Here is a 144,179-nt window from a genome sequence, read left to right as displayed (position 1 = left end):
TGATGAAAAATGGAGGATCCCTGCAAACACACCGGCATGGCAACATATAGACACTTTGTGGCCCGTTTTCAAAGAAGAGCCAAGAAATTTGAGATTTGGTTTAGGTATGGATGGAATCAATCCATTTGGCATCAAAAGCACATCATACAGTGTATGGCCAGTGGTATTGGTGAACTATAATATTCCTCCATCCATGGCAATTAAAAAGGGACATGTAATGTTGTCTCTTCTGATTCTTGGAAAGCATAAGGTAAAAAACATGGACATTTACTTAGAGCCTTTGATTGAAGAGTTAGAAATGTTATGGGAAGGTATTGAGGTGCAAGATACAAGCGTATCTGCATCCTCTAGAGATTTCACTTTGAAGGCCATGTTGTTGTGGACCGTGCATGACTTTCCAGGATATGGAGAGTGTTCAGGTACATGCATATAACTCTATATTTGAAATTCAAGACTTGAATCAATTGCATGTTATTAATTTACTTGTTTGTTCAGGTTTAACCACATCAAGATATCATGCATGTCCTATTTGCAGTCCCTCTCTAGTTTCCTCTAGGCTGGCACTTTTAAATAAGGTTATCTATGACAATCATCATCGATTTCTTCCTATTGACCATCCCAAATATGTTCTCCCTACTAATGGAATGACTCCACAATCTCTAACCATTCGAGATTGGAAGGAGAGATGGATTAATGCCGACAGCCACCCTCCACTCGGCATGAGTCGGTAAGAAGTATATTTCTCTTGATTGACTTTAAAGTATTTAGCATGATGAATTGTTTACATAATATATTGTTTGTTTGTTAGGTTCTCTATATTTTTTCGTCTTTCATATTGGACTGAACTCAATCACTTGTTGGACCCCATGCACATATTCAAAAATGTTGTATCTACATTATGGGATCACTTGATAGGGGCTCGTGATTCAATCAATGTAAGGGAGGATTTACGTAACATTGGTCGCATGAGACGAGTCCGGCCACGCATTGGACCTAGAGAAAAGATTGAGGTACCCCATGCACCTTGGATGTTGTTAAAGAACGAGGAAAAAATAGTGAAGGAATATATATGTAGCTTTCGAACACCCACAGGATGTATGAGATGTCTCAAGGGAGCCTTCATAAAGAAAAAGAAAAGAGGTGTGGAGCAACTATCTGGTTTAAAGTCCCACAATTGGCACAAAATGATTCAAGTAAGGGTATCTCTAACCATGAATATAGTAATTAGTGGAGTAACTATGTGTAAACTTTGGGGTATAATGAATTTTTCCTCAACTAATCATTTGATCTATGAATATTATTTACATTCAATTCATAATTCCTACTAGCATATCCCATTGTGTATCCAAAGATGTACGTGATATCATTTACAAGATGGGAGAGCTTGTGAGGTGTGTATACATTGTATTTTTTCATTATATATTGCATACATCATGTAGTGAACCTCTTCGAATTTCTACACAAAAATAAACAATTGTCAAATACATCCTGACAGATACATGAGCTCGAAGGAAATTGATCCAAACACATTGCAAGATGCTCGAGTATTATCTGTTGAGGTGGTTTGTTTGATGGGTGACACTATATAATGAAGCAAGGGCAAGAAGAACAAACGAAATGCAAGCATTTCGCACCAGATATGGACGTAATGTCTCATTTCCAGATCATCTAAATGCGCTCCCACGTCATATTGATATAGATTGGTTACATGAGGAAATGGAGAGAATGGAAAAAGAGGAGGAAACTAATATATCTCAAGAAGAGTGGGAATACGCACAAGGTTGCTTATCAAAGGTGAGCCATACTATCAATTAATTTGTTTCTAGCTATATTTTATATAATAAATTGACATGTTTGATCTTAATCTTTTACTACTAATGTACATTATTCAATGCTATTTGGTGTGAGGGTAAACATCTTCGAACTCAACGTATAGATGAAAAGAGAAATACCCAAGATTGTGGTGTCCTTGCTCACTTCGAGGATGCCAATGGTACCATGGAAGGTTATTGTGGCTTGATCCAAGATATTTTGAAGCTTGACTTCAGACGATTCTTTATATATGTACTGGATGTGAAGTGGTTTAAAGAAGTGGTAACAAATGGTAAGCATTGCACAATTAAACGTCATCCAAGTGGTTTTGTAATCATTGACTCTATAAAATTTTACCAAAACAAGAATGACACATTAGTACTACCTCAACAATGTGAGCAGGTATATATGTAAAAGCTAATTTTTTTATATGTATACATGTGATACATATACATAATATAATAAGTATTTAAGTTTCTTGCTTTTGTTTTTCAAATGCAGGTTGTGTATCATCCAATGGTAAACAATAACCGATGGTGGTATGTCATCCCTATATCTAATTGTTCAAAACCAATATATGGTAATATTACCAACATAGAGATAGCAGATGACAATCCAACAATTAATGATGATTTACATGATGACACCATAATGGATGATATGCATGATAAAGTACAAGATGAATCTCACGAGGATGTTCAAGAAAACACAGAAGAGGATAATAATGTGGTTGATGATGATGAAGCTATTGAGCAATATAGCAACACATCTGATAGTGGGATCGACTTATTTGTTTCGTTACCTCTTGGTAATATAGACCTAGACGTAAATAGTTTAGCAAGGGCTGATCGCATTGAAGATGAGATGGATCATTCACTGTAACATACTTAATTCGCTTAATGATTCAATGTGTATTCTTAATTCTATGGAAAATATCATACACTGTCGAAGGGTTTTCGAAAGCAAAGTCGCGTCCACAGAGGACATTGACAAATTTCAAGATAGAAGATCAATCTAGCGATATCAGATTCAATTTGAAAGCTCAATCTCGGATAATATGAGACATACAGTCAGTTACACCTGATTGGGAGAGTTTATCCTGCTTGTATATAGATCTGACCACGCCTATTGAGCTCAAGTAAGATTCCACCTCTGGAGTGATCTTTTGCTTGTCAACATACAGGAAAGCTGATTGTAGTGTCACAATAGCATACGAGTGCACAACTGGATTGTACAAAACATCACGGCCTCTCAGATTGTACAGCCGGGAAACTTCATCAAGAGTTGTGATAACAATCATATAAGCCTTTTCTTGAAGTAGCTTTGTCTTCAGTTCTGTTAGCTTTTCTTCTGAGGAACGGCTAGCAAACTGTAGTGGGTGAACAGAGATCGAAAAGGTGGTTGGATCAGGTCGATCTTCCCAAATTTCATCAGCCAAGTTTCTCTCAAGCTGAATAAGCTTCTGGCCTTTCTTTGAAAAAATCTGTTGTCATTGTTGTGCAGTTTCAATAGACATGCACCATGGATCGACTCCTACAGTTGCATCCTTCTCCAAATTATCAGCAAGCCAAGCCTCAACTATAGGGTCTTCACCAATTCGCATAAGCTTCCAACGATCACTCAATTGTTGAGTTGCTTGCAAGAAGTACTTGCCATCTATCCCAAGTAATGCCTGGTCAATTGTAATAAGTGCTAAACCTTTAATGCCTTAGCCAGTGCCAATGGTGATGGCTGAAGCAATACTTAATCAGAAGGAAGCTTTGTGTAGACCGCATAACAGCAAGTTCTAGGATGTCGGGATCAAAGAGGTACAGGAGTCGGTCCCCATCTTCAAGGCACTATAACAGGGGTCACTCGCCTACAACCAAGAGATGGCACCGAACCCAGTCGACCATACCACGAAAGTCATACAGGCATAAGGATGGCAGTGTGCAAAGAAGTCCTGTCAAGAGATCAAAAAATCTTGATCTTCCACCCCATGATCATAAAAGGAACTGAACTCTTCTCCCCTTCAGCATTCGATCTTCTGGTCAGACTCACAAGCAGCACATCAATTTGACCCATTTCGACGTTTGATTGCACTGCTCCTGTGACATATCTACCAGAGTAGACCAAATCAACAACAATCACAGGAGGTGGCTAGCTGGCTACTTGTGATTGCCAGTTCTCCTGCACAATCGTCTCAGCAAACGAACAACAATTGCTCTCTCCTCAAAGGAGTGCTAACAAAGAAGAGCTCGACTGATAACTTCAGAGCCCGCTGCATGTGCGCTTTTTTTCGATTCTTCCTTCGTTCCTTCCTGATCGCTCTCCTCCTTTTTCCGTTGCTTTTTCTTCCCCCTAGGCCAGACGGTTCTATATTTACCTGCACGGCAGAACGTCAGAATTTCCAATAACACCACCCCAAAGCTGTCATATGCATCAAGCGGGTTTTTAGCCCCTCTTTTCTCCCAAATTCTCTTTTTGTTTGCAGAAGAGCTAATAATATTCGTAGTCAGATCCTTAACTTCACTTGATGCGATTGAGTGAATTTTCTGGGTATCTAGGATCTCAGTTCTGTTTTCAACTGCACCATCGTCTATTCTGGAAAGGCATTGTCTCTTGTGCCCCTAATAAATCTCACACAGTATTTTCTCTCCACCTGAATGGAGTGTGACCAATGCTTCTGCCCAGGTGTCCACTACATTATGGTCCCAATGGCAAGTTCATGTTTGATAAATCTCAAAACCATCTGGTTTGAACCACCAAAAGCAATTAGGCTGTTGTCCCAAAGTGCAAATTTGGTAGCCAGTACTTGCTCATGTGTAATATTGTGTCAGTTATGATCAAGCTGCCAGACAAAAATGGTATGAGCCAACATTAGGACACTGACCCACAGCTCTTGCATAGCTTGTCCTAACCAGTTTTATGTGTTTGATCTCATCAACACAGTGCTACAGTCCAGCATCCATATAGATGCTGGACATCAAAACATATGGACCCGCCTCAACAGGCCTTAGTGCCACTGCATTATCAAAAGCCCATCTTGCTACCCTCACATTGCCATATTTATGGCATGCTCCCAAAACGCACATCCAGATGGACCAGTTAGTCTGCACTGGCATTTGCAATAATAGAAGTATCATTCTACCAAACTCTCCTACCCGTTCAAGGAGGTCTATCATAGCCACATAATGCTTCAGGTTTGGAATTATGTCATATTGTCTGCTCATAGATTCAAACAGCTCAACCCCTTTGTCAACAAAGCCAACACGACTACAAGCAAAGAGAAGTAAAAGAAAAGTGACTCCATTGGGTGTCACTCCTGCTCCTTGCATTTCTTGGAACACTTTCAAGCTTGCAAGAAGATTCCCTTCTTGTGCATAAACAGCAAGGTATGTAGTCCATGACATGACATCCTGCTGAGGCATTCTATCAAATATTATTTGAGCATCTGCCATGCATGCACAGCCTCCATATGCTCGAATGACAGCTCTTCTCCAAATAGGAAGGTCATCACACACTGTTACAACAACATTGAAGTGAAGTTGTCTATATCTCTCTATGCTCCCTATTGTCCTGCAGCCTTCGAAAGCACGCACTAATGTGGTTTCATCTAAAGCAACACCTTCTACTTTCATTTGCCTGTACAACTATAAGGCATTTTCTCCTTGGCCCTGCTCTATATAGGTTGAAAGCATTGTACTCCACAACATGTTGTTTCGAGCAGACATTCTGTCAAACATATCTTTCGCTTCCACAATGCTTCCACACTTGCTATACATATTCAAAATTGCATTGCAAAGAAACATGTCTGAAAGAAAACTGCACTTTTGCGCATCAGCATCTGGTAGGTTTCCATACTTGGCATACATGCCAACTAGAGCATTACAGATAAGTTCCTCTTGCTCCAACCCTCTCTCCACTATACTGCCTTTGCAGAACAAAATGCAAACACAACAACTAAGTATATACAAAGTAACAAATGTCACACACACAACTTTTTGGTGGATTCCACACCTCGGATGCGCAGTAGTACAACAACGCACATGTACATACTCAAGAATCAATAGTCAAGTTTAAAGCTAAATTGAATTTTTCATAATAAAAAGGAAGTATTTTTTATCATCTTCAAGTAGAGAAATTACGAGATACATGCAATTCTTGCTACTAATTGTATAATAAGGTTTGTGTCACTTGTCGCTAATTACTTATATCAGGCTTGTCAACTGGAGGAACTACCATTCATTAGAGAGCAATACAAAAATAATTATTAACTTTGGTTTTTTTATTATATTAAGTCCAATTTTAGGTGGTTAAATAATTACGCATCTGAAAACGTGTCTATATTCGCATCTATCTGCGTGGATATATAGATGCAAAATTCGCGTCTATTTACACGCGCATATAGACGTAATGATAGACGTGCCCAACTTTGCACGTCTAACATGCGCGTCTATGCCTCGTTTCTTTTGTGGTGATGCGAAAGACAAAAAGGTAATGTATTGGCTATCTGCAGTCATTGATAATACTATGCTGGGACATATCAGGAATGCAGAAACGTCACATGCAGCTTTGACAATCTTTGAGAGCATGTTTTCAGTAAATACAAAGATACGAAAGACTCAACTCAAGCAAGAGTTGAATGCCTTGAAGAAAGGAAAAATGTATGTCAATGAGTATGTGTTGAAGGTGAGAAGCATTGCAGATACTTTAGCAGCGATTGATGCAATGCTGGATGATGATGATTTAGTTTCATCCACTCTGATATGGTAGACATGGAAATCATTTGTTACTTCAGTATATGTACGGAAGCCATTTCCAGATTTTGATATGGTAGATCCTCTTCGAGAGGTCATGGTATGGGACGTACTGGCGATAACCAGCAAAATAGGTTCAATCAGCAGTTTGGTGAAATGCAGGTTTCTGGAGGCAGAGGAAACTTTAGAGACAAGGAGAGCTCTAGAGGAAGAGGTGGATGGCAAAATAGAGGCTCTAGAAATTCTGCTATTTTTTGCCATTATTGTGGCAAAACAAGACATATTGCAGCCAATTCTTATACTAAGAAGGATGATATTCGCAGTGGTAAATTGCAGCAAGGAAATTATGCATCATCTTCACGACAGAATGAAGACAAAAATGAGCATTTGTTTGTTATGCAGCATATAATGAATGCAGTTATAGGAAAGGGGACACATGATGATGTATGGTATGTCGATTCAGGCGCATCTAATCATATGACTAGTCATGTTGAATGGTTTGGAGAGATGGAGGACCTACAAAATCCAGGTTATGTGCAGACGAGTGGTAATTCATGCCACCCAATTTCACACATTGGAAAGCTTCCCTTGTCCTTGTATGATGGCCACACAAAGAGTCTGACAGATATATTACATGTGCCATCAATTACAAAGAATGGATTGGAAGAGAGAGATGGAGAGAGAGGGAAAAAGCCTAGGATAGAAAGGTGAAAGAGTATGTGTGACAGAGAGAGAGGGAGGGAGGGAGAGAGAGAATTGTATGAAGGGTAGGGGACAAAAAACACAAAATTGAATTGCAAGGGAGACAAAGGAGAGAGAAAAGGGGAGAGAGTGAGGGAGGGATAGATAAAGAGAAAGAGAGAGCCACATACCGAGAGTCATGGGAACGAATCGCAATGTGAAAGGGGGGATGGGTCTTTTTATAGGTGAAGGAGAGAGAAAATAAGGGGAGAGAGAAAGAGTGATGAGAGAGAGGGGGAAAAGAGAGAGAGCATGCGATATGTGTAAGTTTTTCTTGCCAAGAAGGGGATGCCGCAGCAGCCCCTTATCAGACTAAAATTAACATCACAAGTCTAGGCCCCTAATAAGAGGCTCTCGACAGAAGATTAAATTTTTGCTCGACTAGTGGGGTTGTTCCCAGTCCTTTCTTGGGCGGAGAAAAAATTCCCAACTCCACTTGTCAATTTTTTTCCTACCCAAAAAGGAATCTCCACAGTAGCCCCTTCATGAGCAAAAGAAAAAACTTGGTAATTAAGGATAACATTATTGAATTGGGAAAAAAGGCATCAAGAGAAACATTGTTAAGTTAGTCTGAAGAACTAATTACCTTCCACATGACGTGGGCAAGTGCAATCAATGGCACCTTGTACCATACAAGAATAGGCGTCGACTTTCTATGCACTTGCACCCATACCTTTGCTTCATCAATTAACTTGTCAAAAATAGTTGCATAGTCAACCTGCCCTAGCATCCTTGCTTTGCAAACAAGGTTTGGATATGAGGTATCGACAATCTCCTTTTGTGACATCTTGTATACATTTTATATTAGGGTCTCATGCATAAACATCCATATGACCTTTAGCACACAAAGGCAATCCAACCATATGAGAAAATGGACAACTGCACACCTGTTTGTACACGACATAGTTGAAAAAATCTCCCCCTTTGCCACACTTGTCACTTTCACAATGCACCAATCAATGCTGCACACATGTTGTCTTGTGTTATTTGGAAAGACTATTGCAAACAATTAAATCTGTTAACAACGTAAGCAACAAAAAATTGCAAAATATTAAGGTTCTATGGTTGAGGGCCACTTACATGTGCGTATCTCATTCATCCATGCAGTGAGTCAATGGTTACCATCCCAAACATAAAACATGTAATTCAACAAAAAGGCCCAATCGGTACTACTAATTTTTGCCTTGAAGTCCTTGTGCTTATTTAGCCTATGGGGATACCACTCATTTCTAATTGTATCATCAACCTCCTTGTACTAGTGCCTTGGAGTCTCTAATGATACAATGAATATACCCATACCTCTAACATTCTTGTTCTGCTGACAAAAATCTCTAAGAGTTGCTTGTACCTTGATGTGACTTGTCTCATTGTAGGCATGGAAACCAAACGACATAATGGGATGGGTGGCAAAGGGATGGATGTTTGCATCTGTATAAAACGATGAAGTAATGTCCACATCAATGTAAAGATATAAAACCATAATCAAAATCATATCACTATCTCTTACAAGCACTCAATGTCAATGTTTCCCTAGCCTTTAATACATGCTTACACAATACGTTTATTGCAAGTGACTGTGAGAGTAGTTGCGCCCTGCATCATTCACTCCTTTTCAGTTCTTTGTGTTTGTTTCTTCTTTCTTTGCATGCAGCCGCATCCTTGATGTGCACTAAAGGACTCAATGCTTTCATGGTTGTTGCTTTCCTCATTAGTATCACTCTCTGATACTACAAGCTTTCTCTCGCCCTTCCTCACCTTCATCATCAAAGCATGCCCACCTTCTCTTCATGTCACTCCTTCCCCACATGCAATTGCAATGGTTGCCTGTAACTCGATGAAAGTCAATAATCATGTTTGTGTTGCTCTCCCCCTTGCTCTTGGGGGGCTACTCCCCCCTTGCAATTCCATGTTGCTAGTGACTGTGTATCCTGATCTAGGTCATCAAGGCAAGTTAGAGTCCTTAAAATACTCATCCATTTGTCGCTCTATTTCCTGCAATAAACGATCCAAAACAAGGTTAGAGGGGGAGATAAAGTTGCCATAACAAAAATCAAGAGGATTGCTTACCATCTATTCCATTGGCCATTGCACAATTGCATTTTTATCAACATCAAACTAGAATTGCCTTTGCCACAAGCCTTCACACCTCTCCGATACACAACAATGACAATAACTCCCACTTGTCTAGGGACCAAGCTCATTGAGGGGAATGTTTGTCAATTTAAACCTTCTAGTATATGATTTCATCACCCCTAAAAAGAGTGACATGGTTTTGCCATGATGGAGGGTTTTAGGATTGCTTCTTAGAGATATATTAGTTCCTTTATTTCTTGCCATCAAATACCAATTGTTTTATACATAAACTCATGGTCGGGTAGGAATAAATCCAAGTATAGTCTCTCCTACTACAGAGACAATAGAGAGAGAGAGACAGAGAGAGAGTGTGTGTGTGTGTGTGAGGGGAGGTGGGGAATATATATATATATATATATATATATATATATATATACAGAGAGAGAGAGGGAGGAAGAGGTAGGGACGGAGAGAGTGAGAGGAAGAGATGACATATTGAGATAAAAGAGAGAGAGAGAGAGAGAAGAAAGGAGGAGAGGGAGAGACGTAGGAAGGTGGGGATGGATTGCAAGAGAGAGATGGAGAGAGAGGGGAAAAGCCTAGGATAGAAAGGTGAGAGAGTATGTGTGACATAGAGAAAGGGAGGGAGGGAGGGAGGGAGAGAGAGAATCATGCGAAGGGTAGGGGACAAAAAACACAAAATTGAATTGCAAGGGAGACAAAGGAGAGAGAAAACGGGAGAGAGTGAGGGAGGGATAGAGAGAGAGAGAGAGAGAGCCACATACCGAGAGTCATGGGAACGAATCGCAATGTGAAAGGGGAGATGGGTCTATTTATAGGTGAAGGAGAGAGAAAATGGGGGAGAGAGAAAGAGTGATGAGAGAGAGGGGGAAAAGAGAGAGAGCATGCGATATGTGTAATTTTTTCTTGCCAGGAAGGGGATGCCGCGACAGCCCCTTATCCGACAAAAATTAACGTCACAAGTCTAGGCCCCTAATAAGAGGCTCTCGACAGATGAGAAAATTTTTGCCCGACTAATGGGGTTGTTCCCAAACCTTTCTTGGGTGGAGAAAAATTTACCAACTCCATTTGTCAATTTTCTTCCTGCCGACAAAGGAATTGCCATAGCAGCCCCTTCATGAGCAAATGAAAAAACTTGGTAATTAAGGACAACATTATTGAATTGGCAAACAAGGCATCAGGAGAAACATTGTTAAGCTAGTTTGAAGAACTACCTACCTTCCACATGACATGGGCAAGTGCAATCAATGGCGCCTTGTACCATACAAGAATAGGCATCGAGCTTCTATGCACTTGCACCCATACCTTTGCTTCATCAATTAACTTGTCAAAAATAGTTGCATGGTCAACCTACCCTAGCATCCTTGCTTCGCAAACAAGGTTTGGATATGAGGTATGGACAACCTCCTTTTGAGCCAACTTGTATACATTTTATATTAGGGTCTCATGCATATTTCAACATCCATATGACTATTAGCACACAAAGGCAATCCAAGCATATGAGAAAATGGTCAGCTACACACCTATTTGTACGAGATATAGTTGACAAAATCTCCCCCTCTGCCACACTTGTCACTTTTACAAGGCACCAATCGATGCACACATGTTGCCTCGTGTTATTTGGAAAGACTATTGCAAACAATTAAATATGTTAACAACAACGTAAGCAACAAAACATTGCAAAATATTAAGGTTCTATGGTTGATGGCCACTTACATGTGCGTATCTCACTCATCCATGCAGTGAGTCAATGGTTACCATCCCAAACATAAAACATGTCATTCGACAAAAAGGCCCAATCGGTACCGCTAAATTTTGCCTCAAAGTCATCGTGCTTCTTTAGCCGATGGGGATCCCACTCATTTCTAATTGTATCATCAACCTCCTTGTACTAGTGCCTTGGAGTCTCTAATGATAGTATGAATATACCCATCCCTCTAACATACTTGTTCTGCTGAAAAAGATCTCTGAGAGTTGCTTGTACCTTGATGTAACTTGTCTGATTGTAGGCATGGAAACCAAACGACATAATGGGATGGGTGGCAAAGGGATGGATGTTTGCATATGTATAAAACAATGAAGTAATGTCCACATCAATGTAAAGATATAGAAACCATAATCAAAATCATATCACTATCTCTTACAAGCACTCAATTTTAATGTTTCCCTAGTCTTTGATACATGCTTACACAATACGTTTATTGCAAGTGACTGTGAGAGCGGTCGCACCCTCCATCATGCGCTCTTTTTCAGTTCTTTGTGTTTGCTTCTTCTTATTTTGCATGTAGCCACACCCTTGATGTGCACTAAAGGACTCAATGCTTTGATGGTTGTCGCTTTCCTCGTTAGCATCACTCTCTGATACTACAAGCGTTCTCTCACCCTTCCTCGGTTGCATCATCAAAGCATGCCCACTTTCTCTTGATGTCACTCCTTCCCTACATGCAATTGCAATGGTTTCGTGTAACTCGATAAAAGTCAATGATCATGTTTGTGTTGCTCTCCCCCTTGCTCTTGGGGGCTACTCCCCCCTTGTAATTGCATGTTGCTAGTGACTGTCTATGCTGATCTAGGTTATGGAGGCAAGTCAAAGTCCTTAAGAGACTCATCCGGTTGTCACTCTCTTTCATGCAAACAATGACTCAAAACAAGGTTAGAGGGGAGATAAAGTGGCCATAACAAAAATCGAGAGGATTGCTTACCATCTATTCCATTGGCCATTGCACAACTGCATATTTATCAACATTAATCTAGTATTGCCTTTGCCACAAGCCTTCACACCTCTCCGATACACAACAATGACAATAACTCCTACTTGTCTAGGGACCAAGCTCGATCTGGGGAATGTTTGTCAATTTAAACCTTCTAGTATATGATTTCATCACCCCCAAAAAGAGTGACACGGTCTTGCCATGATGGAGGGGTTTAGGGTTGCTTCTTACAAATATATTACTTCCTTGATTTCTTGCCATCAAATACCAATTGTGATATACATAAACACAATAGTTGAGTAGGAAAAAATCCAAGTATAGACTCTCCTACTACAGAGACGAGAGAGAGAGAGAGAGAGAGAGAGAGAGAGAGAGAGAGAGAGAGAGAGAGAGAGAGAGAGAGAGAGAGAGAGAGAGAGAGAGAGAGAGAGAGTGTGTGTGTGTGTGTGTGTGTGTGTGTGTGTGTGTGTGTAAGGGGAGGTGGGGATATATATATATATAGAGAGAGAGAGAGAGGAAGAGGTAGGGACGGAGAGAGTGAGAGGAAGAGATGACATATTGGGATAAAAGAGAGAGAGAAAGAGAGAGAGGAAAGGAGGAGAAGGAGAGAGGTAGGAAGGTGGGGATGGATTGGAAGAGAGAGATGGAGAGAGGGCAAAAGCCTAGGATAGAAAGGTGAGAGAGTATGTGTGACACAGAGAGAGAGAGAGAGAGAGAGGGAGGGAGGGAGGGAGAGCGAGAATCGTGCGAAGGGTAGGGGACAAAAAACACAAACTTGAATTGCAAGGGAGACAAAGGAGAGAGAAAAGGGGAGACAGTGAGGGAGGGATAGATAGAGAGAGAGAGAGAGATCCACATACCGAGAGTCATGGGAACGAATCGCAATGTGAAATGAGGGATGGGTCTTTTTATAGGTAAAGGAGAGAGAAAATGGGGGGAGAGAGAAAGAGTGATGAGAGAGAGGGGGAAAAGAGAGAGAGCATGCAATATGTGTAATGTTTTCTTGGTAAGAAGGGGATGCTGCGGTAGCCCCTTATCGGACGAAAATTAACGTCACAAGTCTAGGCCCCTAATAAGAGGCTCTCGACAAACAAGAGTAAATTTTTTGCCCGACTAGTGGGGTTGTTCCCAGTCCTTTCTTGGGCGGAGAAAACAATCCCAAGTCCACTTGTGGATTTTTCTCCTGCCCAAAAAGGAATTGCCACAGTAGCCCCTTCACGAGCAAAAGAAAAAACTTGGTAATTAAGGACAAAATTATTGAATTGGGAAAAAAGGCATCAGGAGAAACATTGTTAAGCTAGTTTGAAGAACTACCTACCTTCCACATGACGTGGGCAAGTGCAATCAATGGTGCCTTGTACCATACAAGAATAGGCATCGAGTTTCTATACACTTGCACCCATACCTTTGCTTCATCAATCAACTTGTCAAAAATAGTTGCATGGTCAACCTACCCTAGAATCCTTGCTTCGCAAACAAGGTTTGGATATAAGGTATGGACAACCTCCTTTTGTGCCAGCTTGTATACATTTTATATTAGGGTCTCATGCATATTTCAACATCCATATGACCATTAGCACACAAAGGCAATCCAAGCATTTGAGAAAATGGTCAACTTTGCACCTATTTGTATGAGATATATTTGACAAAATCTCCCCCTCTACCACACTTGTCACTTTCACAAGGCACCAATCAATGCTGCACACATGTTGCCTCGTATTATTTGGAAAGACTATTGCAAACAATTAAATATGTTAACAACAACGTAAGCAACAAAACATTGCAAAATATTAAGGTTCTATGGTTGAGGGCCACTTACATGTGCGTATCTCACTCATCCATGCAGTGAGTCAATGGTTACCATCCCAAACATAAAACATGTCATTCGACAAAAAGGCCCAATCGGTACCACTATTTTTTGCCTCAAAGTCCTCGTGCTTCTTTAGCCGATGGGGATCCCACTCATTTCTAATTGTATCATCAACCTCCTTGTACTAGTACCTTGGAGTCTCTAATGATACTAGGAATATACCCATCCCTCTAACCTACTTGTTCTGCTAAAAAATATCTTTGAGAGTTGCTTGTACCTTGATGTGACTTGTCTCATTGTAGGCATGGAAACCAAATAACATAATGGGATGGGTGGCAAAGCGATAGATGTTTGCATCTGTATAAAATGATGAAGTAATGTCCACATCAATGTAAAGATATAAAAACCATAATCAAAATCATATCACTATCTCTTACAAGCACTCAATGTCAATGTTTCCCTAGTCTTTGATGCATGCTTACACAATACGTTTATCGCAAGTGACTGTGAGAGCGGTCACGCCCTCCATCATGTGCTCTTTTTCAGTTCTTTGCGTTTGCTTCTTCTTACTTTGCATGCAACCACACCCTTGATGTGCACTAAAGGACTCAATGCTTTGATGGTTGTCGCTTTCCTCGTTAGTATCACTCTCTGATACTACAAGCTTTCTCTCGCCCTTCCTCGTCTGCATCATCAAAGCATGCCCACCTTCTCCTGATGTAACTCCTTCCCCACATGCAATTGCAATGGTTGCCTCTAACTCGGTGAAATTCAATGATCATGTTTGTGTTGCTCTCCCCCTTGCTCTTGGGGGGCTACTCCCCCCTTGCAATTGCATGTTGCTAGTGACTCCTTATCCTGATCTAGGTCATGGAGGCAAGTCAAAGTCCTTAAAAGACTCATCCGGTTGTCGCTCTCTTTCCTACAAACAATAATCCAAAACAAGGTTAGAGGGGGAGATAAAGTAGCCACAACAAAAATCAAGAGGATTGCTTACCATCTATTCCATTGGCCATTGCACAAGTGCATTTTTATCAACATCAATCTAGTATTGCCTTTGCCACAAGCCTTCACACCTCTCCGATACACAACAATGACAATAACTTCCACTTTTCTAGGGACCAAGCTCGATGAGGGGAATGTTTGTCAATTTAAACCTTCTAGTATATGATTTCATCACCCCCAAAAAGAGTGACATGGTTTTGCCATGATGGAGGGTTTTAGGGTTGCTTCTTACAGATATATTACTTCCTTGATTTCTTGCCATCAAATACCAATTGTGATATACATAAACACCATAGTCGGGTAAGAATAAATCCAAGTATAGTCTCTCCTACTACATAGACAATAGAGAGAACAAGAGAGAGAGAGAGAGAGAGAGAGAGAGAGAGAGAGAGAGAGAGGAAGAGGCAGGGAGGGAGAGAGTGAGAGGAAGAGATGACATATTGGGATGAGAGAGAGAGAGAGAGAGAGAGAGAGAGAGAGAGAGAAGGAGGAGAGGGAGAGAGGTAGGAAGGTGGGAATGGATTGGAAGAGAGAGATGGAGAGAGAGGGGAAAAGCCTAGGATAGAAAGGTGAAAGAGTATGTGTGACAGAGAGAGAGGGAGGGAGGGAGAGAGAGAATCGTGCGAAGGGTAGAAGACAGAAAACACAAACTTGAATTGCAAGGGAGACAAAGGAGAGAGAAAAGGGGAGAGATTGAGGGAGGGATAGATAGACACAAAGAGAGAGAGCCACATACCGAGAGTCATGGGAACGAATCGCAATGTAAAAGGGGGGATGGATCTTTTTATAGGTGAAAGAGAGAGAAAATGGGGGGAGAGAGAAAGAGTGATGAGATAGAGAGAGGGGAAGAGAGAGAGAGCATGCGATATGTGTAATTTTTTCTTGCCAGGAAAGGGATGCCACGGCAGCCCCTTATCGTACTAAAATTAACGTCACAAGTCTAGGCCCCTAATAAGAGGCTCTCGACAAACGAGTAAATTTTTGCCTGACTAGTGGGGTTGTTCCCAGTCCTTTCTTGGGCGGAGAAAAAATTCCCAACTCCACTTGTCAATTTTTTTCCTGCCCACAAAGGAATTGCCACAGCAGCCCTTCACGAGCAAATGAAAAAACTTAGTAATTAAGGACAACATTATTGAATTGGGAAAAAAGGCATCAAGAGAAACATTGTTAAGCTAGTTTGAAGAACTACCTACCTTCCACATGACGTGGGCAAGTGCAATCAATGGCGTCTTGTACCATACAAGAATAGGCATCGACTTTCTATGCACTTGGACCCATACCTTTGCTTCATCAATTAACTTGTCAAAAATAGTTGCATGGTCAACCTGCCCTAGCATCCTTGCTTCACAAACAAGGTTTGGATATGAGGTATGGACAATCTCCTTTTGTGCCAGCTTGTTTACATTTTATATTAGGGTCTCATGCATATTTGAACATCCATATGACCTTTAGCATACAAAGGCAATCCAAGCATATGAGAAAATGGTCAACTGCACACCTGTTTGTACGAGATATAGTTGAAAAAATCTCCCCCTTTGCCACAGTTTGCACACATGTTGCCTCGTATTATTTGAAAAGACTATTGCAAACAATTAAATATGTTCACAACAACGTAAGCAACAAAGCATTGCAAAATATTAAGGTTCTATGGTTGAGGGCCAGTTACATGTGTGTATCTCACTCATCCATGTAGTGAGTCAATGGTTACCATCCCAAACATAAAACATGTCATTCGACAAAAAGGCCCAATTGGTACCACTAATGTTTGCCTCAAAGTCCTTGTGCTTCTTTAGCCGATGGGGATCCCACTCATTTCTAATTGTATCATCAACCTCCTTGTACTAGTGCCTTGGAGTCTTTAATGATACTATGAATATACCCATCCCTCTAACCTACTTGTTCTGCTGAAAAAGATATCTAAGAGTTGCTTGTACCTTGATGTGACTTGTCTCATTGTAGGCATGGAAACCAAATGACACAATGGGATGGGTGGCAAAGGGATGGATATTCGCATCTGTATAAAACGATGAGGTAATGTCCACATCAATGTAAAGATATAAAAACCATAATCAAAATCATATCACTATCTCTTACAAGCACTCAATGTCAATGTTTCCCTAGTCTTTGATACATGCTTACACAATACGTTTATCGCAAGTGAAAAATCTCCCCCTTTGCATGCATGTTGAAAAAATATCCCCCTTTGCACACATGTTGCCTCGTATTATTTGAAAAGACTATTGCAAACAATTAAATATGTTAACAACAACGTAAGTAACAAAACATTGCAAAATATTAAGGTTCTATGGTTGAGGGCCACTTACATGTGCGTATCTCACTCATCCATGCAGTGAGTCAATGGTTACCATCCCAAACATAAAACATGTCATTCGACAAAAAGGCCCAATCGGTACCACTAATTTTTGCCTCAAAGTCCTTGTGCTTCTTTAGCTGATGGGGAACCCACTCATTTCTAATTGTATCATCAACCTCCTTGTACTAGTGCCTTGGAGTCTCTAATGATACTATGAATATACCCATCCCTCTAACCTACTTGTTCTGCTAAAAAAGAAATCTGAGAGTTGCTTGTACCTTGATGTGACTTGTCTCATTGTAGGCATGGAAACCAAATGACATAATGGGATGGGTGGCAAAGGGATGGATGTTCGCATTTGTATAAAACGATGAAGTAACCAATCAATGTAAAGATATAAAAACCATAATCAAAATCATATCACTATCTCTTACAAGCACTCCATGTCAATGTTTCCCTAGTCTTTGATACATGCTTACACAATACGTTTATTGCAAGTGACTGTGAGAGCAGTCTCGCCCTCCATCATGCGCTCTTTTTCATTTCTTTGTGTTTGCTTCTTCTTACTTTGCATGCAACCACACCCTTGATGTGCACTAAAGGACTCAATGCTTTGATGGTTTTCGCTTTCCTCGTTAGTATCACTCTCTGATACTACAAGCTTTCTCTCGCCCTTCCTCATATGCATCATCAAAGCATGCCCACCTTCTCTTGATGTCACTCCTTCCCCACATGCAATTGCATTGGTTGCCTGTAACTTGGTGAAGGTCAATAATTATGTTTGTGTTGCTCTCCCCCTTGCTTTTGGTGGGCTACTCCCCCCTTGCAATTACATGTTGCTAGTGACTGCTTATCCTGATCTCGGTCATGGAGGCAAGTTAGAGTCCTTAAAATACTCATCCGTTTGTCGCTCTCTTTCCTGCAAACAATGATCCAAAACAAGGTTAGAGGGGGAGATAAAGTGTCCAATCCATACTGTCTCTGCAAGAGCTGTATCCCACTTGGTGATCTAATCACCTCAATGCCCAAGAAATAACGCAGCTCTCCCAAATCCTTCATTTCAAACTTTTGCTTCAATAGCATTTTCACATGAATGATATCTTCATCACTGTCACCTGTCATAATCAAATCATCAATATAAATGACAAGTAGCATAATATCTTTCTCTGTTTTTCTCACATAAAGTGAGAAATCTGCCTTGGAAATCTGAAAGCCAATAGTGACAAGTTACTGTCCTATCTTGTCAGACCATGCTCTAGGTGCTTGCTTCAAGCCATACAAGGCTTTCTTCAACGTGTAAACAAACTCAGGATGAATAGCATGCACATAACCTGGTGGCTGCTCCATATAGACCTCTTCTTGCAAATCACCATGCAAGAAGGCATTCTTTACATCCATCTGATGTAAAGACCATCCCTTTGATGCAGCCATAGCAATGACTGCTCTTACGGTTGCCATCCTTGCAACCGGACTCAATGTTTCTTCATAGTCAATGCCATATGTTTGTGCATACCCCTTGACTACTAATCTTGCCTTGTATCTGTTCACAGAACCATCTGCATTGTGCTTCACCTTATAAACCCACTTACAGCCAATTGCATTCTTACCTTTAGGCAAAGGTACCAATTCCCATGTAGCATTTGCTTCCAAGGCATCCATTTCTTCATCCATGGCTTTCTCCCATTTTTCTTTTCCCATGGCTTGCTCAAAAGAAGTGGGTTCTGGTTCCTGTATCACTTTGACCATATATGCATAGTGAATGGCTGTAAATCCATCATCTTTCAGCCTATCCACAGGATACCTAGCTCTCGTAGACCTGCGCAAAATAGGTTCACTCCCAGGTGCTCTCAAAACATCCCTGGTCTTCCTTACTCCAGGTGTAACAATAGAAGGAATACCCAACTCATCATCAATGCTCTGTTCTGAGCCACTGGATTCACCATCCACATAAGAGTGACCTGCATTCACATCAAACATGGGCTGATCAATCTTCTCTTTTCCTTTTCGTGATACCTGCATACCACTATCTGCATTGCTTTGAGAAGATTCTCCTGATCTCAATCTGCATGTCCATGGCGAAGAATGTGAACCACTGCTAGAGGACGCGCCAGGTCCACTAATATTTTATGACTGCTGCTGTGAATTCTGTGCAGCATTACCATTTTGTGAATCTACATTATCAATCACATTTACTGGTTTATACCAGCTACTCATCTCATCAAAAACAACATCTCTGCTCACTGTAAACTTACGAGTAGAAGGGTTATAGCATCTATACCCTTTTTGCTGCAGAGAGTAACCAATAAAGATGCACTTCTCAGCTTTTGGATCCAACTTGGATCTCAACTCATCTGGCACATGTACATAGGCAATGCAACCAAAAATTTTCAAATGAGAAATATCTAGTTTCTTGCCAGTATACCTCTCCTCTAGAGTCATCCCATGTATTGCTGCAGTGGGAGTCCTGTTCATTATATAGACTGCTGTAGCAACTGCTTCAGCCCAGTAAAAATCTGGCAAGTCTTTTTCATTGAGCATGGCACGAGATACCTCTCCAATATGCCTGTTTTTCCTTTCTGCAATTCCATTTTGTTATGGGGTATGACTGCATGAATATTGCTGCTTTATGCCATGCTCCTGCAGGAACCTTGCAAACTCATTTGAGAGGTACTCTCCCCCTCCATCTGACCTTAGGCATTTTATTTGCAGGCCTGTTTCTTTTTCAGCCATAGCTTTAAGAGTTTTGAAATGCCCAAAAACTTCACTTTTCTTTTTCATAAAATACACCCAAACTTTTCTGCTATAGTCATCAATAAAGGTGACAAAATAATGACAGCCTCCAAAAGATGCAGCTTTAGTAGTCCACACATCAGAGTGGATTAATTCCAATGGCTTCTTACTCTCTTGAACATGTCTAGGAAATGGTTTCCTTGCATGTTTTCCAAACTGACAAGCTTCACATACCTTATGCATTTCTGCAACCTTGAATTTAGGCAGTCCTGCAACAATATTTTGGGCCTGCATTGATTTAAGTCGCTATACATTAACATGACCAATGCGTTTATGCCAAATATCAATATCTGCAACTACACCGGTCTCATGTGCAAACATTGCTGCACTCAACTCAGACATGTATGCATCCAACGTAAACATTCTGCCCTTCTTCTTTCCTTTTGCTATCAAGCGACCTTTATTTTTCATATCCTCAACAAAGCATCCATGAGGATTAAATCTGACCTGCAAGCCCTGCTCAACCATTTGACCAACAGAAACCAGATTCTTAGTGATATTCGGGACATGAAATACATCAGACAGGTATTTCTTTTTCCCATCCTGCATAGACAAGGAAATTTTTCCAATCTGCACAATAGGATGTGCAGTATCATCACCAGTCTCCACAAATCCTAGTTTTTCCATTTTTCTTGCATCCTCCATCCATTCTGCATGACCTGTCATGTGGTTTGATGCACCTGAGTCAACATACCATACATCGTTGCTTTCTTCTGCACTTGTCACAGAATTGTTCATGTGCTGCACCATAAACAAATGCTCATTTCTGTCATCACCCTGTCTACTAGAAGATGCATAATTTCCTTGTTTCAGTTTTCCATTCATGATGTCATTCTGCTTTTTATAGCAGTCTTTAGCCATATGACCCATTTTACCACAGTAGTAGCATTCAACATTGCTGTTTGCATTTTGCCCTCTTTGCCATCCACCACGACCTCTTTGGCTCCCCCTGCCTCTAGAGTTACCACGTCCTCCTCCATAGGACTGGTTTTCTTGAGTTTACTGCATATTCTGATTTCTACCACGGCCCCCAAATCGGCCTCATCTACCTCTGCCTCTACTTCTTCCAGCATTTGAGTAGAAGACAGCTTCTTTTGAAGTTCCTCCTGAAGAAGATGCACCACCATTTCTCTGCTCCTCAGAAATTAGAAGAGCAATCAACTCCTCAAAATCAGGAAATCTTTCACAGATGGAAATGGATGTTCGGAACTGTGCATAATCCTTTCTTAGACCATTCAAGGTCACTGAGACTAAATCATCATCTTCCACTGGCGACCCAATGGAAGCAAGTGCATCTGCAATCTTCTTCACTTTCATGTGGTAGTCATTGATGCTCATACTTTCTCTTTGCACATTATGTAACTCTTGCTTGAGCTGCATTTTCCTGGCTTGCGTATTTGTGCTATACATTTTTGACAAAGTATCCCATGCCTCCTTTGGCGTACTTGCATCCTGAATATGCACAATCATAGAGTCTGAAATACTGATAGACAGCCAGTACATAACTTTCCTGGCTCTCTCATGCCATGCTTTAAATGCCTACATTTGCTGTTGATTGGGAACATCAGGAAGAACTGGTTCTTCTTCATTTCCTGCAACAAATTCCCAATATCCTTTTCCCATAAGGAAATTCATCATTCTAAACTTCCATGCCTGGAAGTTGTTCTTGTCAATCTTTTCAGTTACAATCTGTGAAAGAGAATTAGACGCCATTACAGAACACTGCAAAAAATTCTGTCACTGCAAAAAACACAGCTTCACCCTCACAAGGGCAAATCTGTAAAACTGGCGAAAGTGGTATTTGACCACACAGTCACTTCCTAGTGACAATTTTGCATAAATAGGAACCAAGGATGATTCTGTAACTCCCAATGTCTCTGTACACAAGCATACGATGCAATTTCTGTGGTAACTTTTCACCGACCTGTAGAACAGTGGTCGCACAGCATAAACCTGGACCTTTCCTAAGTGCGTGCTGAAAACTTCCACCTCCAAAACAGGCCCCGAAACAACATATACTGCCCTCTTGCTTCACCGCGAAGGGCATCTCAACCTGAGACAATGCACTCTTGCAATTTTCGGCTGTGTTGCTGCAGAGATCTGCTCCCAAAACAGAAAATGAAAGCAACACTGCTCCTCTTACCAGAACACCGCGAGCTTGGCTTCCTTTCTTGAGCTCCTTACCATGAACAAGGCTCTGATACCATGTCAAGATTGTGGGAGAGAAGGAAGGAGTCTCACTTGTAGCTTTCTTGCTTGCACAATGGGGGAATACACACAAGGGTGGAGGCTGAAAACAGTTTTCCTCTTCTTAGTTGTGTAAGCCAAAAAGAACTCTAGTACAAAGAAATAGAAGAACCCTATATATGGGTCTCAAAACCAAACTCAACTAACTAAGGTGGTATACTAACTGAGCCACGAACTAGAGTAGATAAGGATAGTTGTCATGTAGCTATTATTCATGGGCGGTGTACCAATCGCATCTGCAACTGACACGTCGGTGACATAAATGCACAACGGTCACCCTGGCATATCACGAGTGGAGCTCAATATCTCAACAATATCTTCTCATAATGTTGAAAGAAATTGATAAGCTTAATCTCTGTTAGTATTCTTCTACATTTTCTGATTCTTGTTTTGAGTATTCTTCTATGTCTTCAATTTCTTCGATTCTCTTCCGTCTACTCATCTCCCTAAATCTACCTTCACCCTGTTGTCTCTTATATTCAAGAACTTGGCTTGAAACCTTCAACCCTTCTCTTATCTCTACCATCTCCAAAGTCTAAGCTCTTGAACCCCCATACATTCTTCTCTTACCAAACCCCTGTGGTGACCTTCAACCCTACACACTGCGACACATTTTAGTCTGCCAAAGGACATAGTATCGGATCATGAAACTCACTTTTTGAATAAGGTGATTAAAGGCTTGACTGAAGCATGGAAAATTAAGCACAATAAGATGACCCCCTATAATCCACAAGCCAATGGACAAGTTGAAAGTACCAATTAGCAGCTTGTGGGTATCCTATCCGAAATAGTCTCTGAAAAGAAAAGGGAATGGGATACAAAATTATATGTGGTGGTTTGGGTGTATAACACAACGTTTAAACGAGCCACTGGCCACATCCCATTTAAATTAGTTTATGGAGAGGAGTGTGTCTTGCCCTTAGAAATTGAGTTACCGACCATAAGATTCGCAATCAATCATTCTTTGGGTGATGAAGATGCCCTATTTGAGTGGTTTATGACTATAGCCCACTTGGATGAGCTTAAATTGCAAAGTTTATTGCACCAGGAAGTGGTTAAGCATCGAATGAAGTGACTACATGATCTACAAGCAAAGAAATATATATTTCCAGGAAAGCTGGAACCTAGATGGAATGGCCCTTACAAGGTAGTTAGGATAGGTAAAAATAAGTCTACAACTTTACTAGCTGATCTACAGGGAGTGAAATTTAAAAATAAGGTTAATCTTAATAATAATAAACCTTATTATTTTTTAATATACTAACGCGCTAAATGCATTGTAGGTCCATGTTGGGGTTTATTTGAGACCTGCAGGAGAGCATAAACTGGTTGATGGGGCAGTTAATCCCTTGTTTGAAGCACCCATATCTAGAGCAAAGATATCATTAGGGGAAACTTATCTGGTGGAGCAAAGGATACAAAGTGATTGAGCAAGAAGTCGGTACCTTTGTGTGGGATATCAAAGTTTTCTGCCATCATTGTTTACAAATCTTGACAAGCATCCCTGTTGAGTTTAATAAAGAAGGTGGGATGGAGTCATCAGTTCATCCTCTAAATATGTTGAATTTTGTTTATCGTCACTATGAATATGGGAGTTCTTGATGGCTGGCTATGTAAACCCATTGCGGACATAGCTGTTATACTTTGATGGGGTGTCCAAGGGCCCTAATAAAAAAGGGAGTGTTGGAGTAGTTATCCAAGTTATAATGAAATTAGCTATTTATCTCGGGGTAGGTGATGGGACCTGAAATGGGCCGGCACTGGCTATAGCACTAGCCGGACCTCATGCTCATGACACACAAACACCCTCACGGCCTCGCGGACTAGGAGCGTCAATCTAATGCTAAAGGACAAACTGCCCTAAAGCTTTATTCATGCATTCATACTTTATAGTCCAACGTTCCCTTAAACTCCTCGGCGGGAGAATCCAAATTACATAGGCATAATGCCTCATCACACACACATAGGAGGCACTCCACCGACTAATAGTCAAAGCCCCACTGCAACTCTCCTACATCGCAGGGATTGGCCCTTTGATGCGCTGCTAAACATATAACACAAACGAGCACAAACTCCTCTCGAGGTACCAATATTTTGCATTCCAGGATGTGCCATTCCTCACTAAACTTTTCCCTTAGGACCCAACGACTAACCTACAGCTTAGGATATCCTCTCACGCTTATCATTGGTCACAACCTAAGGAAGACACGTGCCATGCATCGAGGAGGTTTTTCTGATACCTTTTAATTATTATGCTTAATGCAAATCGTGTATGGCTATGTGCTTAGAAAAAAGGAAGATCAGCATCGTGCATAGTGCATAAAGCATTCTTTCCATGAATTTTACTTGTGTGTGCTGCATTGAAAGGAGGCACCGAGCCATATACTCATGCTACCATCCTCTTTATTCAAACCGGTTCCTATATGCCAAGTGCAATGCATAAATCAAATCTTTTTTTTATCTTCCAGCGTTTCAGCCCCTCTTCATCCAACTCTTAGCATTTTGCATCATTGATCGGTTAGATAAGGTTTCTATGCATTTCTCCCTTTTAAAAGAACGATAAATACACACAAAACATAGAAACGAGGACAAACCAAGGCCAAGCTCATGCTTTTCCATCGTTATACATTGCACAAACATAGGTATAATTTTTCCTAATTTTTCTCAGCCTGTTTCCTATTTTTTCCTAATTTTAAACCCATTTTTGATATTTTTCCCTATTTTTCTTTAATAAATAATGACTAAAAATGAAAATTAATTGTGGGCTATGGCCCATAGGTTCATTGACAGCAAAAACTCAGATTTAATTGGTGTGACATATCATATTTCTCATTTATATAGCAAAACCCCCAATTTTATCCTTAAAACGCGTGTTTTTTCATGTATTTTGACACTAATTCCGGCCATGTAGCCTTATATTTTCTGATTTTCAGATTGCAAACAGTTGAAACTCGTGGCAAACAATATCATAATGAACTTTCATCCCATATGAACAAGGTTTCATAAAGCAAATAGCATTAAAAAATCATTTTTCTTTATAAAAATAGCATTACCGCTTATTTTCAGGTCTCAGTTTCTTTGTCTTGATTACGGGACTGATTTCCAACATGCATTTAATGCTTAACATCTTCAAGATCAGCATTCTTCAAGTCTTCATCCATCCGAAAGCAATCCAGTCTCATCCAGACAAGCTTTCCTCCACCATTCTTCATTGTCTTCTTCCACACAAGAACAGCCCCTTAGGGGAGAGAGAGGGAGGAGAGAGAAAGACTAAAATCAGAAATCTTCATCCAGTCCCTCATTGCGCAAGCGAGAGGTGGCGATATGATCAGCAGGGAGAAGGGAATCAAGGCCCATGATCACTTGAGGGGGTTGTGTGCAGGCAGGAGATTGATCATCCACCCATGGAGCGCATTTTTCGAGCGTCAACAGGTGCCATCTCCCCACGTTTTTTGTCATGCATTCTCTCTCCACGATTTGTGCTAAGTTTCATCTTGGCATAAAATGCTCCAACTTCCCCAAATGTCATGACCATTTGCCCAAGTTTTGTCCACCTCTTCGCATCTTGACTAGTTCCTTGGCCATTTTCCCGTCCGGGCTCCAAATCGAGTTCTGAAAAATCCCGGGCGTCCGGCTTGACATCCCGCATTGGCTAGCAACTCCTGACAACCCACATGGCAGTCTGAAAAATTATCAAAAATCAACAAGTGTCGCTCGGGCGCCTTTTAAAAGTCGTCTTTCACTTGGTGCTTAAAATCGTCCTAGCTGGAGCTGCCGCCTTTGATGTTAAATATTTTTTCCCTAAATTCCAGATTTTTTGGCAAATTTTAGGCACATCCTGAGCTCAAAACTCCGCTCTCATTGGCGACCACGGGATAGGGCGACTCAGCTCGTCGAATCCCACAATAGATCTGCACAAAAACAACCAAAGGAAGCATCAAGCTGATACAAAATAGATACACACTTAAACATAGCACAATGCTCACCCTACCCCCTGACAAAACCAAGGCATGACATCCACAAGGAGTAGGCCTAGCATAATCTAATAGAAGATCTAAAGCTAGTCACTAGCGCTGCTCCAACACGGCCAAACTGAAAAGAACTATTAAAGAGGTTGCCCTAAGTGGTGGTCTGAACTACCTACCTAACCAAGGACAACACACCCAAGAGTTCCTACTAGGCGAGGACTCCTATAGCCTGATCAAGAAGTATTTTCTTTCAGCACATTTCTTCTTTTAGGGTTTTTTTTTTCCATACTCGGGCTAAATTCAAAAAATTGATAAGCACCAAAAAATCAGGAGATCTCCCTCTCAATCTAAACAGAGAGCTCTAACAATCTCCCCCTTTTCTCAGTTTGAAAAGAGACCCAGATCAAAGCAAGATCACTTGAAAGCTAGGAAAATTAGTCATGTCATTTCTAGTACCCTTTTTGGACCTCAAAGATCAGATCCCCAGCATTAGATTGCATCTTAAAAGCTTATAGATAGCTGCATTGGCAAGATACCCTCCATAAAGAACTCATCTTCTTGCCCACAACTCATGAGACCCTCCCCTCCCTTCAATTTAACTATAAATATGGGGCATGAGGAGACATTGAGGACATTAGCCTAAATGAAGAGGAGAGACTCTTCTTGAACCAAGAGAGAAGAGAAAGATAGAGAGAGAGGTAAGAGGAGTGCAAGAGAGAAAATTCTTATTGCAAAGATAAGCAGGATGCTCTACCGCCTTTCTAGATTGAATCTTGTCTCTTCTACCTTCAATCCTCTCTAAAAATTGAGACTCTACTTGATTTCTTCTCAATTCCTATTGTCACCATCTCCATTGATCCAATCAAGGTGGCCCAAAGCTCTATTATCAAAGTCTTCTCTGCAATTCCATGATTCAAGACCATGGCCATAAAGAAGAAAATTACAAAGACCGCAGAAACAGGAGCTGCGAATAACATTGAAAGTGTGACCATACAATCGGAATGGCAAGTACGGAACTACAAAAGAAGTTGTGGATACCAACAACAACCAAGCACTTGTCATGAATCCCCAAGTACCATATTTGATGGGCTAGTAAACAAAAAACTACATCCGTAGGAGTAGGATTTTTCCATGTAATCTCATGGATAGGAAATTCTGGGAAAATTCTTAATCGCAAATTCAAAGGATTAATTTAGATTACGTGAGACACACTAGGAATAGGATACAAGGGAGATGCTACACTATTCAAAAGAATTTATGATTTGTTTGCATCAAATAGGACTTTACTAAGAGCTAGATTCAAGAACTATGATTTTTGCATAAGAAGTATTTAAGTAGTTAAACTTTTGAACCCAAATTGTATTAAATTGATAGAATCTCCGATTGATCAATACAAATGCTAATCCTTTGAAAAATCTTGAGATGGAATTATTAGAATACTTTTTGTAATAAAATATCCAAGTGTTTTGAATCTGGTGAATTAACGCTAAACAAGCACCTACAAAATTTCGTTAAGAAAAAAAAGAAAAGATCATTATGGGAGTTTGCTCTCGAAGATGGAAGTTTTGGAAAAACAAAACTCTTGTAAAAAATTATCTTGGGCTAGATCCCAAGGGGAAGAGTAATCCGAGGGGATTATTGAAAGATATTGCCACTTATGCTAAGTTTATCCCTAATACTGTTATTCTAGAAATAGGGTTTGTCTTGAAAGAAAATTCCTTAAAATTGTTGTGTATAATACATTTGAGTAAGTTGTTTGTGGTTGTAAATTAGATTATGATTTTTCTTAAAATTATCAGGATAAAGTTGGATAATCGAGCATAGATTGCCGATTGAGGTAGTATTCCAATGGACATAGAACACCAATTGAGGTAGTGTTCCCTAATGGTATTAAACCTCCTTAAGATCAGCACAAATAAAACCTACTCCAAGGGTTTTTATTTTTCACGCTAGTGAGTATAGACCAATCACAACGCAAAAGGTTCTGTCATAGGAAATTCTAGTTGTTGGTAGGAGGAGATGAGGATACTAGGGGGGCTGTGGTCACAAATTCCATGGACTCTTACGAATTGTCAATTACCCTTTGAACTTAGATAGTATTCTGGGAGTCCCAATACTAATCTAGGGACTGAACTTATTAGGAATAATTCCCTCATGTTGATATTATGTCCAGGTAGGACAAGAAACATTGTAAAAATGTATTTTTCTTAAAGGAACTATTGAGAAAGAATTGCTTTACACTTTTTTATGTCATGAAATACAAATGTGCAACAAATTTGTATCAGGAGATAATAAAAGAATCTATTTTTATATGTCAAACCTAAAGTGGTAGGTGAGAGCTGAAAAGATGAGTGGGTTACCTCTTACCCACCTAGCCTCCAATCCTCACTAAGAGAGCTAAAGAAGGGCGCCACCTAGCCAAAGGGAGGATGGGCTAGGACATATCTTTCCTCAAAGAGAATAGAGAGAACCAAAACACAACTTCACGAGAGAGAATTTGTAGCCCATCTTAATGGAAATGAAGATGATGGAAGGTTAAGAGAGGTCATGACACCTAAGTTCTCTCATAAACATATATATAACATGAGGAAATATGGAATCCCCACCAATAGAGCATATGACAAGTCTTACTTAATAATTTTAAGTATGAATGTAGAGGGAGAATTAGAAGAGAGTACATATGATCTAGACACCATATTAGAATATGAGAGAGAGAGAGAGAGAGAGAGAGAGAGAGGAGAAGAGGTAGAGGAAGCTTGCCATTATGTATCCATGGAATGCTATATAATAAAAGAGACTCACTCATAGCTTACCTCAAAGAGATGGACTAGCATTAGGGTGTTCTAGAGTGCTCTCATGTGCTTGTCATTGTCTCCTTTACATCTCCATGGGCACCTTATATAGCCTCCATGAGAAATTAGATTAAGCTAATATTCTTGATTAACATAATCCTAGATGATGTATGGCATCTTTAAAAATATGGAGAATAGTGGATGGGACAAGTCTCCACCTTGGTCATCATGCAAGAAGCCAAGGGTGGTGGTAGACAAGCTAGAGAAAGAGAGCTAGATTACAAGAGGTGGGTGTCCAAAGCACATTATTATAATATATTTAAAATAAGGATAAAATAAAAATTTGATGTGATAAGGGTGAAAGAGAGAAGAAAATTGCGTGCAGCCACCACTCTGCGCCTTTGTAACTTCAAATTGGTGAAGAATTTGAAAAAAGTTTCTTCTGCAACTTTGTAGACTAAGTTGAAGCCGATCGGGCATTGCATGAATTTTCTTGAGATTTGATTTTCCCTGGGATTTATTGAAATTACAAAAAACAGCTTCTGCTTTGACTTTAGTTCCTTATATATATATATATATGTATATATATACATATATATATATATACATATATATATATATACATATATATATATATATATACATATAAGCATGTGACAGAGGGGGTCCATGCTTGTAAGCTTTTGTGTATGATCCAAATGACACCATGATGTGGATATTGACTTGTGTACAAGGGTGAGGTGTCCTCTAATGATGGTGATAGATCCCAAATCTTGGTGATGCAGGTGGAACCCACGTGTAGTTGGAGGCTAGTCCTTTAAAAAAATATATGAACTCACTCAAACCCTAGGTGTAATCCATTTCCATCTTCACTAAGATAACCCATCACTTTTCCCCTTTACATTGACATCCCTCCCAAGAACTTATTTTTCCACTTGCTAGAGTTATCATAATCGAGAAGCAATATAGCATACCTAGTGCTTGAAGAGTAAACCCAAAGTGATAAGATGTAGGGTTTAAGATATGGGTAAGGCTCTTGATAGGGGTTTTTGCCAAACTTTGTGGTAGAAATCCAGTTTGTGAAAAACCCGAATCATTAGCCCTCCCCTTAGACTAGAGGCATTCATACCTCTAGCTTACTAATGATGGTCCAATAGAGCAGGGAGGATTGCACCCCCTCATTGGTGGCTCTTCGTCAAATGCTTGCTCCAAAGTGTCTCTATTTCTTTGAAAATAAGGGTTGAGTCGCCATCCATTTACCCTTGTCATGTGAACCCTCCCATCCATGTCACCTAGCTTATAGCTGCCATTTGGATATCTCCATATGACCATGAATGGCCCTTCCCACTTGAACACAAGTTTAGCATCCTTTCTGTTCTCAAAGCACTTATCATAGCATAGCACAAGTGATCCTTCCCTTATGTGTTTGCTAGCCAGCTTCTTATTAAATGTCTTCCTTGTCTCTTCAGCTTACATGGAATAGTGTTGGACTGCTGCTTCACTGTCTAACTCTAGTCTCTCTAGATCCAAGATCCTTTCCTCTAACTTCTTATCTTGATTCTTCTCTCGACCGGCTACTAAAACACGTAAGCTTGCCAGCTCCACCTCTATAGGAAGCAAAGCCTCTTGGCCATAGACGAGGTGAAATGGAGTATAGCCAAGTGAGGTTCTGAATGAATTCCTATAGGCCCAAAGAGTTGCACTCAATTTTTTATCCCAATGCTTGGCGTCCATGTGTACTTGCTTGGTAATTATCTTAAAAATCAACCCATTCACCTTTTCGACCAAACCATTACACTGTGGGTAGTAGGGAGGAGAATGCCTACGCTTGATTTTTAGCCTTTCCATTAGCTCCCCCACTAGATTAGCCCTAAAACCAGGACTTTGGTCAAAGATAATTTCTAAAGGTATGCCAACCCTACAACAAATGTTTTCAAACACAATTTTTTCCACTTCTTGGGCTCTAATCCTACTAGTTGTTGAAGCTTCAACCCACCTCGTCATGTAGTCCACACCCATTGTGATGTATTCCTTGCTAGACTGAGTTCGTGGGAGTGGCCCTATTGCATCAATCCCCCATTTCTCAAATGGGCCATATGTAGTTATGGGATTTTTTTCCTCATGCACTAGCTTCCTTGGTCCGGCCTTTTAGCAAGAATCATAAGTGTGGCACCAATGTTGGGCATCTCGATGTAGACTAGGCCACACAAAACCAGCTTGGAGAATCTTTCCGCTAGTTATTTCTTGAGCAAAATGTCTGCCAAAAACCCCCTCATGTTAGCTCTTAATTACATCCATAATCTTCTTTGTTGTTGATACCCTTGTAAGCACTGCATCCTTTCCTTTGCAATACAACACATCATTTATCAAGTGGTATGTAGTTGCCTTAGTAACCAACCACCTTTTCTCACTCTTACTCATATGTGTAGGTGCCTCACCATGCTCAAATAAATAAAGCACATCTTGTAGTTGAAAATTACTCTGAAACAAGGGGAGCTCTACTGCAATGAAACAAGGGGAGCTCTACTGCAATGATGGCCATCATTACCTCTTTCAATTTTTTAGTTGCTAGAGCAGATGCGTCGCCGTTTGTGCACCTTGGCACAAAATAGATTTGGGCTTTCTATAGCTTCCTCATGAGAGCTTTAGCTTCTCTCATTTTCACAGCTAAGTTATCATTTTTACAAGCCCAGATTGCTTTCATTTTCTTAACAGTTAGCTAGGTCAACAAATCAGCTAAGCATGCCCAAGTAGACTCCTCCACCTTGAAGGTGTAGCCAAACTCTTAGAGTTGTATCACCCACTTAGCAATTCTGGCTGAAACATGAGTGTGTTGTAAGGCATAGGGAAAATGCTCTTCTGTCATGATCATTGTGAACGGCCCGGGGAGAAGATAAGGATGAAACTTTCTTACGGCAAACATTAGAGACAAAAGCATCACCTCCACCATCTCATATCCTCGTTCAAATGCTGTCATTACTCTATTAGAAAAGTAAACCGGCCTCATTAGGCCACTTTTAGCATCATTTTGTATTAGTGCTGCCCCTAGAGCATCTTCCCCAAAACTCGAGTTGACAAAAAACTCTTGATCCTAGCAAGGCTGTAAAATTATGGGAAAGGTGCTGAGAGCCTTCTTCACCTCATGAAAGCACCTTTCGCTTTCATCACTCCACAGGAGCTCCTCAGAGTGGGTCAACTATTGCAGTGGAAACACTAATTGGGAGAGGAGATGAATGAACCGCCCCATATATCACACCTTCTGGATGAAAGAGGTTAGTTTCTTCATAGAAGATGGTGATGGCACCGCTAATAGGGCCTTAATTTTTTTTGGATCCGCTTCAATTCCTCTCTCACTTACGACATGCCCTAACAAAGTTACACTACTTTTGCCAATATGACACTTCTCATGGTTTAGCTGCCCTCCCATTTGTGCGAGGTGATTGAAACCTTCATCCACCTTCCCTAGATGTAGAGCCTTAGATATATAGATACAAAAATCATCAATAAAGACCCTGATGGACTTACAAAAATATAGCTGGAGGACATAATTCATGAAGTGCTAGAAGTTAGCTGGGGCATTTGTTAATCCAAATGGCATTACTTTGTAAGCAAAACACCCCCAAGGCGTGATGAAGGTGGTCTTCTATTGATCCTCCTCAGCTATTCGGATCTAGAAATAACCTGAATACCTATCACAAACAGTGTATCTCTTATGCCCAGCCACCTCGTTGAGTTTTTCATCTTGAAAGGGAAGAGGAAAGTGATCTCTCTTTGTTGCAGCATTTAGCGGATTATAGTCCACACAAATTCACCATTTGCCATTCTTCTTGGATGACACTACTATAGGTGAAGCCCACTCTGAGTCCCCTATTGGATAGATGAAATATGCCTTTAAAAGTTGTTGCACCTCAGTGAGTAGAGCGTTTTGTTGAAACCATTGTAGCCGCTGCACCATTGGCCTTGCTTCACCTTTTAGATTAATGTGATGTTGTACTATTGTCACACCTGTGATGTGTTCATAATCAGAAATAAAAAGTGGAGATTGTTTTATCACCACTTCCATGTAGGCTGCCTTCTCATCAGTTGATAGATCCTTAGCCAATATTTTTTTACACGCCTCCTTCTCGTCAACCTTTGGAAGTTGCTGTGGAATTTCACTACTAGAAGGCCCTTTCAATGTAATCCCCATCACTTTTAGAGAACTTTCTTCCTTCTCATTAGAAGAATCTCCCTCTGTTGTAGATGACCAATCCTCGTTAGAACTCCATTCATCAACGATGGTCTCTAACACAAGATCCTCCTGTCGGCCCTCCTTCATGTGTTATAGATAGTGCTCTTCCATTTTTAATCATTCCCTTTTGTGGCCTTAGCTCTTAGAGTCTCCCAATCTTGCTTGGCTTTCATTCCCATTAGCTATGGTCGCCCAAGAATGGGTGGATAGCTGTCCCCCTTCACTGGCATCACATACATGTCAAGCTCCAATTGCACTCCACACACTTTTACCTTGATTTTCTTTATAACTCCCAAACAATTTACTACTACATTGTTAGCCATTTTGGCCCCAAATTCAATAGTTTTACTTACCTCTAATCCCAAACGACGCGGCCACCAGTTCTTTGGGTACATCAGGAGTGTTGGGGCATTTATTGGTGATATGCACTGTCTCCTTGGATTTGTTACATTTCATTTTCTCAGGATACTTCTTCCAACAGTTGTTTACAATATGTTCTTTTTTCTTACAGAAAGAACATCTAGTGAGAAATGTATGTACCAATACTTGATCACGTGAAGTTAAAGATGCCTGAATGTTGCTGCCTTCTTTGTGGTTCCTCTTTTCTTCATCCAAACAGGATTGGATGGTACTTGCCAATGTAGGATCTGGAATGTTGGTAAGAATGGTTACAAGAGTAGAAAACACATGTTTTATAGCTTTTAGGAGAATAGCAATAGCATCTTCTTTATGTATTGGAACTTGTACTGAGGCAAGCTGTGCCATAAGTCCCTTCATGTGAGAGATGAATTTTCCCAAGTCTTCTCTTGATCGATATTCCAAGCTAAATAATGAAATTTTAAGGAAGATTTTAGTATTTTTACCAGTGGCTCCATAGAGCTTTTCAAGCTCATCTCGTTTTTCTTTAGCAGTATTTAGTTGATCAACATGATGAATCAATGACTCATCTGTGTAACATAATGATTGCTTGGGCACGTTTGTCATCCTCTATATCAACTAGATTTGCAGAGTTTACAACTCTAGTGCCTTGAATGAGAGGCCAATACCCTCTCTCCATCATCTTATACTTTATAAGTATTGTGGCCATTGGGAAGGTCTTACCACTTGCTAGAACAAGGGCAGTGTCTAGTCCCTTACAAGTTTGCTGCTAAATGCGGAAGCAATTCAAAGTTGTAATGAGGAGAAAGGCTGAAAATCAAACATATTTAATATTTCAAAATATGACTTTGGTGGTCCTTTCTTAGGAGCAATCTTCTTCTGAGGTTTAATGGTCTTTTTAGGCTTCAATGATTTGAACCTAGATTGGACTCTGGGCTCTTCCTAGATTGGACTTTGGGCTCTTCCTTATGGTATGGCTTAGTGGATAACCCTTGTGTTGGACAAGGATGGTCTATGATTTCAATGCTTGTTGCTAATGATTCTGAGGAGAGTACAATGACACTCATCCCTCTAATTTCATTAACCAATATACTTAAAGAAGAAATCACTCAAGATATGCAATACACTTCTAGTGTATGATGGTCTATGTGTTTATAGTTGTACACAAGGCCTTACAACTTGAAGCAAGGTACTTAGTTGTTTTATTTTCTTGATGAAAAACATTCAGATTATGTAAGTATTAGCAGCAACGATGATTAGGCAATGTGCCTTAGTGCTTACAAGCACTCATTTGTAGCTCATGTTGCTAGAGATGGTAAATGTCACTCTTAATGAGCTTGATGATGACCCTTCGAGTAGAGGAACCTCTAAAATGAAGTTCCCAGGTTCATGACTCACTGTGGAAGAGTTAACTCAGTGATTAAAATCACTGTTGATGACCAAACATTGAAAAAAAATTGAAGATGGAAGAAGCTTGAAGCTCCTGGCTATGGCTGCCAGAGATTGATAGTTAGGGTTTGGCTTATAACATCCAATAGAGGTCAAATTTCCTAGAGCCCTCTTAGGAGTAGATGGCCCACTAGGGGGGCTACAAAAGCCCTATGGTGGCCGCCTTCAATGCGTCCCCCACAGCTTGCGCTTTAGTACAAACAGGCCGCCTGCCCAGAACTGCATCGTTCTGCATTTTTGATAATGCTACTCACCACGACATCCAATGTTAGGGATTGACATGCCACACTAAATCGCCCGGTGCTTAGGAGAAGATCTCCAGAAGAAACCAAAGATTGAAACCCCTTCTATTGCCCACATCAGCTCCTCCAAGGTCAGGGGGTCTGGCTAGCTATGGAGTTTGAAAGTCCGAAATGAGAGAGATGGAGATTGTCTTGTGCACTTAGTGGAGCTGAGATTTGAGGAAGTTGAGGGGATCAGAGAAGGCTCTGATACCATGTGAGAAAGTAGAGTTGCAGCATTGGAATGTGTGCATAAGAAGAAGGAGAGAGCTCAAAGTACAATAACAATATCTTGTTTACTAAGTTACTTACAAGTACAACTTGGGTACACTCTCCCACACTTGATAGTGACCCATAGGCTATTTATATAGCCTCTGCCAAGCTAGGGTTAGGGTTTCCCCTCCCCTAAGGCTATTCACACCCATTTGCCCTCATACACCCTTGCTTACAGTGGGTTCCTATGCCTATCTTCTAACAATTATGTGGTTTCCTTAGTCTCTCTTCATTTTATGGACACTTTATTAATTATTATACTACCATTGCAACACCTTTGACTAATCAATTAAAGAAGGAATCATTCTTTTGGGATGCTACTATTGATCATAGTGTATGCTCTTATTTCTCCAAGGAGTTTACCATTCAATGTGATGTATTACTACAAGAGCATGATGTGATTGCTTTTGAGAGCCGTAAGCTTGATGATAAGGAGATGCAAATGAACGTTTATGACTAGGAGATGTTGACCATCCTTCACGCTATTAAGAAATGACACAACTACCTATATGGTAGCCATTTTAGAGTGAAACGCAACCATTGAGTCCTCGGGGAAGGGCAACACGTGAGATTTTTAAGCGAGATTTTTTGGGAAACCCCCATTTCTTGCTCCAGAGAGTCCACTTATTCCACCCCTAGATTTTTCCACCACCACACCACACCACCATGACTACCACCACTACCACCATCTGTACCACCACCACTGCTGCCACCTCCACCTCCACCACCAGTACCATTACCCTCACCACCTCCATTATCACCACCACTACCTTCACTCTATATACCTCTCTTTCTCTCTCTCTCTCTCATCTCTCATTCTCTATTTATCAATTTCTCCCTCCATGTATACTCCCTTTTTCTATTTCTAGTACACTTCATCAAATACCACTCTATCTTGTGTCGATTCTCTATCTCTAGCATGTAACATGGATACATTCGTGCAATCACCCCGGAATGGTGCACCTCTCTCTCTCTCTCTCTCTCTCTCTCTCTCTCTCTCTCTCTCTCTCTCTCTCTCAAATTTCTCCATGTCTTTACTCTCTCTCAATTTAGGGTTGTACATGCAATTTTTCCCTCTTACTCTACACACACACACGTATATACATCTCAGTCACTCAGTCACTCTCCATGTTTATCTCCCTCTCTCTTTCACTTTCTCTCTCTTGTGCATGCAATCAGTCCACATTGTATAATAATATCTCATATCAGATTATGGCACATGTTGTAATAAACACCTCTTAAATTCTAAATACCTCTCTCTCTCTCTCTCTCTCTCTCTCTCTCTCTCTCTCTCTCTCTCTCTCTCTCTCTCTCTCTCTCTCTCTCTCTCTCTCTCTCTCATAATGTGAACACTTGTGTGGTCACTATGTTTTTTTTGAACTTTAATTGCGATGGATTGATAGCTCCCTCCTCTCCCCCCCTCTCTTCCTTACCCCCCTCCCTCCAACGTATTCAATATAAGATAATTCATACAAGCAATCCAAATGTACATTTATATTTTTTTAACTCTGGAAATAGTGCTTTTGTTTGACAAATTAAGAGGGACAAGGTCACCAAAGGCTTATCAAAATTTTGATATAAGCTATCCAACTGAATTATATAATAGTATTTTCTCATCAAAATAAAATGTGGTTGTGGTAAGAGGTAGTGTTTGTGTTGCATTGCTGGTCATAGTGTAGGTGGTGTTGGAAAAGTTATGCTTCCAAATACAATGTGCAAGTTTTCTTCAATGAATGTAGGTTGGTGTATAACCATGTTGGCATTTGCATCCATTCCAAACACTCGAAGCTACATACAGTATATGTGCTTGCATGAAAAATACACTTTTCCTTCCACAACAACACGGTCCATGAAATCCAAGCAATTACATGTTGGATTCTTTGCAATGTGTACATCATAACACTTCTACATGACACTTGAGTTAGGTGTCTCTAGTTTGAAAACCTTATGCTTCAAGGGCTTCACCGTGTGGCCCTTCACAATTGCATCTAGAGCCAATATTGAGTCTATCCTTTTCCCTGTAGCCTATGAAACACCTCTTTGTTGATATCTACATGATCCCTTGTTAGCATTCACCTCTTGTGCTGCCTTTTGTAAAAGAAGCCCATACTCTCCAACATGTGGATTTCTTCTGATGTCAAATTTGTGCCTTGTGCCATTGGCCATACTTGTGGAATCTTGGGCAACACATGATGAATGGAAGAACAAATGTTCAATGTATGGTCCGCATTATCATTACAAAACCACATGAATTGGTGCCACATTCCATGTTGATTGCTAGCTTCTCCTCTTAAGTTGGACCACTCTATGATGCCCCAAAATGAAGGTGCAAGCACCCCATGCGTCATATTTTTGATAGGTTCTTTACATTTTTTCTCTCTAGCTCCCAATCATCCTTGACATATAATGTGTGTGTGTGTGTGTGTGTGTGTGTGTGTGTGTGTGTGTGTGTGTGTGTGTGTGTGTGTGTGTGTGTGTGTGCGAGTGCCAGATATATAAAGTGTTTAGCATGAGAGAGAGAGAGAAAGATTTGGGTGTGTATATGTGTGCATGAGTGGACGTGGGTGTCAAATAGAGAGAGAGAGAGAGAGAGAGAGAGAGAGAGAGTGTGTGTGTGTGTGTGTGTGTGTGTGTGTGTGAGTGTTCAAGTAAGTTACTCATGAATATATGTGTGCATCACGTAGGTTCAAAGTAATATATTTTTAAAATTCTATTTTTACACGATTTTTACATATAGAATGGTGTAATATAAAAGGATTATTTACACATTGAATAGACAAGGGTTATGTTTTATTCAAGAAAATTTCACAAATAAGGATATTTATAAATAGGTATTGAACGTGCGTGATGTAGAGAATATACATATAGTAACTTTTCCAAGAGTGAGTGAGTGAGTGAAGGACAACAAGAGGGAGCTAAGGAGAGAGAGTCGTGGTAACAAATAGAGAGAGAGAGAGAGAGAGAGAGAGAGAGAGAGAGAGTGTGTGTGTGTGTGTGTGTGTGTGTGTGTGTGTGTAAGGAAGGGAGGGAGTGAGAGAGATGTATGAACCTGCGAGATTAAGAAAGTATTCCACAACTTGATGGAGGGGGGAGGCATTGTGTCATAGGGGGTGTGTGGCCTTATATAACCACTTTGAGATAGTGGGGTATTAAATGCATGTCAAATAGAGAGAGAGAGAGAGAGAGAGAGAGAGAGAGAGAGAGAGAGAAAGGGAGAGTAAGAGACATCTCCCATACGAAGAGAGAGCTAAGAGGGGGGCAAGGGGTGCTTGTCATATTTTTCTACACCAAATATGGGGGCGCCAATGACCCCTTCTTTGGCATGATAGAATGATTCCAGTCCACATGCACTCTCTCTTTTCAACCATCCTAGCCCACACACACACTCTCTCGCGTACCTTGGACCCTAAACTCAAATAATTAACATAGACATGAGCACTAACGATCCCTTTTTTTGTGCGACAGATTGACCTTGCTCCACGTGCACTTACACCCTCTCTTCATCCCCTCCAAAAAAATCCCATACAACTAACATATTAATGTACTATCATAACTGATTCATTTATATTACTATACTAACACATTGATTTATATGGTATGATTAATACTAACATATAATTTAATATATAATTTAATTAATATCAATATACTAATGATTCACTTCATACTAATAATTAATCACTATAATAACTAATTAATTAATTAACTAGTTGATATGCATAAACTAATGAACAAGTTAACTAACATCAATTAATAAATTGTTTAATGATTTTATTGATATAATTTGATCGATACACCGATTAACTAATCAATAAACTAATTGACATCATCTAAGTAAATATTAATTGATTAATACATGTGTTGATTAAATTTTATGCTAATAAATTTTTTATTAATAATTTAATTAATGTTAATAAACTAAGTAATTAATAATATTATTTACTAAATAATTATGTGATATAATTATTTAATAATAATTTAATTAAAAATATATAAAATTAAAATTAGTAATTATTACTTAAACTAAAATTATTTATTAGTTGTTAATAATCAATTAAATAAATTTTAATTTATTTAATTTATAGCTAATAAATAAATAATTGATTATTGAGCATCAATTATTAATTTTAACTAATTGATTATTAATATCAAGTAATTCGTTATTGGTTATTAGTTATTAGTTACTAATTTTAAGTAATTAATTATTAATTTTAAATAATTATTAATAAATAATTTTATTAGTTAATTAATTAACTGAATAGTCAATTAATTAATTAGTTACTAATTAATTAATTAAGTAGTTATTAACTAACCAAGTAATTAAATATTTATTAAATTAATTAGTGATTAACTAATTAAGTTTAAAAAGTCATTATTTAATTATTATTTAATTGGCTAATTGCTTATTAGTTAGTTAGTTAGTTAGTTATTAATTCATTGGTTAATTAATTAATTAATTATTAATATTTAATGTTAAAAATTAATTATATTTTACTAATTAGCTAATGAAATTAAAGGAGATAAAATTAAATGTATTTTTTACTATTTTTGTGTGTGTTTATGTAGAGCGATATAGTCTCCTGAACTAGTGCTTTCCTCGGAACCAATGCATTTAAAAAATGATGTATTTACTTTCAAATAAGATTGACTATATGAAAGACATATTTGATATGATTTTATCATTGCCAGAACCTATGCATTTACCATAGATAATATATTTACTGAAACTAGAACCCATGCATTTATCAAAACATAGCCAATGCATTTACCGAAACCATAACCAATGTATTTGTCCCATTTAACTCTTATAAACAGTTTATATATATATATATATATATATATATATATATATATATATATATATATATATATATATATATATATATGATTAGTTAATTAATTAAATTAGTTAAAATTTAGTTTAAAATCAAGCAATCAATACGGTAGAGAGAGAGAGAGCTTGTCAACTATATATCATATAAATAGTATACAATGGACCATATTTTCATATGCTTGGATTGCCTTTGTGCACTAAATATAGAACATATACAAGCTGGCATGCCTCATATCGAGACCTTGTTTGCGAAGCAAGGATATTAAGGTAGCTTACTCTACGAGTGTAATGAGCTTACCTTGATGCCCGATTGAGTACCCTCCTCCTTCGTGCACACTGATAGCTCAATGATTCTTGATACAAGCTCAAGCCTCCACCTTCAAGCTCCATCCTCCATAGCCGCACTGGAGACAAGAGAAGAGAATAGAATAGAAGAGAAGAAGAGAGGAGATGATGGAGAGCTTTTTCTCCTTGATCCCTCACCCTCACACACTCGCTCCCTCACACTCTCATACTCCCTCTCTCAAACACACACAAGAAGGCAAGAAGGAGAGAAAAAGAGAAGAAGATGAGTCCACTTTGCTACACACCAAAGAATGAGCTTCTCATTCACTTTTTGAGTTTATATACAAAACCCTTATCCCTTTCGGGCAGTCATTTACATGGCCGGTCGTGGCCTAGGCCCTTTTTCCCATTGTCCTCCTATCTTCCTAGCTTCCTTATTACCGCCCATCTACCTTTACAATTTGCACAAGAGGGAGCATGGTGCTATTTTACAAGAATTTTTAGGGGCGTCTCACATTTAAAAGTGTGCTTTTTCCTTTACCTTAGCTTTTGAGTCTGCCCTTGCACTTTCAGTCGTTTTCCTTCCTGCTTCTTCCGTTGTGTCCAGTCTCCTTCTGGGCCATCTCTTTTAGGTCCCGACTTGTGCTTTTTCACTTTTTTCGTTTTTTCTTGTGCTGAGGTTAACACACCGATATAAAACAAATTGCAACTTCCAAGGAATAGATCCAACTAGTAGTGAGTGAATATGTGATTGGCACCAAGAAGTGTCAAAGAATCAGTGTACCAGACTGAGGTACATCCTGTAGGCATAACCATCATGCATAGAGTCACAAGAAACTTTTAATCATTTCCTATATAGGAAATTTTATGAAATGTAGGAAATTTATTGATATTTCCTATATATGTATCCATGTATTTCCTACACATAACTAGAAAATCAAATTTCCCACATCTACTAGTAGGAAATTACACATCAAAAGAGAGAATTTTCTATATTCTTTCAAGTTTCCCTATATAAGATAATAGGATAATCTAATTTTCCACTTCTAATAGTAAGGAATTATAGATCATTGTAGTGAATTCCTATGTTCTCTCAAAATTTCCTACATAAGAGAATGCAAGAATGTCATTCTCCACTTCTAATAGTAGGGAATTATATGTACATATGAAGAATTGCCTACATTCTCTCAAAATTCTCTATATAGGAGTATATACTAAATTCAAGCATTGCTCTAGGTATTTAAGATCTAGGATATAAACAAAATTATAAATTTTTTAAAAGTTGGAATTTACCATATGAAGGTGTCTAAGAGCCATGTATCACAAGTACACACATATACATATGTATACATGCATGGACACACACACATACCCTCTCAACTCCTAGTTAAAAAGTAATATCTAGATGCAATTATGGACTTGTTTTCCTTACATTAAATGTTAGAAAACTCACTGGAAATGGCTCCCATATTATACAAATGGGTGGCCTCAAGCTAGTTGCTCAATCCTATGCTACACATAACTTTATTTTGTTCATTTCATGCCCATCTAGTGTAACGATGGTTCTTGTTTTTGCTTTGTTAATTTGAGAATGTCTTCTCCTTACTCCTTCAAAAGTTTATTTCAATGGTGAAACAAGCCATGTGAAGGTAAAATATGACTAACTAATAACTAATTATTAGCCAGCATTTGAGTAGCTCAATACATATAAGCACTAGCAGACACGATAGTTTGATTAGTAGGAGGGAACAATTTGTTGTCTTTGATATGGACTCGATAAAATTGAATTATAAGAGAGCTTCTAATGAGGATTAGTTGCAAGTTATTTTGCTACTATTACTCAATTGAATTTGGTTCCTTTTTTGTATTATAGAAAATGTTTTGATTAAGTAAATTGTCTATTTTAGTTCTTAATAAGAGTTAGTGTAAAAGACTCCTTACCTTCCTTAATTATATCGAGTTAAAATATTTTAGACTAAGATAGATTCATAAAATTTGTTATTTTTAGTATGAAATAGAATTTATATTGAATATTTACAAACATAAAATTTTGCGACCTGGCTAAGCCAAAAGCATCAACTCTTAGCCAGGTGCTTAAAGGCAACCTGAAAGACTTGGTCGTTTTTTCTAAGTGCCCTAAGTAGAGCTAGAGCATTGCTTTATATTTTTAAACATAATATCTATTGAAAACTTATTTTCCTTCTTTATGAGAACCTTGTTCCTAATTGTCCAAATGATTTTTAGAACAATGACCCTTACTACTTTCCAAAGCTTTAATGACTCCTCATCTAGGGATCCTTTATCAACCAAACAAAGCTATGTGCATCCTAATGGTATTATTTAGCCCAACAAGATGGGTCCATTCCCTCACTCTTTCCCACAATCCCCTTGCCCCCATATAGTGCCAAAAGTGATGGATGACTATCTCACTATTTACAATATAGAGGAGTCATCAATCATTGATTTTCATGAATTTGGAAATCTTAACCTTAGTAGGTATCTTTTTAGCACCTACTTTCCATAGCATTAAGTTCAACACTTGGTGTCACCTTTCAAGTTCTTAGTAGTTTTCTTCTCAAAGTTTCAACAATGGTGTAAGGGTAACATGTCTTCCATGCTTCTTTGATATGGGCAGCCATGTGTCCCTTCTCTTTTATAAGTCTTATTTCTTGCTTGTTTTGCATGTTGATTTTCCCCTTGTATTGATGATAGAGCACCATATATCTTCTAGAACAACCTTTGTGTCTAGCAACCACTTTGCCTTCTTGATTTAGAGGAGTGCAATCAAGCACTCCTGCTTTTCTCTATCGAGCTACAAATTACATGTCATTTCCTCCAACTCAAGTACTCCCTATATGTCAGTTTCTAGATATCCAACCATCTCACTATTCCCTTGTTGCCATTTTGAGGTCCTAGGTGATGGGGGGATGCTCAAAACATAAGGTTGGGGAAACATCCAGACACTTTGTAGAAACACTTTGCCTCTCATATAGCTCTCCTTTCCAAAATTTCATTGAACCTTAGACACAACTTACCTCCTTTGGTCAATGAGCAATTCTCATGATAGATATTGGGAGCTAGACTTTCCCATTGGCAAGCACTATCCTCCTAAGTAAGTGTTATCCATTTTCACCCACGTAAGTTTTGTCCACTTTTCCCCATGTAACTTTGCCTTGTGGGCAAGTGATGTCCGTTTTCCACATATATCTTTGCCTTCTCTCACATGTGTTTAATCATGATAGCCCATGGTTTTCCTCATTGAGCTTGTAAAGCAATTTGAAGATCGACCTTTTGGCCTTTGACTTGATTTCTCCTCAGATTTCTATAGCCCTAATCCTCCACAATTCCTTATTGTGGTTATTACTTTCTAGAAATTGAATTCCACCTACTACTTGGTCCAAAGATAACAAGCACATGATATGCCACCTAACAAATTTGGTCTATTGCAAATGTGTGGCACAATAGTCAAACTAATGACTAGGGTGAATCTGTAACTTAGATTTCTAACCAATCATTGGCTCTATTGAGATCCCACACTTTCTCATCTTGCACCATAAATGAGCGTAGACCCACATCATTTTACTCAAGAATTTATAGAAAAGGGAGACAACTAGGAGAACAAGTCTATGACAAAGAAGAGCAGGATTCAGTCCACAGGGACTTCTTGAAAACATCCGAAGTCTAAATCGATACATTGCATGAATTAGGAACTTGCAATATAGGTGCTTCGGGGTCCAATCATGGGGGAAGAATTTTAGTGCGTACCTTTTGTTTTGATGTGGCAAAGATGGATATTCATGGGTGAAAGCTCTTTAACAACATGGACAAAAGGAGATCACCAAAGAAACAAGCATCAGGAGAAGAGAAGGGAAGGACAGGGATTGATATAGTGGTGACAAGACTACATGTATTGACAGCATGTACTGGAGGTGAAAGGGACTAATTTTGAAGAGATGATGCAGAGGAAAAAAGAGTGAGGAGAATACTAGTAATTACCATTGGGTCTCCTAGTAAGTCCCCCTTATAAATTAGCTTTTAGGGGTCCTTAGAAAGGAGTGGTCATGCATTACATATGCTAAAACTATAGAAAATAATAATAGAAAACATTAAGAAACATGGTTGAACAACCAGTCGCAATGGCTAGTAGCTCTGCAATGACTTTTGATTTGTGGATCAGCATAGCAAATCTCAAAATGAATGAAAGGGCAGGGGGCTTTAATCGCAAATAAAAACATCACTTTTGCTTCTTTATCACAATGCATTCTAGAGTGACATATGTTTGTAGACACTCCATCATTTGCGTAGTCTTTAAGTGATCAAAGCGTACAAATCAAGCCAAAGGTGCATGCCCTTTAGATCAATGCTCTAGAATGATTAAGCCAAAGTTTCTCTCAAGGTGATGGGATCCATAAGTGTGCCTAACCAAGATTAAAATACTATTTCAAGTCATTCATAAATCATATTTGTTCTCTTGTAGGAGATAAAGTCCAGTCCAACTCACAATTATCTTTATTAGAGGTACACTTCAAGTTGCATTACACTAGTGAGAATGCATCATAGGGAATACAATTATTAATGGTAGGAATTAAAACATTAAGAAATGCATTGCAAAGGGGAAAAAAAAAGCGCGCAAACAAGAACATAGACAAGTAGAATAGCTCGAGAGGGGCCTGTTCAAGAGGATAAAGAGCGTTGGATCAGAGATTCTTGTGCTATCAACCACGTGCGCGCTCTCTCTCTCTCTCTCTCTCTCTCTTTGTGTATCGTGCGAATATTCGAGCTCCATTTGTGTGCCTCCCTGCCGTGCCTTTATATGTTCTTTGCTGGAGACACTAATCTGTGATCAAAGCCACTGTCTGGGAAGGCGAGTTAAACCTTGAATCTTTCCAGAAAGACTGCATTTGTTATTTAGTACATAGCTGGCTTAGCAGTAATCGTTTTGCGATTCACAACAGATTTAGGGGTCGATCATTACTGTGAGGTTTGATGTCACTGTCTAGTCAATGGGAATTTTTTTTTCTGTCATGCATTGTTTACAATGTCATTGTCCTTTTGCCTGGTTGAGGCATCACAAAGGTTCATACAATTCGAGATTGGTCACATCTACATATTGAGCTTGGAAATTATTAATCCAGTTATATGGTCACGAATGTGGCTGTCATCTCTTTCCCTTGCCCGCTCACCATACCTTAACATTGCCACATGTTTGCTTTACAGAGCACAACAATCTATGAATTTTACAGTTTTTAAGAATTTTATTAAAACTGCAACAGTCTTAACCATGTGCAGGCACGCTTAGCGAAACAACACACTACTTAGCTGCAAAGGACTAATGTATGCATGTTTGTGTTGTGACAGGGCATGATGAATATTAAATTTTTTTCTCTAGGTGACGATTATTGCAACATCAGAAATGGGTCCTAACGATGACAATGGTGCTGTTGTGAAAGAAGCAGTTGACAACTGTCACTTTTTTTCAACAAGGTCCTTGATTCAAAAAATCACTTTTGCCCATTTTACTTACCATGTGAGCTATGTTTGCATGCTTGGAAAAGGTCTGGAGCTGTAGCTAGCAATCAGATTACTGGTAGCTACCTATGGAGAGAGCTTGCTGTAATGGTCAGGATCTTTGAGAGGTGCTAGAAGAAGGGACTATTGTTGCAAAAACAAGGGGAGTCAATTGTATAGTCTCATGAGCTTCTACAGGAGACATGTTGGTTGGATTGTTGATTAAAATGAAGACCTTAATAGGGGGTAAAAGTACGTTATGTGGAAACTCTACTAGTAGCAAGCACCATCGATCAAGGCCAAATGTTTGAGATATGTGCAAGGTAAACCATTTGCATACACCAAGGAAGACAAGGATGTAGAGGAAGATGTTGGGTCTACCCGGAGGAAATGGAGGCTGCTTCATACCGCTTCCACCATTACCAAGGTAGGTATATTGAGCTTGTATTGTCATAGGCACATGTTCTTGAGAGCAATCTTTTCCATTTTGATTACATTTCATTCTATGGTGTCTCTTGCCTTAAGGATAGACGGAGCCTTATGTATCCGACCAAGTGTCATTCACATCCTAAAAAATGAGGCTTGCATACCATCACAAAATAGAAGCGATCATGTCTAGCAATGGCACTTTGCATCAGGAGATCCTTGAAATGGAAGGGATGATACATGCTCTTTGACTTTATTGATTTGCTGAGTCATTCTCTCATGCAACTCAAATATCTTTGCTTTCATTTTGAAAAAGCTTGTGGCTGGCAGATTTACACCAACTGTAGACTCTGGCAAACCGATTGAAAAGTGTGGGTGAAATCCTTGAAGCTGTTGTCACACAGGATGCAGATCTTCACTTACAAGTCACAACTAGCATGGTGACTACAGGTTCTGAGTTTAGAAAACTTAAGAGTGCTCAGTGTGCGAGATGAGTGTCATGAGATCTACATTGGCCATTTTACAAATGCTTCACAGTCCAGATTTTGCACCATGCTCTCCAACCTATTGGTGCTGGTTTAATTGAGATGTCTACTTCATACAAAAGTCGTGCTTAGTGATTCTTGTGTTCTTGTGCACCTGTTTTAGTACAGTTTGCTTTATTGTTTCAACATGGTTCCTGTCACATTTGAAACTAGACTTGGCTTTGATGTAGGCATGGTTGAGTAAAGAATTTACTTGGAATAGCCATGTTTTTTAGCTAGCTGATCTGAATGCAGAATTGAAGAAGATTATTATATTCAGCTCTCTAGGTCAAAGATTTTGCTTGGGCTCCTGTTTGTTTTTGCCCTACACCATGAGTAGGGCTGCTCTACATGTAAATTGCATGTGTTGTGCTTGCAAAAGTGTGATAAGTGCTGAGAAGATTTTATCATTGGATTTAATCTCTGGTTCTCTAGTACTTGGTGGATACACTGAGCAGAGACACAATGAAGCTTTCAATAGTATAGGAGCAACTTGCAAGGGAATAGAAGTACATGGCAAGATCTGTAATGTTGGGCCTATTGGAAAATCATAATGCTATGCAATGCATTGGTTAGTATGTCTACAAAGTGTGGTGCGCTCACAAAGTCTTCAGGCCATTATTGTACTTCTATTGAACTCCAACATTGGAAGCATTGTATTTGTATTGGGGGTAGGTGATTTACAATCTGAAATGATCATTTTCTGGCCTAGAAAAGGGGCTTGCATGATTGTTTTGTAGCCTATTTCAAGGTTGGGATGCAAGTGATTTTGTATTATATTGTTCGAACGACATTCAATTGTCTGTATGTAGTTTCTAAACAACCTTTGCTAGAGGAAAAAGATGCAGAAGAAAGGAATGCTTGCATTATGGACTCATTACATCTTGAAGATCTAGGGAAAATATTCTTAAGAAGAAGCCACCCAAAACAGAAAGTCAGCAATGAGATAATATGATATGTGGGCCATCGGCAAATGTGGTTTGGTTTAGGGTAGTTCTTGATGAATCCTATTGGGCTGAGGGAAAAACTGCAAAATACAGGTTACTCCAGCATGCTGAGGCCTCTGAGCAAAGCATAGATGGTGTTTACCTAGAAAATTGATATAGAATTTTATTGATTATCTATGCAACTATTTTAGATTTCTCAAGTATAATATTTTTTCTCTGTGTACATGTCATTCAAATCAGAAATTAAATATCCCATTGCATGAAATCCAATCAATGGCTATAGGAAATCGCATTCCATTTTATAGAACGTTTTAATACGACAAACCAAAAGTAAGCTTATAATGGTAAGCACTCTTTTCTCTCTAAGTCTATTCTTGACTTTTGTGAGGAAAAATTAAATGGTTTTAGATTCATATATATACCATATTTTTTATTGTATTACAATGTTGTTAATTTGATGACATTGGACTTAGCATAGGATTTACTTAGCTGACATTAGATTCATATATATACCATATTTTTTGTTGGGTTTATTGTATTAGTATGTTGTTAATGGCAGCTAGGTTAGTATAGGCTTTTCTAGATCTTTCCTTTTGACTGATAAAGGAGACACTTGTAGAACAACTTGTGGACTCAATATATCAGTGGCAGGGGGCCAAATGGTCATGTAATAGGAGCAGCAATTGCAGGTCCATTAACAATACCAAGTCCAACTCAGGTAGTGATTTGAACTTTTTTTTTCTAATAAATGAAAAACTATTGTTGAAGCTTCCTGATAAATGACAGCTCTGTGAGATGCTACAGAACATGGCCATTATGTTAGTCATGGTTCCTTCAATTTTGTACTATTGTTATTGAGTTGGAATGTTTTAAGGGGCCTTGAGCATTAGGCGCTTGTAGTTGCTAAAGATGCAGTAGCTAAATTATAGTAGAGCATGACAAAATGACTCAAGCTTTATATAGAAGATAGCATTGTAGAGAAGACAAGGCTGTTGATGAATATGCATAAATCATAGGATCAAAATCTCCCTAGGATGAGGTGGAAAAAGCTTCATTGGAAAAGCTCGAAGGAGCTAGTCAAAATTCTTCTTTTGGACACGTATACTTTGCATTATGTGTTATGTAATTTTCTTTCACTTGTAACTAGTTTGATGTTGACTTGATGGTTTGTGCAATCCATTTTTGTGTGAGTCTAATTATGTGTACTGCTTCTTTAATTATGTAGGGACTAATTTTAAGTCATTTAGGAGACCCAATTCGGTACTAATATGGATTTGAAGAACACTCTTTGATCATAGATGTCCCACAAGGTAATCCTATATCTTTTGTTTCATTTGAGCATGAGTTTGGTACTTTAGATCTATCCTCACATTTTCTACCCTTTCTTCCCACTTTCAATGAACATATACATTTATCTACATTAACTCTAGGACTGTACTTTAGACCTACCATGGGTTATCTAGTCTTAGCACACATTGTCTTTGATGCACATTTAGGCTTTAGGTCATCATTAAACACTTAGAGGTGTACCACTTTGCACCCTGGTGCTTTGTTGTTGGGAATGGCAATTGTGGATTATGCACCCACCCCATATCCACAAGTGCATCATACTCTATCCTCTGATCTCGTCATGTGGGGAATCTCCCCTAGCACATTGTACCGACCTCCCTTGTTGCTTATAGGCACAAATCCCACTCATGTACTGATGAGTCACCTCCTTTCTTGAAGGAAACAAGGAGTGGAAAGGAATCACCTCATATTTAGACCTAGTCCCACCCTCCTTGATTGATCAATGCCAAGTTTGGATCAGTTTTGGGTTGCATGAAAGTGTATCTTCCATATTGGGCTATTTTTCTCCCATTTTGGGTTGTTTGGATAGATTTGAAGGAGAACTTAATTGTGAGTAAGGGGACAAGTGCTGAAGCTCTAGGACAATAGGGCAACTTGATGTTGAGTAGATTCTAGGGCTTCAAATGACAGGATGCCATAAAAACAAGGTTATTGATAGTTGTTGGTGTAGAAATGAGGGTTTTTGATATAGTAGCAAAACATTAAAAACTAGTAGGTGACCTTATTCTTGTTCTCTGAAACAACAGAGGTTGTTGTTATAGCACTTTCTTGGTAGCATATTGAATGTCTCTCTCTCCTCTACTATGTTCTCCCTCATCTTATCAAATTTGAAGATATTTAACATTGTTTTGGTGAAATCAAACCTAATTACTATTGACTATTGTAATTAGGATTTTTTTGGTGTCTCGAGAAGTGCACCATTAAATATTGGCCATTCTCAGTTTTTCTCACCTGTTTGAAGGTGGACAACTCTTAAAATGCTCTTGGAGGTTTGGCAACAATGATGGGTCATTGGCTTCTTTTGCTTGGCTGGCAAGCGTTGGAGAAATAGAATCTTCAAGTTGCACTTAGGATTATTGTGACAAGCCTAATTAGAGACATAGATAGGTTGATAGGGAGTTTGGAGGAAGCACAGTAGTCAGAGGATCAATTTAGGACTGCAAAGTAACAAAAATAAGTGTGTTGTGCATCTATGCTAATTGTATTGTGCTTAGAAAAGACACAAGTATTTGAGTAGCTTTTAGCATAGGCTTTACCTTCTTAGACCTCCAATGTAGGTTCAATGGTGAGTGATGATTGGAAACAACAGCCATGAATAGGGAGCAACAACAATAGCAAAACACAGGTGCTTTAACATGAAGAGCGAGCTGTCCACCAAGAGCAGTCAGATCAAGTCCGAGCATAAGTCGAAACTCAACTAGCAGCACGAAGTATTTTTAAGCGACAATACCCTAGAAACAAGGAAGTAAATTATAAGTGGAGTGAAGACTCAAAACAACCCAGTTAGGGAGCATCCCCAGTCATGATTTTAGGTAATTACACAACTACAACAGCCACAAGACATGCCTTCAATTTAAACTATAGTTGAGGGCAACAAGCAACATAATCTAGGAATGGAAACACAACAGCTGAAGCCTTCAGAACTACAAAACAATGTAGGAGAGGAGCCGTTTGGATCTAATCAGCAACCCACAAGCACTACATGACACTAGAGTGGCCTCAAGCACTAGAAAATGTAGCATCCACTAGGCGCCATGCTTTTTGTACATTGTTGCTAGCACATTTAATATACTATGAATATACTACTTGAAACCTGACTCCATCTCTCCCCTTTGTAGGGCCTAGGTAGGCTAGTCAGGTAGTTGTAGGTGACCGGTCTTCCACTCATTCAACAAACTGGGCATTTCTAGTTGACCAAGCCAACTTGGCTCATCAAGTGTCACCATTCACTGCATCACTCATTCAACAAATCTTGGGGAATTTCTGTGTGACTAAATACACATAAGTAGAGGAAGTAAATACACAAATCTCCCAATTCCCATTTTTTGAATACTAAATAGGTGGCACCCAGATAGCATGTCCATAAGTTTCTCAAAACTATATGATGTGACCTATCATTGGAAAGTGCTTCAAAATGGAATCTATTGAGCTATAGAGCGCTTGATTTGGAGTTATAATGTTCAAGTTATGACAAATCCAAATATTTGACTGCGTGTCCCAAACTTATGGGAATTCCCATATTCCCCAATATGGTGTTCTAGGGAATTGATAAGGAATTTCTTTTTTCTTAATATGCAGGAAAGACGAGCAATGGTGGCATCTACTACCTTGATGGAATTGAAAAGCAATTATGAGTTAAGCCTGTGCGGATCTAGTCTATATTTTCTCCTATTTTGTATTGGAGTTCTTTGCTACTAGACTTGGAGACTCAAAAGCACATGACTATTTCCATTCCTAAAATACATTTTAGCATAAGCTCATGTAGGTATACATTCAGCAGAGCTCATGCATGCAATCTCGTAAAATATACCTACCTTGTCAATTGAAAGAGATAGATGATACCATCAAAGACTATTTTGAGAGAGAGAGAGAGAGAGAGAGAGAGAGAGTCGCTTCTTGAAGACCTACTAAGGATATGACCTACTACTCCTATGTTGCTACAAGGAGACCTCCCTTGCCACCATGGTTGTGCAAGAAGACGTCCTTGGTTGTCCACTACTACATGCACAAGTTGGGTCTCATCAAGTTCAATGGCTATCTGATCGCGCTCGTCGAGCTACAAACCCTACAAGTGCTCAGTCGTAACATGTTTCCCATCAATGCCTTTGAGTCAATGCTCTTGCTTGGCTATAACAGGTTTTTCGCATGTAGAGAGTAGGCCATACCTCACACTTACGGGCCATTGCCTTAAGAGAGAGAGAGAGAGAGAGAGTGTGTGTGTGTGTGTGTGTGTGTGTTGTTGAGAATAGTAAATGATGCTTAACAAGAATGCCTGTAGAGGTTAGATGTGCCCAAAATAGGCTTGTCTACAAGAGGCTTTGTATGGAGGATAGAGAAAAGATGTATGCTCTAGAAGCTTTATGATAGATGCCTAGAATCCCATAAGCATAGTGAGGAAGAGTGGTACTATCCAAAAGCTATAAAGGCATGTACTTGTTGTCACTCATTTGAATGCAATGGTACAATCATTCTCTGTCACTCAAGATTGTGTTTATGAGTCCAAGTTAATATATCTTGAAACCTAATTCATTTGAGTTATAATTATTTATCTCAATCATGTTTTATGTATATAATCTCCGTTCGCCATAGCTAGCATAGCTCTAGATCCGTGTTTCTTAACATGGTATCAGAGCCATGGCTAAGCTAAGCTAGTAGTGTGATTTCTTCTTCTTTGCAAGCTCTACAATTTGTCACTCTTTCACTCTTCTCCTTGTACAAGTCCACATCCTATTTCCATCTCAATTTCTTCAAGCCATCCACACATCCATTGTCTTGTACGAGGTGAAGGAGCTCAAGGAAGGAGGTGTTGTTCAAGAAACTTGGTTTGAGGTTCGCATTGGAAGAGCTAAGCAAGGGGAAAAATTTGGTCCAAGGGTCTACTTTTGTCTTTGATAGAGACTGAAAAGAGAGAAGGGAGAGATAATACTCATCTTCTTGCTCCCCACCATCATTGTTACTGCCATATCTGGCGATTGTGATCTGTAGAGTCTCTCAAGACCGTTAGCCTCCTTTTGTGCATTTGCTAGGAGATGAATCTGACGATGATGGATTTGGGAATGTCGATTCTTCCCTCAGAGCAGCCAAAACCTTGCAGGAGCAGAGATGATTGTAGGCCCCCTGCGCATGGCAAAGTACGAGATTCTACCGTAGGGAGCCTATCTCGTAGGCTCACGTCATGGCGGAGATGGAGGAAGAGGCCAAGAACATCGACATGGCGCCTCACAAGCTTCTCCAAAAGGGCGAGGAAGGCACGATGCAAGCCGTCATCAAGGATGTCATCCCTATGGGGTACTTTGTGACGTTGCCTAATGGTAGAGAAGGATACCTTCCTGTACAGGATTTGCAAGTGGCTTGGCCATTTTGGAGTGCATCTTCAAGGGTGGATAGGAGATTATTGTGTGGTGTAGCATTTCATGTTCTAGGAGCAATACATTCTCGTGAACATATGGGCATACCTACCTAGTCTTCTGATGTAGAGGCAAAGGATGATACACGAGTCTCTGTATGTGATATCAATCCAGCTATACTCAATGTTGGAAAAAAGAGGGCCCAAGAGAGAGGACTTGGGGGTGCACAATCATTAGTGTAGCTGGAAGAAGTCGCAGAGGCTCTTAGTTTTCAAGATAATAGTATCGATAGCTATACCATTGCATTTAGCATAAGGAATGTGACCCATATTTGACAAGGCTGAAACATTGAAAGATGCAACTATCTCACAAAATAGAGTGGATTAGACTAGGGCAAGGCCTATTACCATAAAGGTAGACTGGGCTTCGTAGATTCGGGACCTTGAAAGACAGCATGCCAACATGACGTGCTATAAGAATATCAAAGCAGAATGTCAAGTACCATGCACCAAAAAAAGGGACAAAGAGCATAACCAAGGAAAAGAGCATGAAGACAAAGAAGAAATTCGAGGAATGCCAAAGCAGCATGAAGAAGAAGATATTTCCGCTGCTACAAACAATATTTTTCAAAAAATTTCCATCATGTGTCTTGTTTTCCCTTAGTGGATTTGCTTTCCATAGTGGATGTAACAAACCCTACCAAGATGTAAAGTTTCAAGCTTTAACTTGACTAGGCTGCCAAAGAGCGAGTCTCCTGGTCCATGTTTACATGTAGAGGGGGCAAAATCCAGCAAGGGTAGAGATTAATCATTTGAGGGTGGGTGTTGAGAATAGCAAATGATGCTTAACAAGAATGCCCATAGAGGCTAGATGTGTGCCTAAAAGAGGCTTTGTATGAAAGATAGAGAAAAAAATGTATGCTCTAGAAGCTCTATGAGAAATGCCCAGAACTCCATAAGCACAATGAGGAAGAGTGGTACTATCCAAAAGCTATAAAGACATATACTTGTTGACACTCATTTGAATGCAATAGTACAATCATTCTATGTCACTCAAGATTGTGTTTATGAGTCCAAGTTAATCTATCTTGGAACCTAATTTACTTGAGTTATGATTCTTTATCTCAATCATGTCTTATGTGTATAACCTCCGTCCGCCATAGCTAGCACAACTCTAGATCTGTGTTTCTTAACATGTGTGTGTGTGTGTGTGTGTGTGTGTGTGTGTTAATGAGCTTCACGATACCATGAGAGAGAGTGCGTGTGCGTGTGTATTGATGACATTCACGATAACGAACGCGAGAGAGAGAGAGAGAGAGAGAGAGAGAGAGAGAGAGAGAGTTAGTGAGCCTATCGTGAAACTCTATATGCGAGTAGCAAGAGAGGGAGATTATCTATATTTAGAGAGTTGTGTATCCTTTTCAAAAGGAAGTTGCTATATTGAGAGAGAGAGAAGAGAACGTGCTACCTATTGACTTTCTTTAGAGTGAGTGAATTCCTTGTAAAAAAATTCTAGGTAAAAGAATTCATATTTTTCTCTTAGGACTATTTCAGTGCATGCCACATAGGATGTTGTTAGGTTCAGTGATAGGTTTGGTATATTGCAAAATAAGAGAGAGTATAGCTTTTTGTATAGGGCCAAGTGTATCTTAGTTTATTTTTTCTATCACTCATTCTACCATGTTTTATGTTTATAACCTCTGTCTGCCATAGCTAGCACAGCTCTAGATCTGTGTTTCTTAACATGTGTGTGTATGTGTATTAATGAGCTTCACGATACCATGAGAGAGAGAGTGTGTGTGTGTGCATGTGTGTATTGATGACATTCATGAGAGAGAGAGAGAGAGAGAGAGAGAGAGAGAGTGTGTGTGTGTGTGTGTGTGTGTGTGTGTGAGTTAGTGAGGATACTTAACTTTAAAAATGAAAAAAATGGTGGTCAAAAAGTGATCTTAAGCTATATATGCAAAAAATCAACTTTATTCAAAAGTACATTTTGTAACTCCAAGGAATAATTAGAGCCATGCCACACATACGTTAATGACTTAACCTTCCTTACCCCTTAAATCTAGTCTACGTTGTAGCACGTACCTTGTGACTAGTGACCACTTTATCTTTCACCTACGGCCCTGCACAGTAGTGCTCTCTCTCTCTCTCTCTCTCTCTCTCTCTCTCTCTCTCTCTCTCTCTCTCTCTCTCTCTCTCTCTCTCTCTCTCTCTCTCTCTCTCTCTCTCTCTCTCTCTCTCTCTCTCTCTCTCTCTCTCTCTCTCTCTCTCTCTCTCTCTCTCAGTGCAAGTACTCCTTTGGCCATCACACTGTCAAACCTCTATCTCCATCACCCTTTGTAAGCATCATTGACCGACTCTTCAAATTAGTCCCTCTCGCTTCCTCGCTCTTCCCTTTCTCTCTCTCTTCCACATCTCACCATCGCCTTGCAAATTCAGGCATGTCAAGTATATTTAGAGTCTCAACAATGGTCTCCCTTGATCACATTCCCTATGTTTACAGTAGTAGGTTCTCTAGGATACTTGAATACACATAATCAAAACTTTTTTGCAAAACCACATTGAACTATCTGCACTTTAAATATACACTCTATAGATTTTTTTGGCCATCCAATGGACAACATCAACTCTTTTTTTTTTTTGTAGAACCACATTGAACTATCAATATACACTCTGAAGATTTGACTCGCATCCAATGGAGAACATTAACACATTATTTTCTGTATCTAACAACTCTAGGAGTGAAGAATACCTTGAATCAAAGCCCTGGCACACAACTTTCTAACAGGGTGTGCAACATAAGCCTTGCTTTAATATCACTACTCTAAACATTGATCACTTCACTAACAGTTCCTAGGAGGACTGTGAAATTATGTTTGTAGAATGTTGACCAACTTGAGGAAGAGAACAATGATGAGGAGGTGGTTTTTGTTTTGTAACAACTCCCATTAATGTGGTGTGTTGCCATGCTGCAAAGCGACGACGGTTCCAAGAGCCTCTAATCTCTTAGTACATGAAACCAAGATCATCCATCGATTGGTGGAATAATTACATTTTTTTACTTTTTGATTGTCTTGTTTGACATTGTTTTTTCTTTGATTTGGAACAACTTGCAACAAGAATGTATTCTAATAGCATAGTAAGGTTCCTAGAGAAGAGTTATATCAATGAAGAGACAAGTGGCTTTCAGATTTTGTAGCTTGCATCCAGGATGATATGTATTGATGTCTTAGATAATTTTGGTTGTGGTTGACCCACAGTCTCCAAAATAGTCTATGAGTTCGCATCATCTTTGGGAAAAAATGGCCATCACTTGGTGTAATGGCCTAAAAAACAATCCAAGCTAAGCCAAGTAAAGGATGGTTTAAAGTGTTACATGGATTTTCCAATTGTTGCAGGGTGATTGATGCTATATATTTAAAGCTTAATTTGCCACCTCTTGAAAGTGGACTAGACTACTTCCATCAATAGAGCTACTATAGTATGGTTGTGTAGGGAATTGTGGACATTAATATTTTATTCATGATGAAGGATACCCTCTTTTGCAATGGGCAATCACACCTTTCCAAAGGGATGAGCTCAGGAGCGAGGATAGGCATAGCTACAACTAAAGGGATTTAGCCCTAAAGTGGAAGCATGGTTGAGTCACCACGCGAGGATAGACATAGCTACAATTGAAAGGAGTGAGCCCCGAAGTGGGAGCATGGAGTGGAAGCAAGAGTTATGGTGGAAGGAGCAAGAGCAAGGGAGAGAGAGAGAGAGAGAGAGAGAGAGAGCCAAGAGAGAGGAACTCTAATAGTCACAATGTATGAATGACCTTCCATTTATTCAAATGTCATTAAAAGAATAAAGAATAAAGTGACAGTGATGGGCGTCCGCCACTTGCAATGCAGAAGTGTGTTGGTATGCAAATACTGTCAATATAACTAATATATAGGTAGCTACGCACATGTGCCTTTATCCCCAACAATCTCCCACTTAAAGGAGAATGTGCTCCTAATGAGGAGGGAACAAGAAAAAGGGGACAAAGTACAAATGTACATAAGTATAACAAGATGATGAAAGATTTCATCTCATCCAATGCCCATCAACTTCCCAAGGAAAAACGCTCAGCTGTGAGATTTTTAGTGAGCAGATTTGTAGGATTTTGATCAGTGGAGATTTTGACAAGCTCAATGAACATGTCCTCAAGGGTCTCTCAAATAAAGTGATAGTGCACCTTAATGTGCTTCCTCTTTGTATGGAAGACTAGATTCTTGGCCAATTGAATAGTACTCATAGAATCCAAATGCAGTGTAGAGATCACATCAATAATGCCAAGGTCTACCACCAGATGGCCTACTAGAGAGCCTCCTTGAAAGCCTCAATGGGTGGCTACAACATACTCTGCCTTTGTAATAGATCGAGATGTGCAATTTTGCACCTTGGACATCCAAGATATAGCACCTACAGTAAAGGTGAAGACATAGCCACCAGAGGTGGTCTACATGTCCTCCATCATCAGAGTCAATGTATTGCATGACTGTTATATCCTGGCCACCATAGTAGATCCACATAGCTACTATGCCCTTCAGATACCTCATGATACCCTTGACGGCATCTCAATGTCATTTGCAAGGTGTAGCCATATAGCTTGCCACAACTCTTATTACAAATGCTATGTCAAGATAAGTGGCTATCATGGCATACATCAGAATGTCCACTGCTAATGCATAAGGGATCTTGGCCATCTTAGCCTTCTGGTCATCAAACTATGGTCAATCGGCGTGACTAACATTCACGTGAGAAGGTAAAGGATAGCCAATAGGCTTAATATTGTGTAGATGAAACCACTCAAGAACCTTCTGTATGTACTTCTTCTGTGACAAGTAGAGGAGCCCCTTAGAGTGAATGTGCATAATGCATATCCCAAGAATATGTGAGACTTATCCCATGTTCTTCATCTCAAAGCTCTTCTTAAGCTAACCATTCAATGCATCTAGCTCATCATGAGCACTCCCAGTAATCAACATATCATCCACAAAGAGGATCAAAATCATAAGGCCATCATCATAAGCCTTCCTTGTATATAAATACAAATCCATATCAATGCAAGAATATCCATGTGAATGCATAAAGGCATCAAAATTGTGATACCATTCCCAAGGTGCTTACTTAAGGCCATAAAGTCTCTTCCTCAATCTATACACTAGGTGTTCCCTAGCATGTTCTAAAAATCCCTTAAAGTGTTCCATGTAAATCTTATCATGCAAGTCCCCATGAAGAAAAGTCGTCATGATATCTATCTGATAAATATATAAGTCAAGCTAAGCAACCAAAGCTAGTACCAAGCATAGGGTAGTCTTCTTCACAATAGAAGAAAAGACTTCATTAAAGTCCACACCATGTTCTTGCTTGAAGCTCTTAGCAACCAATCTTGTCTTGTATCCTGGCTTGGGATGTCGAGGGGAGCTTTTCAACATGTACATCCACTTGCATGGCAAAGAATGCTTCCTACTAGGCAAAGAAACCAAATCTCATGTATGATTTTTTTGCAATGAGTCATACTTTGATTGCATGGCCTCATCATAGGTAAGAGGCTTACCAACATTTGTCACCATAACGTAACCCATAGAGGACTCAAACCGTGCAGGTTGCCATCTATCTCTAGTAGACTGCCTCAAAGCTAACTGTGGAGCCTGTAAATCTCATGGAGCATAAGGGACTTGAGCCACTAGGATATCAGTTGTTACTATAGTAGGCTATCTAGATGGTCGTATAGTAATATGAAGTTCCTCTTAAAAGATCACCTTGTGCATCTCAATGGGATGCTTAGGTTGCTTATGCATTTTCTCCTCATGGAAAACATCATGGCTGTTGCGATAACCTTCCAAGCCTACGGACTCCATAAGCAATAGCCCATCTCGCCTACATCACCATAACCAAGAAAGATGCATTTCCTAGACTTAGGATATAGCTTATTGTGCTTGTTCTTGGATACATGGCAGAAAGTCTGACAACCAAATACACAAATAAGCATATAAGAAAAGTTTTTTAGACTAGACCTCTGCAACTTGATAGTCAAGATCAATATATGAGGACCAATTTATTAAGTGTACGGCAGTAGTAACTCTCTTAGCCCAAAAATCCTATGGTAAGGCTACCTGGCTAAGCATACTACGAACTCACTCTTGAATTGTCCTATTTAGCCATACCATTCTAGGATGGGATGTATAGGGCAATCAACTAATGTTTAATACCCCTTGCATAATAAAACTGCTCAAAGGATTCGGAGACACACTCAACCCCATTATCTAACCTTAAGCATTTCAGCCTATACCCATACTAGTTCTCAACCAAAGCAATCCAATGCTGAAATATAGTCAAGACTTCCAATTTTTGCTTAATGGGATATATGTCCAAACATTGTGTGTATAGTAATCAATAAAAGTAACCAAGTACTTTGTGCCACCTAGTGACTTGTAGGACATGGGACCACATACATTCGAATGAACGAGAGCCAAAGGCTCACCCATGCATGTCATACCAAACTTTTTATGCGTATTATGTTTCTGCTTGCCATATAAACAATGATCATAAGACTCAAAGCACTTATAGTCAAGGGATAAAAGATATGGCAAATGAGTAAGCATTTTTTTTCCTTTCAATGTGCCCAAGGTAATGACGTCACAGAGATACATGTGGAATCGCATCCACTGCCAAAATATGGTCAATTGACCTAGATATAAGTAAGGGATAGAGAGTGTTGGACTTAGGATCACATGCAATGACAACATTCCCACAAGTAATCTTCCACGAGGAATCATCAAAAGAAACTAGATAGCCTGCATCATCCAAAGTACCAACATAGCTAAGGCTCTTTATGAGAGTCATGACATAACATATATCATGAAGAGTAAACATGCAACTTGAACCAAACTACAATTGGACAACACCAATACCAACTATCTCCAATGCCAGGTCATTATCCAAATGGATAGATCCAATCAAATTGCAATAGGAGTGAAACCACTCTCTATGAGGGGTTATATAAAAAAATCCCATGAATCTATCAACCAACACACCAACACTAAGCATACCCTAGCAAAGCATTAGACAACTATGAAGTATCAAGAAAAGAAGTTGCAAGTATGAAACCATCATCAAAATCAGTCTGTATAATATTAATCTCTTCAATCTTAACATTGGACTTTCTAGGGACAATGTTACAATCATCATTTTTGTCCTCTACTTCATCATTTTTCTCTTGTTTGTGCTCGTCTTTGTACATTGTATGGCATTGTGGCCAAATATGCTTTGATTTCCCATAATAATGACAAGTTAATGAGAACTTATGACCACGAGGCTTATTGTGAGACTATCCACGTGACTGAGAGCGAGGTTGTTGAGAGTGTTTGCCATGGCAATCATTACCGCCCCTAACATTATTGCTCTAACTGTCAAAGCATGAGAAGCATGGAAAGCATCGATATTCTTCTTGTTAACCTCTTCAATCTCTCAAGAGTTCACCCTCTATATATTGCAACAACTATAACCCATCACTAGGTATGTTGGCACACATAGCAATGCGAAAGATATCCCATGATTCAAGAAGTATAGCTAAGAGAAACAAGGAAAGAAGAGTACTCTTAAGTTCAATCCCTAGTAATGACAAATGGCTGATAATGGAATGAAACTCATTTAAGTAGGTTGACATAGAAGTGCTCTCCTTCATGTGAAGGTCCATAAGTTGCTTTAGCCAATACATCTAAGAAGTGAAACTTTGCTTATCATAAACATTGCAAATATTTTTCCATATTTTCCATTATGATTGGCCATTAGAGACAACATTATAAAACACATGCTTAGAGAGGGATAATATGATGATGGATTTACATAGTTTATCTAATTCAGCCCAATCATCTATATCATTAAGTTCAGGCTTGATACCCTTATGTTTCAAGGGTCTAATCTATATTTTTTGCACTAAAACTTGCTATATTTGGGTCTTATACTAGTTGTAGTTGGTGCTATCCAATTTTTCAATATTAAAGATAACACTATTAGTCGAGCCACTAGCCATAATGAAGGCAAACAAGTGCACGTTGTGCCTATAGTTGGTCTCTTCTATTATCCGTGAGACCCACTCTATGCATGATGGTTATGCCTATGGGATGTACCTTAGTCTAGCACACTGATTCTTTGACACTTCTTGATGCCAATTGCATATTCACTCACTACTAGTTGGAGTTATTCCTTGGCAGTTGCAATTTGTCTTATATCAATGATTGCCTCTATTTGATATTGATTCTTTATTTACTAATGTACCTCATTTTCAGTATGTTGTAATTACAATTTACTCCACTGTTTATGCAAGTAATCACCTTCATTTGATAGTTCTTATTGAGAAATGTAACACAAGCTCAATGCATAGCCAATTGACAAGATGTATATATCACTGACAATATCATGATAGAGATAGGTTCCCACCTAAAAGGAATGTCAAATCAGTCCACTGAGCATTAGTTGCGTACATAAAGCATGTATATGTCACGAAGTCCTCCCACAGTCTCACTGTAAACCCTCAAGCTCAACTGCATAAGCAAAATCTCAATGTAATCTCCAAATGTCAAGAAGTGGCTTCCACTGGAGATAAAGTTGAATTTCAGATGAGCAAACAAAGCTCAAAACATCATGTGGAAGGCATCCATACCTCCATGATCCAAGTAGTGTGTATACATCCAGGAGCATCTAACCCAAGTATTTTGCAAAACTCTTACTAGAGCATTAAATAACCATATATAATAGTGAATGACAATCAATGTCAAGATTTAAAGCTCCAAACTTAGCTCAAAGGAAATCCACAAACATAACCAACCATGTAATATGAACCATAGCATCGATATATCACTCCGAATAATTGGTAAGCACACTGGAGTAATAAGCATATGCTTTCATTGATAAAATAAGCTTTAGCCTTGGTTATTACAGCAATCGGACCATTATAAAATTGAGCAAGAATAGTGCTCAAATTGGTTCCAAAGTGAGCTCAAAGCATAGGTGTATCAATCTTGAATATGGTAGCATTATACATAGCCATTCATGCATTAAATGGGTATGCCACTGATCATGGGATATTAAAGATAGGAGACTGCCTTGTTATTACAACTTATAAATTGTAATGCATAGTCAATATCTGGAGGATAACACTCCAATGGAGTGTTGGGAAGGCTTGCCCAAGTGCCAAAGGCCACATGGGAGGTGGGATGAAGCTAGAGAAGGAGCAAGGCAACCAAACACAAATCACATTGTCTATTCCTACTATTATAGTTGCTCATGATGATGATGTTTAAGGCTTGGGGAAGCTCATTAGATCCTATGGAAGCCTTGGGACAAGCCTCGACGCCTCGACACCAATAGAAAGAAGTCATGGAGAAGGTAGAGCTCAATGTATACCTCGGGGTGAAGAATCCATGGCTGCCATTGAAACTATGAGCTGAAGCTTCTCTCCACAAGCTGAAGTAATGCTGGGTTGAACTTCTGAATGCCAATGCAATGGCTCTGATACCAATTGAAGGGAGTGAGCCCTGAAGTGGAAGCATGGAGCTGAAGTAAGAGCTATGGTGGAAGAAGCAAGAGCAAGAGAGATAAGAGAGAGACAAGATGTGGGAACTCCAACAATCACAATGTGTGACCAGCCTTCCCTTCATTCAAATCACTAAAAGAATAAATAATGAAGTGATACTGATGGACGCTCGCTACTTGGAATGTATAGGTGTGTGAATATGCGGGCATTGTCAATGTAGCTAATACATAGGTGGCTAGACACAAGTACCTTTATCCCCCAACAACAACTGTTTGCAATCAACTAGGATTGTGGTTGAATGTGCTTTTGGCAATGTAAAATGATCTTGGCTTTATCTAGGTAAAACCATCCAAAACCCTGATCATCATTCCTTATCCAATATTGTAAATGCATGCTGTATTTTTCCAACAACTATTTGCAATCAATTAGGATTGTGGTTGAATGTGCTTTTGGCAAAGTAAAATAATATTGGCTTTATCTAGGTAAAACCATCCAAAACTCTGATCATTATTCCTTATCCAATATTGTAAATGCATGTTGTATTTTGCACAATATTCTTAAATACGAGGAGGAGGAGGAGGAGGTATTTATAAATAGGCCTTAAACAAATGTGATATAGAGGATATATACATAGTGAACCCCCCGAGACCATATTGGACAAACGACATGTAAGTTCATGAGTTATAGTGAACCAGGGTGTTCATGCATGTGAAGCATCGATTCTCACAGTTTTTGATAAGCATATGATCCAAATTTCAAGATGGTGTAGCCTGTATCCACTTGCAATAAGGTTCGAACAACCAACACCTTCCTTCCACTCTTCTCGTGCCCACTTTGAAAGCATGTACAGTTCATATGTTCTTTATTTTATGTAAACACAACTACAACCATTGGGATTGCATTATATGTGTTCACTGCAATGACTTAAGATTTGCAGATTACTAATTATTCACTTTATAAGGGCTAGTCTTCTTAAAAGTTGGTTTAGGGTGAACCATATCATTATACATTAGAGATATTCCTATGCTTTGTAATACATTTTTTGTTTTTAATTTTCACACTCTATGAAACTACTTTGCCATACACTATCATTTCTCCAATCCATAAAATGTTCATAGGCCATTTCAGTCACCGTATTGGAATGGATCATTTCATATATGCTCTAGGTTTACCATGTGGGAACACATTTTTGTAAGTTATTATACCCTTACGAATGCCTTAATCATTAAATATTTCCATGTGGTGGATGTTATATCCTAATGACCCTATCCACCATTTCTTACATATCATTATAAGCTAGATGCACTACCTGAACTAGCAAACATTTCTAGGCCCCAATATAGTGATGAAATAGATTAGGAGACCACCAAACAATGATTCCTACAATACTTTACGCTATGATTCCAAGGAGGCACAAGAATGTATGGTATTACAAAACAATTATGTCATAAACACACAACGAATATAGACTATATCTTTCAAAGTCTAAATGAAATCTATTCAATGCATTGACATGCAAGTTGCTCACCCTACAGTTTTATGTACTTGATGAGCATTTTAGATACATTGTGTGTGCAATTGATGATGATCACACTAAAAAGATCTTTATCAGATATCTCTACTAGGATGGGACCCACAACATCTTTTGTGTGTTGTATGGATTTTCTTCCATGATAATAATTTGGTTGGGTCTAAGAATAATTCCTCTTTTAACGTAGCGCTCAATGTGTGTTGCATTTGCCATATATCATTTTAAAGCAAGGTGCCCATTATTTTTCTTTCTTGCAAGGTACTTTGAACTTGAGTACATGAAAGGGTTATGGCTATGTTGAGGAGATTTTAGTACTAAGATCATGGTAAGTTGTTTTGCATCATGACAATGAGTATGATGTGATTATAGCAATAATAAGAGAGCCCTAACACATGTAATGAATGTTAGATTGCGACATACAAAGAATACTTCCAGCTTGTACTATCTCTTTAGCCAAACCACATGTCCTCCAAAATAGAGTTCACATGGGTGCAATGAAAAATTTGGTAGCTACCATTCAGGTTGGGGGTGCTGGGGAAACACTTTTAATATGGTACAAACATTGGTCTCCATACCCATGCATGTAAAGGGTTAATAATGGGATTACAAACCTTACAATAGATAGAAATGATGTTTAGGAATCTTAGTGTTCAGCTACATTCTAGATCATTGCAAGATGGATTTCCTTGTAATGCTCAAAATCAATCAAATTTGTTAACTTTCAAATATTGCATTTGTTACACCATGTCATTCTTTCGACCCATTTGTTTATCACGAAATCTTGTGACTCATTTCTCTAGAGTCTCTATATCATATCCTTAATCCATCAAACGACAAGTAATTATGTTATTAGTATAAGATCTTGCATGAATCTTTGTTACTTCCACCATAAGAGTGAAACCCTAGATGGTGCATGTGTAGAAAGATAGTTACAAGAAATTATGAGACCTCTAAAGTTGTGTCAATGGCTACCTTTAGCCCGTTCTCAGGTGTTTTGTGCACCCCTCATCCAATAGCTCCATCCCTCAGAGAATGTTAGTTGTAGCTACTTTTAGGCCAACATCTACCTCGTGCACCCTTTTTCTCACATGTTTGGGCACATCCATAGTAGATGTGCTCAAGATACTTCCATTGGCATTGGAATCAATGTCTTGTAATGTATCTATAGAGGGGGTCTCATTTGTATAAAAACATTTTGTTAGGTGGAAGAACATTTAATTTTTATATATACAATAGTAGGTGAAAAAATAATAATATGTAAGTCTGAATAAACCACGGGGGTTCACATGAGTCAATGATATTTGATCGTGCTCGAATACATGCTCCTTCTACTCTTCAGATGTCATCATCTAGCAGTTGCTCTTCATGCTAGGAATGTGATGATCCTAATAACATATTTTCCTGATAACCATGCCACAATAGAGTCCACTTCAACTAGGATTGCTCCTAGGAGACCACAAGTCACCTCTCCTCACACTTCTTTGCCACATCCTTCCACTGCTCACCTCAAGTCTTGACTCTCATTTGCCAACCCCCTTGCATCTCTACATCATCATGTGCATGTTTTGCTTGCATCAAACAATGTGGAACAAAAATCCTTAACAAACCTTGGAGTGTTCTGAGTTTGACTAGCATTCTCATCATTGGTGGTGTCACTCAAGGTGGACCCATTATTGTTAGCTCTATGTCTCCTATTGCTCTCAACAGGGGTTGTAGCACTAGAATCCCAATTTTTAGAGTTAGACAAAGGAGTGGGTGAAGAAATAGGGGGGTTTGAAGAGGGTCTAAAGGTGGTATGGATGTACTAGATAGTGTGCATATCACATGATGATATAGTGATATGCTGGCTTTTTGAGCATGATGGGTTTGAGCGTGGAGATACAATAGAAGAGACAATTCTTGGGGAAGGCAAAGTAGAATTTGGCTCCACATTTTGATGTTGGCTGAAGGGAATTGAATGGGCATAGAATGAAACAACAAAGGGAGGGATGGCCTAACAAAACGAGGGCAACTTGGAGAGATAAGAAAGCACTTCCCATATGTGACAAAGATAGATGTTGAGGAGTCATAGGAGGTTGGAATGTCAAGGAATGTATGGATGAAGAAGAAGGTAATTGTGGAAGAAGAAAAGGCACCAATAGGGAGTACTTGCACATAGACCTCTCTAACTCATGAAATGCCTCATCATGTTCTTGACTCAATGGAACTACAAAAACACTATCATTATCAAGACCATTGGACAGAGCATTGAAAGATTGGGATGGATGGGGCACATGTGTTGGAGTCCTTGAGCCCTAATACAACCATTGAGTAGATGCCAAAGGGAAATGAAAAGACAGTGTGGCAAAATATGTGGAGACCTACACATGAAAGACACATGCTTCACGTAATTTGAAGGATAGGAAATTTACAAGACAAGTAACTCCACATATACATAATTTATCATTGTTGCATAATCATACATAAGGCATTGTGTTTGCAAGTGGCAAAAGACTGCCAGCACATCATATATGCATTGAACTAGTTCATTGCCTAAGATAGGACCCAAGATCAGTGATAGATTTCTTTTGAACCATAGAACAACACATAACATCTGCATAGTTTAGAAGACCTAACATTGATGTTAGAATGCACGAAGCAGAATATTTTGCACTCTTTTTAAAAGCAAGAATGTCAAAGAATGTGGACAAATTTCTACCAAACCAGAAGCACATTTGAATGCCACAATTACGAGTAAATACAATAGTATTGAGTACTACTTAAACATTGTATTTCCAAATAAATGTACATATTGATCCAAGGAAGCACTAAAATCCATAAACAACAAACAAAATAAATGTGGTTGAAAAACATAATTTAGATTTACAATTCAAAGAGACCAATAGAAAATGTATAGAAACACCATTTCACATGAAGTGATCGATAGATAGATTGCATTGCATTTAATGGAGATCCATCCATACCTTATACGTCTAAATGTCACATGCTAGCATCCACAAATCCTACAATTTCAATATCCCAATGTTATGTTTCAATGTCTTTTCCTTTACCATTGATTACAACATAACCATCCCATATGCTACTTTAGTGCAGCACCGTGAATGAATTCATTACTTTAATACATACATAAAATAAGCAATTGATCGTACATATCCAATTGGGACAATACCCCGCCGATGGACCTTTGCTTAATTATTTTTATCTTAAAAGAATGTATCTTCAATGACTTGTTTGGCAATACAATATTGTTTCATTAACACAACTTCAAGGAAAACAAATTCTTAATGGCATTCCGAGCTATAGCTTAATGACTTACCCATAGTTCCTACAACCAACTTTCACATTCTCAGGTATGCTTGTCCATGTGTCTTTCATAGTATATGCAATAGTATAGTTCTGATTTCAAACCAATATGTCCAATGAAACTTATGAAGCAGGCAACTTAAGACACAACAAAATGCGCTTGAGAGGGGGTGAGATTACATAGGTAGAGAAAAATAAATTATGAAACAACCTCAAAAGGCTCTCTAGAAATACATCATATGTGTGCTGTTACTCTAAGCATGCTTCATTCATTATTATGTGTGTGCTTAATAAGAAAGTGGGACAACTGCATTATCTCCAGTGCCAATCATATCCAACATTGAGATGACCCAACAAAGAAAGATGATATTGCATGCACCCATTGCACAAGCCACGTTAAATGCAATGTGCAACAGCACATTGTGCAAGGCACATATCGATGCATTTTAAAAAAATGTATTGACACATTGTTTACATTGACAGATAGACAGTAAGCCAGACAATGATGCATCAGCATGCATGTTGATTGACGGTCAGAGTATGGTCTCAGACGGTGCATGCGAAAGCACTAAGCGCAGTCGAGCATGTAGTTTTAGACGAAGTGCAGGAGGAGCTGTGAAATTCACATGTGCTTTTGTAATCGATCAACGCCCATTTTAACAAGCACTGCAAAACACAGGAGAGACGCTATATGCCTACGTCATCAATCATTTTCTAATTCTAAACACAATGTTTTTTGCACCTTGTGCCCTACCAGTCAACACAATTATGCTCATGAGAAATGGACATTCATGCAAGTGCTCTGAGGATACGAGCACTGAGAGACAGAGAGAGACCATCGCAGGGAGAGAAAACGTATGCAGAACCAGAGTACATAGACGGACATGGTCATGATAGAAGGAGACCTTCGCAGGCAAAAAACAAAAGTGCAATTCCTTGTAGAAGCTAAGATGTGCACCTAGAATGGGAAGAAGGGTCACTGGAGCGCCGCCTCGCAGACGGTGCAGTCCGGCCACCCACAGAAGCGGCGGTGACGATGGAGCTCCCAGCGAACGCAGCGCTGCAAGGAGGAAGATCCGACAGCAGCTCGGTCTCTCTCTCTCTCTCTCTCTCTGAGGCTGGATCGCACGGGCAGAAGTGGCTCCATATTTGGTAGTGAGCCACCATGCATGTCCTCGCCTCACTGCCGAAATTAGCGCGCGGAAGTCGAGGAGATACCATCACACATGGCTACCGGCGGACTTTCTTGAGCACGTTTGCTGCCGTCAACCTTCGTGTGGCCCCCGGCTCTTAAAAGAACTTGATCTGTAAGAGCAGACTTTGAATAAACCATTCCCCTATATTGCCACCATACGGATTAACATGAAATGCGACTAGTGAAATATTAAAAGGGCCTAACCGAGCGCGTGGACTCTGGAGGACGCGTAACTTGGAGCGCGGGACAAGTAGTTGTGAAGCGTTGACGTTACACACAACGGACGGAGAAAGAGACATACACGGAGTCTCACAAAGACACAAACAGGGGCAGATTATAGATAGACATAGAGCGAGAGCGAGAGAGAGAGAGAGAGAGAGAGCAGGAGGTGGAAGCGGCTGTGAGAGAGATGAGGAGGGAGGGGCGGCTGCATGGGTACGAGTTCGACCGAGTGCAGTCGCACATCCGCGTCAAGGCATTCAACGTGGCCACCAACCGCTCCAAGCAACCCTCCGAGAAGGCAGGCCGCCCTTCCTCCAAGTCCCTCAAGAAGATCAAGGGCCAGCGCAACAAGGCCTACGGCGCCGACGTCGCCACCAACCACAGGATGAGCGACTGGTCCCTCACCGCGCTCCACCTCTTCGATCCCAACCCTAATCATACTAACAACCCTGGCAAATATCTCTCTTACGACCAGCTACATCTGCCCCATCCTGCACAGAGTCCCTCTTCTCATTCCTTGATATTAACCGAGCTCTCCGCAGAATCAGATGATCAACACTGCTTAATATATCACTCCGCCGTTGCAGGATATTGGGCAGAGCCGTCTTCATCCTTTGAGCCTTCTACACTCACAATTCCGCTCGCCTTGAGCGAAGGCGATTGGCTCGACATTGGATCACACGACCTTGATGAGGACGAGGACGAATGGTACCTTTGCTGATCAACGTCCCCTCTCTCTCACGATCAATAAACGCACGACTCTAAAGGGCATGCTTCGAGATGTAAAAGCCATTGGGTAGGGAAGAAATTCCACTACTATATTTACACCCATTGATGTATAAAAGCATGAATTTGTATCTACTCCTACACCTCTCGGAAGCTAAGCTATGAGCTTTATCATTGAAATTTGTATTCAATGACGTTAATGGGCTTTATGATTCAAATATGTATTCGACGTTCTTGTAGTCATGACTGGGACATGTAATGAACCAAAGCTATGTACAAGTTACGATATATGTATGCTTGTGATCCAAGTACAACTAACGCTTTGTCCAATAAAATAGTGAGTACGTAAACTAACAATTGTTAGCATATGCACTTGCTGTCACATTATGTGTCATATTATCACTTCTTGTATCAAATCCTAATCTAAAGCTCCTCTAACACTACAAGGAAATAAGATGCAAGCAAGCAAATAGACACATTTTGTAAACTAGAAAAAGTATCGCATGCATATATATACTTGTGTTTCCAGTTGCATTACAATACCTATATCTATAGGTGTGTCTGGATGCAAGTTTCATGTGATTCTAAACACACATTTAAACGCCATTGCAAATACCTTCTTGTTTGTAATTTTGTTGTGACTTTAAGCGCATCTTACCATTATAGATGCGGTCCTATTTGTAACTTTCATACATTTTTAAACATGTGGCTAAACATGTTAATAGATACGTTACTTGCTGGCAGAAAAACCAAGGAGCTACTCCTAACAAAATTGTGGTTGGAGCCACAATACTACAACCAACAACTCCCAAGTTTCTTTTTGCCCCCATCCTGCATGCACATTGAGCATGATTTAGATGACTCAAATCAACATACCAAAAAATCACAAGAAAATTATAAATTGACATAACAAAATACATAATGTGAATATAAAACATGAAAAGAGATTGACCAGACAATAGTCTTTCTTGCATTATAAGATATACATGGGTGTACATAGAGCTTTCACTAAAACATATAGTATATACATATAAAATTTAAAAATGAAAATACATCAAAAAACATTTTGACATGTCACACTCCACAATTAGAATGCACCACGGTACAACCTTTCAATTTATCAATAAACCATCAAAATTATCATTGTTATATAGTAATGTTTGCATATACCAAAATGTATTTTAATGAATGCATGAAATACTACCGATGCATATATTGATTGTTGCATATGAAACAACTTATATTTAGCAAGGTGGCCCCTTGCAAAGCCATATCCTTGCTACCTACATCAGCTATCCTGTAGACATGGATTGATTTAACTATCTATAAAAACCCATCAAACTATGTTTAAAAATATCATATTTATCGTAACAAATCCAAACGATATATTTAGACTTTGAATAAAACATCAAACATAGTAGTGAGCACCCAAGAAAATTATTTTGAAAATAAAAATGGTACAATACTAAATAATAATAATATTTAAACCTAACTTATAGAAATACAAGTGATATAACTAAATATAGTGTAAGAAATTATGATTTTTAATGGTGTTATTGAATATATATCTATATACAAAGTAGAAAGTGATGACATCCCTAATCAAATATCTCATCCTCATGTACTCTCTCCTCCACCAAATGTTGGCAATAAGAAAGAGGCATAAATTATAGTAAATGCTAAAGGAAACATAAAATGCAAGCATGTTAGTATGTAAAATCCAACTACCCCTCTTCCCTATGTATGCAATCTATCCAAAAGCATCATAATCTCATGGCATATCGCATATTCCTTTTTCTAGTCTAGTCATCAAATGTCTATTTTTTCCATATGAAAAAAAAATATACACACAATAAATATTAGATTGGCATGCATATTTGTTGTCTCCATTTATTAAAAGTTGCATATATTTCCTTCTTTATCTTCTCCTACGACCCCCCATCAAGCTAGCTAAGCTTTTGTAGTCCATTGTTATATGTATCATGTTCTTGAATGATGGCAAAATAGGTGCTTATAACAAAATTAGTCTTTTCAAGGTCTTGCATTTTCCATCTCTCTACTATGCTATGCTGTTATACTGTAGAGCGTAGCAATGACTCTTCTTCCTTTTTCATTCATGATAAGTTCATCTATATGGTCATCGATTAAGTTTCGGGAAAGTTAGTATATGTATATCCTCTACATTACGTGCGCTCAAGGCCTATTTATAAATATCCTTATCTGTGAATTTTTCCTAAATAAAACATAACCCTTTTCTATTCAATTTGTAAATAACCCCTTTATATTATACCCTTCTATATGTAAAAAATGTATAAAATTTATATTTTAAAAATACCTTATTTTGAACCCACGTGATGCATACATATATTCACGAGTAACTTACCCGAGGATTAAGTATGAGAATCTAGGAGAAATCATAGATATTCCACATCTCCAAAGTACAGAACGTAGGGAGGGGTAATCATTAGCAACAAGACTAGCTAAATTAGGCCTAGCTTGGTGAGGTATAGTATTGGTGCGCAAATCGGATGCCGTATGTATGCGTAGTGAACGCCACAAGGTCCCCAATTAGAACAAAGAACTCTACTAAAACTTATAAAGTAAGAAGAAGGTTTTGCACAACATGAGACAAAAAGACAAATTGGGTACAATCTCCCCCCCATGCCTTGTGTGAGCGCTCCACAAGGCATGTATTTATAAATTTATTAATCTCTAAGCTAAAAATTATCCCAATTTACAATTAGCATGCTTTGGCTTTTGTGTTTGCTTTAGTCCAAATAAAGAATAAAGCAATTGGGCATCCAAAAAATGAGGATGTGCCCAAATACAATGTCCAATAATGAAATAGTTAAACCAAGTGCCTATGCGGATACAAAATAATAAATGTTTGTCAAGTGCTTTAATAAATAAGCCCGCCTAAATAAATATTACCGCCATGTCTTTAATGATAAGGCACGCGCCCATAAAAAATAATAATTCATTCTAGGTAATCTGAATATACGCCATCGCGTAGTGCTTCCCAATGCCATCGCTACTTGTGCTACACATCAACTACATGATTCACAATTGTTAGAAAATACTAAAATTAAACCGACAAAAGTGAATACCTAGCAGTCTTCAGCTACAAAATAAAAAAATAGGTTGGGACTCTGTCCAAATCTTAATTAAATATGACTGCACTCTAAACTCATAAATGTCAATTATTTCTATCTTCCTCTCTCTCTCTCTCATTTCCTCTCCCTCTCTCTCCCTCTTTCTCTCTTTCTCTCTTTCCCTATTGTATTTTACAGAATCGCCCGCTATGGGATCACCCACATGCACATTAAATTAATCTGACGCCCGAAAAGGACAGGTGTCCCTGTCAACTTCTCGCACAAGGAATCCACCTTGTGTATGAGCCCCATCAAATAAATATAGTTTTACGGAATCCATCGCAAAACCTCACGAAATCCACTGTGGAATAATAACCTCATGGAATCCACCATGGTCTCACGGAATCCACTGTGGAATATACCTCCTGGCATCATGAGATAGAAATTGTCCTCAATTGCTATTAGCTCAATGTGGAGTGAGCAGTGAGGGATAAGAACTTAGGTCGTGGGCGTGTATCCCTTGGGCCTCTACATGATGATTTTTAAACTTAACCAAATATCTAGAATATCTACACTTAGTTCTAGTGGTCATAAAGTCAATGTTTAAAATTCGTTTCAGGTCCAAGGATTTCAGTTTCTTCTTCTAATAAAGGAGGGTTTTCATAGATAGGATGAACAGGTAGTTGGCCTCTAAAAGGTCATAACAAATTGATATGAAAAGTATTATAAATTTTCCAGTGTTGGGATAGTTCTAATTTAAATACATTGTCATTGATTTTGTGAATGATTTTCAAAGGTCCATAAAATCTAGGTGCTAACTTAACAACAGGGTATTTCTCAACACTCTGCAATCTTCTCTTTTCAATACATAGCCAAACATAATCATCAACATTGAAACTCATGGCTGTTCTTTTTTTATTAGCTTGTTTAGTGTATGTTTGTTGGGCTTTCACAATCATATCTTTGACTTCAACAAAAATAGTAGCATGCGTATTGGCAATATCATCAGTAGCTTTAACTTTGTTTGACAATGATGTGACAGGTGTAGGCAATCTATGTCCATAAATGATTTCAAAAGGTGCTTTTTGTTTAGCTATGTGTGGTGTGTTATTGTATGTAAATTGAAGTAGATGCAAGTGTGTATCCCATGCTTGTGGTTTTATTTGTGTTTGAATAAGGAGATGTTTGATACTTTATATAGTAAGGCACTCCAAAAATGCTCATTGTATTGCCGAATGGATTCACGATCTCTTTGTTGCAGAAGATCCCATTGTTTGATTGCTTTTTCATGGAATTGAGGTGGAAGAAAATTCTGCAAAAATTTCTTTTGGAAGCCCTCCCAAGTAGTAGGAAAATCAATACTCGTGCGGACAATATTCCACCATAACGATGCTCTGTCTACTACATGGTTAGTGACACATTTGAGTTTATCTTTTTCAACGTACTGCTCTTCATGGAAATAACCATCAAACTGATTGATAAAAGAAAGAATAGTTTTTCTGTCACATTGCCCATTAAAAGTACAGAATTTGAAATTTATTTTACTTATCTTGGCTTCTTTCCTGAGAGATTGTGAGTCGAGTGTCACATCAATTGTAAGTCGAATAACGTCTTCGAGTTGCGCTCCATCTTGATCGATAGTGGATCATTGAAGTATAGCCAGTTATGCTTACAAAGTTTGACGTGCTCTTCATTCCTCGTGAAGTTGCATCATAATTAGATCCAATTTTTGCTCCATGGTTGGTTCCAACAAATCACCTTCGGCCATAAAATCTTCGTTTTGATCGGACATTCTACAAAATCTCAAACAACCTCGCATACTCAAAATCTTGTTAGAGGGATGAGCATAGCTCAAATTTGGGTTTACAAGGCTTGCTTTTTTTTAAAAACATGGCTTTTTGCAGTCTTACTTCTTTTGCGGGTACGAAAATTGATGACAGTCTTCTTCCAAGTAGGAAATAGACTGCGTGTAGCAGTCTGCTTGTTGGAAATCGACTTTGTCAAGGTGCAGGTGTGAACAGAGGCTTGTTGAAGTTGCAAAGCAGATTTGAGATTGGTTTCGTGTGAACTTTCACTATGGAAAATATTGAAGATTGAGTTTTGAGCCTTAGTAAGGCTTAAGAGCTTTAAGCTTTAGATTAAAACAAATCTTAACTAATCATTTCATCAGTGTGAGGACGATGCCAGCTTTTTCACAGCGACGACGGTGATCAGTACGTCTTGCCACCACGGTTCATTGGATTGTGATGAGCTTAAGCTTTTTATAAATCTTATTAAGCTTTGTAATCTCGAAATTAATGAAAGTTTCTTATCTTCTTCTCTAAGAAGAGAATGACTTGCAAAGGAGCTTGGGAAGTGGTCCTTCGTCGCTTGGAAGTGGTCTTCGTGATCTAATAGCGCAGCAGGGGGTTCTTCACTGCCAGGAACATGTTGGTATTGACGGTTTGTCATGAGATTGCCTGTAGAGCCCGTTCGTTTCTCTACGAGCTTTGACTTCGCGTGAGATGCTAAGCAATTGGAAGCCCTTGATCTCACCTTCACTCTGATACCATTAGTGCATAAATTGGATGTTGTATGCATGTGTAGTGAATGCGAAAGGTCCCTAAGAACAAAGAACTCTACTAAAACTCATAAAGTAAGAAGAAGGTTTTGCACGACATGAGACAAAAAGACAAATTGGGTACAATCTCCCCCCATGCCTTGTATGAGCGCTCCAAAAGGCATGTATTTATAAATTTATAAATCTCCAAGCTAAAAAATAGCCTAATTTACAATTAGCATGCTTTGGCTTTTGTGTTTGCTCTTGTTTAAATAAAGAATAAAGCAGTTGGGCATCCCAAAAATTGGGCTGTGTCCAAATACAATGTCCAATAATGAAATATTTAAATCGAGCATCTATACACATACAAAATAATAAATATTTATCAAGCACTTCAATAAAAAAGTGTGCTTAAATAAATATTAGCATAACGCCTTTAATGATAAGACACGTGCCCATCAAAAATAATAATTCATTCTAGGTAATCTGAATATACACCATCGCCCGATGCTTCCCAGCACCACCGTTGCTTGCTCTACACACATCAACTGAAGCATTCACAATTGTTAGAAAATAATAAAATTAAATCGACAAAAGTGAATACCTAGTAGTCTTTAGTTACAAAATAAATCAATAGGTTGGAACTCTATCCTAACCTTAACTAAATACAAGTGCACTCTAAACTCATAAACGTCCATTAATTTAAGTATGTATTTTGCAGAATCACATGCTGTGGAATCACTCACGTGCACGTTAAATTAATCTGATGCCTGGAAAGGATAGGCATCCCCGATAACTTCTTGCACAAGGAATCCACCTTGTGTATGAACCCAGGCAAATAAATATAGTTTTATGGAATCCACCGCAAAACCTCACGAAATCCACCATGGAATAATAACCTCATGAAATCCACCGTGGTCTCATGGAACCCACCGTGGAATATGCCTCCTAGAATCAAGTATTAACATGGATTAGACTCTAGACAAGGGTAAGGGAGTAAGAGCTCAATCTAGTATAGTAGGTGACAAATCCTTGAGGAAAGCTTGGTGTCACTTCTCCTAATGTAAGAGAAGGTGAATTTGGAAGAACTCCCTAATGGCCTAATGGATGGAGAGAGTAGACAAGATGCTAGTGATTGTCTAGACTCCTACAATGATGAGGCGATGGGATTCCATTGAGCTAAGGGTCACTATCCCAATGGTGAGATTGCATTGTCACCTTCAAAAAGATTGCAACCACCACAATTGTGAGAATCTAAGGAGCAATGAGCACAAGTGCATTGGCTCTATATACTTTGAGCCAGCTTTTCTGACCCTTTACATGATATAAATTGTGAAAAAGACTCCTATCTCATGTTGATAAATCATTTGTGGTCTTTAGATCCATGTCAATCATGAAGTAGCACATCTTCTTATCTATCATGTGATACCTTATATTGATGGGTATAGTAGGAAAATACATACAAATAAGAAATTTTATATTTACTTTACTTTGTCTTTGCCTCTCTACCTCTTATATACTTCCTCTCTTGCTCTTTCAATCTCCTTTTTTACTTGTGTTTGTTGATCAAGACTTAGTGTTGTAATGAAAGATCATAGAGTTGACTCATATGTAGCTTAACAATCTACAAGTACAATCTTTCTTATGTTAATAACTAAGCTATCTATTCTACTTTGTCAACATATTTTCTATCCCTTTCTTGGACTAACCTAAGACTCTCTTCCTCTTCCTTGCCTAATTCTTACATTTCTACCCTAAGAGTACATCTAGTCTAGGACTTATCCATATGAGCTTACCTATAGCGAAGCTTACTTATACCTAGACAAGTTTTCCTACATTTGAACTTCTATAAGACGAAGAAGCTATCTATAATTAAACTTAATTACCAAGCTTACATTGTGACAATAAATTCAAGTCTAAGTTGATCCGTTGATAAAGGTAACAAAAATAATCTAGGCTCTTATCCATAGCGCACTGATTTTCCCATCCATTTATTTTCCCTTCAAAACAATCAAAAATACCTATCTAGACTCCTTTCAACTCATCCACTTAACCTAAACCCAACCAACCTAATTCTTGGTCTCTTTGCACGCCTAGTTGCATAGAGATTCGAATGTTTCACCATCTCCATCACAAGTCAAAGCAAAAGCTCACAAAGTCATTTTGCAAGATATGGTTCTTCTTAGCATATAGGTCTTCAATCTTGATTGTCAAGTTCACCTTGGGATATCTCAAAACATGATCCATCCTCTTAATTCTAGGATCAAGTCTTAGAAATGCTTCACAGTACTCTTCACAAGCACTTGGCTATAATATCTAAGACTCTTTGACTTGAGCATAATTGAAAGAAGTGAAAACTAGTATCAATCACATGGTAACTTAACCAAGAAAAGTTGTTAATTCTTAAAGTCCCTACCTAACCACAAGTACACTTCAACTTGTCTAGCTAACTACGCTAAATATCCTAAGTTGCTAAAGGTCATCATTCCCAATAAATCATTGAATGCATTGAATAGAAGCATCATTAGGGGGAATATGTACTCGAAAAGGCCACTTTAATTTAAGAGTTAATGACTCTCCTAATGACAAGAGATTTAAGGTAAACCAATGGGAGAGGGGGTGGTGTGCACATTTTGACCACTCCCTTTTTTCCATTTTCCCTACCACTTATAGGCTTGTCTCCCTATGTCCCCTTTAAACCCCAAACCCCCCCCCCCCCCCCCCCTCCCCACCGTTTCGAAGCATTCCTAATTGTATTCTTCTCCATCTTAGTATTATTCACTGCTCTATCCCAATGGCATCTAGATGTCAACAAAGATGACCTCATAATTCCATATCTGCTATCTATGTAGTCAATAGAAAGGATAAGCATGGCAAATACGAAGAAGTATTATTCGAGAAGGATTTATGGTTTACATGAAGCCTTTAGCAATAGGGCCTCATCAAGTTCATCACTATGATAAACTATAAAATCATGTGTAAAAGTAGAGTGCTTGGGTTTTGGGAGGCTCAAAATGGTGTAGTTGTTGCATTCAAGTATGTGTAATAGTGTCAAGGACTTGAAACTACTCTTGGGATTACTCAACATGCGACTCCTAGAATTGTAAGTCACTACTTTTATGGTCTTAAATTTTCATATGTTATTGAGGTTTTTACTTATTCTCTCCTATCGAACATTTTTTCATTATATCTTGTTGAGGATCGGCCTTTGAGAAGCTTGTTTAGAATATATAAAGCTTTACCAATGGATGTGAGTGAGATAATAATGATGGAAAAGTCATCATAATACCTTCGAGATCATAAGATCTTCTAAGCTCATGTATATTGTGCCTAAATTAGTTAATTCAAGTAGTTCTCTTAGTTTACTTCCTTGTCCATCTCTTAGTACTTTGGAATGGTCCATTCCAGATGAGTGAATGCTTCAGACATTAAAAATAAAGATTATACATGACATTTATAGCTTGTTGATGGGCCTTTCATGTTTTTTTCATGGTCTATGCCAATTCATATTTTTGCTTATATCTTTAAAACCACTAATACACATCATTGTTCCTTCATGTTCATTTGTAAGGACATAAATGAGGACTTTCTTAATTTCAATTTTGAAGAATGATAGAATGAGGTGGGTGGGGTATACAAAGTTGACATCTTTCCAAGCAAAGTGGTGGTCCCTAGTGTTATCTTTCATCACTTGATTGCACATTTATAATCATGCATGCACTTCTATTACTGATGTTGGATGAAGAAATCAAGACAATGGATTTACTTAAGAGTCCACTAAAGACATGAGACAAAATTTTGATATTCAAATTCATATCTATCTAAAGTGTAATGATTGAGTCAGTCACAGTGAGTAATCGATTGTTGAAGCCTCTTAAACCTTTAGGAGCATCTTATATTGATGGGAAGCATTTGTATAGAGCCCAAGGAGCCCACCTTATAGAACATGTAAGATTCTAGGTAAGTTAAAAGGAAATGATATTTTATTTAGTGAAATTTATAGGTGTGGGAGCTTTCGCTCAACTGCCAAGACCCATGGACCGCTTATTGTTCCAAGCATTCCAAGCGAGCTCTAATGGCTACCTCTCACATAGCTGACACGCCCTCGATCCTACGAGTGTAGTGAGCTTACCTTGATGCCGATATGAGTTGCTTCCTCTCCCCTGCACTCCGGTAGCTCCACAATCCTAGATGCTAGCTCAAGCCTCCTCCATCTCCAAGCTCCAACCGTCATAGCTGGCAAGAGAAGAAAAGAGAAGAGAAGAGAAGAGGAGGTGGTGAAGAGCTTCACCCCCTTGATCCCTCACTCCCACTCACTCACTCCCTCACACTCACAATCACTCCCTTTCTCAAGAGCACACACGAGCAAGGAGAGGAGAAGAAGAGAAGAGCTCTTGTTGGGCACACACCAAAAGAATGAGCTTCCATTCACTTTTTGAACTTTATATATACAAACCCTAAAACCCCATGGGCACCCATCCTTTTTTACATGACCGGCCATTGTGGCAAGGTCCCTTTTTCTAATTCCCTCTTTTTGCTTCATGCCCTAGGCCTATATTCGACTATTCTTTTACAGGTGGCACAGGAGGAAGCCTGGCGCTCTTTTACAAGAGTCTTTGGAGTTTTTGAGGCACCTTTTATTTAAAGCTACGCTTTTGGCCCCAGCTTAGCTTTGGAGACCGCCTGCGTGTCCTTGCTCCTTTTCCATCTTCTTTATGCTTTTTCATTCGTCCTTCCCCCTTCTTGGCTTGGGGTTAACATTACCCCCCTACGAGATGGGTGCCAGTCCCATGGCACTCTAGTCGACTATTGGTGTTTTAAGGGGCAGTTGGCGGAGCAGCCATGTCAGGGCAGGGCAGCATGTAGACTCGGGTGCTCGTGGAAGCGTGGTAGTAAGGCTGGTTGGAGAAGTAACGGATAACGAGTGGTTGACGAGGGCCTCCGAAGTCGGTGGGTGGGTGCGTTGGTGGTGCTTGGAAGGACAGGGAGTGGTGCTCCACCTAAGGAGGGGGGTGTCGATCGTGGTGTGCAATGCAAGTGGCTCAGGGTGACAGGTCTAACCATAGCGAGTGGCCTCCCTAGGTATGTCCTGCCCTTGATGGGCCCTAAGCGTGAAGTGGGGGAGTAAAAAGAGCTAGGGGGTTAGGAGCGGAGCCGGCTGACCAAAGCCACCGGGCACGCCTAACTTGAGGACCCTTAGGTGTGGTGATTGTGCTTTATGTGGTGCTGAGTGCTTGTGAAAGTGAGTTGTTTTGTTTATTCCATGCGTAAGAATCTGCCTACACGGTGTGCTTTTTTTTTGGGTATTATACCAGGAGAACGACAGCCTGCACCTAATCTTCCTTGTCTGATTGAGGCAGAGAAGGGGGTCGGATAGACTTGCTAAAAAATTGACAGCTTTGCATGTACCCTTTGAGGTTCATGCGGACGTGGAGGGAGGCGGTGGAGAGGAAGGGATGGTTGAGAGAGAGAGAGAGAGAGAGAGAGAGAGAGAGAGAGAGAGAGAGAGAGAGAGAGAGAGAGAGAGAGAGAGAGAGAGAGAGAGAGAGAGAGAGAGAGAGGAGTTGCCAAAAAAAGCTCACTCCAAAAGCTTGTTCCTCACACACACACACACACAATCTTGAACATGCCACTACTAGTTATTATGTAAATAGCTTTACCAAAGGTTGCAACTAGGCTTTGAATCTCTCCATCAAGCTAGACAAGGAGATTAACAAGTGTGATGCAAATTGGGCATTCTTGTTGTAGAATTCCTTCAAGAGAGAAGGACGAAGACCAAGGAAGAGCATGCACGAGGTTGCCTTTGAAGCCCACAACATGGCCCAATATCCAATCTCTTTGTCCCTTTGAGTCCATCAGTACCATATAGAATTCCTTACCAATAAATCTATATTGGACTAAGGTTGCCTTTGATTGATAGGTCACAAAGAACCATCTTTGAAACTTGTCTTCATCTAATGGATGGCCCATAAAGTATAGATACAAACCAACAAAAACAAAGGTAGTACACCTTTGAGTGATGTGCACCAAAGAGAAGGAAACATGAGCCTTGAATACCCAATGACTCGCTTCACCAACAATGCTCTTCTAGGATTCATTATAATGGGCTTAATCAACATGGAGAAGCTTCCCTACCTTTGCCATATCCACTTAAGGCTCTTTGTTTGTTTGTAAGAAGTCTATCCATTCATCGCCATTAGTTTGCAATCTCTTCTCCACTCTCTCTCTTTTGTCCTTCCATGGTCTCTTACCCATTGCATGAATGAATACAAAGGATGAGGCACCATGTGATAGAAAAACATGCCAAGTAACTTTTAGGTCCCTTACACATATCTACAAAATCATATGTCCACTAGATGTGTGGAAAACGTTTATTAGTCCTGACAAAGTAGCATAGCATGAAGAGACGGCTGGGGGATATAGTCACCCAAGGCAAATAACTCATGCATGTTCATATGGTGCGAAAGTTGAATGATCCCCTTCTTTGTAGGATGTTTGCTGTTGCCACTTGTGCTAAAGTGATTTGTTGATGTGCAATGGAAATTGGTAATGCTATAATAAAAATGATGTGTGTGCATAAGTGAATTGATTTTGAGCTATTATTTATGTGTTTGCATGTCCAATCTGTTTGTAAGGGGCCTTAATGTGGGCTGGAGCCTGGTATGATGGCACAACCTTCACACCACATTCTCTCCGTCCTCTTGCAAAAGCTTATCCGGATTGAAAACATCTCCTATACGAGAAAAGACATGGCTCATGTTTCCAAAGTTGCAAGGTCGTGGACACTTATCCAAATTCCAATAGCCAAGGAAGGAGTAAGCAAAAACAGAAGAAAAACGCCCTACCTAGGTACATCGCGAAAACATGGTAAAAGGTCAAGCCAACGTGGACTTTAGATGACGTGGCAAGCAAATGCGGCTTGCCGCTTTTGATTCGAAAAAGCAGAAACCAGGGCGGTTTTGATTGGGTATGGACCCCGCATTCGATGCTTGCAGACAGAATCGAATTGAAGCCGTTCGATGAAGATGACGCGGGCACGATCGGACGGCTAGGGGTCGAAGCCAAAAAGCCTGCGGGGCTAATCCCCAGATTAGGCGCACTCAATCATGGTTAAGTCCATCCAGCGGGTTCTTAAATGCGGGCGCCAACCGTCACCCCATAAACCCTCGTCAAAACCCCCGGCAACTCTGGTTAAATCAACCACGACACGGGCGGTAGGCGGTCGGGGTAGGGGATTACGAACTCCGACAGCCGGTGGCTTGGTGGGGAGGGCTGAAGGGGGCAGGGAGTGACCGGGTGGGCCGGTAGCCCGGGGTTTTTGGGTTTCTTCTTCTTCATCCTTCTCAACGCTTTTCTTCTTCTTCTTCTCCTCATTCAAATGCCGTTGTTCTGATAAAAATTGCAACTTCTTTGTGCATGCTTCTTCTTCTTTCTCGTCGCTCTTCTGTTACAGGGCCTTCCTTCGTTCTTTCATCAAAGAATCTCAATTCCTTTAATGGCTCCTTGCTCTCTCGCATCTTCTTTTTTTGCCATGCATACCCCCCTCTCTCCATAGCCAATCCTTTCATTGCTTTCTCCACCTCCAATTCTGTCATCGTAGTCTTCTTCCATTCGTGACCTTTCAATGCGGTTGCCTCTTGAATCCCTCAGCATAATCTCGAATCAACGTGTTTGGCAGGCCATTACCTACTGATGGCTGCATATTTCAGGACCTGACAACATGGACCTGCACCGGGACGAAATTACCTTAGGCAGTGGGAAAAAAGGTCAGTTTAAAAATCTTTTTCGCTGTCAAGTTATTTAATGGGGGCAGATCTGGCCTCCACCCTCTCTTACTGGATACTTGCTCTTTTGCCATGGAAAATTTGTCGTGCATATAATTGGAAGAGTCAATTGCAGGGGTGTGAATTGTAATTTTAAGGTTCTTACATACTAGATTAGGATCTTCCTGAATTTTGCGCAGTAGTTGCATTCATTTCCTTGATTTTTGTTGTGATGCTCTTCGATTGCTATTGTCCACCTTGCCAGGTTATCCTTGGGAGGAGTGCTGATCCTTGCCAACAAAGCTATATCATGACTGTCCTCTGCTTGAACAAGTTTCTTCTTGTGATCCTAGAGCTGGCATCATGTTTGGAAAAGTTTGAATCTCGAACAACCTTTTCCGGTGCGAGGAAAAGATCTTGTTGGTCATTAAGGGCCATGTGATCTAGGTAGGGATGGCGCACCGAAGAAATGAAATGCACGCATTTCCTGGTTTTGATGGCTCCCTTCCAAAGGCAATGCGCTCCTTGAGGGTGAGTTGGTTCTTTCTTTCGCATAATAGTGATTTCATAAAACATTTTAAGATTGTCTTTCTTATGTTACTTGCCATCTCCACATACTGGATAAGTGTGCTCAAAACTTAGGACATTTTCTTTAAGTGCACATTGCACTTAGGTGCGATCGGACACATGCACTCATGCACTTGCACACCTGTGCACACACATACGCACATGCAAACCATAGAGAGAGGGAGGGAGGATTCTGCCCTCAAGAATGCTGTCTTCCTTTGCTGTTAGAGGGTCTAGAAAGAATAAAGATCATCATATGACTTGCAGGGGCGGTCTGAATATGGGCACAAATCAAGCAGTTCTTCCAAAAATGTTGGATTTTTTCAGCTGTTAGCCAGTGTTGCAGGACAACTTCTGCAAGAGAGGGATTTTGATGAAGGGAGTCTGAGGACACTTCAAAATACGAAGAAGAAGGCTGGACATTCTCAAGCAGATGCTGTTCTCTCAAACAAACAAGGACAATGTTCGGTCAATGGGCATGCAGGAGAAGTTGATGAAGCTATTAGTAGGAAAGGTAGGATGAACTCATGTTCACAAAGGAAGAAATATTGTAATGGTTCATCCCTTGTCTGTGAAGAAATACAGGAGCAGATGTCCAAGGACTACTCTGAAGGGGGCTTATTTGGTGATAATGTGTTGCCATCAAGTGTTGGCTTGCAGAACTTAGAAGATGCTTACTCCATGAAACAGAGTAAGGCCTTGAAGATGGAGAAATGTCTTGGAGATAATGATAACACGGATCATTGTTGTAATTGTGTGCCCTCAAAGAAAAACAGCTCAACTCATGTTGGCTGTTTGGAAAGGCCTTCAGGAAACTTAGAATTCTTGGATATGCCAATGCATTTTGAAGGTGATCAGAGCAATACCATTTGTAGTCCTTCTGTAAAACTTGTGAAGTGTGAGGATGCTAGCTGCATGATTGCTTGTGATTCACCAATCACAGATGAAACTCCTGCACTAGACAGCTCTGTTAGCAGTGAGGAAACTTACCCTTCTGCAAGAAACAATTCTGATAGCATGCTCTATGATACAATAAATGTAGGATGCAGGCACAATTTAACTTGCTCAAAAGCAAGAGATGATGACGAAAATTTTTTAGAGACCTCTGTTTCTGGTCAAAGATCTCCAAAGCAAGATCATGCAAAAGGTTCAGTGTTGTTGCATGATGGCTCTACCAGGAAAAATGCTTCTGTATCTGGATCAAAGAGAAAGAAGGATGATGTTGATGGTAAGTAAGCTGCTTTTATGTGATGATGCTTTCATGGTTTAATTGGAACTCTATCTTGACTGTAAGTTGGAGAACCATCAACAGGTAAAATACACATAGGGAGTGCATGCAGCAACTATTCTGGATTTTTTGCTTCTGAAAGTCTGAATTATGAATGGCTTGCTGTCCATCCATTCTTATGCTCCTCATGTGTCAATATTGATGTTAGTTTACTCTCAAAAATCTCTCTTTGGTGTTATCATAGAAGATGTAGTATCACTAGTCAGATAAAGTACAGTTGGTAAGTCCAGATAGTCCTCTTATAGCTTCTCCTCACCTTATGAATGTTTACAACTCATTCATGGTGGAAATTGCCACTATCTATACATGTCTGATCTGTCATGCATTCTTTGCTTGTCTACATAAAGTAAACATGTAACTACATGTTCTCATGCAATTTCACATATATCAGTATGAGAAGGTGCCTTTCTTTTCTTTTCTTTTCTTTGTTTTATTTCCTTGGTCTAGATGGCATCAATCAAGGAGATGGTGGAAATGCTGGGATTGAAAAACGGCAGCAAGCACCACAATTGGTACATACGGCCAAAAAGAGGTCCTCATCAAGAACTCATGAATTACAGGTGGATGACGACAGTTTGTGCACATTCCGGTTCCATGCTGGTATTGACGTTGACAGTGCTGATGCAAACATTAAGCTTCCTAATGGTGAGTTGTATCCACAAAATACCAAGCATGGGAGTTGCTTTACTACCCCTGGTTGAGTCAAGAAACTGGCTGTCGTAGTACTTTCATGTTCTTCACTGCGGTTGTAAGTACTAGTTTGCTTGAAAATTGTTGATGTGCAGCCAAACTGTCAAGCGCCACACCTGCTTCAACAAATAATACAAAGCTATCTTGGAAACATTCTAGTAGGAAAGCTGGAGAATCACACGGTATAATGTTTGGCAAAGTTCTTTTAAATATATCAAGATTTTAGAAACGGATCACATATTGGTGGGTTTCTGCAGTTAAGGTCAACATCACTTCTTTTATGGTTCCTGAGCTTTCAGTTGATCTACCCGAAACTGCAACAGTTGCCAATCTAAAGGCAAATCCTATTCTGAATAAGGCCGAATCTTAGTCTGCTAGACACAAAATAAAATAAAAACAATTTCTGTGGTGCACATGTGCTCTTACAAGTATCTCATTGTTGTGGACAGTGAGATTCCTATGTTGCCATTTTCAGAGAGCTGTGATGGAAGCAGCAATGAATCTTCTTGGGGGAGGCTTACATGTACGAGTACTACTCCAAGGTAACAAGATTCCTGATGAGACTGCAAGCCTCGTGCAAGTTGGAATATCTTGTAAAGAAAGCTTAGACTCATTGGGATTCATGTTGGAGCCAAATGTATCTTCGGATACAATGACAAGTAACGAGGATCCCCTTCTTTTGCTTTCATCTGCTGCAAGCCAATCTACAACACGGTAATTTTCTAGCTGTTTGCCTCGTTTGTAGGTTCAATTTGTTTGATTTAGAAGCATTTTCAATGTCTCAATGTGTAAAAGTTATTACAAGTGAGTATTCTTTCTGGAGTGTAGTTGATTACAATTGAAAGGAAGAGAGGAGGTGAGAAGAAAGTGCATATAACAAGCATATGCAGAAGTTAGAACATATGTACAAAAGTGCATCTAATCTCCAATTCTTCTTGATCACCATTGTCTTTTCTTTTCCTCTTATAGTTTTTAACGTTTAGGTCAACATATTTTACAAAAGGTGACATTCCACATTCATTACGGTCCATCTCTCCAGTTCAACCCTGGTTGTCATATCCCAAAGACATTTGCTGGTGGATAAAGAAGCAACCAAAGGCCTGGCATCATAGGAAGATGATGGATTTCTTTGTCGATGATCGAGGGCTGGACCCTTTTGGCTTGTGTGGTTGACAATCAACACTTGCATGACGTTGCTTTTGTTGGGAGGTTTTTACAGTGCTCGCTTTTTGCTGTCTTCCTCTGTTACATGGAACCTAACAAAATTCAAGTTTGAGTTCATGATAGTTAGAGAGGCTATATGTTTGCTCTGTATTTCTTGAGTCTTGCTGCCAATCGTACGGATGTTCATAAGGAAAACTTGTAATCTTTGATAATATTCAACATGCAGAATTCAGTCTTCTGTGTGAACATTGAAAGGGCTGTTACGTGATGGTCAATAGAGACCGTTTTAAAGTTTTGGGAGTTCATTGGCGGCTAGTTGGTGATGGATGTGGTCTCTCCTAGTGGTGGACAGGCATGGGGTTAGAAAACTCTTTAGAAATCACAGCTCTTTGATTATCCTATAAACACTCTAATATTTGATTCATTCTATTTTGTGGCAAGGTGCAACTTGTTAGGCTGGCAGTAAACAAATTAAATGATCTCAAAGAAATATTGGAATTTTGTGTCAAAGATCTTTTGTCATATAGTTTTAGGGATCTTGAAGAACCACCTTCTATGTGACATAGATTGCAAAAGAAAGGCTGGCTATCCTTTGGCATAGGGTCATAGCTCCATGGGATGCAAAATGGGACGGGGATGAGGAACAGAGAATGGGGAACAATTGCCATCCCTTGTGACTATATAGTCACATGGAACAGAGAGTGGGAATAGCATTTGCCATCCTTGCATCCTCTAGTCCAAAAAGGATCATCTCATGTGACTATGCATGGGGTGCAAAGAAAAATACAATGTTGTGTAGTATGTTACATGGATTGAAAGATAAAGTGGCACAATCCTATGTGACATGGATTGTGATGGAAAGTAAAGACACAATGTTGCGTAGTGTTGATAATCAAGAAGTGACAATTTTGGTGTAGTGTGGACTATGAAAACGGAAATCGAAACGTTGTAAAGAACTTACAATCTGTGTAATGTGGATTGTGGACAACATGATCTTCAGTACTTGAATTTGTAAGAAAACAGTGTTCATGTCTAGCATGGGTACTTCAAAAATTGTGCTCCCGAAGAATAATGATCTTTCAAAAATTGTGCTCTTGAAGAATAATGATCTTGTGGGGTATGGCTACATAGAGAAAATGAATAATCTTGTTTGGCATGGTTTCTAGAAAATGTAATAGCTCATTTTTTGCCACATGGATCAGGAAGAAAGGGTTTAGAAATTGAACTAGAGCACAAGGTATTCGAGGGGACTTTTGGCGACTGCAATCATTTATATACATCCACAAGTAAATTTTTTGTTTTTTGAGGTATAGAGATTACTTGAACTTTTAGACTTTGCAAGACTAGTGTTTTCTTAGGTGACTCGTCAAAAGCCCATATAAAGGTGATGCAATTGTAGTTAAGAGTGCTCTATTTAGACTTCGCAATGCATAGTCCTAAAATTTAAAGTAAGGATCATTTTAAAGCATCTCTTAATGTGCACTATTTTAGAGGAGTATGAGAGCACAAAGGTGAAAAGAAGTGATGTAATAACAATCACCACCAAACTTGGTAGAAAGGGTTCTCTTGTGCACCTACTGCTTGTTGCTCTGCTACCTAGACCCACTCATTGGTGATGTCAAAGAAAAGGTTGTTGTCTAAGCCCGCTAATGTGAAGTATGTGGCATTCAATGATTGGCCTTGAGTACACTCCCCATCCCTTTTAGAGAGGGACGATCTCGGTGATGCGGCTGTGGATTTCCTGGCCCCTAGTGTTTTAGAGGGGGTTTTCTAGGATCGTGAGGAGCTTCTTCATCGGTAATCTTCATCGATGGACTTCATCGACATTGGCATTCCTCTTGCCATCCCAAGATCCTTCTCTTCCTTGGCCTTAGTCTAAGTCAGACGAGGACTTTAGGAGCTCTGACTTGTCTATCGCTTGTTTTGACGGAGGAGGTAGCTCATTCTAGAACACTCAGTTTATTGCATTTCAGTGCATTTTCTCCACTAGTCGGGATTTTATGTGCATTTCTCGGGGTAGTTTCTGCATTCTTTAGCCTACCTCACCTGTTAGACATTTCCATTCTTTATGGGATTTTTCTGAGCATTCCTGGCATTTTTACCAGCATTAGATGCTGGTAGAACGTAATTTTTGCCCTTAAATTTCAGGTTGGCTAGTTTTTGGGTTTTTTGGCTATTTATAGCCATTTTCCACTTGGCAGTCAGTTGTATTATTATCTTCCCTCCTTCCTTGGCAGGTGCACACTCCAACTCCATCATCTTCCTCCGTCTTTGGTGCTGGCATCATCATCAGCTTGATTTGGTGCCCTCACTGATGCTCCGGGCTGTGTGCAGGGACTGATCAGTCCACAGGTTTGTATTCAGCATTCATTTCAGTCAGTGTAGTATTTCTTCCTTCATTTTTTACTTCCTCTCTCTCTCTCTCTCTCTCTCTCTCTCTCTCTCTTTCTCTCTCTCTCTCTCTCTCTGTGTGTTCGTGTTCCTTCTGTTGTGCACTCTCACAAATGGCGCTTGCTTCTTGCCATTCTTGGTGGTCTCCTGGTCCGAGGTTCAGTTCTATGTTTAGGGTCATCTCCTATTTGTGGGTTTGTTTTGTTATTATCTTTGAGTGCGTTTCTTTTTACTGCAACCAATCCTCAACTTATATTCACTCATTGCGTGTGGTGTCTTTTCTGTGCACGGTGCAAAATCAGGCTTTCAGCTTTCTTCAGTGCACTTCAAGTATTCATATCAAAGTGGTGTGCCAATGCAAAGAAATAGTTATCGCGTTCACTCCGCTCTCTTCGTCTTGGCCTAGTTTGGCTCTAAGCGCGATTACTGGCCACTCTTGGGTATGCTAGGATTTTTGTTGTCATTCTGAAACGCTGTTGTGAGAAGAGATCAGCTTGATTGGGCTATAGTCTATGCGTTGATTGGTAGGGTCAGTCAGTTGTGGGTTTTTTTTTTTTTTGGATACAGCCTCGACCGATTCTCAGTCGTCCAATTCTCAGAATCGGAAGGGCCGATTATCAGCTTCGGCCAGTCCGATTCTAGGATTTGGTTAATTTTGGTTCGTTTGATTCTTAGAATCGGACCGGCCAAATTGGACGGGCCGATTCTCTTGGGCCGACAGCTGATTTTTGGTGGGCCAATTTCGCTAATTAAACGGTTTGATTTTCTTGTCCGATTTTCAGTTGTCCGAATCGGTCGGGTCGATTTGCCTATCGGCTGGGCCAATTGTCCGATTCTAGAAATTGGACCGGCTGATTTCACGTGACAAGTTTACGGACAAGGCATAAATTTACTCGATGCGATCCAAGGTGGCAAGCACTTGCTATCAAACTTCATAGGAATGTTAGACAACAACCAAGGGTCAAGTCTAGCTCACCTGGGATGATGGAAATGCCCGTATGTGAGGATCAAGGACTCGAATCCCGCGGTGCCCTGTCACAAAATTTGACTCTCTCTCTCTCACTCACTGCTGTACTGAAAATGAGCTTGCCTTCCTGCTTCCTTGGGTCTTATACCCCTAGGCCAACACCCGAGGGTTGCCCCATGCTTGCTCTTGCTTTTCGGAAGGGGTTTTTGCCCCTTTTTTGTCCACTTTTTGTCCTTGTTTTGGGCCTATTTACAGCAGCAACCCTACAATGGTATACTTTGATTTCCAAATCCTAGGCTACTCTAAATGCAACAAAAATCACAACCAAAGTACTGAAATGATTTCTCTTACTTCCCAAATAATTTAAAACACAAAATACTTACTTGCTTTGATGTAGTGAGCTTACCTTGTGTCAAAAGGTGACGTACCAATGAGACAATAGGGTTTGCGGGGAGGAACAGGAGTGAACTTGGTAAACATGGAGAAGAGAAGGGAAGAGAGAAGAAACTGTGATGATTGGAATGATGAAGACCTGAATCATGGAGTGAATGTGATACAAGGGAACAAGGGTGCCGTAGCACAAGGAAGATGATGAAGACAAGCATGAACCATGAATTGCTGTTGGAGCATTTGGGGTCGAAAGTCTACCATGGGGGTAAGAGACAGCAAGGTGAAGGGAGATTCAAGGAGAGGAGTAGACGGAAGAGAAGGGATTGAAAGAAATAAAAGATGTAGAAGAATACTCACAGAGTTGAAGCCTGTTAGTTTATTTCTACATTATGAGAAGACAAATCTCTTGTGGATAAAAACCTACATAAAATAATACCTTCCTCTATGCTGCTCAAACCACAAATTTGATGCTTCCATTGACTCTGAAGGGGGGGGGGGTAAAATATCAAGACACATGGCCAAAATTCTACCAGATCACTCCTTCTTCATCTCCCACTTTGAAGTGCTGTTCACTGTGTGAAAACAGCGATCGTGCGTTGCACGATTTCGCCAATCCTTCTTTTTACATAAAATCCTCTCAAAATGGTTGTAAGCTACCTACTTTCTTTTACATGTCATCCTCTTCTAGAAGCTGCCTACAGTTCTTGGATTTTTACAAGAGATAATATCTAAAATGTAAAAAATTGGCTAAACTTGTCTAAAAATCTAATATTTTTGAACCATCCACACTACAGATATTGACACTAATGTCTAAAATGACATTGGCTCTCTAGATTAATAAGAAAGCCGCACTCTAGAGTTTTTCACACTGATTGCATAGCGGCATGACATCCACTCTCTCCTAATCTGCACATCCTCTGGCATGTGCCAAAGTCTTACGGATCTGTAGTGTTAGAAAAAGTATCTCCTGCCATGTCAATGTCTTCATCTTCTTCCTCTTCTTCCTTTTCTTCTTTCATATTCTCATGTTCATGCTCATATGCTAAAGACTTCCTACGTTTAAAGAGCTTGATACGTTTTCCAGCCATTGGAATCCTTCAACTCATATGCTAAAGACTCCCTACGTTTAAAGAGCTTGATACGTTTTCCAGCCATTGGAATCCTTAGAGTTGTCCCATCTATCTCATTTAATGCATAGGTAGCATTATAAAAAACAAACCTTACTACATATGGACCAAACCATCGTTTTGCTATCTTCCGATTGGCACTATGCTGATTTTCCAAGCTGTTGTCATAAACCAGTACCCAGTCCCCTTCTTGTATAGCTCGTGGTCGAAGTCTATGTCACTTATCAAATCTCTTCTTGTTTTTGATCCTTGTAGTCTTCAGCTTTTTCATGGCTGTCTCAATGTCTTCAGGCCTTCTTTCTAATTTTCTAATGCGTAGGACCAGCAACTCTTTACATTAATTCAGTAGGTATATACCCTGTAATTGCACTATGAGTGGTCCTATCAGCCCACAAAGCAAAGGGTAATATTTTTCTCTACTCTTTCATCTTGCCTTTCACGACTGTGCTAATGCCTTAATGATAGGGTGATGACCTCTTTCACTTTCGCCATTTGCTTCAGGATTATAGGTTGAAGTTAAAGCCAGCTTGATATCCAATCGTAAAAAGAAGTCATGAGCCTCATCTGCATCCAATTCTTCTCTATCTGCAACCACTTTACCAACAAAACCATACTTGCAAAAGACTTCTTCCAATAAGAACCTGTAAATTGCTTGAGTAGTCTTTGTACTAAGAGCTTGACCTTCCACTTGATTTGTCAAGTCTTCTCGAGCAAGCACAATATATCTCATATTCCATAAACCTGTAGGCATAGTAATCAAATCAACTACCCACTTGTAATGCATAGACAATGGATAGGTTGGTTGCAACCCATCTCTATGCTTTACCATGGAATACATTTGACAGACACTGTATGATTCCACATAATGCTCCACATCTTTATGCATGCTTTGCCACCAATACTTTTCTTTGATCTTGGCAAATGTGTCCCACACTCCTCTATGTTCGGCCCATAAGCTGAGAAGCCCTATCTCCCAATACACATACTGGAGCTCCTCTTCTTTTCTTTGCATGCTTCCATAAATATCTGTCTTTCAAGAAAAACACATAAGCTTTTCTTTTAATCCTCTTGAATCCAGTTTCAGACCACTCAGCCTTCTTTGTCATGAGGCTAAGATATTGGCCTATTTTTAGCCAATCATCCTCATACAATTCTTCCAAGAATTGTGTTCTCACTGAAGCATAACACTGATGATGCTTTCTCTCTACTGCCCATCTTTTCTTCATGGCTGTAAGTACTTTTCTTACCGTTGAAATCCCTGTCGTAAAATATCAAGACACATGGCCAAAATTCTACCAGATCACTCCTTCTTCATCTCCCACTTTGAAGTGCTGTTCACTGTGTGAAAACAGCGATCGTGCGTTGCACGATTTCGCCAATCCTTCTTTTTACATAAAATCCTCTCAAAATGGTTGTAAGCTACCTACTTTCTTTTACATGTCATCCTCTTCTAGAAGCTGCCTACAGTTCTTGGATTTTTACAAGAGATAATATCTAAAATGTAAAAAATTGGCTAAACTTGTCTAAAAATCTAATATTTTTGAACCATCCACACTACAGATATTGACACTAATGTCTAAAATGACATTGGCTCTCTAGATTAATAAGAAAGCCGCACTCTAGAGTTTTTCACACTGATTGCATAGCGGCATGACATCCACTCTCTCCTAATCTGCACATCCTCTGGCATGTGCCAAAGTCTTACGGATCTGTAGTGTTAGAAAAAGTATCTCCTGCCATGTCAATGTCTTCATCTTCTTCCTCTTCTTCCTTTTCTTCTTTCATATTCTCATGTTCATGCTCATATGCTAAAGACTTCCTACGTTTAAAGAGCTTGATACGTTTTCCAGCCATTGGAATCCTTCAACTCATATGCTAAAGACTCCCTACGTTTAAAGAGCTTGATACGTTTTCCAGCCATTGGAATCCTTAGAGTTGTCCCATCTATCTCATTTAATGCATAGGTAGCATTATAAAAAACAAACCTTACTACATATGGACCAAACCATCGTTTTGCTATCTTCCGATTGGCACTATGCTGATTTTCCAAGCTGTTGTCATAAACCAGTACCCAGTCCCCTTCTTGTATAGCTCGTGGTCGAAGTCTATGCCACTTATCAAATCTCTTCTTGTTTTTGATCCTTGTAGTCTTCAGCTTTTTCATGGCTGTCTCAATGTCTTCAGGCCTTCTTTCTAATTTTCTAATGCGTAGGACCAGCAACTCTTTACATTAATTCAGTAGGTATATACCCTGTAATTGCACTATGAGTGGTCCTATCAGCCCACAAAGCAAAGGGTAATATTTTTCTCTACTCTTTCATCTTGCCTTTCACGACTGTGCTAATGCCTTAATGATAGGGTGATGACCTCTTTCACTTTCGCCATTTGCTTCAGGATTATAGGTTGAAGTTAAAGCCAGCTTGATATCCAATCGTAAAAAGAAGTCATGAGCCTCATCTGCATCCAATTCTTCTCTATCTGCAACCACTTTACCAACAAAACCATACTTGCAAAAGACTTCTTCCAATAAGAACCTGTAAATTGCTTGAGTAGTCTTTGTACTAAGAGCTTGACCTTCCACTTGATTTGTCAAGTCTTCTCGAGCAAGCACAATATATCTCATATTCCATAAACCTGTAGGCATAGTAATCAAATCAACTACCCACTTGTAATGCATAGACAATGGATAGGTTGGTTGCAACCCATCTCTATGCTTTACCATGGAATACATTTGACAGACACTGTATGATTCCACATAATGCTCCACATCTTTATGCATGCTTTGCCACCAATACTTTTCTTTGATCTTGGCAAATGTGTCCCACACTCCTCTATGTTCGGCCCATAAGCTGAGAAGCCCTATCTCCCAATACCCATACTGGAGCTCCTCTTCTTTTCTTTGCACGCTTCCATAAATATCTGTCTTTCAAGAAAAACACATAAGCTTTTCTTTTAATCCTCTTGAATTCAGTTTCAGACCACTCAGCCTTCTTTGTCATGAGGCTAAGATATTGGCCTATTTTTAGCCAATCATCCTCATACAATTCTTCCAAGAATTGTGTTCTCACTGAAGCATAACACTGATGATGCTTTCTCTCTACTGCCCATCTTTTCTTCATGGTTGTAAGTACTTTTCTTACCGTTGAAATCCCTGTCACAACAGTTGTACTTGTAGTAACAACATACTCATTCCCTGCTGTCATAAAGTCATTTTCAGCACTTATCACATCATTCTCTTCATCTTCCATTAGCTCCTCTTCATTTTCAAACCTTGCTTGTGAAAGCTTGTCAACCATGGGGTTTTCTCTACCTGCAATATGCTGAAAATCTGGGTTAAGTGACTTTATATAGGATATCCACCGTAACATGGCAATATCAAGAGTTGAGCAATTTACTATTATGCCCAATAGAGGTAGACAATCAGTCTCTACCACTATATGAGCTTCCATAAAATACTCCCTATCACACTTAAGGGCTATTACTATACCCCAAAGCTCTTTTTTGACTTGATAATACCGCCGATACTGTTCATTGAGGACCTTTACTCCAAACCGAATGGCATATCTATTTCCATCAGCATCTTCCTGACCCACTGCCCAATCAATGCCAATTGGGCTTGTATCCATGGTGAGAATAATAGGTTGCCCATTCTCATAATTTGCTCTCTTTAGTGTTGATGCTGAAATCAATAAGCTCTTTAACATTTGAATTGCCTTCGTATGCTGTTTATTTCACTAAAACTTTTACCCTTTTCTTAAGAACTGATATAAACTTTTAGTCACATGAGCAAAATGCGGAATCTATATCAAGTAAAAGACACATGCACTCAAAATCTTCTCATCTCGGATATATTCGAACATGTCTCCTGTATCCTGCTTATGGCATCAATCTTTACTGGTGAGGGCTTTCTCCCATATGGTCCACACATGTGCCCAACAACTAATATTTCCTCCACTCCAAAAATTGATTTTTCTCTTGACAAAGTTAAATGCACTTCTTCAAGATGGCTCAAAATCTTGTCACAAATAGCAATATGATCAGCCACAAATCTTTTACATCCATGCTCATTCAACTCTTCATTCTTCTCATAGATATCACATCCTTTGATTGGCACATCATCAAGAAAGGGTAAGGTTAACTAAGGAATATACTCCCTCAAAACTTTATGCATAGCATTCATCATATGCATCACTAAATTGGTTGCTCCCTGTGGAAGTGTACACATTCTAACCAATCCAAGTGGTGTCTTCATGGTAGTGATATCCCGACTTTCTAATGCAAGATGAAACTGATCATATCCTGAATATAAATCTCCCATAGAGTAAATTGCCTTGCTTGCAAATTCATCCACTATCGGGCTTGATTCAACATTCCTTATGGTGATCTTATTAATTGGTTGTAAATCGTGTATAAACCTCAAAGAACCATTCTTTTGCGGAACAGTAAACCACCGATTCAAATATGGAGTTGAAGAGGGCTCCAAATTCCGTATCTTGATCTTCTTGTTCAAAAGCTCCAGTAGCTTAGGTAAATATGCTCGAGGCACTAGAATAGGCCTTAAATTCCATGGCACATGAGGTACTGTAAAGATCACCATAGGTGCAACTATGGTCGGATCAACACATTCAATGTCATTTGGTTGAAATGCAAAGGCTTTTTCATGCCTTGCCAACATTTGCAAGAAATAAGCTCTTTCTCTATGTAAAAGAAAGCTTGTATCACCAATTTTTAGCTTTTGTAAAGTTTCAGTTGTAAATTTATGTCCTACTCTGTGTGGATCGCATAAACTAGGCTGTGGAGTCACTTTTTCAGTCAACCCATCACTTTCAAGTGGTAAAGGCAAAGCCACAGGCTTAACCTTCTTTGCAAGTGTTTTGTACTTTGTATCCACTCTTGCTTCAGCCCTGTTTTGTAGCCCATAACATTCATGCCCAGCAAACTCTTGAATGACTTCATACATCTCTAAAGTGTTAACATAAATAACCTCTTTTTCTGCCCTATTTTCAGCATTAATTGCTACAGAAATTTCAGCCACTATATCAACATCAACCAGCCTTGAAAATAGCTTTGAAATACCTTCCAATTGTAGTCATCAAACCATATGTCTTCAGATATTTTTCAGCCCATTCTACATATTTCTTTTCAGCCTTGCATATGGTTGAAATATTCTTAAAATTTCCAAGACTATATGTTGTCAATTTCTGCAATCTAGACACAAACACAGTTTCCCCCCTTCTTGGAGGCATAATTATCTTCCTAGAGGCATTGCCATAGCCTTCACTTACAACAGTGCTGTCTAAAAACCCTTAAACTCTTGTGCATTAGGTGGCATAGGATTGTCCTGTAGCTTATTCTGATTGTGGGGATGATTTACACAAACGGTGAGAAACTGTGTTGTTTTTGTATTGTCTTTACTCTGAACTCGAGCATATGAAGAACTTAAACTCTTGTGCATTAGGTGGCATAGGATTGTCCTGTAGCTTATTCTGATTGTGGGGATGATTTACACAAACGGTGAGAAACTGTGTTGTTTTTGTATTGTCTTTACTCTGAACTCGAGCATATGAAGAACCACCATCTAAGGCTTTTGTTTCCAGTCTTGATTCCGAACTATAGGGCTGTCCCAAAATCACCGGATAACTACATGAATCTTGCACAAAAAAATGATATTCATCCCCAACATCTCCAATAGTCACGGGTACATTCGGAGAGGCCGCATAAAGATCTCCTAATGAATTATTTGCTATTCGCATGTGCCATCTTGGATCTACATCAATCAGCCAACCTCCATTCTCATACAAGTTGCATGCCATAACATTGATTTTGGAACCATGATCCAAGAGAGCTATGCAAGGTGTCTCTCTTTCTCCCACTTTAACAATTGTCTTTGTTGTAGCACGAGTCCGTTGCGTTCGTGAATAATGACTGCTTGGAATGAAATGAGCATCTTTTTCTTCATGTGCTTGTTGATGGACATTCCCATTATACATAACCTTTTCTCTATGCTTACTGCTGCCCATAAGACCAATTTTAGCCACAAGCTTGCTGTTTGCACTCCCATTTAACCCATATTCAACATCAGCCTGTTCCAAAACAACATTACATACATCATCATATTCCCTCAGAAGATGTTTCTCTATGTCTTTGTCAACCTGCATCAATGCTTGTAAAACTTTACCATCAAATTGTCTTTTTTGTTTCAGCATATCAATGATTGCATCATGAAATTCACGTTTCACGATTCCAAGAACTTCGCCAAGTGTGAATTTCACTCTATTGCCAAGTATGTGATCTTCCAAGACCTTTTAAAGGTTTGTGGCAGTCTCAAGATTTGATTGTAACCTGTAATCGGGTTACTTGTCCCTTTTCTTTCCTTCTTGTTTTTTCTCTTGAGATGCATTCTCCATAACATGCTCACGTATAGCTTTTTCAACCTATTTCTGTTACTCCATTTTACTTTGTGTTACGTGTTTAGATGGTCATGAAGAGCTTCTTGATTATGAACCTCAGCCAAATAAGCATAGGTTAAAAACGAACCCACTGGTGCACTCCATCCTGTTCCCCTGTGTATACTTTGACTTGTATTAGCCAATTCAGACTTTGTTGTTTTTCCCTTTTCCATGCAATCTAATGCTTGCATCCAAACATGAGATTTTACTTCAGCCATGCCTTATTTACGATCTTCATTAGTCCTTTCAATTCTCAACCCATATGTGGTTGCATCTATGGCAGTAAATGTTGTTCTTGCAGCCATCTCTTCCAACCTCTTCTGCATGCCACCATTTCCAAAATTTGGCTCTGTTGGAAGACCGGTTTCTATTGCATGTATTTTCCCATCTTTCCAAAAGACTAACCTTTTTGCTTCTCTTCGTGGTAGGCTGTACAATCTCACTTTTCATGTTGTAAATTGTCACACCAAATGCATCTCCTCTTGTATCCTTCTCTATACGGCCTTTGGGCTGTTGCGTGACTCTTCTATTTTACCTTGACATTCATTTTTTCGACCTTTGTATTGATTTCTGTCAAATTCAGCCTCAAATCACCCATGTCTTTGATTAATTCATCCATAGCATCACCTTTAAGAGTCGGACCAACAAGTGTAGCCAGTTGTTCCGCCATAGCTACAGGTGCGTTGGCTGCAATTTCAGTCTCCTTTTGAGCATTGGCTGGTGTGGTTCCTGTATCCCATCTTAATTTCATCTGCTCTCTCTTTACCAACATATGCACTGCTCCAGTTATACTAGCCCAATCTGATTTCAGTCCTGTTTTAGAAGAGGCATCTTCTGAATGATTAGTCAAAGCTTCTCTTGTAAGACAGCATCTGGAGCCTTCAGAAACAAATCAATTTTTTGACTCTCCCATGATTGCTGCTCATCGGTATCCAACCGCGCATACCGACTTTCAAATTTACAAAGCAAAGCTGTAGAAGCCAACCCTTTATTGGGCTTTTCAATCCAATCTATAAACGTCTTTTAGTTACCAATCTTGCATCTTCCAAGAAAAACTCTTCTTTCAAAGCTTTCTTAAAAGCTGGCCAATCAACATCTCTTCTATGTAATTCATCAATCCAACTATGCAAAGTATGCATGGCCAAACGGGAGAAATACTGACTCCATGCATACTGCGGTACCCCATGAAACAACATATTTTCTTCATACAACCAGATGTAGGCTGAAACATTTTGACCTTTAAACTGCTTCAATTCATGTCCCAGTGCCTGCAATGCATTCACAGCTAAGGAATCAAATCTTTTTGCTTCTTACCGAGTTTGCATCTGCTGTTGTAACAACAACTGTTGTCGTTGTTGGTGTAACAAAGCAAGCATCTGTTGTAAAGCATCATCACCACTCGATGTAGTAGAATTCTCCATTTTTACACACCTCTGTCGCTGACTTTTATGTTGGGTTCACCATTGTCGGAGCTTTTGGAGTCGAAAGTTTATTGTGGGGGTAAGAGACAACAAGGTGAAGGGAGATTCAAGGAGAGGAGTAGACGGAAGAGAAGGGGTTGAAAGAAATAGAAGATGTAGAAGAATACTCACAGAGTTGAAGCCTGCCAGTTTATTTTTGCATTATGAGAATACAAATCTCTTGTAGACAAAAACGTACATAAAACAATACCTTCCTCAATGCTGCTCAGACCACCAATCTGATGCTTCCATTGGCTTCGAAAGGGGGGTAAAATGCTAGGACATCTGGCTAGAATTCTTTTAGATTACTCTTTCTTCATCTCCCACTTTGGAGTATTGTTCATTGCTTGAAAACAGCGATCGCGCGTCTTTTTACATAAAATCCTCTCAAAATGGTTGAAAGCTACCTACTTTCTTTTACATGTCATCCTATTCTAGAAGTTGTCTACAGTTCTTGGATTTTTACAAGAGATAATATCTAAAATATAACAAATCGACTAAACTTGTTCAAAAATTTAATATTTTTGTACTTTCCATACTATGGATATTGACACTAATGTCTAAAATGGCATTGGCTCTCTAGATCAATAAGAAAGTTGCACTCTAGAGTTTTTCAAATTATAACTGCGTAGTGGCACGACAGTGGTTTGGCTAAATGCGAGGAATCCATGGTCACATATGTTTAGAGGCATTTTTGACAAATTGGTCTTTTATGCTACTGTGAGACATTGTGACAAGTATCAAGAGCTGCTATGATTCTTCTCTATTTTCAAGAGTTGATAAGATCGACATTGACATCAGGTTCTCTGAGGCACCGTGGTGGTGGCTTGTGCACCCTCTACTTGGATATTCCTAGTTCTACTTTGATGGTTCTTACTGTATGTATTATGATGGGACATTATCATTGTATATTCGATTGTATCAGATCACACATGATTTGCGAGAGGGTGTTAGCAGATATGTCAGTTCATGACTGAGTTTGTGCATGTTAGTGGGCTAGGGCACCAAGATATTATCCTGATTATTTAGGCATTTTTTGGGCATTTTATGATGGTCATTTTAGCATTTTAGCATTTATTGTTGGTCGACAAGCATTAAATGATAGCTGACCTGACATGATTGATGGCATTTTTTTGGTCTATTTATTTAGGCTTCTCCTCCACATTCATCATTATGATCATTCATCACTTGATTGGTTCTGGTGGAGGGAGAGGAGCAGGTGTGAGTGCGTTCACAGCCGGTGACTCACATTGGTTCTGTACTGTCTCATATCTTGGTATATGGATTCCATTTCTGGAGTATCTCTTTGCTTTTGAGTTCCTTGTGTAGTGTTTCTCTTTCTTTTTTCTTTGTCTCTTGTGTACAACAATCTATTACAGCAGTTTTTCACACTTCCATTATTGCATCCACTTCTGATAGTTTGTCCTTCTAGAGGCTTATCTTGTGGGACTATACTCAATAAGCTCTCTTTGGAGTTTGATGACGTAGCCAATGCTCTGCGGGCCTAGCCATCATTGATACCAATTAGCTTTACTCATATGTCCTCCATGTTGCTTGAGCATATGCATCTCTAAGGTTAGACAGGAGGTTTCCATCTTGATATGGTGGGCCATACAAAGGCTTTTGCTTTGGAGAGGGGTGACAAAAAGAAGACAGAGGCCCAACACTATCATTGTGGTAGAAGGGCCATCTTTGCATGGATCACAAGAAAATAGTGGCATCACGAAATGAGGAGAACATACAAAGGCTTTTGCTTTAGAGAGGGGTGACAAAAAGAAGACAGAGGCCCAACACTATCATTGTGGTAGAAGGGCCATCTTTGCAAGGATCGCAAGAAAATAGTGGCATCACGAAATGAGGAGGAGAACAAGCAAGGTATGGACTCTTTTCGACAGGTAGTCATTTGCATCCTCCTTTGACTCGATTAAGATCCTTTGTTAAAGGGAAAGCCAAGGCCAAGGTGGGAAGGGTTCATCTTGTGTAGAGAATGAAATGACATAGATGTTGCTTCTTCTGTTGCCTTGTAGTGTTGGTGATGCAATCATCTCTCGTGACTCTCTTGTGTAAGAAAGGGAGTGTGAGGGTGGCAAAGGTGGGGTAGTTGATCCTCATATATGTGTTTCATATAGGTGCAAAGGACCCAGAGAGGGGCTTCCCTTGTGCATTGAAGGAAATTGGATAGGTTTTGAAATTCTAGAGTTGGGATTGACATCTAGGTTTATGATGGGCTATTTCTTGATAGAGAGTGGGATTTGCTACTAGTATGAGCTCACATGAGGGGACACTAGTGGTTTTGTCGAAGGCAAGGAATCCATGGTCATGTATGCTACTGTAGAGACATTGTTGATAGGCATAGAGAGTTGCTATGACTACTTTCTATTTTCAAGACTAGGTATGCTCACCATCGACTTAGGTACCTTGGTGGTGGCTTGATCACCTATTACTTGGGTATCTAAGGTTTATTGTGATGGTCATTGTTGTATGTACTATGTTGAGTCATTATCATTGTATATTGTATTATACCAAATCACCCATGATCTAAGAGAGAGTGCTAGTAGATTAATCATTAGGTATTTCATGTGCGAGTTTGAGTTATATCTAGTGGGCTCGATATTTCTTTTTTAGTTGTGATGTAGTTGCTTGGTTTTTTTGGGCTAGATTTTGGCTTGTTGGTTATTTATTGGTTGGTGGACCTAGTTATTTGGGGCCCCAACTATTAGCCAAATTTTATATAATGTTGGGCTATTTATAGCTAGGTTTTCCTCCTCAAACACATCTTCAACATACTCCATTACTTGCACGTCTTGTTGAAGAGAGGGAGCGAGTGCCAGTGAGTGCATACTATGTTGGTGACTTACTATTGTATCGGTACTATCTTTTGTCTTGGTTTATGGATTCCATTTCTTGAGCATTTTCTTTGGAGTTCTTTTGCAATGTTTCTTTCTTTGTAGTCTCTCTTTTCTATCTTGCTGACATAATCCTCCTCCTCCCCAACACAGGAGTGAGCCCTTGTCTCATGCATGTATTTGGTGAATTGTATTGCTATAATTTTTGTACTAAAAAGTCATGAAAAGTAGTCTTTTGGGATGTTTGCCTTCCTTGCTTGTATGAATTTCTTTTGCTAATAATTGCTAAAGCCTATCAGATTATTTCTAAGGCTTCTAACCTTACAAGAATAATTGTCTTGCCATATCGCCATAAAATAAAGATTATGACAAAATAGTCTCGTACATATAAACAATGAGTGTATGCACTGGTGAATAATAAATTGCATAATAATGGCGCCAAAATAATAAGACACATGCCAAAGGCACTCCACTAGTAAATACAAAAAATCATTGCATTTGCATTACTTTAGCTATCGATAATCTACTAACAAGAAACACTAAACATATCAAATCCTTGCTTATCCATCTAACACCTTGTGATTGGTGCTACATGTATGCATGTGGAATAAGTCACTATTATATACTGGGAAAAAAAATTCAATAAATAATAATCTATTTTTATGAAAATAAACAAAATTAGATATCGTAACACTTATTTAGGAATAATGTGACTTGATCTTTATCTTAACTTTAGTGAGTCAGTCATGGTAAAGTTAGTGAGGAGACTATAGTCATATGGAATGGCCATTTTTGGGTCCCTTGTTCCGTTCCCCGTTCGAGTCCCCATTTCATGCCTATTGCATGTTACTATATAGTCACATGGAATGGCAATTCAAGGCCCTCTCTGGTCTCGTTCCTTGTTCCCATTTTCCATTCCATTTGACTATGAGTGAGATACTGAGTGCAATGCTGTATTTAGAGATCTTTGTATAGAGCTAGAGGAGATTTGTCACAACCTCTATAGAGTTGTGACAAGATTGACTATGGAGTCCCATGTAATTGTAGGGGCGATAACCCACCTCTCGAGATATAGTGTGTCATAGTTGGTGGCAACACAGAAGTAATAGTCAAGACTTACGTGATGCATGACTCTACGTACTCATTTGCACTGACCACTCATCTTTGCAAGGATGCTTCTATTTGAGAGCCTAAGTATGATGATGAAGGTAATTTCCTTAGTGATGGTGAATGTGGTTAAGCCTCAGCTGACTCATCTAGCGAAATACGAGTCTCATTTTAGTGATGGATGTAAGGACTTATGTGATGTGAGCTCTTAGATTTATTGACTACTCTATATACTTGCCTAGACTTTGACTCTCTTTTTTATAACTTGTTGAGCTACATGTCTCTTGTAGATAACTTAAAGATCAATTGTTCCAAGTACTTATTGCTAAGCTTGTTGCTAATTTGGGTTTATATGAAAGAATACGTGGAATAAATTTTCTTACAAGTCAATGAACAATCCTAACGAAATAAAAAATCCACTTGTTAATAACTTAATTGTATATCTTAATCTTTATTAGTAGCATATATAAGTACTTAATGCACTCCAAAATTACTTGATCAAGCATCTTAAGAGCCACATGGTAATTAATATTCAAAAGCCACCTATACAAAAAGAGAGGTTTTACCAACAAGAGGCCCTTTTCCAATTGTAGAAAGGCTCCATGGACATCTTCAAGAAAAACCTTTAGGAGATAAAGATCCCTATTCGAGGCTAAATCTTGGTCCAAGTCTCAAGAAGAAAGTGGGGCTCTTATATGTGGGGTGCAAATTGCAATAAAGCCACAAGACCGTTGATAGATCTCTTTATCTCTTCTCAACAAGGTAGAGGATCCATGGACATCTTCAAGAAAAGTCTTTAGGAGATGAAGATTCCTATTCGAGGCTAAATCTTGGTCCAAGTCTCAAGAAGAAAGTGGGGCTCTTATATGTGGGGTACAAATTGCAATAAAGCCACAAGACCGTTGATAGATCTCTTTATCTCTTCTCAACAAGGTAGAGGACGTCATCATGTCTTGAAATATTATTTAACATATCAACACCATCACTAATTTGAAAAAGATGTAAGAGGCATTATTAGTTTGAGCTTTGAACATATGAGCTATACATATGCAATACACACTTCAAAGCTTCAATGTAAATATTTAAACAGACAATTATTAGCATTTATCATGAAGTCCTAATATCAAGCATGCGTAAGCCTTTATCTCTTGGGTGGCTTTTGTCATAAAATGAGTGAGAAGCCTCGTGGTGGTATCCTCCATATGCATCATGCGAAGAACCATATTCAAGAGGGTAGTTGCAACAATCAAGGACCGTGTATCATCTCAAAAGACTCTCTTAGACAAAGCTGTTCATCATGTCTTGAAATTTTATGTAACATTTCAACAACATCTCTGATTTAAAAAAATGTAAGAGGCATTACAATTAGTCAGAGCTTTGAACATAGAGCTATATATACACGATACAAAATTCAAAGCTTCAATGTAAATATTAAAACATGGAGTTATTATTATTTACCATGAGGTCGCGATATCAAGCATATGTAGGCCTTTATCTCTTGAGTGGCTTCTCTTATAAAATGAGTGAGAAGTCCCATGGTGGTATCCTTCATATCGGTCATAAGAAGAACCATATACAAGGGGGTAATTGCAACGATCAAGGATTGTGTATCACTTCAGAAAGACTCTCTTAGACAAAGCTGTTGTATGGCTTTGGGCTCTTTCATAGTTACAAGTGGCTCTTGAGTTCTCATTCATCCAAGCCTTGAATTCTTTCAATACCATGCACTTTTGGATATTGTGTCATACATCATAAATGGTTCAATAAGCAACCATGTGATGACATATTGAGTCTTTGATGGTTTCTTAAGCTCCAAATCACTATACATGTGAAAGATTGCAAGGACTTTGATCTTTTTGGTGATGGAATTTGCGATCATTTTTGCATCCACCACAATCTTTTTCACTCCCTTCCCTTTAATTTGCCAATATCCTCTATAAGATGGTCTAGGCAATGAGTGGCACAATGCATCTAGCATCTATATGATGGAGAGAAATTTGTTCTTAAATTAATGTCCCATCTTTGGAGAGTTGGAAGAAATGTCAGTGATGACTTGAATTGTATTACTAGTGTCTACCTGTATACAAATCAATATAATGTGAAAGATTGCAAGGACTTTGACCTTTTTTGGTAATGGAATTTACAGTAATTTCTGCATCCACCATAATCTTTTTCACCCACTTCTATTTGCCAATATCCTCCATAAGTAGGTCTAGGCAATGAGTGGCACAATGCATCTATGTAATGGAGAGAAATTTGTTCTTAAATAAGTGTCCCATCTTGGGACGGTTGGAAGAATTATCCGTGATGACTTGAACTATATTACTAGTGCCTCTACCTATATACACATAGCATGTGTCATACTTAAAATAGGTAGAGGTAGATTTGGAGGGTAGAGATATACATTATGATAATTTATAAAGAGTAGCTAGATAATCAAGGTATAGACTAGATAGAGACTTGAAACTATGTCAATATCAAAACCATGATTAAAGATCCAAGAATCAATATTGTAGACTCACTTCACTTGGAGATTGTGCTACTCACTTCAATTGAAGTAAGAGAAACCAAGAAAGACAAATCTCAAATCTTTATTAGAGCAACAATATAAAGATATATACAATTATCAGCTCTGCTCATAGACTCATTCTAAAACTCACAATCCTAATGCACAACTCAATTGAAGGAAAAGGAGAAATTGAGACAGAAGAGATCCTCAAATCTTTATTAGAGCTGTAAAATAGAGATGTATACAATTATCAGCTTCGTGAGCCCAAGCTTTGCCCAACACTTTGAATCCAGGAAGTTGTCTAATGGTTCTACTTGGGGCAGCTCTTTACTCTATCTTGATCTACGTCAAACAATCTACACTACGTCAAACAATCTACACCTTGATCAAGCTGTGAACACTCTAGCTTGCCTCAATCTTGCATGCACTCTAGCCCACAAGTAGCCTCACTCGTTGCTCCTTGCAACTTGGCGCGAGCAAAAGAAGAAGAAGAAGATGCTATAATTGGATGCTACAAGTATAATTACCATGATGCTTGTGAGACTGATTGATTGAAAATTAAGAGTGGCTTTAAATAGCCCAAAACTATTCAAATAAATTACAAAGTTGGCCAAACTTTTAAAATATTTACAAGTCAACCAAATTATTAAAAGTCACTTTGTGACTATTAAAATGACTATCTAGAGCCCTTTTAAATGTCCATAACATTGGTTAATTGTGTACCTATGATCTAATAACATTTCTAACGATGTTTCATAAGTGCACTACATTCTCTTGAAGTAGAATGGTAGCTGTCCTTAGTTGTGCTATACTCAACCAAAATCCATGAATGCACACGAACCTCTTTGAAGACTTCAACAATGATCTAGCCCATGGAAATTGGTACTTGAACTTCTCACCATTGCCTTCTCTTTGGAAGTGTCCTCGTTTCTTGGTACTTGTCATAGCCACCATAGATATCCACCATGATCAAATTACCAATCAGGGTGCTTAGCCACTGTGAGTAGGCATCTCATATGTACAAAGCTCCTCGAGTTCCTTCATGCTTATCCCATAGGATGTCTTCAAGGGAGATTTCTCTCTCGGAACAAACTTTGTTGAAATCCTTTGGTTATGATGGTAGCAACTCTTGAGGTAACTTGTCCAAGAATCAAACTCTAGTAGCAATGCCAAGTCTATCTCATCCACATCCCCTTGTTGTTGTTGTTGTGAAGAAGATTTCCTTCTCAAGCTTCTACACATACATCACCACAGCATGGCCTTCCCTTGGGAGCTACTCACTTTACTTGGAGGTGAGAAATAATTGCCACTCATGGAGCTTGAGCTATGGAGGGTGCAAGAGTACCGGGCAAAGTCTTTACCACTTACCAAGTTCCATCCCAAATAAGAATGAAGTGTGAGTGATGATCCACCAAGCCCATGTGGTCATAGAGCCATTGGTGACTAAAAATCTCATCGATGTTGAGAAGAGGAGCCACCTCCAAAGTATCTTGAACCTCAATTTTCCTTCACTTACTTCCTTAAGGGGTATTGCTTAGCTTTGGTTTTTCTCTTAGGCCGAAAAGCTTGCTCCATAGGTTGTGCCATACTAGTGAGTATCATGTGGAGATTATATTTCCCGAAAAACCTAGCTTGGATCAAATTCTTGGATGTTTCTTATTACCAAGCAAAGTGTTGGATGATCCGCGACAATTGCTTGTATGAGCATAAGATCATGTTGCCCCAAGGAAGAATAGTCCGCATCTCTCAAGGGTGCTATCTTCAAGATAGAAGCTGTGACGAATGAAGGTGTGAATGCCTTCATGATCATGACTCCCACCTTTAAGGCTTTGTCCTTTGATTTAGGCTTCTTGGGGTAATTCTTGGCGATATGCCCCATCTAGTTGCATATGAACACTTGTTTTCTTCTTTTAGCTTTTTTTTCTCCTCTCGAGTAGTTGCATTTCTAGAAAATCTCTCCCCCAAAACTCGTAGACTTGCCCTTCTTTTTGGCTTTAAGAGTAGTGGATTGGTTGGATTTGTGTCTTCTTGTGTTTCTCTTGCTTCTCATAAGTAGTTATCAACTTCATGGCTTGCTCCAAAGATCTGGTTGTTGTGCCTCTGCCTTAGCCAAACTGGTAGTGTGCAAGTTGTGCAAAAACTTAGAAACAATCTCATCCTTAATAAGGGAAAAGGGATATATATCAATAAGAATATGGTGAAGTTAGTGAAAAAAAGTGTCTACATCCTCTACTTATTTCCGCCTAAAGGACTTCCACTCCTTTAGTTGTTGCAATTTGTAGTCTGTGGGAGTGAAGCATTGAAGAATGGCCAAACCTATCCTGCGATTTTAGATACAACTCCCACCATAGAGTCGCTCCATCTTGAAAACTCTTCTGAACACAATTTATCTTAAATCCCTCTATTTGCCACATAGAGGTAGACAAGCGTCTTGTCTTGCTTGCCATTGGACTTTCAAATGGTTAATTTCTTCATCTATGCCACATCTTTCTTCTTAATGAGAGACATGTTTAGTTAGATATATAGTAGATGGTTTGAAACATTGAGGTTAGTTGTGGCAGCCCATGGAGAAGGATTGGAGGTATCAGAAACTTGACTAGGAGTAGGTGAGTGATTTTTCCTAGCATGTTGCAATCCTCTATGTGAACTTGGTGGTAGCGACACCCAAACCATGCTAGCTCTCTAGTTGCTAGTTGGCAGAGAGTTGCCATGAAAGCCCACCATACTAAACTCTTCGTTTGCTAAATGTGGAACCACCAACTGTTTAGTTAAAAACAACATTATAAGTTGATTATCTCTTTATTACAGGCCCAAAACTCAAATGGTTTTATCTTCTTTGGAAAGAAACACGATCCTAGAGTGTTTGTGCCGCATAAGCCAAACCTTGATTTGGGAGGATTCATTGATCTATAAATAGATAGGCTGTCCACCACTTAGCCTCATCCCTTGTTTCGCAAGTTATCTCTAGTTCATCATCATGTGGTTGCTAGCTCTTCCACCACTTAGCACACAAAGAGATGAATGCATTGAAAGGATTTGTCCTTAGCTTGGCTATTGAGTGCTCATGCATCATGTAAGATCAAAGTACAGCAATGGAGCAGAAAGAAGTGAACACAATTGATAGAGAGATGGAGTGGTCTCACAACACGACAGTTTGCTTGATAGAATGTGAAGTGCAAGGTACCAAGTACAAAGTACAACCCTTAGACTTCAGGGTTGTGAAAGTGACTTAAACTGCGTTCACACATAGATGTGTGTATTGTGCAGTAAGTGACCCGAATGTGTAACGTAAATACACATTTTGGCTTGTTACCGCACAATAAGGCATTGCGTAGAGATCGAATTCAAATCATTGCGAAATGCTTCAAATTTGTCGCGAGGAAGAGCTTTGGTGAAGATGTCTGCCTCATTTTTTTTGGTAGGACAGTAGGTAAGGCTGGTATCCCTTGCATGTAGCCTCTCTTTGACAAAGTGATGTTGTATCTCAATGTGTTTCGTGCGTGCATGAAACACTAGATTCCGTGCCATTGCAATGGCACTTTGACGGTTAGTAAACAAAGGAGTAGGCTTTGTGACAGATACATCAAGATCAGCCAACAAACATCTTAACTATACACATTCAACAGTAGTACTAAAAGCTGCCTTGTACTTAGCTTCACAAGACGATGTTGCAATAGTGGATTGTTTCTTGCTAAGCCAAGAAATGCCAAAAGAGCCAACAAAGAAACAATTGCCATTGGTAGAGTGACGAGAATCAAAATCACCAGCCCAATCTGAATTATTGTAAGCATGTAATTGTAGCAACCTACCTTTGGCATAAAGCAATTGAAGAGTCTTGGTGCCTTGCAAATAACGGAAAACATGCTTTATAGCTTGCCAATGTGACATGCGTAGATGTGCATATATTTGCTCGAGGCTGAAACTACAACTAACTACAAAACCAATGGGCTGTTGTACATCCACTTTTTCTTGAAGTTCCCCATGTAAAAATATAGTTTTAATGTCAAGTTGTGCACAATCCAACTATAATGGGCAGCCAATGCAACCATACACCTAATAGGAGTCATATGGGATGTAGGAGCAAATGTCTCCTCATAACCAATCCAATGCCTTTATTTTGCACATAGCCTTTTGCCACAAGCCTGGCTTTGTACTTATCAATGGATCCATCTGCTTTTCGTTTCAGCTTATAAACCCATTTAGCACCAATGACTTTCTTCCCAATAGGCAATGTAACTAAATTTCATGTTTGATTCTTCACGATGGAATCATATTCAGCTTGCATTGCTGCCATCCAATGCACACTTTGTTATGCATCCTCAAAAGAATCAAGCTCATCATAGTTATGTATGTTTTCTTCCATAACAAACTCCGTACCATTAGCATAATTATGCTAACGTGTTTGTCTTTGAGTACAACCAGCAAGAGGTGCATTTAAATGACTATCCTGCATAGTTTGCAAATACCATCTACGTATGTGCCTAGCTTCTTGATTATGTACATGCTCTTCTTGAACCTGTTGTTCAACATCTTGCTGAATATTTTGATCAGGCATAGGCTGAATTTCTGCATTATTTAATGGAGCCGTTGGCTGAACATTTTGTTCATTTAATGGAACTCCAATTGTATCATCAAAAGAAATGGGCAGCAGCCCTTCATGCTAACGTGTCTGTCTTTGAGTACGACCAGCAAGAGGAGCATTTAAATGACCATCTTGCATAGTTTGCAAATACCATCTAGGTATGTGCCTAGCTTCTTGATTATGTACATGCTCTTGTTGAACCTATTGTTCAACATCTTACTGAATATTTTGATCAACCATAGGCTGAATTTCTGCATTATTTAATGGAGCCACTAGCTGAACATTTTGTTCGTTTAATGGAACGCCAATTGTATCATCAAAAGAAATAGGCAGCAGCCCTTCAAACACATCTTTTGCAGCCTGATATGTGTCATAACCAACAAGGGATAATTCTTATTTTTCATTAAAAATCACATCTCTATTAACAAAAACTTTCTTGGGAACAAGATCGTGCAATTTGTACCCTATGCTTTCACTACTGTATCCCACAAGTATACATTTGATAGCCTTATTATCCAACTTTTTTCTCAATGCTTTGGGAATAGGAGCTTATGGAAAACACCCAAAGGTACGAAAGTGACAAATTGAAGGTTTACGGTTGTTCCAAGTCTCAAAATGCATAATATTTTTCAATGCTTTAGTAGGGCACCTATTCAAAATGTGACAAGCATACATAATTGCTTCCATCCAGAAAACACATGGCAATTTTTGAGCTTTCAGCATACATCCATGAGTGATTGATTCTTTCTTTCTACAACCCCATTTTGCTGTGGAGTATATGTAGTAGTAAACTAATATGGAATATCTTTTTGCTTTAGAAAGGAATTCAACAATGAAGACATTTATTTCCTCCCTCGGTCTGAACGGGGGAGTCTTAATCTTATAGCCAAAAAATCCATCATATACTTTTGACTTTTTAATCATTCCTCCCCTTGGTCCGAACGGAGAGTCTTAACTTATAGCCATATTGATTTTTCACAAGTGTAGTAAAAGCGAAAAATGCATTATATACTTAGACTTTTTAATCAATGAAAAAATCCAACAAAAACGTGTAGAGTCATCAATGAAGGTAACGAAGTAAAAACATCCACCCAATGATTGCATGGATTCACATATATCTGAGAGTACAATCTGCAACTTGGCCTTACCTCTGAAAGCAACATCACGAGGAAAAGAAAACCGATGCACTTTTTCCAAAATCTATCCGTCACAAATGTGCTTTGGAGGTGTCTCCAAGAGAGGTAAGCCTTCCAGCATCTGAGTATGTTGCATAAGCATTAGATTGCCATAACTCACATGCCCTATATGAGCATGCCATAACTCTATTTGTGACATAGTAGGAGTAAGAGTAGATGCCAAATAAATTGACTGATTCACAAAGTGAGCATCTAAGTAGTAAAGTCCATGACATAATGTGCTAGTGCGCACCAAAGTCAAGAATTTCTTATCCCTGACTATGCATTTGTCATAATCAAAAGTGATCTGCATTTCACATTTTGCTAAGGAAGAAATGGACTACAAATTCTTCTTTATCCCTGGCATATATATAAAGCATTGTGCAAATGGAGAGTAGAGCCATTAATGGATTTCAAAACAACCTCTCCAATGCGTCTAACAAGATAAGATGCATTGTTGGCACATTGTACTGATTTGCTGATAGGAGCTGCAACAGCAAAAGCAAACAAATCCTTGCGGGATCTAATGTGCTTAGAAGCACTATTGTCAAAAAACCAAGTACTAGCATCCTTGGTAGAGTTGAATGCTTTATGTGCCCAAGAAAAATCATAATAGCAAGTAATAAAGCAATAGTCATGGTCAATGACAAAAGATGCTGACTCTGTGGTGGTAGAAGTAGGTGTATCTGAAACTGACATCCTAGACTTCTTTTTTTCCTTGGCCATGCGTTTCCTACATTTTGTGATATAATGACTTGGCTTTTTACAATAATCGCACTTGCCCTTCTTAGCTTGTGTGTCCCTCAACTTCATGTTGTTCTATGAAGTTCTAGAACTTCTAGAACTCTGCGGAGCATTCTTGGGTTGATTGCCCTTACCTTTTTAAGTTGCCACAAAAACCTTTTTAGAAGCTACTACATTTGCACCACTATTCTTCTTTGTTTGCTCTTCTTTTAGCAATAAGCTAACAATTGAATAAAAGTAAGTGGCCGTGGAGAAACTTGCATTGTAATATTCAATGCAGCGTGGAAGGTCAAATAAGATAGTAGCAAAGAGTTCAAAGTAGTAAAAATCATTTGAGCATTAGAATAATACTCATCTACATTGATCAATTACTCGCGCAAGTTCTAAATTGTATTAAGTTGATCTTGCACAGCATCACCTTCTTCCATCTTCACATTTTCAAGCTCCTTCAAAAAACAAATGTGTGTCTCATTTTTACTAGCAAACATGTGCTCAAGTGTAAGCCATGCTACTTATGAAATAGTAGTGGAATTAATATGCGGGATTATCAATTATTGAATTGCCAATGAAATAAGTGACAATGCGTGGGCATCCCTAGTGTACCAAGCCCTTTGAGCAATTGTTCTCTGGGGTGGTGGCTGTGTGGCAACTTCTTGCCTTTGTCTACGTCTTGCTGCTTGTTGAGAGGTTGCTGTTGCATCCTCTTGCCTTTCTCCTCGGCCTCCTGCTTGTGGAGGGGTTGCAGGAGCCAAACCATTGGGATGTACTTCTTTCCTACTGACATAATCCGAAAGACCTTTTACAACAAGCACATTTTTCATCATAAAGAACCATAGAGAATAGTTGTTGTCATCCGATCTATCCTCTTTCGAAACACAAGTGAAGACATCATTCTGTCCATGAGCTGCCATGATAAATGCCACTCAATCAAATGCAAAAAGAGCAGTTATAAAAGCTATCTGACTTGGAAATCTTCAAATTCCCGGAAATTACAGCAAATGTCAAGCTGCAATTGACCAAATTGAGTCTAAAGAACCACCAAATCGTGTCACACTTAACCAATACTGCCTCAATGTGCTGAAATTTTCCAGATTGAAGCAAACAACATGTAGTGCAAGGCAATAAGAGTGCTCATCAGCACTAAAAGCACAAAAGCCCCAAAATTTGACTGTCCAATGTGCAATTTCAGACTAAAAACACATTACATGTGCTAATGTTTGCCAAAAATGCAAAAACCCCAAATTTTTCGACCTAGATATTTGCAAATTTCTTCAATTCGTGCATTGAAACACTTGCTGAAGCAAAAATGGACTTGTTCTTGCAAAAGCCCTTTGCTTTGGCTCTGAAATTCTGATTAAAATAATAAAATATACATGTAGCAACTGCACAGATCTGAAAATATGCAAACATGGCAGGCTGGAACAGATCCGGGGCAGTTCTGGACTGTGCAGGTGTTAACATGGCAGCTTAGGACTGCTTGCAAAATTAGGGTTTTCTGGACTGCACCTGTAAAATTAGGGTTTTTTGGACTGTGCCTGTGAATTAGGGTTTCTGACTTTTGAATAGCCATGACAGGTTGTAGAGGTTGAGTAGAATAGAGAAGGCACATCAGAAACATGTCGCCACAAGCAAGAGCAACATGTGGGCTGAGCTGAGAGTGAAGAGAGCAGAGAGACAATTGGCTGAACAACTTTGATACCAAATGTAAGATTGAAGTACAACAATGGAGCAAAAAGATGAACATGACTCATAGAGAGGGGGGGAGTGGTCACAACACGATAGTTTGCATAATAGAACGCGAAGTGCAAAGTACCAAGTAAAAAGTACAACCCTTGGACTTTAGGGTTGTGAAAGTGACTTAAAGTGCGTTCACACACAGATGTATGCATTGTGCAGTAAGTGACCAAAATGTGGCATTCACACACAGATGTATGTATTGTGCGGTAAGTGACCAAAATGTGTAACATGAATACACTGACACAAATAAAAGTGACCAGGGGAAAAAAGCTCTCTTATGGAGAGTAAAAAGTGCTTTAGTGTCATACGTGCGGATAATTGACACTCTTGTATGAGTCTAGGCGTGAGTGAAACCCAACACATCATGCTGAAATGCAAACACAGTTCTTTATTTAAATTAGGAGCCTCAGCCTCACCTCTCATTGCTCTTTGAAAGAAAAACGAAAGTGCTCCACTCCATCTGGCCAAAAACTTGTAGCACTCTCATGATTGGAAATGGTTGTTTGATGATGACTAAGAAAAAACCAATGTCACTATTGCTGTCCTCCTTCATGACTCTTAATCTCACCCAACCACCTTTCCCACTCATTTCGGGGCTTCTAACTCAATGATAGAATGTCCCAATCTCGTATGTGCAAGGAACAGTGCGTGCTTAATTCATTCTCTTCCTTAACAACCCTAGAAGGGCTTAATGAAACAGCAAGGTCATCAAGCAAAGTTTTCTCTTCCTCATTGTTGCCCAAAACAACCATAGAATCATTGGCACCAACATCAAGAAGTGTGAGGTTAGATTCACTCAAAACAACATCATCAGAATCAACAATACAATCAGCGATAACATCACTATCACAACCATCAATAACATCAACACGAGTCACTCTAGGATTCGAAACACAACCAATAACAATCATACCACAAATTGAAGCCTTTCCAGGGCTCTCCTTACAAGACAAACCATCATCAAACAACTCGCAAGCAATAACACAAGACTCAAATGGAGTCACAATCAACAATGACATCACAAATAGAGTTAGAATCTTGAACTTCAACACTCTTTTGATCAGCTTCTACATCTAGAAGCTCACCACATAATCAACCACATCAATCTCATCAAGCAACAAATTGAAATCCTCAACTTCGTCACCAAACCTTCCAGTTTTCAAGCCTTCCCTCTTTTTCAGTCTCTCTAGAGAAACCTTAACCATATGTTAGGAGAAATTTCCTTTCTACTCTCAACCTTATCGCTAATCTCAACAAACTTTCTTGCCACTTCATCTAGAAAACTCATGGGGTCATCATCATCACTATCTTTCTTTGTTGCTTTCTCAAACTCAATCTTTTCTTCTTTTCCTTCAATGAATATCTTAGAACTTGAACCGTTCTCAAGCACACTCAAGCTCTCTAAGTTGTCAAGATGCTTTGAATCTCAAAAACACTCCAAACTTTCAAGCTCTCAAGGCACTCAAGGCTCTCTTCACTTTACAATCTTCCAAACAATCCACACTATTGGTCATACTATATGATCTCTCCAAGTTATCTGATCTCTCATTATCATAACAATCTAAACTCTCTCAACTCTCCCCATCTCCCTTGGAACTCTCAACATCAAGATCAACATCCTCATCTATCCCTCTCAAGGATCCATTACCCTTAGGCAATTGAAGAAAAGAAACATTTGGGTCAAAAGAGCTGGAGTTAGTCACATTGGTCTCCTCATCACCATCCTCAGTATCACTCTTAGTCTCATCCTCCTCATCAGCCATAGAAGGTATCACCCAGACTGAAAGGAGGTTGCAGCAGTCATATGCAGGGTGAATCAGGAGCATGTATATTTATATGCAGACCTGCAGCAGTGAAAAACAGCACCAGAACCCCTAACATAAATGTTGGATACCATGTCAGAAGTGGAGGGAGTGATTGAAGCGTGAGAAACTATTGGAATAGATTGCACAAACATAAAACACACAGAGAAACACTGCAAGAAACTCAAGAAGAGAATGCTTGGGAAATGGAATCCATATACCAAGGCATGGGACAGTACAAGCTTGGGCTCGCAGTCATTGGCACCGGGGGCGGTCTCCCTCTTTCCTCCAGAAAGAAACTGACGTGAATGAGATGACCGAAAGAGGAGGGAGCCTGTCGGTAAATAGGCACAGGAAATACCAAAGTGGGCGACCAGTTTGGCAGCACCAAAGTCGGGCACCCAAAAATGCCAGTTGGCTAGTAAAATGCTGGCGCCCAAAATCAGGGCAGGCAGTCTACACAATCTCTGGCAATAAAAGAGAAATACTCACTAATAAACACAGATCCACCCTATGAGATGTACAATCAGCTAACAGATTCCCATGTCATTAATGTGAAGAAACACTAGACTTTGTAACAGTTGAGCAAGCAGATGGTCAGACTTCTTTGCTCCATCCTTCATACATAAACAAAGGTGAGGCTACTTCCAGCACTTCGCCTTTGGATGAGTGGTCTTCCCACAATGAGTGCTTGGGAAAATCTTTGGGAAAGCCTTGCCAGGGTTGGATGACCAAAAGTAGCCGATCGCTCCTGAAAATAGCCAACTGGCTGCTGGAGTGTTGCGTGGCAGCTGTGATGGAGATGGTAGGTCTGGGGCAGCACAAACAGGCCACAGCTAGGTGCCCACCTCTTTTGCTGAGGAAGTATGTAAAAGACTGACAGAACATGAACAGAGCATGTCCTTGTCTCATAAGATTTAGTCTCACATTTGGGAGGACATTAAGAGACATGACCGCTAGTGCTGCAATAGCCTGCATCTTACATCCAATTCCCTCTGCTGCCACCCAGTTGCCAGGTATTAGCTTTTTGCTTCCAGCTCTACTCTACCCAGCTGCCTTTGGCCTCAGCTCCGTCACCCACTCTGGAACTGTTGCATTTGATTCCATCTTTGCTGTTCCCAGAGCAGGCTACATCAGGTTTTGGCATTGAGCATTGGTGGTTTGCTGCATTTGGGATTCATCGCAGCACAACATGCTCTGCTTCATCCCTCAGCCAGCTCTCACTAGAGACAGTTGCTGGTCCTTGAGCATCCGTTGTAACCCCTAGCATACTTGGGTTTGTTCATTGATTTTCATTTTACCATTGATTCTCTTTCCTCTTCATATGTGTTTTTTTTGAGTTCATTTATCCTCACATATAACTTATCAAACCTGTTGAGTGTCTAGCCTGGAGGCTCACAGGTATCACCATGAGAAATGTGTCACATTTTTACTTGCTGTCTTTATATTGATCAGAATTAATTGGTTTGCAAGGTTTCCTGCGGGTAATGATGGGAATGGAAAAATTTCCAAAATCCTCGAGGAGAAGGCTACTCCATTAAAAGATGGAGGTGCATCCATTCATACAGGTCAGTAATCTACATAGTTTACTTTCAGAGGATAGGCCCAGCTGAAGTCTCCCTCAATCATTGGAAAATGTTACAGCAAGTTACGAGCAAGTTGATATGGTAAGCCCGTCTTGCAAGGTGCGAGAGCCATTTTCAAATAGTCCTCATGGTTCACAAGTTCCAGCATCGGGAGCTCTAATTCTTCACCCTGGTTTGGAAACCCAAAAGGCAATGGATATCGTAGCCCAGCACATGGATGTTGGGAAGCGACGAACAAGGCGACCGTTTACAGTAGTGGAGGTGGAAGCATTAGTGCAGGCAGTTGAAATGCTTGGAACTGGCAGGTATGTGTTAATGCTTGTGCTGGTTTGTTGTTAATGGCTGCAGTTTTTCTTTTTCTCACTCATGCTTGCATGTGCAGATGGCGTGATGTTAAGCTACGAGCATTTGATCAAGCCAAGCATAGAACTTATGTTGATCTCAAGGTTGTCAGTTTGTTTCCATTTTAAATGTTGTAGGTTTGCAATTAAAATTGCAAAATAGCACCTGCTGACCAAGAAAATCTACTACAGGATAAGTGGAAGACCCTTGTTCATACTGCCCACATTGCTCCCCACCAACGCAGGGGCGAGCCTGTACCACAGCAGCTGCTCGATAGAGTTTTGCAGGCACATAACTACTGGGCTGCACAACAAGCTAAGCAGCATACTAGTTTGGGTTTATGACAAGCTTCATGCCAAGTGTTAGCTACAATTTGAAGGTGTACAGCGTGCAATCTCAGCTTGTATTATTCATGATGTCAGAGCTGTACATTTGCTGAGGCTGCAAGTTTGTTCAAGGCTTTATTCATTAGTGGAACTACAACTTCATCATCATCATCAGAACCATGAAGTTTCTTTATTACTTGTGTCCGACAGTCATGATGTCGAAATGATTGATGCACCTTGACACCTCATTGGTATGAGATGGCCTAGCGAATATCTATTTATTATTCTTAGATGTATGTTAATGCTGTCGGTGAAAAAAAATTTCCACTGCGTTTTCTCTAGATCTTCAATCTTTTAGTAGATACCATGAGTCTTTTGATCATCCTATGGATTTTAGCAATTGAATCCGTTGATGAAAAGTAGAAATGAGAACAACACCCATTGATTTCCTAGCATGTCACAATTCAAAGTTGCTCAGAGATTGTGGGTCATTGATTGCATAGAATTGCTTGAACTAGTTTTGGATTTAATTGTGGGGGTCATAGGAATGAATATATCATTGCATTGAAAAGTGAACAAAGCACATGTTTTTATAGCTTTTTAGCTTCTCTACCATTCTCATTGTGCATATGAGATTTTGAACATCTCTTCTTAGAATATATATTATTTGTCTATCTTCTAACACATACACGCAATCAATTGACAAAAGATTTGATGGAGAGAAGATATACCAGGCTTTAAAATCCATATAGTCTTCAGTTGCATTGCAACGTGTGTAGGTTGCGTAGCTGTACAAAAGCTTATTAGGCACAGTTTGGCCATATCCGACGAATTTCTATAACGTTGGAGATATAGCACACCAATCTCAGCAACTGAGGTGCTAGAGAGAAGCTCTAGGAGTAGGAGAATATGTTTGCAAAAGAGATCTCAGTGAGATGTTGCCTATACTGAGAGGTCCAGGGGCTCCAAGGTAAGTGGGTGTAGGTTCGCTATGGTGGACAAGAAATGTGTGAGAATGAAGTAGGAGATGAACTGGTACACTTGTCTTGAGTTGGATCTGAGTTGTGAGAAGTTGGAGTAGGGAGAAGAGTTGAATTGAGTTTACCATGGCTCTGATACCATGTTGAGAAACATGGGTATTGAACATAGTTTAGCTATGGAGGCTTGAACTCATAAGCAAGAGACTTGAAGACTGATGATTAGACACAGACTTTCACTCAAGTGAATTAGGTTCCAAGATAGATTAGCTTGGACTTGTAAACACAATCTTGAGTGGATAGGATTACAAACTCAAGTACAAAGTATAATAGCATTGCATTGAAAAGTGAACAAAGTCCATGTCTCCTCACTCCTCACTATGCATATGGGATTTTGAACATCTCTTCTTAAAACATACATTATTTGTCTATCTTCTAGCCTCTTCAAGGCATACATCTAGCCTCTGTGGATAAGTATCATTTGCTATTTACTGTGAAGCTTAGATTATTACAACTAAAGTAAACACATTGCATATCTAGCGTTAACGAGCAGATCCAGTAATGTTGATAACACCATCCTTTATATGAACTTTCTATAAAATTATGTGGTGCAGCGGACAGAATCTAAGCAAGGAGTAGAGAATACGCAATAAATATGAGAATATAGATTACTTGAATTTTAAATGAACTGATACGAAGATGGCTTTGTCTACTCATGCTTTGGGTGAAAGATGACTTTAGGGGGGTCTTCTTTTTATAGCTTACGAAGGTAGTTTGGTCGGCATGTTCGATTATATTATGAATCTTTCTTAGTCGATCGATGAATATTTCAAGGAATACTTTTTTTTTCATCAAGTCGGGGGCATTGCCTTTAGAACCTCGGCAGGGGAGTCGTTGGCCCTCTTGAGATCCCTTAGTCAAGGGTTGCTTGTGTGGTGAGACCCCTTAGTTAGGGATTACTTCTATGGCCCTCGGACCCCAAATAGGGGTCCTTGATAACTCCCATACACTGCAATCCGATATATTATCTTAAGTTGCTACCAATTTAAAATGTTAGATCTACAAAAGTTATCTTTTTGCCATTTGATCACATAGACTTTATTTGATATATAAGTCAAAACCTACCTAATGTTTGTGCTCACACATGACTTCTCCTCATAATGGGGGCCTACAACTTAGAGCACCATGGATCATCAGTGGCGTCTTACGAGGGTGGGGCATTGAGCATATCTAAACACTTTCCACCCTCGAAATCCACTTGACTGTGACGATCTTATCAAAATGGTTTGTGGGGTTAATCATGCTCAAAGCTGTGCATTTAAAGACCTAATTTCTAGTATCCTAGAGAGATATAAGAAAGGCCTCAAGGTCATTTTTTCATATCGTGTAGGTAATTTTTCATAGCTACTTTTTAGAAAAGGAAGTTGATCTTAGCAAAAGGGGTCGTTGTCCAAGCCTTCTTGATTGCTTTCCTTCAAAGCTTGAATTTTGACTAATGTGAGTTCTTTCATTCGGAATTCATGAGCTGCAATCACCCATCTACTGTTTTTGCTCGACACTTTAGGTTGTCTTTCGTCTCAATATCATACTTAGGGAAGGGCTTTCAATCCTACGATAACAACACAAACTTTTGCCAACCATGAGCGTTAAGCAACATTAAGGTAAAAAATCTATCAGTAATAGCTTCCACCCAAAGTCAATCTATCTTCCTTGCATCCGGAAGATCTTTCTAGACCTTTGATTCTTTGTTCATCATAGACTTTGAAATCTTTGGGGTTAATACAAATCAGAGAGGGTTTTAAAAGGCAAGCGGTTGCATCAAACGGAGACTAAAAGACTAGCACTACCTTCACCTGGGTTGCCTCCCCACTCAAGCTTAGAGATCACTTTGACCCAAGCACTCACAATGTTGTTAGCTGCACTTGAAGGCTTTACTGTTCAAAGAAAAAGGATTGCATAAAATTTGTCCCACCACTTGTGACTTGATGCTACTGAGTGACTTACATGTAAAAGGCTAATGTGGCTTGAGTTGCTAGTAACTCGACTACTCCATGTAACCTATGGGCTCTTTCAAATAATAGTTGGTTGTTCATGGTTAAGGTGATTGGATGTTGCTAAGCCACTTACATGTAAAGGACTAGTGTGGCTTGTGTTGCTACCAACTTAACTAGTCTATCTAACCTACGGGCTCTTTCAAATAGCCGTTGGATACACTAGATTCATAAAATTCCAATGTGAGCTTGTATGATCCCAACTAATACTATGCTATATCTTTTTTTGTTTTTTTAACCACACAATCTCTGAACATCTCTATCTCATTCTAAACAAACTTACAAAATGGGAAGATAGAGGCTACGAAAACCATCATTGATTGCAATATATAAGAATGGAAGGGCACTCCAGTGATTGAGCTTGCTCTCAATATTCTCATATAACTATTTAAATTGTTGCTTGGCTATCATGCCTAAGCCAACCAGACACCCTCATACCGATGCTCTCTTTAGTTAGATTTAGCTAGCTTAGTGTGTTGTCTTCTCATAATGCAAGATAAGCACCTCAATCTTGGCTGTGCTTACTTCAAAACCATGAACTTCACAAAACTCCCCATGTAGTTTGAACAATATTGATATGTTGCACTTCTCTTCACCAATGATGTTTGCATTATCATGTGCAAACATTTGTGTACTGAAGATGATCAATAGCCCTCTCAGAGCCTTCTTTTGAATTAGTATGCCCATGTTTCTGAGCAGGGGATTAGAAACTAAAGTAAACAGTAAGGGGGTAGAGGACATTGAGCACGTCAAGGGGAACATCTTGAAAGCACCTATTAATACACAAAAAAGTTGAGGTGTTAGACACCAACCACCTTGTAGAAACCAGGCCCAAAACCTACCTTAGCACAAGGACAAACAAAATAAAATCCCAGCATATTCATACGCTTTGTTGAGGGTTGATAAGGACAAAATTTTGAGTGGAAACCAAAGTAGGGTCAATTGACAATATTGGATCAAGGATTGCTTCTTGGATTTTGCACCCATGAACAAATCCAAACAGCTTAGGATGAACAATCTTTGCTAAAAGGGGCTTAATTTGACCAAGTTAATGCCATTTCCATTATTTTGTAGGCTAAATTCAACAGGGTGATGGGCTACTAGTCTTTACATAGTAGCCTCCTTGTAGACTTAAGAATGAGCTTAATAACACCAACACTAACCTTTTTCGATATCACTCCCCTTTCGCAAACCTCATTTAGCATTCTTGCAAGGTCTTTTCCACATATTTCGTGATACTAGTGGAATTAGAATTCCATTAGTAAGCTGCCCTTGCTAGGTGACTTATTCCTATTCATATGCGACACCACTTCGAACAAATCATCTTTAGTGAAGCCTATGTCTAAAGTATTATGTGAGGATGTTGGAATGACATATGGGGTAAGGCTCAATCATAGCAATCATCTTCTGTAGTAATTGGTTCCTTATTATCTGAGGAGGATGTTGGAATGACATATGGGGTAAGGCTTCATCTTCTGTAGTAAATGGTTCCTTATTGCGCCTCCAAAGGGACCATCTCCCTTCTCCTCTTGGCTTGCTCTTGCATCAAGAATCCGCAAGATGAGGGACTAATGAGACAGAAAGGGTAGTCGAGCTTATCAGAAAATGATCAGAAGTGGAGAATTAAGATACAGTCTCCACATCCATGCTCTTGCACGTCGACCAAGCACCCATGCTGTTTATGTGGGCGATAGCTCTCAGCTTGCACATGAGGGTTGATTCACGAACCAGAGCCCAAAGTCTCCCCACGGGGCATACACATTCATGAGCACTGCAGATTTTCTAGCCAACTTCTTGGGGGAGACATTGCTATTATGGATCTTGCAGGTGAAGCACCTTCGGTGGGTCTACATGCACAGCTAGCCATGTCTTTGACATGGGTTTCCAATCCAAGATTGAATGAAGCTTCACAATTGGCATACCTTCACTCTCAATGTCTTGAATGCATAAAGAAGTGGGAACTTCAGAACATATAAGACACGCAACCTCAAAATGACACTATCCCGTTGTGGGGTTACGTATCATAATGCTTGGTCCCCATAAACCATCGTGTGTGTTGCAAATAGTATCGCTTCTAGGATTGCATCCAAACTAACCAAACCCCAAACTCTCTTAAAAGCATTAAAGCACCTCTCATGTGCAAATTTAGTGTCTAGACATATTACATCCACTCTAACAACGTTTGCCAGTGTGGCATATTGAGAACATGTTTTCCAATTAAAGTAAGCGCGAATCGAGAAGGAAAGTGTGATGGAAATTGTAAAAAGAAAGAACCCCACCTTCTTGTGTCATTTGGAGGGGCATCAATTTGAATTTACCAATGGCATTGTTAAAAATGATCCTAACGTTTTCTATTAGAGGGTAGCTGTCCTTGAGTTGCAGCTACCTTCTTGCAGTTTCACATCCTTACAAGAGTGGGTTGTGCTATTATTGTCAATGATGGGGAATTTAAACAATCAATGGGATTGGCCATGGGATTTGCATGTACTTCCTTAAATCCTGACATGTTACGAAAAGAAAGCATAATCAACATATCGATTCAAAATGGGCCCTTCAAGAGAAAGTATTATGATCTTCAACCAAGAAAATATCAGAGCCTTTGATAAATGTAAGAATGAAGGTAAATGGCCATGGGACTATAATATATGGTTTGGGCTATTTTTGTTGGTGTAGGGGATTTCAGAGAGTCAACAAAATTAGCCATGGAATCTGCACGCACTCCCTTAAGTCTTGAAATGTTTAGAAAAGAAAGTGTAATCAACACATTGATTCAAGATTGGATTGCTGAAAATAGATTATTATCATTTTCTACGAAGAAAATAAGAAGATCGATTTAGAAATTCTTGCACTTATTCAGGTGCCATTTTAAGCAATAATGGATAATAAAATCAATACGTTTATAATGACTAGCAATGCTTTAAGGCCAAAATATTTGGGTTAAATATTTTTTCTCAAAAGGGTGAATACTATGATATAGATATGTTTTTATAGGGTCAAAGCTCAATACTTATGTTTTCATGAGGATCAAAACGTAAGTTTGTGCATAATTACTACAGCCTTGTAGAAAGCTTAATTTCTATTCTTCTTAAGGAGAGAGATTAATTCCTTGGAATTATGGCATTATGTTTTTTGGGCCCTATGAAGGAGAAAAAATAGAGGAAGAAAACTTGCACTTGGAACCTCATGTGGTTAAGTTTAACAAAAAGACCATTAATGTTGCATGAGGCTTGGGATCACTTTTGAAACCAGTACTATTGCATAAGGTGATAAATGAGTCTCATGAGTGACCATCTTATATGAAACTTGATTTCTTGATAGTTTTTAAATATCACCTTTATATTTGTGAAGCACAAACAAATAAAGGAGGTAGAACCACATTTTGAAACTCATAAATTCTAATAAACATGCCAATGGAATGACACGAGGCTCAATCTTAAAAGTAGCGATGTGTAAAGAGCTTTACCTACTGTAGACAAATTATAGTAGCTACCTCAAAATTTTGAGATTGGTGGTTGGGTGGCTCAAGAGGTTTTAGGTGTGGATTCAGTTCTTCCATCCTCTTTAGACTTAGAAGCTTATAATGAGTGAGTTGTAATCTTAATTGTGCTTTGCCACCAATAGTATTGTATGCGGCTCAATTTTTAGGTGTGGATTGAGCACTTCCATTCTCATTGCATTTAGAAGCCTATGAGTGGCCTTTAATCTTAATTGTGCTTACCAATATTATTGCATCTTCTTGTGAAGGGATAAATTCCTTCTTGCAAATATAATCTAGACATCAGTATAGAGGTGAAGGGATAAATTCCTTCTTGCAAATATAATCTAGACATCAGTATAGAGGAAGATTTCCCATGTAAGATTATAGGCTCAATCTTAAAATTGATATAGAGATAAATTTCTTGTAAGGAGATTCTAGATTCAATCTTAAAATTGAACCTCTTGAAAAGAAAGCTCTTATGAAGACATTCTAGGCATTGGTACAAGGGAAAACCATACCTATGTAAACTACCTAGGAAGATCCCTATATTTCCAATTTGTCTCTCCTTTTCCTAATCCCACTTCCATTGTGCTCCCTATTGAAAACCCCAAACTTAGATTTTGCATGGCCTCACAATATACTATCTGCACCCTTTATTAATGTAGAAATTACATGGTGTAGCCACAATAGAATCTAAGTAAGGAGTAGAGAATACACAACAAATACAAGAAGAATAGAAACTACTTTTATTTCAAACGAACTGATATAGAGATGGCTCTCTCCACTCGTGCGCTTCCACTGTGAAGCTTAGATGGTGATCTAGATAGATGATAGGCGAAGAGCTTAAGGCTAGCTGGAAGAACTTTGACTAGGTGAATATAGATTGACAATGTCTTTGGAGAGATCTCCCTTTTATAGCCTAGGGACATAGTCTACTAGTTAATGTCCAAACACATTATGAACCTTTCCTAGTCTTCAAGGGAGTATTCCCTTTACTGTTGGGTCAAGAGCATTGCCCTCGGACCCTAGTTAGGGGCCGTAGAAGCAACCCCCAAATCCCAAAATAGGGGACCCTGATAACTCCACATCCTACAACTTGATGCTTTGTGCCTGGAGTTGCTACCGGTATAATGACTCTATCTAACCCAAAGACTAGATCCACAAAGGTTATGTTTTTGCCATCTGGTCACATAGACCTCATTTGATATACAAGTTAGGACCCAACCAACCAATGTCTGTGCTCACACATAGCTTATCCTTATAATGGGGACTTTACAACTTAGAGTACCATGGATCATTGGTGGTAGGTGCCTTATGAGAGTGGGGCATTGAGCATATCTAACTAGGAGCATCCCTAACACTCCAATTTCCTAAATATCTCTATTTGGCAAGGTGTATGGTACCCTATTTGTTGGCCTTTTGTACAATGGTGGAACTTTGAGAGACTTATCCTTTCATGGTGTTCCTTCCTCCTCAATGGTTTTAAGCTACCTTTCACATAGTTGGCTCATACTCTAGCTCCAAAACAACCATGCCTCTCCACTTAGTCCCCACAAATGAAAGAAAGAAAAGAAGGCTCAAAGTTTGTAGTAGACTCACCAAACTTATCTTCGTCACTATAATTTATCTATCAAAAGAAAGCTTGATGGCCTCACACTATGGAGTTTAGGAAGCATCTTGTTGCTAGTGCACATGGGTAGGTAGAAACTTGGCCTTAATCCAACAACCTTCCACTTAAAGGCCAATATTTGTTTGTATATACCCACTTATGGGTGGGTGCTAGTGTACATGGACAAGTAGGCACTTGGCCTTAACCCAACAACCTTCCACATAAAGGCCCATCTACCTTTAAGGGAGAATAAGATATAAGGGCAAGCAATGCACAAACTATTTGAAGGTTAGACTCTTTGTAATGAAGATATGCAGGGTTATCATCCATGCATATTTTAATAAGCTGTATACATTTGTTACCAATAACCTTTGTGATATTTCACATCCACATGATTTATCTTTGTATGGAAAACTAGATTTTGTGCTAATTGATGATAGCATTCTTAATGTCATTGTGTAGAATGGTAACCTTTGTTACAAGGCCCCCAAATATTCATCTAGACAAGTAAGCCATATAGCTTCCTTTGAATATCTTGTAGTGGCAATTACTACTCTTCTTTGCTAGATAAGGTTGTGCACTATTAGAGATGAGAGATCAAAGAAATTGCACCTCCAACAATAGTAAACAAATATATTGTAGGCATCCTAGTGTCTACATTCTTTGAAAAGTTTGCGTATAAGTAACCAATGAAGAATCATCTTTCCTCCCAAAGAAAATGAAAAAGCACATCTCCTTTGTACATTTAAGTGTTGCAAAATCCTTTTCATTGCCTCCCAATGCTTGTTGCCAAGAACCATACATTTTTTTATCAAATTGCCAAAAGTGGATGCATATGGAACATGGAATATTTAATCTCTTTCCTCATCAGGTTTGGGACCATCATCTTGACCAAGTCTTGAATATGGAGGTAAAAGCATATTCAACATCTTTCCACTCTCCATATTGAAATGTTGAAGCACCTTGCTAACATGTCCCTTTTGAAAAAGAAGATAAGTTTTCATCATCTATCTTAGAGTAAATTCATGTCAAGATTGTAATTAGCATTACTTAAATCTTTCATATGAAAAGTTTCATGTAAATTTTTCCTAAAATATCCATATCATGCATGTTCAATTAAAAAATCATCCACATATAAGAAGACTCCCATCAAGAAGCTTCTTTTTTTAAGAAAATGATATATTCTACTCCATTTGTATCCTTGAGACTAAGTGGATGCATAAATTTATAACACCATACTCTTGGGGCTTGCTTTGAACCATAGAGACTTTACTAGAGTTTGCATGCCATGCATGCTAATTTAGGTTTTCAGTTAATGTAGTATTGATGTACATTCCAATCACTATGAGTTTATAATGCCCAAATGCTACAATTTATTGTCATACAACAAGTGAGAGAAAAGGTTCAGCAAAGTCAATGCCCTTCTATTTTGCATAATCCATTGCCACAAGTGTAGTCTTATAGTGGTCAATACCATCAATTGGCTTACATTTCAACTTGTATACCCACTAGTACCAAGGGCCTTTGTGCTAGGAGGCAAGGGACATAAGAACCAAGTGCAATCACTGACAATATGATCATATTTGTATTGCATAATAGCTATCCAATTTTCTAAATTTTGTATCTCTTAAAAAGAAATAGGCGCATCCTCATCACACATACGGAAAGCAACCAATGCATACAACATGGTGCAAAAGAGACACTATGAGAGCCATAATGAGTACAAGTAGACAAAGTTGCATCCAATTTACCATGATACAATGTTTACAATAGCCATTTTAGCATGGTCTGTACATGAAAGTGTAGGCTGCACGACATCTTTCACAAAGATAACATAATGATTGACCAAAATACACTAAGTTTGTAGATGATGTAACATGTAACATTTTCTTTTAATGTTGTGACAAATAAATATATATACCATAGCCTTGTCATCCAAATTTTTCAATTGTTGCACAAGTAAAGTATTAGGACAAGATCCTAGAGTGAACTAGGTTTGTGGGATAGCTCGACCGTAATGCTAACATGAAGCAACATGTTGGTATGCTTAGGTGTTGATGCAATTAAGGGGTCAAAGTGTAACTTATGATAGTACATGGACCAAATGATCAAAGGATGGGTCATTAGTGGTGTGAATGGACTTACTAATGTAAGCCTATAAAGTCCATGGATCTATTTATAGATGCTAGCAAGGTGCTAAAACATGCTATCATCTTGAGTAGATGGGAGGCTAACTAGGCCTTTTCTAACTTTTGTGCTCATTGAAGGTAAGGCATCCCCACATGCATGACATTGGTATCAGAGCAAGGTTGCAAAAAAAGACCAAGAAAGTACATGAGAGGCTTGCAAATCGATCATCACCTAAACCACACTCTCACTCACCTAGGTATTGATGATAGCAAGGGAGTCTCAGGTATCAAAATCAATGATAATGAGTGTCAGTTTTATGAGAGGTCTACAACTGATTGTCACCCAAATCATACTCTCACTTACTTGGATATGACAATTAGTGATATTGAGCTTCTAAGGTGGTGAGCAAGGGATATACCTTGGAATATTTGGGAATGAGGCTATGAGGGCTTCACTCGCATCATTGATGTACATCTAGGTGCAACTGTTTTCTTGAAGGAAAGACTTTCCATCGAGAGCTATCATCACCCAAGCACAGTTAAGTGCAAGGTAATTAACCATCAATTTAAGCCTTGTAGTTTCTCCATACCAAAAAGAAAGTTTTCAAAAACTTGTTTTGGAGGAGATAAATATATTTTCAAGTGCCTCCTATCTATTAATTGAAATGTAACGATTAATTGGTTTAAGACCACTTCACTAACGCCTATAATATTCTACTATATTACTTTTATAGTTGTCTTAATTATTCCATAGTGAGGATGTCGAGAGGATAAGTGGTAGATTTTTTCTATCAATTTCAAGTATCAAATCATATCCTCACTATTGTATCCATAACATGATGAGCCTATACACATGCATGAGGATGAAATCATGAATGATCTAGGTGATTTAGATACACTTCAACTACTATAGGAGGAAATTTGGTTTTCTATTGACTTGCACAACAAGAGTAGAGAAAAATTTTTAAGCTCTCAATTATAATGTTACAAAGGGCTTAGATATTTTAAAGTAGCTCATATGATAACATGCTTTATACATATCCGGCATGCCTCTTGAAGACAAGGTTGCTTTTCGAGCTACAATGTCAATAGGGCCACCTCAAGGCCTTGAGACCTCTAGCTCTCTCGATATACAAGAGGCTAATAATGTGTTAAAGAATATGAAGCATATCACATCTCTAAACATAGAGATCTAAATATGAAGCCTAGAACGAGAGGTTACTAATGTGTTAAAAATACTATAATTGGAGTGCTTGGGATAAGTATCAGATGGAGGGTTCTAGCACATATTTAAATATAGAGAAATCGTTCTCAAACTTGATGGCTTAGATGAAGTCTAGAAGGTTCAAGCTTTCATTCCAAGCTTGGCTTTCATTCCAAGCTTGGATAATGAGTACAAGGCCGAGAAGGATTAATATATTAAAATACTAGAAGAGGATCTACATCAACATTAGTAGGGAAGAGAAAGTTACAATGCCAAGGTAAATATGAGCTATGGTATAGGCCTAAATCTGTAGTTCTGATGTATGCTTATGAGAGTAGTGATGATAACGGTTATGCAAATAAAATTATAGCAAAAAATACTCAAAGAAATCAACATATTGAAGACATATCTGATCCTTAAGATAATGAAAAGAGTAAAGGGAGTTATAGTCCACAGAGTGGCAGGTTGAGGAGTGCACAAAAGAAGGAAAATATAGTGAAAGAAAAGAAGCCTATGGGTGAGAGTTCAGAAGATGAGTCTATGGATGATGATTTTGGGATACCTCATGTTAGAATTCCAAGCATAAAAAGTACATGCAAGTATGTACCACCACATGCAAGAATGGTTGAGAGAGTGTTGCAAATCTCAAAAATGGTGGTACCTTTGCTTGAGGGGGACATGAAGATTAATGCAAGCAAAGTCAATGAAGAAGTAGACCAGAAAGACCATAATGAAGAAGACAAAGTAAATGAAGAAGAAGACTAAAAAGACCATAAAAAAGAAAAAGAAGACCATGAAGAAAAAAAGAGCATAAAAAAAAGAAAAGTGGACTTCATCAAAGAAGAAGACAAATAAAAGAAGATCTGTTATGCCTATGCCTACCATGACATATTTAATGAAGAAAACCACAAGGGCCTGTTGGTCCTCGTCTCCAATTTTCACTAGAACTTTTTATTGTATGTACTTGCCTCTAATGATCCTTTCATAAGCCATGAAAAACTCCTCACGTAACCTACGTGTAATAGCCTCTACACATTTAGTGAGGCCTTGTAACAGCCCCTGGTTGTTAGCCAAGTTTTTGGTACCCGCACTTAGCCTTTTTTGTGACAGAATCTGGATGATTACCATGTTTGTGGCATACCCACACTTAGCAAGGTTCTACTCATGACAGCCCCTCTGTTGACTTAGTTCCTTTTCACAGTTCTGATTGAGGAGGGGTGTTGAGAGTTATGCAAGACTCAAATAGTTTACTAGAGAGGATGCCTAAAATACAGGATGCATGAATCCCATAAGCATAGTGGAGAAAAAGGGAACCATCATGAGCCTATAAAGTGATGTACCTTCTTAACATTCAAAAGGGAACACTATTGTACTTTGTCAATTCAGTCATAGTCATTGTCATACTCAAGATTGTGTTTATGAGTCCAAGTTTTCATCTTGGAACCTAATTCACTTGAGTAACAGTTGGTCTCTCTAATCTATGTCATCATGAACATTGTCTTTGTGTTGCATCCACCATAGCCATCCTCAGATCCATGCATTTCAACAAAGCATTGCAGCTGGATCTCGAGATGAGGTGGACTAGAACACCTTTGTGCAAAAGACCATCAAAATCTTAGCAAAAGCCTCGACCACATGCACAACAGAAGCAAGAGGGGAGTCCCTAGCCTCACAGTAGGGTCAACCCGAAAAAAGTCCTCCTCCAAGGCATCCACCATTAGGTTCATTGGAGTATTGACAGCCATCATCCAGGAGGCCCTGAAGGACAGAGAAGGTGGTGAAGAGGAAGTAGGGGAGACCCCTGAGACCGATTGCTACACCCTGAGCAGGAGTAGTCCAGTGAGAGGACTATAAGTGATAGGGAAGTATAAGAGACACAGTCAGAGAGAGCCCAAGGCACCAAAGAAGAGAACCCCATCAAAGCCACATAAGGAAATAAAAGAAACAATGACAAAGGAGGAACATGCCAAGCTAAAGAGGGCCCAAAGATAGTCCAAGAGGGGCGAAGAAGAGAGAAAAAGAAAAGCATAGCAAGAGGTGGAAGAGTTGAGGAGAAAGGAAGATGAAGACATAGCTGAGGACATGCATGGGTTAGTGGAGGAGACTTTGGGTATGGAAGAGCTAGCCACCATGAGCCCCCGGAGAGTGTGGGAGCTTTCGCTCAACCACCAAGACCCACGGACCGCTTATTGTTTCAAGCGTTCCAAGCCGAGCACTAATGGCTACCTCTCATATAACCGACGCGCCATCCATATCTACGGGTGTAGTGAGCTTACCTCCGTGCCGTTCGAGTTACCTCCTCTCCCCGCGCACTCCGGTAGCTCCACGATCCAAGTGCAAGCTTCAAGAAAGCTCCATCCTCAAGCTCCATGCTCCAAGCTCCATTGCCGCGAGCAAGATAAGAGAAGAGAAGAGGAGAGAAGAAGAGAGGAGAAGATGGAGAGCTTCTCCTCCTCGGTCCCTCACCCTCACACACTCACTCCCTCACACTCTCACACTCCCTCTCTCAAGCACAAGCTCAAGCAAGCAAGAAGAAGAAGAAGAGGAAGAAGAAGAGGAGAGTTACTTTTGGCCACACACAAGAATGAGCTTCTCATTCACTTTTCAACTTTATATACAAAACCCTAAATCCCTTTGGGTGGTCATCCCCTTTTCCCCTTTTTACATGGCCGGCCGTAGCCTAGGCCCTTTTTCCCATTGTCCTTCTATCTTCCTAGCTTCCTTTCCACCGCCCGTCTACATTTACAAATTGCACGGGTGAGAGCCCGACGCTCCTTGAATTAAACCATGATGCGCTTGCGCTCTTTTACAAAAGTTTTGACTTGTGCTTTTCCTTGTGCGCCTTTCTCCCTTAGTTAGGACTCTTCTCCTTGTGCGTCTTTGTCTTCCGTTTCTCTTTACCTTGGCCTTTGTCTTTGTCTTCTGCTTTAGCTTTTTCGGATTTTTCACCTTCGTTCATTTGAGGGTTAACATTACCCCCCTCCTAGACGAGTGCCACTCCCATAGCACTCACTATCGTAGGTAGCAAGCATTTAGCATGCACCGAAGACGTGGGTGGCAAGGACGTCTGTGGTTGCCATGGCGGAGTATTGGTAGTGGTGGGAGGAAGGTCATTGGGGGCACATTGGTGGGTTGAGTGGTAGGTGGTAGGGCAATGGGAGTTGGTGGTAGGGCTGTTCTTTGGGGGGGTTGCATTGATGGAGTACAAGTGGCAGTTTGTTGGGGATTCTGTACATGCTGATTCTTGGCAGGCTGACAGGGTGATAAGGATAGGAATTCAGAATTGAGTGTTGATGAAGAGCAAACGACACCTTCGTTGGAGTCTTCAATACTTGCAATTGAAAACCTCTCATGTGGTCTCTCCCTAAGAGGTAGTGTTAGTCTTTTTATCGTGCACAAGACATATTTTGATTAGTTTGGGAGACAGGTCGAACTCTAAGCAAGCTGAGAGTATTGTCCTGCACTTGAGGACCCAAACTGTGTATATACTTTGGCGCATATATTATGTGAGTGCTCGTGCATACTTAGATATTACGTAGTTAGAAGACCGCGGGCTAGTTTCTCGTAACAATGTGTTGATGAAGCAAAGTTGTCTATGTTGAGAAGAAGTACACGCAAAGGTATATGAGACATCCTTTGCATTGTGATTGCACGATGTAGCATAATTGAATATAGGGACACCGCAATTTCGGTAGCTGGAAGCTATTGGACTTGCGTGATGAGGACGGTGTACATTTCATGGCCAATTGTGCGGTGCTTACCACAATTGATTGCAATGGTATTAAGGCAGAGTGCAAGAGGGAATTGTGCAAGTGGGTCAGGGTGACAGGTCTAACCATAGGTGAGACAAGCTCCCTAGGTGTGTCATGCCCTTGATGTGTCCTGAACAATTGTGGGTGATGATAAAGGGCTAGGGGACTAGGGACGGAGCCAGTCGATCAAGATCACTAGACGTATCTAATTTGAGGACCCCTAGGTGCTGTGCTGTGGTTGTGGGTGCTTCTTTTCGTTCATTTCTTTTCTCTCTTTTTTTTTCTTTTTTTTTCTTTCTTTTCCTTTTGCCTCTTTTTTTTTTTTGACTTGCCTGAGTACAACCATTGCAATATGTTGAGGCAAACATGTCAAGATTGTGGGAGAGAAGGAAGGAGTCTCACTTGTAGCTTTCTTGCTTGCACAATGGGGGAATACACACAAGGGTGGAGATTGAAAACAGTTTTCCTCTTCTTAGTTGTGTAAGCCAAAAGAACTCAAGTACAAAGAAATAGAAGAACCCTATATATGGGTCTCAAACCAAACTCAACTAACTAAGGTGGCATACTAACTGAGCCACGAACTAGAGTAGATAAGGATAGCTGTCATGTAGCTATTATTCATGGGCGGTGTACCAACCGCATCTACAACTGACAAGTCGGTGACATAAATGCACAACGGTCACCCTGGCATATCATGAGTGGAGCTCGATATCTCAACACTCCCCCTCGAGCTTAATCCCAATTCTTGCACACCAAGCAGGTCTCTGAACTTATGCAGCTTCTCTACGCCCAATGCCTTCGTGAACATGTCAGCTACCTGATCCTCTGTGCTTACATAAACTAGATCAATAAGACCTAGTAAAACCCTCTCTCGCACATAGTGATAATGCACCTCAATGTGCTTTGTTCTAGCATGATAGACTGTGTTATTTGCCAAGTGTATACTGCTCATGTTGTCACAATAAATGACAACTGGCCCATCTGTAGGCCGATGCATATCATAAAGTAGCTTATGCAACCAAGCTACCTCACATGCAGCCATTGCTGCATCCCTGTACTCAGCCTCTGTGCTCGACAAGGCAACTGTAGGCTGTTTCTTGCTGCTCCAAGTGACTGCAACACTCCCAAAAGAGAACACATATCCACTGGTAGATCGTCTATCAGAAATACTACCAGCCCAATCAGCATCAGTGTATCCATGCAACTGTATATGAACCCCAGTCTCATAAAATAGTCCATATTGCAATGTGGACTTCACATACCTGAGTATGCGTCTAGCCACATCCAAAAGCGGTTTCCTTAGAGCCTGCATAAACCGACTTACCAATCCAACAACATAGCTCAAATTTGGCCTGGTAATAGTCATATAAATCAAGCTTCCTACTATGCGTCTGTACATAGTAGGGTCTTCCAGAAGCTCACCTGCATTTGGGCTCAGCTTCACATTCTGCTCCAAAGGAATTGAAATAGGCTTACAGCCTGTCATCACATATTTGGACAGCATGTCTAATCCATACTGCCTCTGCAAGAGTTGTATCCCACTTGGTGATCTAATCACCTCAATGCCCAAGAAATAACGCAGCTCTCCCAAATCCTTCATCTCAAACTTCTCTTCAATAGCATTTTCACATGAAGGATATCTTCATCACTGTCACCTGTCATAATCAAATCATCAACATAAATGACAAGTAGCATAATACCTTTCTCTATTTTTCTCACATAAAGTGAGAAATCTGCCTTGGAAATCTGAAAGCCAATAGTGACAAGATATTGTCCTATCTTGTCAGACCATGCTCTAGGTGCTTGCTTCAAGCCATATAATGCTTTTTTCAACCTGCAAGCAAACTCAGGATGAACAGCATGCACATAACCTGGTGGCTGCTCTATATAGACCTCTTCTTGCAAATCACCGTGCAAGAAGGCATTCTTTACATCCATCTGATGTAAAGACCATCCCTTTGATGCAGCCATAGCAATGACTGCTCTTACGGTTGCCATCCTTGCAACCGGACTGAATGTTTCTTCATAGTCAATGCCATATGTTTGTGCATACCCCTTGACTACTAATCTTGCCTTGTATCTGTTCACAGAACCATCTGCATTGTGCTTCACCTTATAAACCCACTTACAGCCAATTGCATTTTTACCTTTAGGCAAATGTACTAACTCCCATGTAGCATTTGCTTCCAAGGCATCCATTTCTTCATCCATGGCTTTCTCCCATTTTTCTTTTCCCATGGCTTGCTCAAAAGAAGTGGGTTCTGGTTCCTGTATCACTTTGACCATATATGCATAGTGAATGGCTGTAAATCCATCATATTTTAGCCTATCCACAGGATACCTAGCTCTGGTAGACCTGCGCAAAATAGGTTCACTCCCAGGTGCTCTCAAAACATCCCTGGTCTTCCTTATTCCAGGTGTAACAATAGAAGGAATACCCAACTCATCATCAATGCTCTGTTCTGAGCCACTGGATTCACCATCCACATAAGAGTGACCTGCATTCATATCAAACATGGGCTGATCAACCTTCTCTTTTCCTTTTCGTGATACCTGCATACCACTATCTGCATTACTTTGAGAAGATTCTCCTGATCTCAATCTGCCTGTCCATGGCGAATAATGTGAACCACTGCTAGAGGACGCTCCAGGTCCACTAATATTTTGTGACTGCTGCTGTGAATTCTGTGTAGCATTACCATTTTGTGCATCTACATCATCAATCACATTTATTGGTTTATACCAGCTACTCATCTCATCAAAAACAACATCTCTGCTCACTGTAAACTTACGAGTAGAAGGGTTATAGCATCTATACCCTTTTTGCTACAGAGAGTAACCAATAAAGATGCACTTCTCAGCTTTTGGATCCAACTTGGATCTCAACTCATCTGGCACATGTACATAGGCAATGCAACCAAAAATTTTCAAATGAGAAATATCTGGTTTCCTACCAGTATACCTCTCCTCTGGAGTCATCCCATGTATTGCTGCAGTGGAAATCCTGTTCATTATGTAGACTGCTGTAGCAATTGCTTCAGCCTAATAAAAATCTAGCAAGTCTTTTACGTTGAGCATGGCACGAGATACCTCTCCAATATGCTTGTTTTTCCTTTCTGCAATTCCATTTTGTTGTGGGGTATGACTGCATGAATATTGCTGCTTTATGCCATGCTCCTGCAGGAACCTTGCAAACTCATTTGAGAGGTACTCTCCCCCTCCATCTGACCTTAGGCATTTTATTTGCAGACTTGTTTCTTTTTCAACCATAGCTTTAAGAGTTTTGAAATGCCCAAAAACTTCACTTTTCTTTTTCATAAAATACACCCAAAATTTTCTGCTATAGTCATCAATAAAAGTGACAAAATAATGACACCCTCCAAGAGATGCAGCTTTAGTAGTCCACACATCAGAGTGGATTAATTCCAATGGCTTCTCACTCTCTTGAACATGTCTAGGAAATGGTTTCCTTGCCTGTTTTCCAAATTGGCAGGCTTCACATACCTTATGCATTTCTGCAACCTTGAATTTAGGCAATCCTGCAACAATATTTTGGGCCTGCATTGATTTAACTCGCTGTACATTAACATGACCAATGCGTTTATGCCAGATATCAATATCTGCAACTACACCGGTCCCATGTGCAAACATTGCTGCACTCAATTCAGACACGTCTGCATCCAACGTAAACATTCTGCCCTTCTTCTTTCCTTTTGCTATCAAGCGACCTTTATTTTTCATATCCTCAACAAAGCATCCATGAGGATTAAATCTGACCTGCAAGCCCTGCTCAACCATTTGACCAACAAAAACTAGATTCTTGGTGATCTTCGGGACATGAAATACATCGGACATGTATTTCTTTTTCCCATCCTGCATAGACAAAGGAATTTTTCCAATCTGCACAATAGGATGTGCAGTATCATCACCAGTCTCCACAAATCCTAGTTTTTCCATTTTCCTTGCATCCTCCATCCATTCTGCATGACCTGTCATGTGGTCTGATACACCTGAGTCAACATACCATACATCATTGCTTTCTTCTACACTTGTCACAGAATTGTTCATGTGCTGCACCATAAACAAATGCTCATTTCTGTCATCACCCTGTCTACTAGAAGATGCATAATTCCCTTGTTGCAGTTTTCCATTCATGATGTCATTCTGCTTTTTATAGCAGTCTTTAGCCATATGACCCATTTTACCACAGTAGTAGCATTCAACATTACTGTTTGCATTTTGGCCTCTTTGCCATCCACCACGACCTCTTTGGCTCCCTCTGCCTCTAGAGTTACCACGTCCTCCTCCATAGGACTGGTTTTCTTGAGTTTGCTGCATATTCTGATTTCTACCACGGCCTCCAAATCGGCCTCCTCTACCTCTGCCTCTACCTCTTCCAGCATTTGAGTAGAAGATAGCTTCTTTTGAAGTTCCTCCTGAAGAAGATGCACTACCATTTCTCTGCTCCTCAGAAATTAGAAGAGCAATCAACTCCTCAAAATCAGAAAATCTTTCACGGACGGAAATGGATGTTCGGAACTGTGCATAATCCTTTCCTAGACCATTCAAGGTCACTGAGACTAAATCATCATCTTCCACTGGCGACCCAATGGAAGCAAGTGCATCTGCAATCTTCTTCACCTTCATGTGGTAGTCATTGATGCTCATACTTTCTCTTTGCACATTATGCAACTCTTGCTTGAGCTGCATTTTTTTGGCTTGCGTATTTGTGCCATACATTTTTGACAACGTATCCCATGCCTCCTTTGGCGTACTTGCATCCTGAATATGCACAATCATAGAGTCTGAAATACTGATAGACAGCCAGTACATAACTTTCCTGGCTCTCTCATGCCATGCTTTGAATGCCTGCATTTGCTGTTGATTGGGAACATCAGGAAGAACTGGTTCTTCTTCATTTCCTGCAACAAATTCCCAATATCCTTTTCCCATAAGGAAATTCGTCATTCTAAACTTCCATGCTTGGAAGTTGTTCTTGTCAAGCTTTTCAGTTACAATCTGTGAAAGAGAATCAGACGCCATTACAGAATACTACAAAAAATTCTGTCACTGCAGAGAATACAGCTTCAGCCTCACAAGGGCAAATCTGCAAAACTGTAGAACAGTGGTCGCACAACATAAAACTGGGCCTTTTCCTAAGTGCGTGCAGAAAACTTCCGCCTCCAAAACATGCCCCAAAATGGCCTCAAATAAAAAAAACAGGGTCGCCAAGGGCTAAAGCCCTTTCTCGTAGCATATACTGCCCTCTTGCTTTTGGTAGCGTGGCTTTGCCGTGTCTCTTTGTGGGGTCGATGGTCTTGCGGTGATCGGGGCATTGAACACTTTCGCACAAAGACCTGTATCATCCTGCATCCACTTCTCACTTCATGAGAGTACATGCATGATATATGCCACAACTATAATAAACAAGTGCAACGCAATGAGACATCACTTATCTGAATTCTATGGTGTTGACTTAGATATTTATTACTTGCTCTTGATTAGCTTTTTCTTTTGCTAAAGACGTGAAATACATTAAACACAGATATGAAAAGTTCGTACAATTGGGGAACATGTCAACACTTAACCATTTAAAGAGAAAGAGTCCTGGCCAGATAGCTTTTAATAAGCCTTTATACAACATGGGGCTACTCTATTTGTATGAGGCAGGGCGAGTATGGGTGGTTGGGCGATTGGGGCTCTGCTCTGGTGCGGGGCTCCCATGGGGTTGGGCAGGGAACATGTTAGCTGGGACATGAATGGTGTAGTCTCGGGCCACCACCATTTCCAAAATTCCTTTAAATATTTCATTGAATTCTTCCTTGTCCCGAGTTGCCCTTTTTGCCCTTGAGCATTTGGTGCCCAAGTGTACGTTGGGGGTTTGTGCCACCAGTGTTGCCACATTGTGTGCGCCTCCTTGAGCGTCCGCTCCCCTGGCCCACGGATTCTTCGGCCTTTGTCCGGGGCTGTGTCGCTTAGGGCCGCGTTTCTTGGCGTACCTTTTAAGAGTGGGCACGTAGCGCACCGGCGAAGGGGCATGTGCTGCATGTTCTCGTCGGCTCTGCGGAGAGCGTCCTTGCAAGCTAGCTGTCCTTGGTTCTCCATGTTTTCCTCGGTGGGGGGCCTGTAAGATGCGAATCAAGGACTAGGATTTGTCACATGATAAGACCATTCATATGTAAGGGATTATAGTGCATGTTATCAAGCGCATAGGACGAGAAGGGGAGGGGTGGGGCATGCAGTGTTGTTGTAGAGGGATGGCCCCCGTGATGTATATTTAGCCTCCTGCCATTAGAAGATCTTGGTTCACGCTGAGTTACGTCGGCTGGCGGTCATGGATTTAGGCAATGCTCCTCCTCGGAAGGATAGACCAGAAAGGAAACAAGGTGTATAGAAAAGGGGCTGCACCCTGTCTACACCATCAGAGTTGTTGGTCAATGCTTCCTATGGCGGTAATGTGGGTTGCATGCCCTTCACTTGGAGGTGGGGATGGTCACACGGCTTTTAAATGCGTGCTGAGAGGAGGACTTGAGGAGCTTAGCCTGTCAGACCCAACTCTTCTCCCTACGCTTGACTATCATTGCTTGTGTGTGTTGATATTGTTTATACACGGTGACACACAAATCAATGTTTATTTATATACATATTTATGAATCCATGTCACTTCACGAGGATAAGAACCAATTGTAGAACTCGAGGTTGTACTGGAGTGTGGCACACACATCCAGCACTCGTGGCAGCTTATTTAGTACCGATAGATATTTTGCGACATCGAGCAACATGGACCCTTGTCCGAGTCTATTGGCAACATGTAGCTCCTCCTCAGTGAGAACCTTATCAAACGGAGAGTTTTCTTGGCTAGGTTCAGCCAAGTCCGTACCCCGAATGGCAGTCAGACTCGAAAGGAAGTTTGTGCTACATAGGTTGGGTCTCTTTGAGACCACCATTTGGCCAATCGCTCTTAGTTCAGCCATTTCAACGCGGTGTTCACACCAACGCTACTCAAATTGACTCTGGCCTGATGACAGTCGCTTTAGTTGCTCTATGTCTACGAGATTCGGTCGGCAGAGCACTTCATTGAACATGATGGTTAAGCGCAGTTTGTCGGCTTCCTTGTTAGAGATGAGTTGCATGTGTTCATGCAGGAGCTTGTTGTAGTGCTCGTTAAGATGTTCTTGCTCTTCCCAGGATAGAGGAAAGGGCAAGTAATCTCCAAGCTGCTCCTTGGGGATTGTGCCCACGTCCGTAAGGATGTAGACTCGTGCGAACACCTTGAGCTTAGCATCCAACTCAGCTAAGCATTCTGCGATACTTCTATGTTCAACGAGGGCTTGCTCGGTTGCCATCTCATGCAAGGTTCTAGGAGTTTTTCTAGGCTTTAGCATAGCTGGGGGTTCAAGCTTATATGAGCAAGATTGGTCAACGCTAGGATTGCTCATACTCTTGGGGTTTCCATGTTTCTCTTGAGGCTTCATTATTGCGTCATGGTTCTCCTTGGGTATGACTGGTGTGAATTCGTCATCCCTTCGTGACAGTGTTGTATCTACTCTTGATTGGTCGATGTGAGTTCTATTGTCGGTGGATTGAGTGTTGAAAGTAACTATTGATGGCAACAGCTGATTTGATTCTTCAGAGCACACGGATGTGTCTGAGGTTTCGCCGCTATTAGGAGAGACATCAATGGATTCACTGGTGGATGGAATTGATGCTTTATTCCCCAGCTCTCCAGCGCTCTTAGTCTCAACGTTCTTGGGGTCCACAACCACTTGTAGCTGCTGTTGTTTTTGATGTTTTCTCCTCTTTTTCTTGGTCAGTGCAGGTGCATCTCTCAATGACTCAGGACCCTGGACTAGGTCAACCGTTGATGTGCTTGGTTGGGCCTCAGCATTCTCTTTCTCTAGTGTGTCCTTATGGGATATGGCTGTGGCCTGCTGAATAGCCTCGCTAGGTTGTGAGAGCACAACTACCTCTCTTTTCGGAGAGTCTAGCTCTTTAGCCAACTCCCTTGTGTTTAACTCATCCAGCCTAGGCTTTAGGCACTTTGAAAGTGCTAGAGTTGTCGAGGGATTTGGTTGCGAAACCTCCTCCACATGTAAACTACTAAGGACACATTCCACAAGGGGCATTGTCATAGCCAAGGGCTGTGACTGCTGTGATCCTTGATTGGAAGTAGTAGCAGCTAGTTTAGTGGACTGGCTACCATTGGTAGACTGCGGTGTCAAGTCCTTAGGTAGATCAGAAGTGGTCGTGCCTTTTGTTGCCCTTTGCACATTCACTTGTGTAGGTTGAGCAGCGGCACGAGGCTGCTGCTGTCGTGCTTCCCGTGTCCATTTAGGTGAAGAGGATGTAGGAGATTTGGGACTCCTACCTAGGCTTGGCACTGACTGGAGAATTTACTCGTGATTGTTAGATGATTCTTTCATTAGCTTTGTTGAGCAATCAACCTTATCATGAGCAATGTTGTGCATGTGGTGCTCATTATCCTTTTGGGAAGTCAAAGGCTCCTTGGGAACTAGTGGACCTTGTGCACGCTCGACAGTTACCTCTGATATCTGCTTGCTAAGCCCGCTAGACTGAGGATCTACTTTTTGATAGGTCATGTTTGGCTTCTTGATTTCAATCGTGAGGGGCTCAATAACTCCAATATTTTTGGTTCGAGACGTGGATTTTCGTTTAGGTTTCCCCCTACACCTCTTTGCTTTTGACATAATTTGGGCTTCTGAGACAGGGGTGGTTTAGCAGGGGGTTTTGGTACCCAAATCCATCGGTTGCCTGCATAATACCCTTGAGCACGAAGCAATGCCCTGGATATCCATCATGGCATTGTGCTAGCTCTCCATCGATGCCTTCGTCTATAAGGCTTGGGCTTCTTTCGTGGTCTTCTACGATATTTGTAAGTCCAAACCCTATCCCTGGCCTTGTCTCCTACGATATTTGTAAGTCCAAACCCTATCCCTGGCCTTGTCTCCTGACCTTTTTGTTTCAAGTATGGTCTCACTCACTGGTTCTCTTCGTTCAGCCTGCGCTTGCATCAACTCCTCCCACAACTCCTTGCTCTCATTACTAGGCTTGGCTGTTACGTCAGCACCTTCCTTGCCTTTCCCCAGAGGTTCGATGAGGTCACCCTTGCTAAAGGTTATGACTATCCTCACACTTGGTAGCGTCAGGTGTATCCTTTGAGCTGCGTAGTCAGCCTCACATTTGGTCGCCATTTTGAAGGGTCTTCCTAGGAGGGTTTCTTTCCCGCAGCTAGCACTATTTGGAGGAACATGAAATAGGATAGGCAAGCTTTCCGTTTCAATTGTCGCAAGGATTTTGCACTTCCCTATGAGTGCTTGTGGGTGTCCCCCATAAGGGCTAAGAGTTGCACTAGTCGGTGTGAGCTCTGGTTGGCCTAGCAGGGTCCATGGTTCATAGGTCAAGATGTTAAAATCTGCTCCTTCATCAATCAGAGCATCGATAGTATACTCTCTTTTCACGGTGAGTTTGACCCTAAGATAGGCAGGTGGTACTATGTCTTCATCTTCCGGGTCTTGGCTTGTAAATTTAAGCCTTCTGACAGATGCCTTTGAGTCCCTAACTGCACAGTCAGACGTGGATTCTCTACTGAGGCCTTGGGTCGTTTGTGCAACGCTGCTCAAGGTACATCTATCGTCAGGACTATCATGTCTAGTCATCCTCGCATTGATAGCTTGATGATGTTGCATTCTGCTTCGACTAGACGCAGTTTGAACACAATGTACATGTGTTCTCATGGCGTGGCCTTTTTTTCCTTGATGGCTAGTTTGGCCCATTGATGTTCTAGGGTCTCTGTTTCTCTCTGTTCGGGTATGGGCTTTTGGTTGCTCTTTTGCAAGTGAGGATCCATGCTCATGTAGAGCCATTACTACACTAGGGTTCAATTTGGAGGACTTGTCACGGCACGCGTTTTCCCTCCAACCTACTTGGGGGAGGTGCGGAGGGGGCAGTCCCCCCCGGCTCGTAGGGCCGTTACGGTAAAAGCCATGCACAATTTGGAGGACCGTTTACAGCCAAATTTTGAACCACGTGCTCTAAATTTTAGCCCAGTGATGGATCTGTGATGTGCCTTTAGCTCTACGTAGCCTTTGGGGTCAATCTCCGATTCTCAGATGTCCGATTTTTAGGAGTCTGATTATCAGAATCGGATGACCGATTTTGGATTGGTCCGATTGACTCAGTGGTCCGATTTTGGTTA

At 39.7% G+C, this 144,179-nt stretch overlaps 3 protein-coding genes, 1 long non-coding RNA gene and 1 pseudogene across 7 annotated transcripts; 3 read left to right on the top strand and 2 right to left on the bottom strand.

Annotated features, from left to right (window-relative positions):
- Positions 1-2,854: 2,854 nt before the first annotated feature.
- On the bottom strand, positions 2,855-3,876 carry LOC148016758 (aminopeptidase P1 pseudogene; annotated as a pseudogene).
- An 869-nt stretch (positions 3,877-4,745) lies between these two features.
- Positions 4,746-5,252, bottom strand: LOC148016757 (pentatricopeptide repeat-containing protein At2g20540-like). The gene has a single exon (XM_087663924.1). The coding sequence runs from the start codon at positions 5,250-5,252 to the stop codon at positions 4,746-4,748; it is 507 nt and encodes a 168-aa protein (XP_087520050.1).
- A 40,251-nt stretch (positions 5,253-45,503) lies between these two features.
- On the top strand, positions 45,504-52,735 carry LOC148016756 (uncharacterized). Its single transcript, XR_015688092.1, has 3 exons — positions 45,504-48,877; positions 49,385-49,469; positions 51,808-52,735. It is a non-coding gene; the product is annotated as an uncharacterized LOC148016756 (long non-coding RNA).
- Positions 52,736-69,487: 16,752 nt separating this feature from the next.
- Positions 69,488-70,459, top strand: LOC148016755 (uncharacterized). Its single transcript, XM_087664314.1, has one exon. It carries the CDS (start codon positions 69,582-69,584, stop codon positions 70,113-70,115), a length of 534 nt encoding a protein of 177 aa, XP_087520440.1. The 5' UTR covers positions 69,488-69,581; the 3' UTR covers positions 70,116-70,459.
- Positions 70,460-83,010: 12,551 nt separating this feature from the next.
- LOC148016754 (uncharacterized) lies at positions 83,011-119,151 on the top strand. 4 transcript variants are annotated; one of them, XM_087664232.1, is made up of 12 exons: positions 83,024-83,517; positions 83,780-84,045; positions 84,349-84,931; positions 85,124-85,309; positions 85,817-86,014; positions 86,155-86,241; positions 86,317-86,396; positions 86,535-86,773; positions 117,983-118,077; positions 118,154-118,400; positions 118,478-118,541; positions 118,629-119,149. In XM_087664232.1, exons 2-12 carry the CDS (start codon positions 83,968-83,970, stop codon positions 118,779-118,781), a joined length of 2,010 nt encoding a protein of 669 aa, XP_087520358.1. In that variant the 5' UTR covers positions 83,024-83,517; positions 83,780-83,967; the 3' UTR covers positions 118,782-119,149. The 4 variants fall into 4 exon arrangements, with proteins under 4 accessions (XP_087520359.1, XP_087520357.1, XP_087520358.1 ...); XM_087664230.1 differs by having other exon boundaries at positions 84,349-85,309; positions 118,629-119,148; XM_087664231.1 differs by lacking the exon at positions 86,317-86,396 and having other exon boundaries at positions 83,023-83,517; positions 84,349-85,309; positions 86,509-86,773; positions 118,629-119,151.
- Positions 119,152-144,179: the final 25,028 nt, after the last annotated feature.

This window comes from Lygodium microphyllum, chromosome 23 (genome assembly GCF_053477565.2).
Source record: "Lygodium microphyllum isolate KBCC chromosome 23, Lygodium_microphyllum_v1.1.10, whole genome shotgun sequence".
Lineage (NCBI taxonomy): Eukaryota > Viridiplantae > Streptophyta > Polypodiopsida > Schizaeales > Lygodiaceae > Lygodium > Lygodium microphyllum.
Note: the sequence above shows the minus strand (reverse complement) of the source record. Positions and strands in the feature narration are given on the sequence as shown.

Coding starts and splice junctions, on each gene's coding strand:
- LOC148016757 (XM_087663924.1), bottom strand. CDS start 5,252: ATGGCAGATGCTCAAATAATATTTGATAGAATGCCTCAGCAGGATGTC.
- LOC148016755 (XM_087664314.1), top strand. CDS start 69,582: ATGAGGAGGGAGGGGCGGCTGCATGGGTACGAGTTCGACCGAGTGCAG.
- LOC148016754 (XM_087664230.1), top strand. CDS start 83,968: ATGGCGCACCGAAGAAATGAAATGCACGCATTTCCTGGTTTTGATGGC. Junction 86,015..86,154: donor AAACATTAAGCTTCCTAATG/GTGAGTTGTATC, acceptor GTTGATGTGCAG/CCAAACTGTCAAGCGCCACA. Junction 86,397..86,534: donor CAACAGTTGCCAATCTAAAG/GCAAATCCTATT, acceptor TGCCATTTTCAG/AGAGCTGTGATGGAAGCAGC.